Consider the following 144,179-nt stretch of genomic DNA (forward strand, 5'->3'; position numbering starts at 1 on the left):
TGCATCCCACAAAACTCCTCCATCAACTTCAAGATGCTATCCTATCAATATGGGCCAACATTTCTAAAGAATGCTTTCAGCACCTTGTTGAATCAAAGCCACGTAGAATTAAGGCAGTTCTGAAGGCGAAAGGGGGTTAAACACATTAGTATGGTGTTCCTAATAATCCTTTAGGTGAGTGTATATTTGGTCACACCCAGATCCTAAATAACTGTAAAAGCTGTGGAAGTGTTCGTGTTGTTGCTAGGCTTTAAAACAATATACAAGTAAATTGTAACAATTTCAAAGGCTCGGCTTTAACTCTGTGTGGAGAGTTTTTTCGGAAAGCCTTTCTGATGGATCTAATGCAGCTGCTTGCGGTTCTTGCTTGACTTTGACCCCTCGTGTTTCATGGCTTTAACTCTTTGTTTGTTTTGAGTTGACTGTGAGACTAATTCACATACATGCCTCCAAAGCGCCAAAGTGGAGATTTCCTAACTCAGTGATTAGGGACTTTGGGGGATGAGGCAGCATTTTAAACTCTTGTTTAGGACTTAGCCAGCTTATGCTTACTAATCTTTTTTTCTGGCACTAGAAGGCCTGCTTCTGTCAAAACTAAGTTTCATCCCAATCTTTATACTGAATCATATGATATTCATAAAAGGCCCTTTTCAGTTACTGAACCACACTCTTGCATAGAGCATAACTTAATTGTTGGTTTACTGCCTTGAAAAAGACGGAGAAGATGCACTTGCCCTATGAAAATGCCAAGGCTATATACTTTCTATAACAGCTTGTAAAAAAGCATTCCAGAGCATAATTATACACATTTGACCTGTTTCTGTAATTACCAAAAACAAAATAATAATGCTGATTGAGCCAATGGATTACAAATTCTTAGGTATTAATGACCTTGGACAAATACGAAAGGGTGAAGTTGCATTGTTTGAGTTACACTTAACAGAATAATCAAAACTCTGTTTTGTGTGCCAGGTAGGATTAGAAGGGATTTGAAGAAATGGATGAAGTAAAAAATAAAAAACTTTTTTAATCTGTTCCAACACAAACACACATAATGTAGCATTTCTTCTAAACCTTTCCTGAACCTTTGAGGAGATTAATAGTTTAAAATGGTTTGAAAATATGCAAAAACTTTGCATGTGAGCTGCTTAGGACAGAGCATAAGGTTGAGTGTCATGAGGACCAAAAGCCATACTCAAAAAAGTGTAATGTAAGCCACTTACAAATCTTTATAAATATCCCGACATAGCCAGCTTTTGATGTTTCTGGTGTCTTGCCTATATGTTCCATCTTTTGTTTCAATATATAAAACATATCAGCAGATGAAAACGGCTTTAAGACAAAAAAAAAAGATATCTTGATAGTAACACCACTGCATGTGAGCAGCTGAAATTTGGTTGTTTTTACTTTAATGATGTAATCAGGCCTATGAAAGCCTATTTCCACCACATAAGAAAAAAATTATTTGCTTTGGTAAATTATAATTTTGAATCAAAATTATGCGATGCTAAGTACAAGGTAAAAAGTCATATTTATAACATAAAAAGTCAAATTTATGAGGTAAACAATCCTAATTATGATGTCAAAGGCAAAATTTTGACATAAAAAAAACATATTATGAGATAAATAATGATATCAAATGTGTGAGATGTGAAAGTGTTACATATTCATCAAATAAAAGCGATTTCTTCAAATAGAACATTTCATGTAAATTGTCTCCTTATCATTGAGAGATTTCTTCTTTTTGCAGTTCTCCAGTGACTTCTGATGGAGTTCGGTAGTTGAAAAGTTTCTACAAGGGTTTGTGAAGTTTGTAAATGTGCTCACTGCTGTGCCTGCAGAGCGAGAGAACCTTACCTAACTGGAAGGCCACTGGGGGTGCAGTTGTGATTACATGGAATGAGAGGGATCCCGTGTTCCCAGAGATGCTGTTTTTGCTTTGATGAACACCTGGGTCAAATTTGGACACATATAGAACACTTTCGGACACACATCTATAGTAAACATCACCCAAAGATTACAGAAGATTTTTTTTACCGTAGTAAATTGTTATTTTGTCTCATATTGTCAATTGTAAATAATTAGCTGTTTAAGAACTGATTGACTGTACATTTCTCTGTCTGTTGGCCAGCTCCCTTCCTTTAGTCATCTCTGTGTATTCTGGGATGTGAGAGCATGTCAGAGGCCGATCTGTCATACGGGACTGATGGTGTGGCTAAAGGGGGCAGCAGTGGGAGAGTTGCCTGATGAATAGGCTGATAACGTGAGACCCTACTGGACACCCTTGCATGTTCTTCCGGTCAATGGGATTTCTCCTTTATTCAGAATTCGTGCTGGAGCTTTTGTGGCCAAACTTTTTATCGGGTTCCCTGCTGCTCTTCACAGCAAGGATGTGGACCATGACGTGATCTCATCTCTCTCATAGAGCGAGGGAGTCCGACAGAAATATATTGTGATGGAGGGGGGCAAGGTTTGTTTGTTTGTTTGTTGGTTTTGTTTGTGTATAATGAGAGAGATCGGTGGGTTAAAGGCACTTTTTTGGGTCACGGCCCAGCTTCAGTCTACAGGAAGGATGGTGGTAAGCTCTGTGGGAGATTTCCTCCCTTCCACCTCATGCAGTGACTGTCCGGTTGCATTAATGTTGACTATTAATTTTCATGTGGGCCCAAAATCATATCGCCCATCAGAACATGGCTTAGTTTCATTATATACTGTAGGCTATACCTGTCAAAAGTTTGGAAACATATATATTTTTTTTGGTTTTTGAAAGAAGTTTCTTATGTTCATGATGGCTGCATTTATTTAATCACATATTGTGAAATATTATTACAATTTATCAATCATTTGTTTGCTGTTTTAGTGTGTAAAAATGTGTAAAAATGTCATTTATTCCGGTGATGCAAAGCTGAAAAGCATCATTACTCCAGACTTCAGTGTCACATGATCCTTCATAAATCCTTCTAATATGCTGATTGAATGCTCAAGAAACATTATCATTATCTCTTATTATTATCAATGTTGAAAACCATTTTTGCTGGCAACAAGCTACCACTCAAACATTTGTGGTAAGATTCAAAAAAGAGAGAAATTAATACTTTTATTCATTAAGGATGCATTATATCAAAAGTGACAGTTAAAAATTTCTAATAAATGTTTTAATAAGTTTAATAAATAAATGTAAATAAAATGTTAATTTAGCATTCTATTCATCAAAGAATCCTAAAAAAAGTATCACCATTTCCACAAAAATATAAAGCAGCATGTTTACAACATTGGTAATAATAAGAAATGTTTCTTGAGCATTCAATCATTAGAATGATTTCTGAAGGATCATGAGCCATTAAAGACTGGAGTAATGATGCTGAAAATGCAGCTTTACAATCACATGAATAAATTACATTTTAAAATATATTCAAATATAAAACAGTTATTTTATAACGTAATAATATTTCACAATATCACTGTTTTTACTGTATTTTTGATCAAATAAATGCAGCTTTGGTGAACACAAGTTACTTCTTTCAAAAGCATTAAGAAATTGTATAATGTTCCCAAACTTTTGACAGGTAGCCATATATTTCTCACTAAATTCATGGCCACATTATATGTCACCAGATTTTTAACAAACATCTCAGATAATTCTAACTAACTTCAGACAACTGTTACTGTTAATTTCAATTGTGGAAGAGGATATACATTTGTGTGGCTTCATCAGTATTTAATTAAAAAGATTTACACACTTGTTATATAGGCTAAAGGCTGTCTTTTGTCTCCAAATGGTTCTTCTCAGATAGTTCTACTCAGGCTTGGTCCTAAAATAGCATGTGATAGAAGATAACCCTATACCTTTATGTTCTTTATTTGCCACGGATGCATTGTGCAGTGATACCCAGAAGGTGGCGATGTAAACTCATATTGCTGAAACTCACGTTCTATTCTGACTGAAATCATAAGATGAGTTTTTTAATAACTGGCCTACAATAAATAGGCAGACATTTTGTATGACGATTTACCTATTTTTGTTTACCTTGAACAAATCACGACATTGAATGAGAACCAAATAACACTTGACTATTTTATTTTTCAGGTTAGATCAGGCAGAGAGATCCACCAGGAGTTCACAGTGAAGCAGAAAATTAACACTTGTCCTCTTTTTATTTATTTATTTACTTACAAGGCATAAACATTTGAAGGCTTTGAAAAAAATAGAAAGTATAGGAGCATCACGGTGTCCACCTGGCTGTTTTATTTCCTATTGAATTAACGAAATAATGTTTTGCCCAGTAGATTTGTGCTTCCTATTTAATATCTCATAATTACCGCTTTAGATGAAATGAACTAGCCTAATAAAAAAAAAAAGATGATCTTTGCAACGGAACTGAATCAACACTGAACTGACTGCAGCTGGACAATGACACCATTTTCTTTTGAGCTGCTGTAGGCTACAGCCGAAATGAACTCTGTTTGCATACTTTTCCTTTTATCACTGTGAAGCTGCTTTGAAAAAAAAATCTCTATTGTATAAAGCGCTAGCCTATAGCCAAATAAGGGTGACCTGACTTAAATTGCTCCAATGATTTCCAAGAAGACTAATGAATGTAATGGCATTCATACAATTGAATGCACAATATAATCTAGCCATTCTCTGGATCATTTAACACTTTCTACCAGCTTGTATCATCCAAACATCTCACCACCAGTGTTGGGGGTAACGCATTACAAGTAACTTGAGTTACGTAATAATATTACTTTTTCCAAGTAACTAGTAAAGTAACACATTACTTTTCAAATTTACAACAAAATATCTGAGTTACTTTTTCACATTAATTTGACTGACAGCTCTCCTGTCCCCATATTGAGAAAAATAAGTGCAGAGGCGTTGTGTGTAAACATGATGGTTATTGTAATTCTAGACTAAATGTGAGCATTTATTTATCTCACTTGCACAATAAAGATTCTGTACTCCTCAAAATGAATAAAATCAGTCAAATGCAAAATCAGAATACTATGCAAACCTCCCAATAATTAAATGTTAAATAAAACAACAATTTTTATGCATTAATCTACCTTTATATTTAATTTACCAATGTCTTGCTGCTGACCTTTGATGATGAAAATTACTAGATTTTTTGTTTTTATTGGTAAAACCTTTCACCTGCATCCTATTCTACCATTATCCAGAATGGCAGCACAGCAGAGCTGCGCCCTCTCACTCTAAAAAAAAAGGCTCGTAATCATAGGGGAACCTTTTTTAGTGCTATATAGCACCAATTTTGGTTCTTCAGCGGTTCTTCAGAGGTACTATATAGCACCTTAGTCAAAGAACCTCTGAAGAACCTCTGAAGAACCGCTGAAGAACCTCTGAAGAACCACTGAAGCACCAAAATTGGTGCTATATAGCACTAAAAAAGGTTCCCCTATGATTACGAGCCAAGAACCATTTTTGGTGCAATATAGAACCTTTTTTTTTTTAGAGTGTACTGTTCATGCGTGAATTTGCATTTTTACCTCAGCCTGGGGCTTATTATTTAAATTTTGGTATGAAGAGGTCTTTACAAAAATATAACTTTTTTGTTATAAAAACAAAACAAAAACTAGCCAAGCCCAGGTGAGAAAAAGTAACGCAAAAGTAACGTAACGCATTACTTTAAAAAAAAAGAAAAAGTAACTAAGTAACTCAATTAGTTACTTTTTAAGGGAGTAACACAATATTGTAATGCATTACTTTTCAAAGTAACTTTCCCCAACACTGCTCACCACAATGTTCTTTTTGTAGTCTTGAATGTGAAACTCTCACACATTTATTTTGTAATTGTAAAAATTCAGAAGACTTTTGGAAGCAGGTATATTTGCTGGTTTTTGATACATTATACAAAATAATCAAAATAGATGAGTCTATTTGACTGTAGCCTAATACTGACTCCAGTGTAGGCTAATTGATAGCACATTCAAATAAATAATTAATCTTTGGAAGTTTCACATACATAAAGCTAAAGTAATGTCTATTACACCCTCCTTTGGGTTTTTTTGTTGTTGTAAAGATCTTAAAATATTTTATGACTCTCATACTGAACAAAGTGATTTGTAGAAATTAACGTTTTACCTTCTACGATGTAAGATATGTTGTTTGTATCCCCCAATTCTGTTTACTATTAAATGTCATTGTATGTTTTTGTGAAAGCTGAATAAAAAAAATACAGAAAAAAAAAACCTTCTACCAGCTTGTAACTGATCGACCACTAGGTGGTACCGTAGCTATAGCACAGACTCTTAACCTCTGGTGGGTTTTTCGGTAAAATTCTGTCTGTGATCCTTGGACTCAGTCCAGCCTGTTGAAGAACAGACAGGAAGGGTGGGCACGCTGATTGACTTCCTCTCCATTTCCTCTTCAATTGCCAGGGGCACTTTGGGTATACCAATCCTCTGACTTTAGGAGTGACACCAATTCTTGACGTATCTTTTTATCTGTAGCGACCAGGCAGGGTAGTTGTAAGATGATTTAGGATTTAAGAGGGATATGGTTATATATCCTGTTTCACAAGCGTGCTAACAGGATTTTTGTTATTTAACATGGATCATATCTGGCTTAAACAGAGAGGTTACTTTCAACTGTGGACTCCATCACTGGCTTGGTCCTAAAATAGCATGTGAGATAGAAGATAACCCTACCTTTATGTTCTTTATTTTAATGTGTGACACCTTTTTGCTTTAGCAATTTTGTCCATTTTATTGATTTGCTTCAACAAAATTAAAGTAGGCTGGATTAAAAAGTCTTGATAAACCAGCCTGAGGCACTGTATTGTCCCTAAACACGTGAGTGTCCTGTTGCAGTTTTCTCGCTTTCCTACGAGTCCTACTATGATGAAGGTAGGCCATATCTCTTGAATATTAATTAGTTCGCATGACGTCGGTTCATTACCTTTCAGCAGGGTCCAATCAAGTATCCTACTTAATATTCATGAGTCAACCCCTCACCGTAGTAGGATTAGTTGATGTGCTCTTTGGGGGGCAGGGCCATCCTCACACACGGTTTTGAAGAGAGTGAGCACCGGTGGCGCATCCACAACCCCTGAGCCCATTCAAAACATTCGCATTGTACAAGTGCAAGTCACGCACACGGATGTACCTGTCGTGAGTCACTCACGATAGCAGTTTGAAAGCGTTACATTGTGAAGTTGAAGAGAATACACTCGTATGGAGTGAGGTAGGTGTTATCGCATGTCTTGTACAGGTGCGGGGGCACTTACGTTAAAGTGCAGAGAAGTAGATTTCCCGCGGCTTATACGGATCTTCTTTTTTGCCTTCGAATATTGAAGGTTTTGGAATTGCTGTAAAGTTGTGCCGGGAAAACAAGTAGCGCCAGTGAAAGCTGTCATTGTTTGTAGTCAGTTGACAGTCGCAGCTATGGGAACTGGAGCGCACTGTAAAAATGTTTTCATCATTATAACATCTTTGTTTACATCCATTTAGCTGGTCTCAAGACGCTCTGCCATTTCTACTATATTTTATTTAAAGCGGTGGGGAAAAGTGCAATAGAACTTTGGCAGCACTGTTTAAGTTTTCAATTGTACTTGTTTTGTAGTATATTTTTTAATGGCCACTTTTAGGCAACACAGTTAGTATTAATATTACTGCAATTAATTACAACAACACAGTTGCTACAATGACTGTTTACATGCACGAAATGTTCTGGTTATTGAAGTGTCATGTAAATGATCTAATTGCCAATATTCTTATTTAGAGACATCTGAATTAGACAACTGGTATATGTTTATCTGTATTCATTTCTTGTAAATAATTGAATATCCACCATAATTAGACATTCATTTATCTGTTCAAGTCCACACCAAGATGTTTGTGAAAGGTTGAGCTAACACTTTTTTCTGAAGTAAGGAGACAGTCGTTTTTTAGTAACATTTTACTAAAAAAGCTGTCTCATAACAGTGGACACTATTGGGAGATCAAGTGGGGCAGATGGTAACCCTTGTTCTGTAAAACATCATGTGAGATTTACATGCAATATTCATATCCTGTTTTTATTTGAGGCCCTGCATTGACTCTAATCCAAACCCTACTAATATCTCTTGCCCTAACCTTTTGGCAGCAAATGTGAATTAGTATACATAGTAGAATATACTTAATTTAACATAAATTGTGACTCTTGAGTATTGTGGCCGTGTAGCAAGCAGAGCTGTCATCAAAAGTGTTTTAAGCATTTGTTTGTACAATTTTGGGGTTGCAGCCATAATTATGTTTACAGAAATCTACATGAGGTTAGTGGATGTATCAGATCCATACTGCACTAAAAAAAAAGAACTTTCACTGTTGTAAGTTGCACTCAAATCATCCTTGTTCACATTACTTATAAAACTCATGTAACTAAATAAACTTAAATTTACTGAGTTGTTTCTACTAAAAATGAGTATTGTCAGCTTTACTTATTAAGTGTTTGTTCGGTCAACTTAACATTTCTGAGTGAAATGGACAAATTTTATTTTATGCTTTTCAGTAAATGGAAAGATGTTGTTAGTTTATGTTAGTGTTTAATGTTCAGTTATGTTGGACATTTAGAGGAGTTTCTGTAATTTTGCCGTTATCCATTATGCAGAAGAGTGGTGCCTGTGTTTAGGCTGTGGGCACTCATATACATATATTTATTGGATGGAGTTCCTGCCCTCAATTAAGTTATTTTTGCATTTTGTTTCTAAAGATATGCTTGTTGTTATTTAATAGTTTTCCACTTACACTTGTAGAGCAAGTAGTTAATTTAATAAGGTAAATTAAATCGATAAATGTGTTGACCTAACATAAAAAACTTTTATAAATGTAACATAACATTATTAAGTAAACTGCACATATAAATATTATGTAACAGTGACAAATTCAAATGGTTTGTATTTACTTAAAGAAATTGTCAGCTTTACTTGACTTTCTTTTGTTCATATAACTAAATTGTTATTTGTAAAAAATTACTCAATATAGTTGCGTGGAACCACTTGACACTGCTTTTTTGAGTAAATTCAACAAGTCATTTTTTTTTGAGTGGACGCAGAGAGAAAAGGGGACAAGGGCATTGTGTCTTGGTAATCAGGAGTGATTTTGACTTCCTCCTTCCCCTGTTGTATCCTGTATGAATGGCATGGTCTGAGAGAGTCCCAGCCCTCACTTTCAGTTCAGAGAAAGAGAAATAGGAGGGTCTGGCATGAAAGGCACTTTGAAGTGCGCTTCTCATCAGTCTTTGTCTCTCTTCTTTGCTCTGTTGAATACTGAGCAAACAGAGGCAACAAAAGAATGCTTCACGGGCCTACAGAGTAGCTAGCGAATATCCCACAAGACTAATGTTAGTCTAGTCACATTTTAGGCTGTTTAACAGAAAATGTCATTTTACACGGTTTTTCCATGTTGAAGACAAGTTAAGCTCAGTCAGCAATGTTTGTGTGGCATCATTTTGATTACCATAATTCATTTCATCTTTCAAAATCGAGGTTATGGTGTGACACTTACAATGAAAGTGAATTGGACTTCTTGGATTTTGGGAACTTTTGAAGGATTTAAAAGCAGAAATGCGAAGCTTGCAATTTTGTAAAAGCACTAACATTAATTCTCCTAAAACGTATTAATATATTGAAATTTTAGTAATTTTTTTGATGTTCTTTTCTTTTCCCAAATCAGAAAAAGTTGGGACAGTATGGAAAACGCAAAAAAAAAAAAAGAAGTGATTTCTAAATTTACTTTGACTTGTATTTCATTGCAGACAATATGAACACAAAATATTTCATGTTTTGTCTGGTCAACTTCATGTCATTTGTAAATATGCATCCTTTCCTGTCATTCAGACCTGCAACACATTTCAAAAAAAGTTGGGACAATAAAGCATTTACCACTTTGTAATGTTGCCATTCCTTTTCACAACACTTAAAAGATGTTTAGGGACTGAAGACACCAAGTGATGAAGTGTTTCAGGTGTAATTTTGTCCCATTCTTCCTGCAAACAAGTCTTAAGGTGGGCAACAGTACGGGGTCTTCGTTGTCGCATTTTGCGCTTCAAAATTCTCTATTGGAGACAGGTCGGGACTGCAGGCAGGCCAGTCAAGTACCCTTTACGTCTTCCTCCGCAGCCAGGACTTTGTAATGTGTGCAGAATGTGGTTTTGCATTGTCTTGTTGAAATATGCATGGACGTCCCTGGAAAAGATGTCTTCTTGAAGGCAGCATATTATACTCCAAAATCTCTATGTACTTTTCAGCATTAATGGTGCCTTCACAGAAGTGCAAGTTACCTTTGCCAAGGGCACTGACACAACCCCATACCCTGACAGACCTTGGCTTTTGGACTTGTTGCTGGTAACAGTCTGGATGATCCTTTTCTTCTTTGGTCCGGAGCACACAGCGTCCATTCCTCCCAAAAAATACCTGAAATACTGATTCATCTGACCACAGTACACGTTTCCACTGTGTGATGGTCCATCCCAGATGCCTCCGAGCCCAGAGAAGTCGACGGCGCTTCTGGACACTGTTAACATAGGGCTTCCTTTTGGCACAGTACAGTTTTAACTGGCATTTGTGGATGTAACTACGTATTGTGGTACTTGACAAAGGTTTGCCAAAGTAGTCCTGAGCCCATGTGGTGATATCGCTTATAGATGAATGACGATTCTTGATGCAGTGCCGCCTGAGGGATCGGAGATCACGGTTGTTCAGCTTAGGCTTGCGCCCTTGTCCTTTACGCACTGAAATTCCTCCAGATTCCTTAAATCTTTTAATTAATGTTATGTAGTGTTGAATGTGAAATATCCAAATCTCTTCCTATCTTTCTTTGAGGAACATTGTTTTTAAACATTTCAATAATTTTCTCACGTATTTGTTGGCAAACTGGCGATCCTCTGCCCATCTTTGCTCCTAAAGGATTAGACCTTTCTTGGATGCTGCTTTTGTACCAAATCATAATTACAATCACCTGTGGACATCACCTGTTTCAAATCACATCATTATTTAACCATTTTACCTCATTACTAGCCCTAAATTGCTCCTGTCCCAAATTTTTTTGAAATGTGTTGCAGGTCTGAATGACAGGAAAGGATGCATATTTACAAATGACATGAAGTTGACCAGACAAAACATGAAATATTTTGTGTTCATATTGTCTGCAATGAAATACAAGTCAAAGTAAATTTAGAAATCACTTCTTTTTTTATTTTATTTGCGTTTTCCATACTGTCCCAACTTTTTCTGATTTGGGGTTGTATATAGCTTAATTTCAGTTAACACAAACAATTGCTAAGTTTTAGTTAAAGATAACACTGTTCTGAACTTGAAAAGTCAGATCGAAAATGCACTCGTGAGTGCATTTATTCATTGGCACTCGGAAACAAACTTTGAAACGTTTTTGTTAATGTTTCACTCTGTCAGCACTTTTAGATAAGTTTCAAAAACCTCATAGTTTTCTTTGCTACCAATTTGACCTGATAAAGGTTGTAATTGTGATAGATTCAATGTTACACAGAGTGATACAGAAGACATCTGGCATGTGTGTCAGTAGACGGCAGGTGGAATCTGAGTGCGTCTGGCTGAAGTCAGCTTCATTTCACCCAGAGAAACTGAAGCAGACACAGGTCACTCAGGGCATCTCTCTCTCTCTCTGTCTCTGTCTCTCTGTCTCTCACTCACTCTGTTTGTGTTTTGTCTTTCTGCTGTCTTTTGCGCCGTCTTGTTAATTTGGTTTGTCTGTGTCTTTTTTAGACATAGTTTTGTGAAATCTATTTCTTGTGTGTGTGTGTGTGTGTGTGTGTGTGTGTGTGTGTCTGTGTCTGTGTTTGTTTTAAAAGCTGTCTATTTAGCTGCTTTTGTGTAGTCCACCTTTAATCATACTTAGGGTGTGGCAATTACACCATAAAAGCTCTGATAACACTCCAAACCCCTTAAATGCCTTCCAGGTAAAACTTCCAGGTGAATCTGCCAGTGCATGCGAGAGAGAGAGAGAGAGAGAGAGAGACAGATAGAGATCATGATAATACAGTATCATTGTTCTTCCTAATAAAAAGAAGAAACACACATGATTAACTAGTAAGCCACAAGATTCCAGTGCACCTGTTGGATTATTGTGGTTTAGACAGAGAAAAGATATTCATTCCCAGCACCAGCAGTGTTTAAGGCCTGACTGGTTGGGATTGTGTTGTAACAGAGGCTCAGTCTCTATCTAAAGGTTGATCAGAGTCGATGAATCTCTGAGCTTCAGGCTAAACCATTGGACAACCATCTCTGTTTCTCTCTTGGCCTAATAATATCCTTATTTACTCATTCATTCTTAAATATACAACATGCATTTGGAATATGTTCAACAGGGATTTTAGTCTCTGTCTAACTATACAGTATTCATGGTTTCTGTTCAGTGTGTTTGTATGTGTATGTGTATGCGTTATTGGATCTGTAGGCTGTATTGAGTTACAGGTGACGCCATCGTCCCTTGAAAAGTCACCCATTACGCCAGCATTTGTGTGAAAACAACAAACAGGAATCTTGTTTCTAAATGTCTCACATATACACCTTCCATTGTTATTCGCACCAAATTACGTGATGTAGAAATAATTATGTCTGAAACACAACATTGCGACCTTGAACAAACACTACCATTAACTCCTAAAAAGTAAGACTTCAGGTGAAAACTAGAAGGGCATGGCTGCTTGGTGCTATTAGAGGACCATTGTCATAAATACTTTTTTGTAGTTCTTTAGAACAACATCTGTGCATAGAAACACATGAATCCTAAAACCTGGAAAAGAGTTGGCATTTTTGAACCTCCACTTCCATCTTTACAACTTTGAATGGGTTTTTAGTGAAAGGGGACATATCATGAAAATCTGACTTTTTCCGTGTTTAAGTGCTAAAATCAGGTCCCCCGTGCATCTACCAACCCAGAAAATGTGAAAAAGGACAACGCAGTTACTTTGTTTTGGTTAGCCTTTCTCTGCAAGCATGTTAAAAAACGAGCTACTCAGATTTCTCTCTTCTGAGAGGGGATCTTATTATAATATTACCGCCCCTTAGTCTGCACGTTTCCACCCACTGAGCCGCTATTTTGTTTTCGCAAGCGACAACAGTGAACAAGACAATTGTGTGTGTCTTTGACAGTTTATACACAGCAAAAAATATGAAAGAGAAGTTACTTGCGAGACGTGACGCCTGACAGCCAGTTGTCTCTGTGTGTGTGCTTCAGATAAGTGAGCTTAGAAAATGATCCATTAGAAGTTTAAACTAATATAGCTTTAAAACGCATGGAAATAATAAACTTTAATGATGAAAGCAGAACTATGCTATCCGTGTGAGTGATATATTAATGAAAACCAAGCAGATGTCTTGTTAGTATTTGGCAGGAACTGTGTGGAGAAGGCGCGGCATGCAACAGCTCATTTGCATTTAAAGGCACAGGCAGGACAACAGTCTGTTCTTGACTGTAGTCAAAAATGGGTATTTACAACATGGATTTACAAAGGATCTGTGACGTATTTTGAGATGAAACTTCAGACACATTCTGGGGACACCTGAGACTTAAATTACATCTTGTAAAAATGGTCGTAATAGGCCCCCTTTAACATGTGGCTTTCCAAAATTATATAAAAATTTGGATTCAAATTTATCGGCCAATATATCGGTTGTCGGCTTTCAGATATAAAGATTTAACGGTACCGGCCAAAATGTTCATACCGGTGCATCCCTATGGTGTAGTTCATTAATAGCCTTATAACTTTAGCTTCCAAGTTGTCTTCTGAATTAGATCATCACTGCAGCATTCAAACTGCTCATCTGATCTAGCTATGATTAAAGGGATAGTTCACTCAAAAATAACCCTCATTTCAAGTTTAATTGAACATGTTCACAGCTTACTCAATGGGTAAAAGCACAATTTCACCAATTTTAGTTAAAGCATGTTCACACATGTATCGCCTGTCAGGCTCTGCTCTCCCACCTGTTGGCTGCAAGAGAGAACATGGCAGCAGCGCTCGGGCTGAGAGCGAGCTAGACAGAGAGAGGGCTGCGTTTTGATGGACGCTGTGTTCTGACATTTGGAGGATCAAAAGATTAGGCCCTCTGTTGTGTGTCCCAATTAAAAGGCAAGGTTTTTGTTCCCATCCCTCTCGGAGGATTTGGCCTTAAAAGAGAAGTCAGGTGACTCGATGAGTCAGCGAAATAAAATCATTGTGATTTGTCCTTCTTTTTCATATTGGTTTGATTGTTTATGACTTGCCATAATGGACAGTGCATGCAAGCGATGTCAAATACTCTTTCTCTTGGCCTTTTTGTCCCTTGTGCACTGTATTCTCTTTCTCTCCCTGTGCCAGTGTTCAGTTAAATGTCATGTTTTGTTTTTGTGATGAATAGATGTTTGTTCTCTCAGGGTTTTGCAACTGGTCTCTTGTGCAGCACTCACATGTGGGGGACTGTTCTGCTCATATGTGCTTATTTCTACAGATGTGTTTTGTTTAAGGTGGCTTGTGTGTGCGTGTGTGTTCCTTTGCCGTGTATTATACATGTGTTCTTTCTCCTTTCAGGTGCTGCTGCTGTAATGGAGCTCAGCAGGGGAGAGGTGCCACTTTATGTGAGTCTGACAGAACAATTTTCATTTTATTCCATATATCTTTCTCTCACTTTCTTCTTCTCTGTTTTTCCTGATTTCCTGTTTCCTTCCTTTTAACTTCACTCTTTCATTCCTTGTTTCTTGTTCCTTCAGGATCTGTCCTTTTATTTGTCTGGGTGCCAAATGACAAAAGTCTTTTATTAAAGACTTTACCTGTGCATAGGACCTGTGCATGAGAGAGAAACTACTCTAGAAACGATTCTGTTCATCCCGCTTCTGATTTGTATGGATTGTGTCACTCATAACTGCGTTGGCCTTGTGTTTATAACATTAAAGAGAACAGGAACGGACAGTTTAACAAATGATTGTGTTTTCAGTTGCCATTGCCGGTGTCTTGTGAATTTGCCTGTCTATCTGAAAATAGGTACAGGTGTTATGTTTTAAAGGGATAGTGCACCCAAAAACAAACACTGTATTTTTTGTTTACTCAACCTTATGTCATTCCAAACTTAAATGACTTCTTTTGTGGAACATAACAAATATATTTTGAAGAATCTTTTAGCTGTTGTTGTTCATACAATGTAAATCAATGAGCAAATTTAAATGCAAAATTTCCATAATTTATTCACCCTTTCCCCTTAAGTAAAGTATGGCAGAATGTTCATTTTTGGGTGAACAATCCATTTAAATTACAATCTTTTCCCCGATTCAAATTTCTCAGTGTCCAGTAGACTTCGTGGCCCCCCCAAAAAAACACAACAACAGTTTGTTAGCTTTAAGATCTTTTTTTAACTGGCTGTTAAGGTTTATTCCCTTCATTAACTTCCATAGATTATTCTTAAGAAAACATTACACTACTGTAACAGTCTTTTTCCACTAATTATTTACAGCTCCCTCAGCCTGAATTTCCAGAGAAATTGCTTCAATGACAAAGACATTTTCAGAGCAAAACTAAGCTATACAATTTATCGTTATGTGCATGTTTTGGAATCAAACCCATGACTTTGGCCCATGAAACCATAATCTAGTTTCTTTTCTATACCACATTACTGAATCGTTTTAGCTGACACATTTATCCAAACTGACAGGAGCAATACTGCTCTAAAAACCTGGATCACTTCTTGCAAGGTTTAAATCTCTAACCTTTGTATTACCAGCCCAAATCTTTAACTCCTAGACTACAGGAGTAAATGTTTGAAAGCTGTTGTGAATTCTGAAGCTCTCTTCATCGTTTGCTGGCTCAGCTGTATAATCACAGTGTGTGGGGTGCAAGAGAGTGTCGCACAATCCTTCTCTGTGACCTCATTATGAAAGTGGGGCACTATGTGTTAGTTGTGTAAGCTTTTTAAGGTGTGTGTGACTGCGATGGGGATAATGTGTTATTGTAAGGGTTATAGCAGACTTGCATAGTGTCAACTCTCAAATGCCAGTTCGGCACTGCACACAAACAGTCTCATTCACTCGGAGCTAAAAGCAATTAGTGTGTGTGAAATATGTGTGTGTGTGTTAAATGCTTTCAGGTGTTTCTGGCCCCCTGTAGCTAAGTGGTACCTAGTGTGTTTGAGAGAGTGTGGTTTTTCACTTTCAAAGATTTGGTCCTTGATCAGCTGGTCTTTCTGAACAAAGGGGTTATATATGTTTCAGAAGAACTGCGTTGACTGTGAGGTGCAGTGTCCTGTAGTTGCTCAATGTATCTGTGGATTGCTTCAGTCAAAGGTCAACCAAACAGATATGAATTAATGTGATTTTTATTTTCAGCACCCAGTTTTAGTTGATGTTTGATCTGAAAGCAAAACTGCTGGTTGAATTGCTGCTGTTGTGTTTTCATTAAGAGATCCGTAACAAAGTCACTCATGTTGCACCAGCCATAGACAGTCACAGTATAATTTATTTTTATTTTTTTATAAAACAAAACATGTATTTTTCACGCCACAAAATGAATCTATAACGGATTTTGATCAAGTGCATTACTGTTCAAAAGTTTGATGTCAGTAAAAATTTGAAAAGTATTTTCCACTCACAAAGGCTCTCTTTATTTGATCATAAATACAGGAATAACATTAATATAGTACAGTATTATTATATTAAAAAAACAAAAAATGGAAATTTGCTGAATTTTCAGCATCATTACTCCAGTCTTCAGTGTCACATGATCCTTCAGAAATCATTCTCATATGCTGATTTGCTACTCAAGAAACATTTCTTATTATCACAGTTGAAAAATAGTGTGCTGCTTAATATTTGTGTGGAAACAGTCATATATATCTTTTCAGGATTCTTTGAAGAACAACATTTTATTTAAAAATAAATCTTTTGTAATATTATAAATCTTTTTTACTGTCACTTGATAAAAAAATCTTATTGACTTAAATTTTTGGAACATTTATCTGTAAGTTAAGTAGTTGTATGACAATGAATCCACAGGGATCTCTTATCATTTCATCACTGAATTCATAGGCATAGTTTCAGTTTTAAATCTTGTTTTTGTGTCCAGAATTCTGACTTTGTTGTCAAAGTCTGTCATCCTAAAACCTGGAAGAAAATAAGCATTTTCAAGCAATGGGTTCATGGCATGTGCTACTGGTTTTTAGAACAAGATCTATGGTTAACATTACTTCAAGGGTGTGAGCTTACGCTTGAGTAAACTGACAAGCATTGTAGTCTATATGGTTTAACTTCACTGCTGCCATGCGAATGGGTGTGGACTCTATTAACTGCAGTAATCATTACTGTGTGTGCTCCTTCAGTAGATCTGATTGTGTGTGTGTGTGTGTGTGTGTGTGTGTGTGTGTGTGTGTGTGTGTGTGTGTGTGTGTGTGTTAGCCTGTGTGTCAGGGTGTGTCTGGATATTGTTGGCCCGACCCGAGTCTCACCTGGTGTGGAGACATGAGAGGAATGCTTAATGAGTCACAGTCAAGGAGAGCATGTTTAAAGAAAACATAGCAGTGGTGTGCGGTGGTGTTTTAAAATGAGGCAAAGTCCTTACATTTTTTGTATATATAAAATGTAAATTCTATTTTTAAACTAATTATGTAATGTTCTTTTTTTATTAAAAACAAGTATACATTTCAAGTTAGTGTTTTTACACATTTTTAACATTTATTCCAAAGTAATAACAAGAGGCAGTAACAATTTAAACAATATATTTTATTTGTGAACTAATGTTCAGCTTTTCTTTTTAATAGTCAACTTATTTTCAGCAGTCATCAAGCTTGTACACACTGGTCACATATGTACCTTTAATTTCCCCAAGCTGATTGCTGACTAAAAATCCCCACAGTCATCATGTTTTCAGTCCATTTTCAAGTTTGATTTTGGCGTGACATAAAGCGGTGATATCTAAGTGGTTGAGTTTTTTACTTACTTTTTATTTAGTCTTCCCATTAATGCCATCATTGTCTTCATTCAGGCCAATTCGAGAACGCCCATGAAATCAATAGGCGGGATTTATCGCGTGAACCAATCATATCCAATTATAGCGCGAAGGAGGCATTGCCTCCTCTCACGTGAATTTCCCCTATTCATTCTAATTTACTCCCCATCAAACTCACCACCAGCTTTGGGGGTGTCTGTTGAAAGTCAACGGGCTCTAAGGCGGCGCGCCTCCCGCTATAACTTCACTTGTGGGTGTCGCTGTTGGACACTGTTACTTTTAAAAACGCACACGTCCTGGAAAGTTAAGCCAAAGTGTCTCGATCGCCCAGGTGGTTGGTCCCAGTATAGCTCATAGCTCATAAACCCCTCTATGTATTCTAATGTGATGCAAGACAAACTTAACAATCGAATTACACTTCAAATAAGTTTTTCCCAAAGATGGCTTCTGTCATTTTAGGTAGTTTTTATCACGCTGATGTTAGTTCAAGTGTTCGTTTTTTAAAAATAAGTTTGGTTTTAGTTCGTTATTTTTGATAAAAACGGGGGTGTGAGGTCATGATTGACAGCTGTGATTGGCAGCTTCTCTGAGCGAAGTCACAAATTGATTTTTTTTCTGGGATTTTCGGGATTTTTTGATATTGCGGCTCTACTTCCTCCTCTCTACTGCGCAGACTCGGGTCCCGCATTTACTGCTGCGCAGACTGTGCCGAATCAGTGCCATATTCGGACGTTGGCGCCTTCACTTTTCTCCAATAGAAAATCGTGAAGGGTTAAAGATCGCCCATCTTTTTTACAGTCTATGGTTAAATGTAGAGGCATGGTAACTTTTGTAACTTTTGTTGGTCCATTTTTTATTTTTAGACATACTTTGACACTTTCATTTTTGCTTTTATTTGATATTGATTCAAATATATCAAATAAAATATGAGTTTAGCACATTAACAGCTAAATTACACTGGTGTCATTTAAATGAAAAGCAATAATCTTTTCTTGTCTAAACTATGAATACCATATCCCATCCTACTAAAACACAAGATTTGGTTTGTCCAAACTGTTAGAATGCAGGGGTTATATAAACATGTCTTCTTGACTAGTTATGCATGATAAGAACTCATGCTGCGCACAGCAGAGATATGGGGACATGTTTGACATGTTTTGTTTTCCAAACATCATTACAGAGATTATGAATTCTGGCTCTGTGTGCGGTTTCTTCTGTGAAGTGAGGAGAGCTCTGTTGATGTTTGACAGGAACAAACAGTATTGAGGAAAAGGTCTCTGTTTGTCTGTCAGTATTTTGCCTGATAACACTGAATAAACTGCAGCTAGGGAACCACAGACTGCTAATAGTATATGATCTAATAGAGGGAGTTTGACCATGTTTAGTGCAGGGCATTTCAAACATTTTGATGCCAAGGGCCCCCAAATATAAATAACCTCTTGCAAGGGACCCCTTTCCTGAATTACACATTCAAAAGTAAGATTTTTTAAATAAGAAATTAATACTTTTATTCAGCAAGGACACATTAAATTGATCAAAAGTGTCAGTAAAGACATTTATATTGGTACAAAAGAAAAAATTTTTGTTCATCAAACTTTCTGTATCATCGTTTCCACACACAAAAAAATTAAGCAGCACAACTGTTAATACAGTGCATCCGTAAAGTATACACAGTGCTTCTCTTTTTCCACATTTTGTTATGTTAGCTTTATTCCATAATGGATTAAATTAATTATTTTCCTCAAAATTCTACAAACAATACCCAAGAATGACAATGTGAAAGAAGTTTGTTTGAAGTCTTTGCAAATTTATTAAAAATAAAAAACATGTACATAAGTATTCACAGCAGTTGCTCAATACTTTGTTGAAGCACCTTTGGCACCAATTACAGCCTCAAGTCTTTTTGAGTATGATGCTACACACTTGGCACACCTATTTTTGGGCAGTTTCTCCCATTCTTCTTTGCTGGACCTCTCAAGCTCCATCAGGCTAGATGGGGAGCATCAGTGCACAGCCATTTTCAGATCTCTCCAGAGATGTTCGATTGGGTTCAAGTCTGGGCTCTGGCTGGACCACTCAAAGACATTCACAGAGGGGTCCCGTAGACACTCCTTTTTGGCTGTATGCTTGGGGTCGTTGTCCTGTTGGAAGATGAACCTTCACCCCAGTCTGAGGTCCAGAGCGCTCCAGAGTAGGTTTTCATCAAAGATGTCTCTGTACATTGCTGCATTCATATTTCCCGTGATCCTGACTAGTCTCCGAGTCCTGCTGCTGAAAAACACATCCCCACAGCATGATGCTGCCACCACCATGCTTCACTGTAGGGATGGTATTGGCCAGGTGATGAGCGGTGCCTGCTCTCCTCCAGACATGATGCTTGCCATTCAGGCCAAAGAGTTCAATCTTTGTGTCATCAGACCAGAGAATTTTGTTTCTCATGGTCTGAGAGTCCTTCAGGTTCCTTTTTTCAAATTTCATTTGTTTCACAAACAAACTCTTTTCAACCACACATTATCGTTTTTTTATGTGTTACAAACATTTAAATAATAGGGGGTAAAACACGGTATTGATAAAAATAAGAGTACATCATCTTTAAAAAAAGTATTTTGACACTTGTTGTATTGCTTATCGTAATGCCAGGAGTGTTTAAAAAGTGTTTGTCATTGAATCATTCATTTAAAAGATTTATTCACAAACGCTGATTCATCCAATAACTAAACAAGTTGTGATAAATGAGACATTGAACAAAATAAAAATAGTTTGAATGGAGTCAAATTCATCTTTTCAATAGACTACAGAATTGTGGGAGAGTCGCGATCTCCATTTTACACCCCAAAAGAAATCGTGATTCTCAATTTATCCAGAATCGTGCAGCTCTATGGCAAAGGCTTTTCGGTTTTTATTTTTAGTAAATTTACAAAGATTTCAAACAAATTTCTTTCACGTTGTCATTATGGGGTATTGCATATAGAATTTTGAGAAACAATTATGAATTTAATACATTTTGGTATAAGGCTATAACATAACAATATGTGGAAAAATGTAAGCGCTGTGAATACTTTCGAGATGCACTGTAAACACAGATCAGGTAACAATATTCTGTTGGTCCCCCTTTTGCTGCCAAAACAGCCCTGACCCTTCTAGGCACTCCACTATACTCCTTAAAGTCCCTGTAAAGTCAAAATTAAATATGCGTTCTGAGTTTGTCCACCCAGCTATATTTGAATCATAAAAAAGTAAATAAAATAGCTTATCAAAATCTTGAAAAAATAAGCAGCATTCTCTGCTCTCAAACGCTGGGGGCGTGTTTGCTGTCGGCGCTGAAACCACCCCTTATCGTGGGAAAGCTGCCCTAAGGCCGGTGTGGGAGATAATCGGTTCGGCCCCATTCTGCAGCGGATTTTCAGTGAATCCCAGTTGTCTCCAATGAAAGTTGGTAAAACTATCCGGTGTAAAGTCACTGCAGAGGCAGGTGTTGGTGGTGATCCTCAGCTCTCCATCAAGGTTGCTGGTCACAGTTATGATAGTGTTGGGGGTGGGGCCATATGCTCAGTGTGGCTCCAGTGCGTCATCGAGCCACCGTTTTAGCCCTGCCTAAAAAATCCTGAACACAGCAATGATGAAAAACTGTTTAACGGTCTAACTCCACAATTCAGTACTACACAGTTCAGTCTTTGTAACGTGTTTCAGCAATACATTTCTAACATTTATAATGTGTTTAGAAACAAATCTCAGAATTGCCTTTACAGGGACTTCAAGGTGTGCTGTGGTATCTGGCACCAAGATGTTAGCAGCAAATCCTTTAAATCCTGTAAGTTGCATGGTGGGGCCTCCATGGATCGGATTTGTTTCATCCCACAGATGCTCGATTGGATGGAGATCTTGGGAATTTGGAGGTCAAAGGGTGTACATTAGGGCTGGGCGATATATTGCATGACATTGTTAGGTGCATCTCGTTCTCGAAACGTCCGCGATAATTAATGCGATGTGGCTCAGCTTGTCAGTGAACTACGGCTCTGTGTAGTAAATGCCGCTCCATCTGAAAGCAGGTGATGGCGATTTACTACTAATCAAGGAACCGGCTTTACTGACGAGATGCACCTAACAATGTCATGCGATATATCGCCCAGCCCTAGTGTACATGGTCTGCAACAATGCTTAGGTAGGTGGTACGTGTCAAATTAATATCCACATGGAAGGCAGGACCCAAGGTTTCCCAGCAGAACATTGCCCAAAGCATCACACTGCCTCCGCCGGCTTGCCTTCTTCCCATAGTGCATCCTGGTGCCATGTGTTCCCCAGGTAAGCGACGCACACGCACCCAGCCATCCACGTGATGTAAAAGAAAACATGATTCATCAGACCAGGCCACCTTCTTCCATTGCTCCGTGGTCCAGTTCTGATGCTCTTGTGCCCACCGTTGGTACTTTCGGAGGTGGACAGGGGTCAGCATGGGCACCCTGACTGGTCTGCGGCTATGCAGCCCCATAAGCAACAAACTGAGATGCACTGTGTATTCTGACACCTTTCTATCAGAACCAGCATTAACTTCTCAAGCAATTTGAGCTACAGTAGCTCGTCTGTTTGACTGGACAACACGGGCCAGCTTTCGCTCTCCACGTGCATCATTGAGCCTTGCTCGCACATGACCCTGTCCCCGGTTCACCACTGTTCCTTCCTTGGACCACTTTTGATAAATGCTGACCACTGCAGACCGGGAACACCCCACAAGAGCTGCAGTTTTGTAGATGCTCTGACCCAGTCGTCTAGCCATCACAATGGCAAAAGTTTTGCTTAAATCCTTCTAACACATCAACTTTGAGGACAAAATGTTCACTTGTTGCGTAATATATCCCACCCACTAACATGAGCCGCGATGAGATGATCAGTGTTATTCACTTCACCATAATGTCATAATGTTATGCCTGATCAGTGTATACTATGAATAATAACAATGATGTTTCTTAATAGTAATAAGAAATGTTTCTTGAGGAAAAAGTCAGCATATTAGAATTAGGTCTGTCACTGACGATTATTTTGTTAATCGAGTAATCGGTCGTTTTTTTTTCTTCTTTTTTTTTTTTCCTTTAATGATAAATCGAGTAATCAAATATTTTTGTGGTAATAAAACGAGACCTAAGCAAACAACCACCTTTAAAATGGCTTAAAATACATAGGCTATATAATAATAATGAGGCAATAATATTTGGTTCAAATAAAGTATCAAAAGCAAGTAATCATATTTAAAGTATACATATTTCACAATATTACTGTTCTTTCTGTATTTTAAATACATAAATAAATGTGCCCTGGTGACCATAAGAGACTTCTTTCAAAAACATAAAAAAAATTGCACAACCCCAAACTTTTGGATGGTATAGTCTGAAGACAATTATATTATTTGCACTGCACAATACTGATTATGCTAGCAGATGGTTCTCTAGATGTTCAGCCTTCGACTTCAGGTGAAGTGTTAAGTGATGTGGGCCATGTTGGCTGCTGGCATGACTCCCTCTGTCATGTCATGAAGCATATAGAACTGCGATGCTTCAATCTCAGACGTCATTGGAAAACTGCAATCTTGTGAGTCATGTGGAGTCCTTGGGGGGGACTATTTGGACAATCTACGCACTGAGCTTGGAAAGATTCCTGTGCGCTGTGTTCTTCCTATTCCTGTGTACTGCTTTGGATATCAGTTGGAATCTCATGGAAGGCATTTCCTCAATGGACACATGATACTCTGTTCTGGTTAAATACTTACCTACAAAACATGGCTATGAAATTTAGCCAACATTGTGTAGATGCATTGAGCAGAACAGCTCAGATAATGATTTTGTGCTGATGTCGACCTAAATAAACCTGCCAATTTTGTAAACCATGTAAGCAGACATGATAATGGCCATTTGTACGCCCCACAACTGAGATGTTAATTGTAATGTCATCAATATCAAACAGTTGCTAGCTGACCAGCTCTGACTGTGCGCTAGTGGTAGGGCTTTAATTGATTTGTATTTGCCAATATTTTTCGAATGCGGTGCCCACTAAGACCACTAAGCTTGTTTATCCAGAAATGTTCCATTGAACACCTGAGATTTATCCTATTTATCGGTATCAAAAATATTATTCTGGCATTGGGTTTACGGTTACCTTGTCACATGATGTAATTTCATATTATAAAATGTATGAAATCTATTTCTACTATTTTTACCCTCTTTTGGATCCCACAAAGATATTCTAAGATATCACATTCTTTGGGATTCTTTCCCTGTTTTGTTCGGACAGGAACACCATGATCAAAGAAAATCCAACAGGTGATAATCTCTAATAAAGAGGGCATTTCTAGAAATACTATTTTAAATCCCTAAGAAGATTATGCTTTGCACAGACTGCATATTTCATAGCTAGTCAGTAAAGCTTGAGCTGTTTGGTCAGGTGGCTTGTCCTTTGTAAGTAAGCTACACCATGTACATATTGGCTGTTTGATGTCAATGTCATCTGTTCTTGACTAAATATGTAATTATCTGAATATTTATGGTTAACAAGTAATAGCAAAATCGTATTGATTTGTCAGTTTAAATGTAATTTAAGATGTTTTCAATCATCACATTACAGCAAAAACTGTACATATTTAATCCTTACATAACATTAATCCTGAGTGTATTTATTATTTATTTAACATGAAATGTATCCATATCACAAGCTTGTAGTGAAAAAACAAACTATATTAGCAAATAGTAGAGTAGGAGAGGAACTATTTCCCTATCTGCAAATCTTAACATACAGACAAATGCTGAGACACACTGATTGCTTGTCAGTCACAGACAGGGGCGTAGCTAAGGGGGGGGAAAGTTAGGACGATTCTAAGGGCCCACACACTTTTGGGGCCCCCAGAGATCGGTTTTATTAGTAGTAACAGTAGTAATGTATTATAAATGTATAATCTACCAAAGAGTTAAGGCCTTTGCACACTGAGTCCGAAATTTTCGCATGCGTTTTTTCGTATTCGTGATCCGAAAAATTAGTCACGCACAGAGACCTTGCACACTGAGTCCGATGCGTATTAATGAATGCGTTACGAAAAAAAACGCAAAACAACACAAAATGCCGTCTTCAAGTAGTGAGGATGATTTTTTTTGTCCTCTCTCTTAAAAAATGAAAAAGAGGAAATATTGGGTCCATCCACTTCTGCGATCGCGTAGAGAGGAAGGAGAGTTCCTCTTATCAAGGAGCTGATTATCCAGACTGATTCAAAGTTTACTTTAGAATGTCAGTGACTCCGTTTGATGCTTTGCTAGCGATACTGGAGCCACATATTAAAAAGAAGACCACAAATTTCCGTGACTCAATTTATCCTGAACAGAGACTGACAGCCTATGTCTAAAGGGATCCGCGCGTGCGCGCACACACACACACACACACACACACACACACACACACACACACACACACACACACACACACACACACACACGGTTTACAGGGACTTGGTGTGTTATAATTATAGCTGTGATATAATAATATTTGTAGTATTTTTGATACAATAATATTTATATATGTAGGTATCTGAGCACTGGCGATTCATTCACCACCATTGCCAGCAGTTTTAGGTTGGGCATCAGCACTATAGATGGGAAAAACGGATGCGATAAACGCAGAAAATCGAACCTGTTCCGATTTTTTTTTTTTGACGGACGAAAGTTTCGGAGGCAGTGTGCAAGAGTAATTGACATAACGTGAGGTCGAATTTATTTTTTGACGTGCGAAAATTTCGCATGCGAAAAAAATTATGGCGCATTTCCGGCAAAATCCAGCAAAACGCTCCACTCATGAATCGCTCACACTCACCGGTAAAACTACGTTCACTCATATCCCACTCCGACATGACGTGCTATAATTGTTGCAGCCATTAAGGTATTTATTTTTATATTTATGTTTAAATATTATAATGTGGGTTTTTTATGTCTATGTTGTCGATCTGTCTATCTATGTCGATTATGAAAAGTGAACAGCATGAGATGGGACACATCATAAGATGAATGGAGTTGATCAGACATGATTCATTGACCACTTCATTAAGTTTTGTTTTGGATAAATTGTATCTTAATTTTAATCAATGTTTCATCAGCCAATTGGGGCATTCTGGGTTGAGCGAGCGGAGCTTAATTGGTCAGTATTATTAAATTGCAGACAAAGATTTTGGGTAGCTAGGTTGGTGTGGTAGAGGGCCCAACATAATTTTCTTTCATAGGGCCCAAAATTGCTAGCGGCGCCCCTGGTCACAGACAGCATTCGCCCAGCTCACAGCCCACCATATAAGAGTTCAGAGGTCATAACAGAGGAGTTATTTCACATTAAATATAATGACAAATATAAATGTGACATTTAATGAGTTTAAATAAAGCATGTTATAAATGTATTTATTTTATGCATTTTATTCATATACATTTATATTGAAAGGTTTTAAGACATTTGATCATATTCTGCGAAGGCTGTTGATAAATGATAAACAAAACATACATTTTATAATTTGGAGTTTAGAATGTTAAAATTTTGATAATAATAATAATAATAAACAATCCCTGTGTCATGTAATTGACCGAACCTCCAGTAAATACTATAAGTGACCATTAATATGTTCATGTTAGTTTTAAAGTTTTCAAAGCTTTGGCACATTGTTCTAAAACAAACTCGACTGATAGAATTAGGAATAATTCAAACAAAATTGCACTGACATTTATCACGTAATGCTATGTCTATTTCTGTCTTAACTAAACTGGTTGATTTAATAATAATAATAATAATTTAAAAAAGTGTTTAAAAATATGAGTAGATGAGTAGCCCTATTTTAACGATCTGAGCGCATGGTCTGAAGCACATGGCGCAGGTGCACTTAGGGCATGTCCGAATCCACTTTTGCTAGTTTAACTATGGAAAAAATGGTCGGCACGCCAGGTGCATGGTCCAAAAGGGTTGTACTTAGTCTCTTAATGAGTCATGTGTGTGTTTTGGGCGTAACGTGCAATAAACCAATCAAGTCTCATCTCCCATTCCCTTTAAAAGCCAGTTGCGCTTGCACCATGGCAGATTCACTATTTACATGGCGGAATATAGACACTCTCAACCTGACGAGTCTTGCCACGATTGGTTAAATAAGTAGCCAATAATATTCTTTTACATTGTAATCCTTTTAATTTTAATATTTAGCATGTTTGTGTGCTGCTGCGCGTCCCTGTGTGTGTAATAAGCAGAGTGTACGCGCACTGTGCACCCGCCTATAGGCGCATATTACTAACGCGCACTTTAAATAACAGACAAAATACTGCGCTATTGACTTTAGACTAGGTTTTTGTTGGTCAGTTCAGTTGGGTAGTTGTTTTCAGTTGTCTCAAAATAGCAACGCATCAACAATGCAGCTGAACACACCTCGTTTTCAGACAAGCACGGCCATGGGCGAATAGAGTGCATTTGCTATTTAAACAACGTGGCGCTGGACGTGAAAATGATAACTATGTCTGGCTAAAGCTAGCAAAAAACACTTGTCATGCCTGGCATTGCATTGCTATGGGTGTATGATAGGGCCCAAAGCAGCAGTCCGTATATTTTGCCTCTGTCGCCATTTTTGTTTGAAACCTGCAATTGCAGTTATTTGTGGAATTATCATCTTTCCGTGGGTTGTGCATCGGTGGCTCCTCAGTGTGGATGAATCTAATGTTTTGAGGAGTATGTGCGGCTTGCTGTCAGTAAGGACCTTTCTGGATTACAATCCGCCATCAAAATGATACATTTAATTATTCCAGCTGCTGTAAGAAAAGGCTATAAATGATCCGCCACCTGAAGCATCCTCACATGCGTTACTACTACTAGCTGGACTCCTCCTTTATGTATACAGATGTGACGTAATGACACAAAGACATGCTCGAATTTCCCACGGAAATCCACCAGTACCACTCAAACTATAACACATTATTACAAGCTTACCGTTGAAAATGGGCTAAAGTAAGGAGATAGTTTTGAACACTGGCTGGTTATGTACTTGCTCAAATTGATTTTGGATCATTTTTAACCAAAAAAAAAGTTATGGACTGCAGCTTTAAATGTAGTTAATCAGACTAGATTATGTAAAATATGAAATGCACAAACGTCTGAAAACAAATCACCACTGAATAGTAGTGCTCACCTAAACATGCATTTGGACATGAATCCTGTTTGAACATGAGAACCCATCCACACCCTTCTCAGATGGCAGCGGTTATGTCATTGGTAAGGGAACAAACACCTGCCGTCCATAGAGACCAGCAGTGTATTAGTGAGGTGTTTTTCTTCCAGGAACTAATCCGTAAACAGGTGCTAGAGACAATAACATCCCCTCATCGATCCAAGGAGTAACTGCAGTAATTCAGCTTCTGCTCTTGTCCTCATTTATAAGCCAGCATGACAACAAGACTAAACATAGGACAAAATGTGCACTGGCAAACTATTCTGTTCCATCTGTTGTATACAATATTTGAAATACAATCATGATTCATGAGGTTGAGTTAATATTGTTGAACTGCTTCATTTTCTAAATCGAGCGTCAGTTTCTAAATCAGTGTTTTGTCTCGTTTTCTCTTGCCAGTAAAAATATCTAAACATCCTTAAAACAAGCATTTTCTTGAAACTAAAATTTGTGAGGTGTGTGTGCTTTATTGTTTTATATTTATGTTGCAATGCGAAGCAGCTGTTTTTGCCAGACTTCTACATTTCTTATGAATAATCGTATCTCTTGGTTTGACTCCTTTAGTTTCCAAATAAAACGATAACATAATTAAGTGCCTTTCTGTTTTTAGTATTTCATTTACTTCAAAATGGGAATTATTAAAATAGAAATTATTTGATATTGTACGATTTTGGCCAGACTAGCCATAATATTTGCAAGTAGAGCTAAAACATGGGTTTGTTAGATGAAGTATTTAAGAGTTTTACTTTTTTTTAACTTTTTTTTTTTAAAAGACAGCAGGATTGTGGGGTGGGTGCTTTGAATCTATGCAGTTTCGAGACAGAGTGAGGAAAGAAAAGAGAGGAGGAGCAGAAAGATGGAGGGAGAGAATCCCATGCTCATCATTCATCCCCATATGAAGTGCAGTGCCTGAGAAAAGATGAGAGACCTTACCTTTCCCTCATTCCCACACCAAACCTGCTGTGTACCTCCTCTCTCCCTCCTTCACTACTTCTGCAGGGCCCCTTAAATGACAGGAAGTGAGGGAGACGTCTGGTGAAGAAAGGCAAACAATCAAACGAGGGCTTTATGTTGAATAGAGGGAGAAGGAGAAAAGTGCCTTGTCACACATATGCCCCCGGCGAGACTGAACTTACTGTTCACCTCCCTCTTTTACAGGGTGTTTCTTTGATCCAGGGTCTGTTTAATGAAATTGAAGCGTGGAATTATGGGTAAATGTCTATGGGTTGTGTGTGTTGGTAAGTGTGTGTGAATGCCTACATTGATGATGGATGATCGTGCTTTTGGATTTGCTATTTTTCGTGTGCTTGTGTTGATATACAGAGTTGTTCTGTTTTCATTTAGGAAAACTTTCCATGCTTCTGTTGTTTTATGTTTGAGATTTTGTGACTCTTTATTTCTCATGTATTTAGCATACTTGTTCTTTGATTATTGTAACGTTGATACCATTCTGTATACATCTCAGTAGACAGTATTGCATATGAACATAAAGATGGTTACACCTTATTACAGAGTCATGAATGTTTTATGTACAGTATTTTCAAACATATATTTATTCACATATGAACAATTGATCTGTTAAACATTTGGCCTAGTTAATGTTTATCTTGATAGATAGATAATTTAAAAGTTAATATAATTTTGTCTTCCATGAGATCAGTCAACAAATGGGGTTGTATATTTTGATTGGAAGAGGAAAATTGAACTATGCATAAGGTTGATATTCAATAAAAACAATAGAGCCAAGCTCTGTATGACCTCATGCTTTTGATATAGACCGGCCTCTGATTAATCACCCTAATTACTTTGCCATCAGTTAAGACTCCCAATATGAAATAAACAAAAACAGTTTATTCATAGCCCCATGAACGTTGCAACATTTCCCATATTTGAACTTTATTCTAAAAACCACCAACCACCAACCCTATCAGACTTTGTTCATACTACCTAAAGAATTTTAATTTTCAAAAAGCAAATGTGTTTCATAACCCCGGCTCAATACCAGCACAGACGGTTAGTTTGTCTCTCATAGAGTCAGTCGGACGACGGTACTGTTGATCTGCAACAGCTGCATCTGAGACAAAAAAGAACCATTTACATAAACATTCAGCCTCTGTGTAGAATTCAGATACACTTTAAATGAAGAATTAGTGGTCATGTTGTCACATTTTCCTGGTTAAATATAACTCATCATTACATAAAAAATAAAGAAAATTTCACAGATTCTGCAAGCGGTTCACATACTTTTTCTTGCCACTATATATATATATATATATATATAGGCAAGAAAAAGTATGTGAACCGCTTGAAGAATCTGTGAAAATGGGAATAATTTTAATTAAAAAAACATGTACACACACACACACACACACACACACACACACACACACACACACACACACACACACACACACACACACACACACACACACACACACACACACACACACACACACACACACACACACACACACACACACACACACACACACACACACACACACACACACACACACACACATTCACAGTTCACTATCTACACAAGTTTGAGGGTTTAGGACAGAAAGCTTCAGTAAAATGCCCCAAAAGGAGTGTTCTCTGTTGTGATTAAGCTCTTGGGAACTAGGCTGATTTTAAGGTGTGTGTGTGTTTTTTCTTTTCTTTTCTGCTTTAAATTTACATCATGATTTAGCTATGTCCTTTGCTGTGGTATAACCAAATTTCTATGCAAACAGCTCTGGCCAGGCGAAGCCCAATGTTCAGTGAACAAACAAAAAAGGTTGGAGATAATGGAGGACATTTCATATCCTCCTTTTGAGATATTAAGATATTTGAGGTGCAGATTACCCTCATATGGTATCAATCTACAGTGTTCTCCACCACTGCAGTGCCAGACAACGCATTAATAACAAAAACAACAAAAATCTCTCTCTTGCTCAATGATCTTCTCTCAATCTTTTTCCTGTCTTTCTCTCCGTTTCATTTTCATTTTGGCTAACATGATATTTCAGTGAATTTTACTGGCATGAAAAATAGGCTCCATTTCCAAAGATTTGGGCTTTGAAATAAATTTCTAACGAATCCATTATGACATGCTGTGTGTAACAGAAATGATAATGTGGCTGTAATTATCTCTCTCTCTCAGGGTCAGGTGGAGCTCTGTGTGAAGCGGCAGGTGTCTCCGTGTGTTCAGGAGGAAGCTGACTACTACGTGGTTCTTGTGGGCTCGTCTCTTCACCATGTCACTACAGCTCACAGGGCCGAGGATCACGGCTTACTTAGATTCAATGTTCCTGGTGAGACACTAAATCACAGGGTTTCATACATATTCAAAGACCTATTCACACCAACAGCGATAACATTGTTTATTCTACGCTCATGCTGCAGTTTTGTCATCTGCAGCTTTCTGATGCTCACACTTAATGTCAGGTGGATTCTGATTGGTTGTCAATGATTTTATCATTCATCAGCTGGAACAAAATGTTATGAAAGTGATTCTAACGATATCATTCCTCTCTGTCGTTAACGTTATAGTTGTGGTGTGGACTTGCCTATTTTCTTATTATTAGAACGATTATTAGAACTTTAGTTATGATTATGGTTATCGTCCTTGGTGTGAAAGACTTTAAAGGGATTTTCTGTTGACATGGAAACCAGGATATCACTGGCGTGCCTGTTTGTGTATGGTGAGGTGTTAAGAAGTTGTTTTATATGGAATTCATTTGTTTCTATGGAAACAAATAGTTAGAAGGCAACATATATCTGAAAGAAACAGTTCAGTCTTGAAACATAATGAAATAGAAATATATGAGCTTAAGTTACTTGATGGTTATGAGTTTCAGTGAAATTGAGAATGAGCCAGTGGCTGATTTCTTCCTATAATATACATTTCCAGTGTTGATAGCATCCTGTTTTTGTGTTTTGCAATGTGACCTGAACAAGACAATACTGTGATGTATAAATATTACACTAGCCTTTTAGTTTTTAAAGGCTTTTAAAGTCCCCAGAAAGGACTTTCCTTATTTAGTTGCCTGTAGCCTTTACTATTTATTATAATGCACCTCCAGATAAACATGAACGTCTCAACTTTTCTCCATCAAGGTCACAATGTTCCAGAGAAGGTATCTGTGGAGGTCTACTGCTTCACAAGGAACAGCGAAAGCTCCATCAGGCCCCTCTGCTGTTCAGGCGAGCTCTCTCTGGAATACATACAGGATGAGGCACAAGAGGTGGCGGAGCAGCTGATAAACTTTGGACCCTTGACATCCAGCAGCCATCAGGATATCCTAAGGAAATTCTGCCTAGAGAAAATTATTTCATCTGAAATGAATCATTTGGAACAGATTGGCCAGCATGGGACAGATGGGATTTGTGACTCAAAGGAATTATTTCCATCGGAAAGCCTAGCAGAGACAGAACAAGGGCACAATGTTTGTGAGCAGTGGATTTTCAGCCAGAGCAGAGCTTCAGGAACACCAGAGTCTGATCCAGAGCAGAGATGCATGCTGGGACAACACAGTGCTGCTGATGAAAAAATCACACAGGCCTTGGCTAACTTGCACTTTCTGGGATGGGACAGCCAAGCTGGACAGGAGAAGCAAGGTCAGTCACTGTGTCATTCTTATCACTTTAAGAACTGCAAACTTTTATTTTTTTCCCGTCTACACTAGATTCTCACTGTTTTAAATTAGCTCTCAGAAAGAAAAGAGCTCAAAAAGAGCACTTCAAACCACCATAACCCAGACTGTGATTATATTCATGTGATTTGTGTTTTGGAAACATAATCACCTTTCTGAACTGTTTAGAGCCTCTTGTGATCTTTACGGATGTGCCATTGCTGTTTAAGATAATGCTTGAATGGGTTGCAATATCCATTAATTTGTAACTAACTTTTGCTTTGAACAGGATATAGAGAGAGCTCTGCACAGTGTTTATTATGGTTCGTTAGTGGGACATAGGGTTAAATTCAACAGCCCTTTAGTTACAACTGAGTAACTCTAAGTAATAGTGTTTTGTATTCACTTAGAAGCTAGACTCATCAAGGTGAGCGGATTTAGGTTCCTGGACCAATGTACACTACCATGAATCTGTGCATAATGCAATATATAATATAATATAATTAATATAATATAATACAACCCCAAATCAGAAAAAGTTGGGACAGTATGGAAAACGCAAAAAAAAAAAAAAAAGAAGTGATTTCTAAATTTACTTTGACTTGTAATTCATTGCAGACAATATGAACACAAAATATTTCATGTTTTGTCTGGTCAACTTCATGTCATTTGTAAATATGCATCCTTTCCTGTCATTCAGACCTGCAACACATTTCAAAAAAAGTTGGGACAGGAGCAATTTAGGGCTAGTAATGAGGTAAAATGGTTAAATAATGATGTTATTTGAAACAGGTGATGTCCACAGGTGATTGTAATTATGATTTGGTACAAAAGCAGCATCCAAGAAAGGTCTAATCCTGTAGGAGCAAAGATGGGCAGAGGATCGCCAGTTTGCCAACAAATACGTGAGAAAATTATTGAAATGTTTAAAAACAATGTTCCTCAAAGAAAGATAGGAAGAGATTTGGATATTTCACATTCAACACTACATAACATAATTAAAAGATTCAAGGAATCTGGAGGAATTTCAGTGCGTAAAGGACAAGGGCGCAAGCCTAAGCTGAACAACCGTGATCTCCGATCCCTCAGGCGGCACTGCATCAAGAATCGTCATTCATCTATAAGTGATATCACCACATGGGCTCAGGACTACTTTGGCAAACCTTTGTCAAGTACCACAATACGTAGTTACATCCACAAATGCCAGTTAAAACTGTACTGTGCCAAAAGGAAGCCCTATGTTAACAGTGTCCAGAAGCGCCGTCGACTTCTCTGGGCTCGGAGGCATCTGGGAAGGACCATCACACAGTAGAAACGTGTACTGTGGTCAGATGAATTAGTATTTCAGGTATTTTTTGGGAGGAATGGACGCCGTGTGCTCCGGACCAAAGAATAAAAGGATCATCCAGACTGTTACCAGCAACAAGTCCAAAAGCCAGGGTCTGTCATGGTATGGGGTTGTGTCAGTGCCCTTGGCAAAGGTAACTTGCACTTCTGTGAAGGCACCATTAATGTTGAAAAGTACATAGAGATTTTGGAGCATAATATGCTGCCTTCAAGAAGACATCTTTTCCACGTCCATGCATATTTCAACAAGACAATGCAAAACCACATTCTGCACACATTACAAAGTCCTGGCTGCGGAGGAAGAGGGTATGGGTACTTGACTGGCCTGCCTGCAGTCCCGACCTGTCTCCAATAGAGAATGTGTGGCGCATTTTGAAGCGCAAAATGCGACAACGAAGACCCTGTACTGTTGCCCACCTTAAGACTTGTTTGCAGGTATAATGGGACAAAATTACACCGGAAACACTTCATCACTTGGTGTCTTCAGTCCCTAAACGTCTTTTAAGTGTTGTGAAAAGGAATGGCAACATTACAAAGTGGTAAATGCTTTACTGTCCCAACTTTTTTTGAAATGTGTTGCAGGTCTGAATGACAGGAAAGGATGCATATTTACAAATGACATGAAGTTGACCAGACAAAACATGAAATATTTTGTGCTCATATTGTCTGCAACGAAATACAAGTCAAAGTAAATTTAGAAATCACTTCTTTTTTTTTTTTTTTTTCGTTTTCCATACTGTCCCAACTTTTTCTGTTTTGGGGTTGTAAATATAATCACTGACCTTGTCATCAGCATGTTTAATGATTAAACATTGGGGATTTCCAGTTTGAGGAAACTCCATTGCGTCAGAGCAGTTTATCAGGAGGATGAATATTAGCAGCATGCTTCTCATGTGACAGACAGCCAATATAAACAAACTGATATAAACTTAAATAGTGAACATGACTAGTCTTGCTGGACACATTTCAGAGCACAGGTTCAGCATAGCATTGTTGTATAATATATAAATACATAGTTTATTTGTGTTTTTTTACTTTTTCAGTGTAGTTGTTGTAATGGTCCGAAACTCTATTGGAGTGAGAATGGATAATGTGCCCATTCCATCATGGAACATTAACTTATTTCTTGAACAGTGAGAAGTGAGAAAGATTTAAAGAATGTCTGTAGTGCGCATGGGGCCCCTTACATAACACTAGCGATTGTTTGCGGTAAATTACACCGCTGAATTAGAGTTCATTTCATTGCTATGGCGTGTCAGCTTCAATTAAAGACTGCACTCTTTAGCAACATTCTTGCTACTATCAGGGAAAGCAACAGCAATTTATCTCACCCGCATTATTACTGTTTTGAATGTATCAAAACAACCTGGACATTTTCATACTGGATATTATGAATATGTTTATCTTATCCTTTAAATTGATCGCATTCCCCTGGGATTGTTGTTGGCAGCTTACTGAGATAAACAGTTTAAGCAAGATTCACTTCACATTTCACCAACAAAGCTAATCAAACAACAGCAATCCTTTATCTCTAACAAATAACTGGTCCGGTTTCTGCAATTTCTTGCAAAATATATAAGTGATGTACTTGCAGAAATTGTAAACCAAGAGCAGTGTCATTTTGTGGAAATGTTGCTTCATCTCACACTGACGCTTCTCTTTGAACAGTAGTTCGACTACCACCGTCAATATGAGCCGTAGACATCTGTTCAATCAATTACACTGGGTTTGTGTGTGTGTTTATTTTTGTGATTTATGAGGACACAAATTTGTATAATGACACCGGTATTACACTGGTATTACGATGTGGACATGAAATATGAGGACATTTCATATGTCCTCATATTTAAAATAGCTTTAAAAACATACTAAACAATGTTTTATTAAAAATGTAAAAATGCAGAATGTTTCCTGTGATGGGTAGGTGTAGGGGGATAGAATGTACAGAATGTACAGTGTAAAAAACATTACGCCTATGGAATGTCCTCAGTTGGATAGCAAAACAAACCTCTGTGTGCGCTGTGTTTTACAAACACACCAGTCCAGTTTAGAGTCCCCTCTTAAGTCTGTCTGTCAACACCCAGTAACTTGTCCTCGGTTCCACTGAACCAGCACAAAGAAAATACTCCCACACCTATAAGGCTTTATGCACTTGATTCTTTGTATCCTGAACCTCCTGATTTTTATAAATGAAGATTGCTTATAGTGAGTCATGGTGTAAATCATTCTGAATTTGTGTTTGTTTTGATAACCTGATGAGCAGGTTTTGACTCGGATCTTTACATTTAACCCTTAAATATTTGTGGCACACACACATACTGTAGTTTGAGGGCTGGTTTAGATTAAATCATTTCATTTGTGTATTTTTTTTCCTTAAATCATCCAACAAGCTGATTGGACGACACCGTGTATAATTTTCAGCCCTTGGGCTGTGTCTTACTTATATATTGCAGAGACCATATGCAAAGTGCTTGCCATATGCGTTTGTCACCCTACCACATGTTTATGACCAGATGTGGACCGCACTGAGATTAGCTGTCTGTTTGAACTAGGGCTGTAGTAGCGATACACTAATCTCACGATACGATACGATACACGATATTCAGCTCACAATACGATATATATCACGATATTCAGCCAACGATACGATTCGATATAATTCGATACACTTACATAATTTTCGGAAAGATTTAAAGGGGACAGAGTGATTTTGGTGACATCTTGTGAGTGTTTCATTTACTTGGATTGAATTAACTGAACTGAAAACTAAAATCATCAATTACACAATATATGTCTCTGACTGGACAGAGAGTATACAGCTTGCAAATGCTGGACAAAATGAATCAAAGATGTGTTGAGAAAATTTGTTCCATTTATTGAAACAGTGCAAACTGTAGCTTACAAGCCTTTGGAAAGTAAATTAAGTGCAGTATTGCAATTAACAATGGAGTTTTAAAAATTGCAGCAAGTTGACAAGTTGATTTTTGACAGCAGAGTATTTCACGTTTGTGTCACACAGCTTGCAAACCAACCGCGATGCTTTGTCTAAGTCAAGGGTCTCCAACCTTTTTTCATTTGAGAGCTACTTTAAAAAAAAAAAAAATGTCAAAGAGAGCTACTCATGTTATATAATACTTAAAACTCTTAAATAATGCACCATAATTCTCATATTAACAACTATCCAAACAGTTTTACACCTGAAAGAGTATAGTAGTAGTTCCAGTAGTCGGTACAATACCACTATTTTTTTTAAATAAATGTTTATTATATATGATGATAATCATAAGTAAATAATACATAAACATGTAAAGGCTGTATGCTGTTTAATAGTAAACATTGTTTATAAATGAAAGATCAAGTGAAAAAAAAAGCAACCATTAATAATTATATAATTAGTATTATTTATTTCATAATTATTATTATTAGTAGAGACTTATTATTATTACATAGAGATGTAGCTAAATTTACTGTAGGCTACAATCTGTAGTCAATCTCTTCACGTTAAACCGAACTTTTATTTTGACGGGTTGCCGTGATTACCAGTGTCTGTGTTCATGATGATATAACAGTGGTTGCGCGTCCTATTCAGCTCCCTAGATCAGTCAGGGCTCAGATCAGGGATCAGCCCATTGACTTATGTCCTGATCAGTGCCCTGACTACTGAACCAGGAGCTGATTGAGACGCACCCAGTTTTCTCAAATGAAACGGTAAATTCTCATGAAGTGACGGTTTATGCGTTCGTGTCGGCAGAGACTACAAGAGCGATTGCGCGCGCGCTGTGCCTGTCATCCACACAGACATGCAGGAGTAATTTTGCAGTTTATTATTTACAGACACTAGTATCTATTCGGCTTCAGTCTGGAGCCCTGCGCTTAAATGAACACGGAAGCGACTGAACGCAGCTGCTATGGTGAGCTATTTTTAGAACAGACCCGCGGGCAACTCGTGTGGTCCTTGCGGGCGACTCATGTTTTTGACCCCTGAGTCTAATTCATCGCTTTCCTTCTTCTTTTTAAACCCAAAGTGCACTCACACATCTGCTTTTAAGCATGAAGGCGCTGGATTTATATTCGCCGCCATTTTTTTTAATCTCCTCGTTCTGACTAGCGATACTAGCGGCTGGCTGACCAAATCGCTCTTCCTGCTACACAAATGGGGGTAAACACGGGATTTGAATGGGACTTATGTATCGATACTCGCGGCTTAAAAATCAATACTTTCTTGGGAGAAAAAATATCGATTTATATCGCAGAATCGATAAAATTGCCCAGCCTTAGTTTGAACTAGAGTTGTTTCGATTCCGATACTAGTATCGGAAATATCACCGATACCACAACAAATTCTGGCACCGGTATCGGCGAGTACTTGAACCCATGTACCGATCCGATACCATTTTCTTAAACAAGACCTAGTTATTACGGCGAGCTTTGCCTAACCACTGCATGGTTCTTCTTCGCTGCTCAGAATGCATTGCAAACACAGGAAGTTGTTCTGTGTTGCCACAAGCAACCACTGTTTAGAGCAGCGAAGAAGAAATGAAAACGCGTTAGCAGCTTTCTTTTACTGTCTATGGTTAGCAGTATGTCCGCTGTTTAGCAGTATTTCGTCTCTGTGTGGATGGTGGGCGCCCGCGCACACACAATTTTTTTTTAAATTGACAGAATATATTAGGCTACTTTTGTACAGTAGATTTAGCTACGTCTCTAAGTAATAATAATATGTCTCTAATAATAATAATGCCTAGATGGTTGCTTATTTTTCTCTTGTTTTGTTGTAAAGAGGTTATTTTCTGATTAATATGTAATTTTTTTATATTACTACATTTATTTGTTGCACTGTATTTTATACAGTTATATTGTAAAACTAAAATACCCTTTTCAGTTTGCGGTGTTAGATTTGTGGCTGCATTTGAAGTTCTTTTTCGCTTAAGAAAAATAAATAATATTACTGTCAAATGCATGTCAGATAATAAAAATACTGTAATAAATACAGTAGTTCACCATGTATTTGTTCATGTATTATTAAGGGATTAGTCTGAAGCACACCATAAAATAATTCTAGCAATTCATACAGGGCTAGTAGTACAGCTGTATATACAGATACACACCCAGGTATCGGATCAGTACTCGGTATCAGCCGATACCCTCGGGAAAGGGAAAAAGGGTATCGGAACATCTCTAGTTTGAACTACAATGATGTGAGATTCCACCAGGGTATTATGCTCTATTATTTGGTTCTCAACCAGGGGGCCTCAGCAAACTTACAACTGGACCCCAGGATGAGAAAAGTATTTTAATTAATAAATTACAGGGCTCCAGACTGCGACCAAATGGTCGCATTTTGCGACTAAAATTTGAGAATGTGCGACTGAATTTGACATCCAGTCGCACATGTGTAACCAGTACATTTGCCTGCTGTCGGTACTGGAGAAATTAAGAAAATACACTTACTATTTAATTGATAGGCAAATTCTATCTTTGCCAGTACAAAAGTTTAGTCTGCTTAAACTTTAGGGATGTGCTGTGATATTAATCTAATTTTATTTTCGATTTCGGCTTCCAAGAATTATAAAAAGAAGATATGAGGTAAAATATAGCCGTGTTCCGTCGAGCGCGACTTCCGTCCCTTCACAGCCTTGCACGGTCATTTCTCCCTAAACCTAAACTTATCGTCAGAATCAGTGATTGTTGTAAACTGCAGTCTCTACTGTTGCTAAACTGCGGGATGTGTTTGATAATAAAGAGCTATTAAATGCTCAATAATCCGCACAAGAGACGCTGTTTCCAACTTCAAGGCGGCTTATGTGTGTGTGCTGCGAAATGGACCGACTTGCACTTATTATTTGAGGCTTCGTGTGCGCATCTAAACCATCAAATAAACAACAAATAGCCTGTGTCAAAATGACCAGGTTGGAGAGTAGTTACTTTAACAGTTTATCACTTAAATGGGCGTAAATAGTTTGGAGAAATAGGAGAATATGATATTATTAGTTCTGCAATCGGTCTTAAAGGGGCAGCGTCTAATAAACCTGCTGACGATTGAGCCATTCATTCGAATCAAACAAAAGGCAAAGAGAAAATATTCACATCTCTTGAATTAATAACTTTAGCTTTTATAATCATTAATCTATCAATTTATACAATGAAAACTATGCAGTGTTATTTTAAATTTCATTAGGCCTGCTTTATTAGATTTCTTTGTATGTTTGTTCTAAGTAATATTAATGTTAGCAGACCTTCATAATGCCTGCACACTGATCCATTTACAAATAGATGTTTTATATTTTTGTTCAAACATTGCGGTTTCTTTTGATATAGATATTTTACTTTTCAGATTATAAAGCCATGTTAATTATGTTCTTAATTATGTTTTTTTTTTCATAAAAAAAAAAATACAGTATAATAAAAAGAACCGATAAGAATACTGTTAGAGTACCGGATCGATAAGCAGTATCGGCAAACGTAGTAATACCGTTAAAACCTTAACGATACCCATCCCTATTAGTAATACAGTGGAAATTAGTAGATTTGGTTAGCATGTTGATTTACGGTGTGCGGCCCTAAATTTTCTGGTTGTGCCCCTAAAATTTTCAGTTGGGGGCCACTGTGCTCCTAGTGAAAAAAGTTAGTCTGGAGCCCTGAATTATTATTAATATATGAACATATTCTAACTTTAATCTAAATTAAAATGTTAGAAATAAACATAAAATCAAGATGTAAACTGAATTTCCTCAATAACTTGTTTTTATTGAAGAACATATTTTGCCATACAGAACATAACTTATGGAATCATAAAATTAATTGTGGTTAATTAATTTTACATGTTCACTTAACATTTTTAACAGTTATATATGTTTAAAAAAGCAAGATTGAAAACAAGAAGCTTTGTCATAATCACAGCAGAAATATCAGAACCATCTTAGTGAATACGGAGAAAATTGTCAAAACCTTTGTCACAACCTTTGAGATCCTCTGTCTGAGACAGCATTAAACCTGTTATCAGACTACTGTTTGTCTACACAGAGCACAAAGCACAGATAGGCTCATAAATAGCAAAACAACATCTAAGTGCTAATTTAAATGCATTATTTCAGTACTTTTACACTATACTGCCAACTGGGTTACTCATTTATTATATAATTGTAACAAAATTGTCCCCAAAATTAGGCTACATTTGACAAAACCTCTATCTTGGGAGCATATGCCAGGAATTCATAGGTGAAGTATTTTTTTTTTTATCCTAGAAATGCAAAAGGCTTTCTTTTAGAACTAGGTCTAACCTGTAGTAATTAAAATTAGTGTCAAACATACAAATAATTGACATTTGTCAGTGAGAATGTACTGTGTATTCTTCCATAAAAACTATATTTCTTGAGTAGAGGTGGGAATCACAGGGTACCTCATGATACGAAACACGATACATGGCTCACAATACCAATAATATCATGATTCTGCAATAATTAATATATTGCCGGACAATCCTATAATGATGCATCACAATATCTGTCTAACTATGAAAGCAAAATTTCTGTGAAAAGGTAAATTGCAGGCTTTCCAGACTTTGGACTTAAACTGGGGCATCTATTATTTTATTTACACTGCTGTCCGACATTCCGTTAAAAACCTCTTTTTCTTAGTTAACTTAGGCACGTTTCCCTCATTCATGTGTTGAGCGCCACCTCGAGGAGCTATGAAGTAGTCACGCTGGGAGCAGGAAAATCTATTTAGAGTGCCTTATTTTATTTAGCCTGACGTTGTCATACTCAGATTCTAGTCAGAATATGAGTCTGATACTGCTCCATGGGGCTGTGATTTTGGGGCGTGTCTCAACCAAAATGCCTCTGCACTCAATTGGATAGACCTACAACCAATCAGAGCAACGGAGTAAGTGACGTATGTTGAGTGAAACATAGTAGTAGTGGGAAGTTCTGGTCATTTTACGTACTCTGTTCTTTGAATCTCGTTCAGCAAAATTAACAAATCTTTTTTTCAAGTCATTTTGTTCATTTCAGCAGAATATAATTAAAATGTCACATGTTAAATTCCCCAACACATCTAGTATTTATGCAAACGTTGATCACATTTGGAATAAATAATAAATTATAAGCTGATGCAGCCAAGGCCAGACTTTAAAGGAACTGTATGTAAGAAATGTATTTCAATTAATCATAAAATGGCCCTGATATGTCACTAGACGTTAAAAAAGCACTAGGTAGGTTTTGCTCTCGGGGTCCCCCTACAGTTGGGAAACAGTATTGTCCTCTACTACTGTCGTAAACTCTGTCATTCTACATCAGGGGATGCATCGCACGTGCATTTGTTGACATGACAACTATGATAGCCCTGAACACTGCAGGAGGAGTTCACATGCAGGTGTTCTGCTTGCGTCGCGTGTGAAATGTCTTCATCCCAGGTACAGTGGCATATGTTTCAGCATGCCATATGAATATAATTTCATGGGTTTTATTTTTTGATGCCAAATGATCGCGATGCTCACGTTTACAAGCCAGCGTCATTATAGTAGCCTAGTCTATTGGTTCCCGTTTTACAGAATCTATATGATACTTCAATTCAATGTTTGAGTGGTAGGTAATAACCATATATCGTCAATATTATAATATCAAGCTACCATAGATGAATCTGCAAATTTGAAAAATCGATTTGCATTATAGCTTGAGGCAAGACAAATAAACAAATATCACAGACATGTTAGGTATCCTAAAATATGATTTTGTATGTCTTATGTATTTACTTGCACGAATGTAGCCCCTCCTCCTCCTTCAGCTCACGCCAACGAGCAAACGATGGCCCAATGTTGATCCTCGTCCTGCCTTTAATCCGATCACTTTCTCGTTTCACCTTTTTGCTTTCCTCCGACAAAACCTTTGCTTTCTTATTTTTCTGTGCTGCTTCGGCCATGACTATAACATTCGGCAAACAAATGATAGTTGGGCTTGCACGTCCGAATTTAAGGAAGTGGGGGTGGTGGTGGAAGTGACGGATATGCTGTAAAGCGGTCGAATTTTGTAGTTCTTTTTGTTCTCGGGTTACTACCCGAAACCCGAAGTTTAAAAGTACGATTAAAAATGATACAGACCCCTTCAGGCTATGGCAGACGTGCCATTCAACCTATTGTAAGTCGATGTATCATCACAAGAGTCTTGAAAATATATTATAAAGGTTGAAAAGTTACCTAGTGCTGCTTTAAGAAATCATGTTAATTTCAAATACTTATATCACTGACAACAGTTGTCCGGCCAGGATATTGTCATTTAAAAGTGAAGTTACAGCCCTCAACTGATGTTGATGTTGACATGTTGTGTTTTGGCCTGAAGCGCCACTCTCCACCTATCTACCAATCACAAAGTCAGTAGTGTTTCGGCATCCGGGTTGCCAGCTCTGCTCTAGTTACCACAGCTGCAGCTGCAAACTTTTTGGATTAAAAATAAAACTTCACAAAACCTAAAAGACCTCGTTATGAATCAGAAAAACGTTGTGACAATGGAAAAAAAATTGCTGTGTAGGACTCGTCACTTGCCATTGGAAGCTTCTTGTAGCAGCCTACATTCCTACTGGATCCTGCAGCTTATCTGGCAACCTCGAGTCACATTTGAAAGTGATTGCAGTACCAGTTTTGGCCACAATCTTACATACATTTCCTTTAAGAAAGAAATTATTCATTAATTGCTTAGCTAGGTCTTCAGGCTATGCATTCTGTTAGTTCACCTCAGCTCCGAATCCGAGTCCTTCTTTCTTTTTGTCCCTTCACATTTAATCAATCTGTTCCCTGGAAAGATTAGTTTGCCTCTCGAGTCTTCAGGTTCAAGTCATTCGTTCACCAACTCACAGCCCCATAGGCTGAATGCAGAAGATCCTGTACAGAACCGATGGCATGTAGTGCATGCGTGGTCAACACAAAATGAAAGAATCGCTCTCTGAGACAACTTGTTGTTCCCGAGTCATATTTAAGATTAGTTAAGCATAGTTGTCGTTTGTCGTCTATCTGTATTGCTTTAAAACTGTGATGTTTTGTAATGTTTAATAAAAATAAAAAATAAAAAAAAACGCATAGTTGTCAACAGAACTCAACTGCACACAGACGCTGGAAGAAGTAGAAGAAGAAGATGAGTGTAAACAATCTTTGCTGGTGTTGTAAAAATAATTTAAGGATACATTGAGTACTTTAGCCTGACGTCGTCATACTCCGATTCAAACAAATTCAACCCAAGCGCTCTTTGGTGACGTGGAGGGTTACGTTACTGTCCATCATCGTATAAAGCCCGCCCTGACAATTTGATTGGTTCGAACAGCTCTGGTTCGAGCATAATTGCTCCACAACGGATCAAGTCCAGATCGAACTTCCCGACCTCAAATGTTGTGGGCGGGGCAAAGTTTGGCTGGCATCCAGGCTATATTTTATTATTAAAATATCGATATTTGTCACCAGTGTATCGATTCTCGTATCGCACGGAGAAGGACAACGATATACTGCCCTATTGATATTTTGTCCCACTCCTATTATTGAGGAGGAAAGTTATTTCAGTTGTGGGGGACATCAAATCAAAAAGGTTAAGAACCACAGCTGTTCAGAGTTTTGGGATGCAGTCATACTAGTATAGTGAAAAAGAAATGATACTATACAATGGACTAAATCTGAGGGTAGAATGAAAGAGACCCATGCATCACTGAAAAGCATGAAATGCACTTTCTACAAATTGCAGTATCATTCACGCACATACTACAACTCCTTTAATGCTTGTGAACCTTATAAATAGCTTTTTTCTCCCAACATGGGAAAGGGACTTGTCAGTAAAATCAAATAAATAGAAAAATTACTTTGAATAACTCTAAATAACAAGTGTTTCTTACTTGAAAAAGTTAGAGTTATTTGTATATTTTAAACAAAAAATCATCCCATTCATAAAGCCGTACATGATTTTCAAAGTCTGATCTCTTATCGTTTCTTTCAGATCCTCTTCCCAGGGAAACGCCTCTACATGTGGCTGTACGTTTGGGGTTCCCCCACCTCAGTCACTTCCTCCTCCAGGAGTCTGAAGGTCAGAGGATGGTTTCCATAGCTGATGACGAAGGGCAGATTCCTCTCACACTGGCTCAAAAGCATGGAGACCCAGCTCTCATCAGCGCGTTAACAAAGTGAGTCACTCCGTCCAGCCTGACACAATATACTATAATTAGACTACATCTTAAAAAGAGCCATTAATCACTGATGTGTCACTTCAGTCATTGATCCAGTGTACAGTGTTGGCTGAGTTTAATGTGTCCTGTGACTGTGTTGTGATCAGTTCCTCGAGTAGCAGTGCATGGAGGCCAGTGTGGATGTGTCAGATATGGACTGACGGCTCTCACCAGCTCCGTATCTGTCCCGTCACTAAATCTATTAGCCTGACTGTCAAACACGGCACACAGATAGATGCACAAAGCAGCATCCAGCTGTACAGAGAGAAGAGCAAAGAGCAGGATGCACTCGCACAGGTGAGTCTGCATTTCCATATGTGCCTGCATGCCCATGTACACAACTTTCAAGGAAAATCTTTTTTTGTTTCCTGTCTTTTCTTGTGGAGCTATCTAAAGAATGTGGAAAGCGCATGGTTATTGTTTGTAAAAGGAAGGCTTTAGAAAAGACAGACAACACAAACAACAGACAGATGACTATTTTAACTAATATTTGAGGATTATTTCCAGGTTATAAAAACTGCTAGGATGAGTCTAAACTATATGGTTGTTTTTTTACTGATAATTGTGCTCTCTGAAATCCTTGGATTTGAAATTCTGCCTGAAAAAGGAGTGTGTAAAGAGAAAGAAAAATGATTTTCACTAAGTTTAACAGCAATCATTTCTGATTATTTATTTTTTTACTTTTGCTTTTGAAGAGTTTGTTACCAGTTAAAAGTAAACTGTATTTCTTGCGGCATTACAAAATAGAATTGCAAAAATGATGGCTGTTTTTGAACAGGATTCACAAACACTACCACCAATCTGCCAGTCATTCAGATCAAGGGGCCAAGGTTCAGCTGGATAGCATAGACTTGTTAGCCCCTGCTGGTAGATGTTGTAACTACACCATCTGGACCCCAAAATCAGCTTTTTTCTTTTGACAGTTATTCAAAAATTCAAAAAATGACAGAATTCAAAATATGCTTGCCATGTTGAACGTACAGGGGCTTTCACACCAGGTAGGTGTGAACTCAGTGTTATAGGAACTAGCCACCAGGATGGTCTCCCGGGAATTAAGTGTTCCCCTCGGGCCATTTTAGTGGTTGTAGTCGCACTGCCAGTATGAACTCTGAAGTGAGATAAGCCGGCCGACGGCGACACCATTTGAGCGTGGCATTCAACAACATCAGTAACTCTGTTAATGTAAACTGTGTTTTACACTACTTTTTAACAATGGTGGGTGCCAGTGTTTCATATGGCATGCGTTCAGACAGTCAACGTACACTTACCTCACTGGTAGTTCTTATTGTGCTGGGTTAGACCCTCCTCTGAGGTATGAGCTAATTTAGTTCCCCCATAAGGCGTTCCTAAAACTAAAATCATTCCCAGTTCCTGCTGTGCAAACCTGCTAAAAAGCAGGTTCATCCACCAATAGTTATAGGAACTATGAAAATGTACCTTCCGGTGCAAAAGGCCCTTATTTTAACACTGCAGGTAACTGCATGGCCAGTTAGAAACACATCTCTCAGCTGTCACCCCTCTCTCTACCCTCCATTTTTCATCAGCCGTCTAGAAGTAAACCGCTAAGAGCCGGTTACAGGAGAATGATGTGTGAAACAGTTTTATGAGCTTGTAAATGACTGAAGTCATAACTTTGGAAACTTTTATTACAGTTTACAGTATCGTTTACAGGTATTGCTTTGAGCAGCAGACTGGTATTTCTCATATAACAAATGCTGGCAGGCAGAGCAAGATCACCAGAGAGATTAAAAGTGCTGTAAATCATGTACCTGTGCAGTTTCTCTAAACAAGGTGTAATTGTACATAGTTTAAAAAGTAAATGTACACTTCCGTTCAAAAGGTTTTTTTTGTTTTTGAAAGAAGAGGCTGCATTTATTCGATCAAAAATACAGTAAAAATGTACTCTTTTCTCTTTTCAGCCAAAAATTTGCATTATCTCATTATTGCAGTGATTATTATGTGTATTGATATTGTTGTTATTATTATTATTATTATTATTATATGTTTGGCAACAGTTCTTATAAACCTAATCAATGGTTGTGTGTGTAGCTTTTCATTTCTTAAACAACCATGTAGGAAGACATCATGGCCATATACTGTAAATGTAAACTTTGAAAAAATATTGTTGCGCTCTGAATTGTCTTTTTTTTCTTCTCAGGTGCGTGGAGCCAAGAGAATCTATAAAACGAGCAGGAAGGTGGCTGGCTGCACACTGGATTCAATACAGACTAAAAAATTCTATCAAAACATTTTTAATTGCACTGAAGATAGCAATGTGCTGAAAAGTTTGCTCCTGTTCATTTGGTTTTAATTCACATGCACTTTGCACTTTTTGCACGATGAAATATATAAAATAAAAATGTTTTCATAGACTTTTTTAGTCTGTATTGTATGGAAGTAAAATAATGGGAAATGTTTTTGAAACAAAAAAGCTTGTTGAAATGCAAAAATATGCATTGCATTAACCATGCTTGCATTTTAATGCATTGTATTTTTCAACATGGTTGTATATTTAAGTTGTGATTATTTAAATTTGAAACATTTCACACACATTTTCATTATTAAAAATTCAAAAATCCATATTCACCTCTCAGATTTCACTTCCAAAATATTCATTCTGTTTAAAAATGTCGCTTTACAAATTCGCTTCCATAAATTCAGTGGTTCAAATTCGACAGAAAATTCAACAGTTCACACCCGGGAACTGCAGGAATAGCAGTAGATTACCGAGCATAATCTCCATCTCCTGTTATTCGACCTCACCAGCAGGTGGGGCAAGCGGCTGTTGGTGAAGACCAGAGCAACGTGTAGAGAGAGTCATTCTTTCAGTAAATGAATTTAAAGAAATGGAACAAGCGATATGTATTTGTATATGATTATCAGGGCTGTATATATATATTTAAGTCTTTGCGGTTACTTTTGTACATGTAAGCAGCTTTTGAATCCAGTGTGCAGTCAGCCACCTTCCTTCCTGCTCGTTTCATATACAGTAAATGAAAATAACAACACAGCATTTATTTCCATCAAAAGGTGTAGCGACTTTTTTTTTTTGAAGAAATATGTTTTAAAATATGTAATTCTTGTGATGCAAAGCAAAATTTTCAGCATCATTACTCCAGTCTTCTGTGTCACATGATCCTTCAGAAATCATTCTAATACGATGAAAAACATTTCTTATTATTCTCAATGTTGAAAATAGTTGTGCTGCTAAATATTTTTAGTGGAAAGAAAGTGTGATACCTTTTTTTAGGATTCTTTGATGAATAGCAAATTTATTTCTTAATATTAAATTATTTTATAACATTATAAATGTCTTTACTGTCTTTTGATCAATTTAATGCATCCTTTCTGAAAAAAATCCTTGCTGACCCTGAACTTTTGAATAGTAATGTACGTTCAGTGGGTGTCAAAATCTTTGTTTTGGATTTCCATATAAAACAAGTTCAAATCGTGGTTTCACATGTGTAACGACCCATAAGAAAGTATGAATTTATGGTCAAACCTGAAGTATTACAATTTACAGCTATTTCTTTATGTGAATTATTCACAATGCAAAAATTTCAATCAGAAATATGCATTCTCCTCTTAATTCAAACCTTCATTCCACTAATGTCTAACACAAATGTGATTCTGTATCAACTCTGACACAGTCTGACTCATGTGTTACAGGTGGTGCGACTGAGCGAGCCTTCTGAGGGAAGTGTGCACACATCTGATGTTTCTGATGCAGGTAAGCCAGAGCTCATTTCAATGCATTTTACCCCAATTCACAGACTGTCTGTCGGTCAATTTTTGACCTTGTTAGCAATAACGAACTCAGTCCAACTATTAAGCTAAAATTTTCAGCTACAGTCTAAGATTTCAACCAATACTGTATTCGTGGGTTTCTGGAAATTAGATGTAAGCCGTGTGGTGAGAATTCAAACTCCACTGGATCACGGCTGACCATAATTTTCATATTATAATTTTTCACTTTTTTACTCCTCCTGTCTTGGGTTTATTTTATGACTAGTTTCTATATTTTCCTCTCTCCAAGGTCTTATCACTTTTCATCCTGCTGATGTGATACATTTTCTTCTCTTCTGGCTCTCATTTACCCTCAATCCTCCTTCTGTTATTCCACTTTTTCTTTTTCTGTTTGTCTCTCGTTCCTTTCCCTCTTCTTGACCTCAGCTCTCCCCACACATGGTTCTCTTTCTCTTTCTCTTTCTCTGTCTCTCTTACTGTCTGTCACTGTGAGTTAGGTCTGGCAGGGTTGTTAGAGTACATTGGGTGAATTTGGCTCAGTCAGGAGGACATTGTGGTAGAATGTGGGATGAGGAGTACACACACACACACACACACACACACACACACACACACACACACACACACACACACACACACACACACACACACACACACACACACACACACACACACACACACACACACACACACACACACACACACACACACACACACACACACACACACACACACACACACACACACACACACACACACACACACACACACACACAGAGCAGTCTTTGTAAGGGACCTCCGGCTGGTTTCCCAAACATGTCCAGTATGAGGAGACACATTCCTCCTGGGTGGGCTGAGAGACAGAGACGCTATATGTTTGGGAGGGGCAAAACGAGAGAAATAATCTGCCTACAGTTGGACTAATGAAAAAGAAATGGCATAATGTAAATGCTATAAAGAGACACAGAGAGATTGCCAGCTTGCAGTGTTGACAGCAGGAAACTCAGCAGGTTTAGCCTCTGTGACCTTTTGACCTTAATGTGAAGACACTTCCTGTCACTGCTAAACATGGTGATAGATGTCTCTGGTTTTCAAATCGAAGGGCATGTTTGTGCTTGTATTTTCTCCTTTAGATTAGTTGAGATAGTGTCCATTTATGATTTACTCAAGTTTAGCAACTCTGTGTACAAGTGAAAAAAATACATTTTTATTTAGTAATTGGCGAGCAGCCATATCACCCTGTAGCCCGAGACTGGTTTCCCACTGTAGCTAAGCAGGGCTGAGCCTGGTCAGTACCTGGATGGGAGACGAATTGGGAAAACCAGGTAGCTGCTGGAAGAGGTGTTAGTGAGGCTCACCCTGTGTTCTGTGTGGGTCCTAACACCCCAGTATAGTAATGGGGACACTGTACTGTAACAAGCGCCGTCCTTCGGATGAGATGTTAAACTGAGGTCCTGACTCTCTGTGGTCATTAAAAATCCCAAATTTGCCCATTGGCCCCTGTCCATCATGGCCTATTAATAATCCCCATATATATATACACATACATACATACATACATACGATACATACGATACATATACATACATATGATTGGCTTCATCACTCTGTCTCCTCTCCACCAATCAGCTGGTGTGTGGTGGGCGTTCTGGTGCAATATGGCTGCCGTCGCATCATCCAGGTGGATAATGCACATTGGTGGTTGAGGAGATTCCCCCCTTCTATGTAAAGCACTTTGAGTGCCTAGAAAAGCGCTATATAAATGTAACAAATTATGAATTAATTAATTGCTGTTTCTGCTCCCCAGATCTGAACAGTCAACTGATAATTGAGGACCAAACCCTGGTGGATAGTGTGAGTGGAGTGATTTTTGTATAAATCAGTTCTTGGAATCAGAACCACAATAATGGATCACTTAGTCTTTTGGGGGCTTTCTGTTTGGTAATGGACAGATGTTCATGCCCGTGTTCTTATTTTGCCTTGTTTTTGTTCTTCCAAACAGTTGAACTGTGGTGTGTGAGTTTGTTTTTGTCATCTTGTTTTTCAGGTCTTTGATGAACAGCTTGTTCTCTGCTTAGATGAAGAGGACGAAGATCTAAACACATTTAACTCAGGTACACATGCATCCATCTATTTAATGATGTGTGTTTTATTACAAATAAATTCTGTTCTTTTGAACTTTCGATTTATCAAAGAATCCTGCAACAGAACTGTTTACAACATTTATAAGAAGAAATGTTTCTTGAGTATCAAACTAACATATTAGAATGATTTCTAAAAGATCATTTGACACTGAAGACTGATGCTGAAAATTCAGCTTTGTATCACAGGAATAGATTACATATTTAAAAAGAAATTGTAATAATTGTTGAATATGTTTTAATGCATTTTTGATTACATTAAATGCAGCATTGATGAGCATACAATACTTTTTCAAAAACATTCCAAAAATGTGTACCAACCCCAAACTTTTCACTTGAAACTAGTAATGGCAGTAATTTGTTTTGCTGAAGTATTGTTTATTATTTCATAACCATTTTTGGTCATTTAATCTCATAAGTGAACACTACAGTAGCACCAACTTATATAGTGTTTCGATTTTAAGGTGGGTTCCCATTTAGTCGGTCACTTCCGACGCCACGTAGGAGAATGACGAATAGGAATCTCGCTAGTGAGAGCCAATCTACTTCGAGTGTAACTAAACGAGCCAATGCACATTGGAATGCATTGATTGCTCCAGCTGCTCATGCCATGCAGCGCAGGTATAAATGAGCCACAGGTGCTTGCATCAAATCAGCTTTTTGCTTCGGAGCCGAGTGGTGGATGGTTTGTCCTGGAATCACTCTCTACAAAGTGTTTGTTTACATTATAATGAGTCATGCTCTTCGAGTGGGCCTCTCCTCGTTTGGTGTTGGAGTGACGGCACTGCAGCGGGTCGATTTTCTCTCTTTCTTTTTCTATTTTGTTCTATTGAGCAAAAACAAAAGGCTGTTCTCACAGCTGGTTCGGTGTGCTACTAAGAGCACTGAAAAGCCGTTTTCACTGCTGGTAAGAGATCGCCTTCTATGAGAGAGAGAGAGAGCGAGAGAGAGAGAGCCTGCATGACAGGCTGCACATTTTCCCTGTCTGTGTTGCCACGACTATGCTCCTGTGTGCTTCAGCACCCCGGAGAGCAGTTTCTACAGAGCTACACAGATAGAGCTTGCATCTTTTTAAAGATGACATTCTACCTGTGTGTTTCTGGATGTGGTTATTTCCTGTCCTCAATGACGGCCACGAGCACTGTTTCACATGTGTGGGCGTATGCATGTTGAGACGGGGTTCGTGGGTGGATTATGTTGACCACGTCGGCACGCCGGTCGCAACTCTTCTTTTTCTGGGAGTCCCCTTTGTTGTTGGCCAGCCTTGTGTGTAAATACACAGCCACGGGTCTGTTCGACACTCTGGGAGACCGAGGAAATCACCTCTCACTTCTCTGCGTGTTGTGTGCAGTCGACCTTCCGGGCTGCAGCGGCCACCCCCGCGCTCTAGGTGCGCTGTCCCCTTGCCTATTTCCCGTTGTAGCGCTCTCCCTGGTGGCCAACAGAAGAGGTCCACTTCGGTCAAATAGCTTGGGTGACCTGAGGAAGGAAGGGGTACCAACCCCCTAGGGCCCCTCCCCCTCTAGTGCACTGCAAGCTGTGCAACTTCTGGATTGAATTGCTGGTCCTTCTTATGGGGGAACCTAGCGTTTCATTCGGAGCTCCAGCTGAGGATCAGATGTCAATCGCTGCATCGGAGAGAAGGCTGTTGTGCTCTGGGAATGAAGATGATGATGAGCCCACTGTAACGGTGTGTGCTTTGCAGAATCAGTTTCAGAGTTAACAGCCACGCTTTCCCGGGATCCTGCCCGGATGTGCATGGAAAACTTGGCAGTATGGAACCACTTTGGTGCCAAAAATATGGAACGCATAACGTTTTTCCTCTCTCACTACCCTCAACTGGCTGTGCGCAGACCACCTCCGCCTTGCACTCTTAATGCACGAGGGCACACATTTTAAAAATGCGTTTCTGCGTCAACATCTTGAACGGTGCCTTGTGAAGGCCGAATCAAAACCCACAGGTCCAAGGTTGGCCATAACCCACCGGTTTTTCTTGGGTACAATGAAGTACGGGCTGTAAAACCATGTCTTCATATCGGCTGGAGGGACCGGCTCTATCGCACCCTTCGCCAGTAGGACTGTGAACTCCAGTCGCAAGACATGGGTATCGACAGCTTTCACTGAAGATAGCTTTCACCCCCATGCAGAGGATCTCTTTTCTCTGTATGGAGTTGTATTCGGTTGAACAGACTCCTCACAGAGGTACGTGTCCAGTCGATGCTGAACTGCCTGAACACATTTCAAGGCAGGATGGCGGTCCCACTGAAACATTGTCAGAGGCTCCTGGGGCATATGGCAGCAATATGGTTACGGCAGTAACAATGCTTGGTTTGCTTCATGTGAGACCGCTGCAGCATTGGCTTCACAACGAGTCCCGAGATGAGACGGACCTTCAGCTGTGGTCAGACCCCTTGTTTCTTTGGGCTGGAGTGCCTTAGAACTGGTGTCCAGGCATGCTGTGGTATTTACGAATGTCACTGCCATTGGCTGGAGGGCCACGTACAACGGGCATTCAGTGTCAGGGGTTTGGACGGGCCCGCACATGCATTGGCACATAAACTGCCTCACGTTGCTAGCAGTACATCTTGCACTGAACCGCCTCAAAAAGCCGCTACAGGGCAAAAATGTATTGGTCCGTATGGACAACACTGCGACCGTTGCGTACATCAACTGACAAGGTGGTCTGCACTCACATCGCATGTAGCAACTCGCCCGCCATCTCCTCCTCTGTGAGCCTACTTGCACAAACCTTGTGCAAAGTCAGGGAGGACGAAAAGCAGGTCCTGTTGGTGGCGCTGTACTGGCCCAAACGGACCTGGTTCCCAGATCTAATGCTTCTCGCGACAGGCCCTCCCTGGCAGATTCCTCTGAGGAAGGACCTTTTTACTCAGAGACGGGGCACCCTGTGGCAGACCTCTGGAAACTTCATGAGAGGGACTCTGTAGTTCTAGGTGACTTACCCCAGGTAGTTAACACCATCACTTCGGCACGGGCAAGCCTATGCCTTGAAGTTGAACCTGTTCGTCGAGTGGTGTTCTTCTCACCGAGAAGACCCCAGAAGGTGTTTGATCGCGTCACCCTAACCCTAACCCTAACCCTGCTGCAAGGGTTGGAGTGAAGGAGTCTCCCTCCACCCTCAAAGTCTATGTTTTGTAATATCTGCTTATCACGGCCATGTGGAAGGTAAGTCGGTTGGGAAGCATGACCTGGTCGTCAGGTTCCTCAGGGGGGGGTGAGATGGTTAAATCCTCCTCGACCTCCGTCTATACCCTCTTGGGATATTGCTCTGGTGCTCCGAGCACTTCAAAATGCCCCATTTGACGCGGTGCCTCGCTGTCAGATATCTCTACAGCTGCGGGCTGGGTGACACCCAACACGTTCGCTAGATTCTATAGCCTGTGTGTAGAGCCGGTTACCTCCAGTGTTCTTACCTCAAATGGGTAGAGGCCAGGGCTCTTGTCTGCTCGCCCTGAACTGTGGCGCTTGTATTCTCCAGAAGTAAACTCTTTAGAGACCTCCATCACCCTCAGTGCTGGATGTGGCGGAGCATCCGGCATCAGGCCTTTTGGCGCTGAATCCTTGAGAACCGGTACCGGGCTGGGTATATATGAGTGACCCCGTGGGGATCCCATTTGTTTTCCACGGTCGCTCCTACGGAAGCCCGTGTCTTTCCCTTGTGAGACCCCCCCCCCCCCCCCTTCAGTGGAGCTGGAGCCCCCTCTTGCTTGTGGGCTATGGCTCAGCAGTTATATCCTACATAACTCCTTCAGGGTACGATGTGGGTTCAGCAGCATTCCTTCCTACTAGAAGACACACTTTCCCATTGTTATTCAATAAGTCACTGAGTGGGTCATGCAGAACAGCAGGGATGGACTTCCCTGTGTGAGCCCCGTCTCATCATGTAAGAGAGCTTAGGAGGCAGGGCACTGGAAGGGGGCAGAGGCTATGTCGGTCACTTCCGACGCCACGTTGGAGACCGAATAGGAATAGAAATCACTACCAAAGCGTTTTGGTAGGGATTTCTATTCCATTCGGTCTCTCGACGGGGCGTCGGAAGTGACCGACTGAATGGGAATGTCTTGGTTACGTATGTAACCCTCGTTCCCTAAAGGAGGGAACGGAGACGGCACGTCCCGCTGCCATGTCCCGGTTTAATTCCTCACTGATCTTGTTGCGATGCATTATGGTGCATTAGAATCCTGCCTTAGACATTGGCCAAAAAAATTACTGTTTTTATAAACTATAAAGTTTCTGAATGTTTGGAACAGCCTTCTTCTGTATATTGTATCTGTAAGGAGCTCGCAAGGTTTTGAACAGAGCATTTAAAAATTTTAAGTATTCTATTAAATTGAATTGGTTATGGAAAAATCATGAGCCATGTTGAATTTCTGATGTCAAATATTTATGGAAAAAGTAATTTTTGCAGTATTGTTTCAATGGTCATTCTGTTTGTACTGGGGATAATTTTTTTATGAATTCTCTTTTTAATGGCCTATGAAGTTCCTTGTAAGTAAACATCAACAAGAAAATATGATGTTGTTGACTGTATTTGTTTTATTGTTATGTACGTGCATGCATGCATGCATGAGTTATTGAATATGTAAGTCATGAATTTTCTTATTGGACTGATGTTAACCTAATTCACATCAGTGTAGTTCCATGAGTTTCGCTAAAGAAATAGCAGAAAGATTGAACAGGAAAGTATTTAATGTAAGAGGATTCTTTGAGGTTAGAACAAAATCATGTTCATTCAAAACAGACGTTTTGTGTTTGTAATCGTTCTTGTAATACACTGTGTGATTAAAAAGTATAGCAGGCACTGCCAACTGAACATACAAGTAATCATTTTCCATCTAAATGAAATAGTGCAGGCCTTCTGTTCAGTGTTCATTGATTAGTTTGTCATTGTTGCTCAAGGGGAAAAAGTGCCTTCTGGATTTCAGGCGCTGCTATTGCTCTTATGGATCTGCTGTCCTTGGTTTAAAATGGCAATTTAGTTTTTTAGTCTTTTAGAGGAACAGAGGGAGATTTATAACTCAGCAAGGAGGACAGAAGATGGGGCTCTATTCTTTTGAAACGACATTGGCCCCTTTAACCGAACCACCCTCTCACATGCACATTCACAGTTTCAACTGTAAAGTGGAGGAAGGAATGTTAACAAGCTTTGATTTTTGAACTTGCACAAAAGCTGACATTTAAGATGATGCTTTAAAATTTAGCCCATCCTACAGAACGTGTTCCTCATCCTAATACAGAAGCTCTTACTGATTTCTCCGTTACCTTTATGCAAAAAGATTCCCAAACAGGCCTCAGGGGTTACTTTAGTAGGTTATAGGAGTCTTTGGATAGATATTGGTTGTCTTAAACCTAGAAAAAAAGCCTTGTGAATAATAATAATAAAAAAATATATATATTTCATTTTAGAAAACTAAATAGTGTGAACCTTGTCAGTTTTTGAGAATGTGTGACCTGTGGATGATTTCTTTTATACTTGTTGTGAATAGGTGGCAAAATTAATTATTTATTTATTTTGTCATTCATTTTAAATAATTATAAAGTAATTAAATTGCAACACACAAAAGATGCAGATGTCTTTGCTAAATGACTTTGATTTGACCTCAAGTTGATTTTTATCTGTAGTAATTGTTGTATAATTGTGTAGGATTTTTTTTCTTTTTTAAATCTTTCTTTCTGAAAAGTAGTTTAGGGTCTTACTCATGATAATGTTTATAAGAATATTTATTAATTTATTCAATAGTACCATGCACTTACACTCACTTATGCAAACTATTCTCACCATCTTTTTACTGAACTATTATTCCTCCATTTCTCGTTTTAAACATAAACTCTCACACTGACGGTTAGCCACTTAAAACTCTGGAGGCAGAGGGAGGAGAGAGTTGGGATTGGAGCCCAGATTTCATGAGAGACTAAAACAGTCACACTCCACAGAAAAGAGAAGGCCGACTGGAAGCAAACCGTTTTGGAGGGCTCTATTAAAACTGAATGGACAATTCTGCTGTCATTAGAAGTGAAGGAATAAGAACACAGACAAGAGGATATAAGAAAAAAGGAATTAAGTCTGACGTTTTTGTTTACTCACCTTCGCCTATCTGGAGATCTATCTTCTTAAGGAGGATTTTATAAAGAGCTGCACATAGACGTACATAATTATTGAGTTGCAGCACTCTCATAGTATCATGTAGAAATCCTAACTTGTGAAATGAAAGCCTTTGTTGGTTTTTAAGACGTTTGGTGGGCTGAATGAGTCTGCTGTTTGGATTACTGGAACACATGTTCCCGCTGAAGGACGGACACATACACACACCGAGTGGTTCAATAGCAGAGACTGAATGTCCACCACATGCAGAGAGTAATACATCTCGACTCAGCTCACACACACCTGGCTGTAATACTGAATTTTAAAAGTTCCTGGCTGGTGGTGACATGGTCTTTTAACTAGTAGATTTTGGCCTTAATGTGTGCTGTTGAGTATTTTAGTGGGGTTGATTTTGTGAGTTGAATTCAGTCTGTGTCGGGTTGAGTTTGTGCTACTGAAAACTTGAGATTTGGAGGATTGAGTTTTGAGGTTGATTTGGTGTTGATTTGAGTCTGTGGGTTTAGTTTTTTAGGATCAAGTTTTATTTTGTTGCGGATCAGTTTAATTTCAATGCTCTATTATTATATAAATATTTTGTATTATTTACAATTATAATTCTAGTTCTGTTTTAATATATTTTAGTTATAGTAGCAATCGGCTCAGCATTAGGGGTTTTGATTTTCCAGTAACAGAGAAAAATAGAGCTAACGTTACAGCACAGCTTTTAAGGCAAAACATCAGATGAAAAGCTCTGACAAGCTCTGTCTTTGATTTGCGCAGCTATTAATACACTTGAGAACATGATTGGATTATATTGTGGGCCACTACTCTGGGATTGTTTTTTAAATGAATGATTGTGTGTTGCAAGTTAGTTTGGGCCATCTTTGTACTGTTTTTGAGACGATAGATGACTCATTCCTGCCTGTGAGAAGTTGCATTAAAAAAAGGTTGTTTTGTATAATGAATTTCTGAAAAATAATTATGGTGATTTTGTTTCCTAGCCAAATAGTTGTTTGCTGTATTATTTTGTTTATAAAGAGTGAGGGGGAGGTATGTGTCTTTTTGCATCCCGGGACCTCATGGGGTTTTATTAGCGTGTATGGTTAATGATTCCTAAACCTTGGCTGACCTTCCAGATTCCTATAGACACCTTAGTTTGAAAATCCCTCTGTTGTGCTCTCCTAGGTCCAGTTTGAGTCCTGACTCTGCCTGTAACAAAAAAAAAGTGGGAGTATAGAGTGTCGAGACTAAGCCCACCTTCTCCAACACGCACACAAACACACACAGACTCCTCTCCTCAACGCTTATCTGTGGAATCTGTATTTTTTGGAAAGGTGTTCTCAAACTCCTGGGTAACTGCTTGGTGATTTTACTGTTATGTGTTTCACAAAACGGAGCAGTTGAGGAGAATTAAAAAAATGGACTCTGACTCAGACTCTCCATTTAACTACTCGTGGCCATCCTTCCCAAAGATGAGAATCCGGAGACGGGCATCAAAAGCAGGTAACTAGAGTAAGGGAGAGAGAGAACCTGTCTGTACGAATGAAAGACACACATATACAATGCATGAAGAAAGCACACATAGACAGCACTCATGACTTTGAGTTTGTGTGTTTTTGTTTAAGTAATTCAATTGTTTTTGGTCTGTTGTGCAGGTCAGTATTACAGGCTTAATTCAGCCATGAGTCAGAGCTCAAATAGCTGGTACTGTCGTACAATGGGAGTTTCGAGCCAGGCTTACACTGAGATGTTTTTGGTACAGTGGTTGTCCACTGATGTTGGTCTTTAAGTCCTCTCCTCAAAAATGAGTATGGTCATCATGTGTAGTCAGAGGTACCACCAGAAAAGGGTGAAGGAAAAACCTGTCATGGCAAATTAAGCGAGTCGTCAGCATTCATCATTTGAAAGCAAAACGGCATCATTCAGCTTTTGGAAAATAGGTATCGTTTTAGTTTTATAAATGCAGTAGCATTACATCTGCTTTTGAGTGGATGGATATTCAGTACACATGAGCACTGTTACTGTGTTTATGTGTTGCAGATGTGTGATTCACCAAGTGATTGTGTGTGTGTGTGTGTGTGTGTGTGTGTGTGTGTGTGTGCGGAGAGGAATGAAACGGAGTTGACGTCAGTATCTGGTTTTTCCGTTGTTGTTGGAATGCCTTCACATGCTTCCTTCATGACGGGGTGCCCCTGCAAATTATTGGAATCTCACTTTTACTTAAACATACTGTCTATACTTATCCAAACCAAAACACACAGTTGATTACATACCAACATCTTATTTATTTATTTATTTATTTATTTCAAAAAGGGACGGTGTACGTTAATCAACATTCATGAATGTAAATGTACCCAAATTAGCCCAAAGGCTAGTTTTCATTTGTAGTCCCTTCGATGTTATTAGGCCTAAAACTAGAGAATATAAATAAGAGAGAACAACAGTAGTAAAACCAGAACTTGTAAACGACACTGGAAAAATACAATTAAACAAAAAACAAAACAAAACAACAAAAAACAAAAGTCAATATATATAATTATATAAGAAGCGAGATTAAAAAAACAACAAGATATTGTTATGGGTTAAAAAATATTAATAATAAAATTATCAAAAGTAATAATAGGGGAAGCAACATTAATGTTAACATTGTTGATTATGAAGAAGCCATTTCTTAAAATTATACTTAAATGATTTAAACAATGTGCATTCTCTAATTGTCTAATTGCCCTAATCCAGGGTTCCTCAAACTCGGTCCTGGAGGGCCACTGTCCTGCAGAGTTTAGCTCCAACCCTGATCAAACACACATGAGCAAGCTAATCAAGGTATTCAAGATCACTAAAAAAAATCACAGGAAGGTGTGTTTGATCAGGGTTGGAGCTAAACTCTGCTGGACAGCGGCCCTCCAGGACCGAGTTTGAGGAACCTTGCCCTAAACAATTTTTTAAAAACTTTTCCCAGCTAAGCAAGTTATTCTTATTTAAAATATGACAATGATGAAAACCTAAATTGTTTTATCATTCTAATGGTTTTAAAACTATGGAATGTGTATTAGACCAGCTTGTCAAACAATATGTGATATGAGAAACAATCATAGAGTGAAAATATACCTTTGCAGCCTCATTTTGATAAAGAATTTCTAATAAATCTAAAATTAACCAATTAAATTTTAACCTTTTTGCAAACTTTTTTTATGTGGGTTTTAAAACCAAGACAGGAGTCCAGATGTACCCCGAGGAATTTATATTCTTAAACAACTTCCAATCTCTCTCCCGAAATAATAATATCCTGCTTTACATCAGCACCATGTCCTTTAGAAAATAACATACAAACTGTTTTTGACACATTTAATTTCAGATAACTCTGATTGAGCCAGGGTGTACACTGTTAAAAAAATCCTGTAGAAATTACAGTAACTTACTGGCAGCAGTTTTGCCAGTACCTTACTGAAAACTAAATTTACGGTAAATATACTGTATTACTATTTACAGTAGTAAATTGGTTAAGACTTGCTGTAATTTTACTGTATAGTATATTTTCTATTTACTGTAAAACTGTACAAATTGCCAATTACTGCATTTCAACAGGTCCCCATAAATAACAATAAAAAGAAACAATGACAACTGTTTAATTGTTAATAAAATGAATGAACAGATTCAGTCACAAAAACTTACAAATTTCAAAGGTGACTTTTTATTTCACAATTAAGACTTTTTCCCCCTCGCAATTCTGACTTTATAACTCGCAATTGCAAGGGAAAAAAGTCTGAATTGTGAGATAAAAAGTCGCCATAATCTTTTAAATGTCTTATTCCATGGCGGAAACAAGCTTCCATACTTAATAGCTTAATAGTTTTGCCTGCTCAAATCCAGAAACTCCTTAATGAAGGAGGAATCATGAGGGTTCAGGCCCGAGTTCTTCCTTTGCAGCATCTTCCTACTTCTTTTGCTGACCTGGAACTTTGAGGAGCACTTGCTGTTGTTGGGGTTAATCCTCACAGTTTACATAAAAGAAAGAATTCGTAAGATCGTAAGATGTGTAAAAACGTTTTAAACATTGGTTAAGACAAAAATTAAAATTGTGTCATTGTTGTTTCAAACCCTTTAGACTGGTTCCTTTTCAGAACACAAATTAATTAATATTCTCTCTCTTCATTTTTTTTCTATCCAGTCAACCAAATTTTTTTAGCATCAACTTTTGCCATGGTTACATAACTTGCCATAACTTTTTTGTAACCTCTTCTGCGTTTTTACCATGTGTGAAAATGACTGTATCGTCAGCAAGCATGCATTAGGATATTACATTGTTGACACACCATGGGTAAATCATTAATATACATGCTAAAGAGAACTGGGCCCAATATGGACCCTTGTGGAACACCAAACTTTACCAAATGCTTTCTGTAAATCAATAAATACGGCCCCTGCCACTCCACCTTTATCCATTAATGCCTTTACCTTTTCTGTAAAGTAACACGTAGCTGTTTCTGTTGAGTGATTTACCCTAAAACCAAATTGCATCGGATGTAATTGGAAAGAACTATTATTAAGGTGATCAGTAATTTGTTTGGCCACCAATTTTTTAAAAACCTTCGATATTGTAGGTAGGACACTAATGGGCCTATAATTACAAGTTAAATTAACATCTTTCCCTTTAAATGTAATCTTGGTGTGTTTGTTTGACATAGTCAGTGGAAGATTTTGTCATCTAAATGGATATACTTGTGCAAGTTTGTGTTTCTGCACATACCGTACCTGTAAAGATCATTACGAGTGTGTGTGAAAAAATACAGAATGTCTGTTTCTTCTATTTTCTTCACACACTGCACCACTTTGTCTGGACTGGGACCACACATTCTGTGTGTGTGTGTGTGCCTAGAGAAAAAATATGATTCCGTTTTCTTATAGGTTAGGATATTTTAATAGCAGATTTGCTTAAATAATTGCTTTTTTGTATTCCTCATTTGTAAGTCACTTTGGTTAAAAGTGTCAGCTAAATGAATACATGTAAATATAGACAAGGCGGTGTGAGAAACGGTATACAGTAACAGTACCATTAAAAACTTTCTGGTCAATACGATTTTTTTATGTTTCTGGAAAGAATGCTCACCAAGGCTGCATTTATTTAATCAAAAATACATAAAACCAATAGTTTTGTCAAATACTATTATAATTTTACAATTTTGTATTTGAATACATTTTAAAATGTAATTCATTCCTGAGATGACAAAGCTGAATTTTCAGCATCATTACTTTAGTCTTCAGTGTCACATGATCCTTCAGAAATCATTCTAATGTACTGATGCGATGCTCTAGAAACATTTCTTGAAAATAGTTAGTACTAATAGTGCTACTTATTATTATAAGAATTTTTTTGATTATTTCAGGATTATATGATGAATAGTAAGTGCAAAAGAATTTTCTGAACGGTAGTGTAATGAGAGAAATTTTGGGATGTTAAGGAAATATATATGCACAGTGAAGTAGAGTTAACTGGGCGAAAGGAAAGTAAATCCTTCTTTTAAAAAAAACTAAACAGAAATGTTAACGGCCGTAAAGAGACCACGCTGTTGTGCTATTTTCTATTTTACTGGTTTCTTCTGCCATCTTGGCATTCAGATATTGTCAAAACACATGTGCACACAATTTTCCAGAGAACAGAACAAAGGCAGAAGCATGTGAAGTGACAGCTGTTATTTACATTTGTTTTTATTAGCTAACTTTTAAATATCATTGACACTGCATTTCCATCCAGTTGTATTGACACATATGCATCAACATGACACTGTTTTTGTTTTTGTTTTTTTGACAGAGAAGTTTTGTTCGTCTCCTGGTTCCTGCACTCCATTTCCCCTTCATTCCTCAGGCGCTGCTGCCGTCAGGCTCTCAGCCATGCTTAGAGGCTCCACTAAGGTCAGACGCCACACATATCGCTGCTCCTACAAATCAGCTCGTTCAGTACGCCAGATCTACAGACACTCAGTTGTTACATTTTTCATCCAAATCCCATCTCCTCCCTTCATTTAGTGCCTTTATCTTTTGATTGATCTCTGTGAAAGTCTTGGGGAAAGTCTTTATTTGATCTCACATATTGTTGCCTGAACTTTAAGCCACAACTCTTTTACTGCCACAAAGTCTTTAGTTGATTTATGAGACATCAGGCTTTGCGTTTAAATTCTTAGACCCAGTGATTAAAGAACCATGACTTGTTTTAAAGGGGGAGTTTGACTATATTAAAGGCATAGTTCACCCCAAAATGAATGTCGTAATGCTTGCTTACCTGTATGATTTTATTTCTTCTGTTCAACACAAAAGAAGATATTTTGAGAAATGTCAGTTTTTTTTTTGTGCATACAATGAAAGTCATGTGATGTTTTTGACTGTTTTTGAAAAGAAAGTATGTCATACAGGTTTTTTTCCAACTGATTTTTTCATTTTTGTTTGAACTACCCCTTTATTTTACTATATTGCCATTGTCCTATTACATTGACATATGTTTGTTTTCTCTTCTGATGTAGGACAATGACCTCAATATGAAGTACACTGTTACAGACGTTACAGAGGACAGTTCTGGGACAGATAGTGGCGTGTGGCGAATGTCAGATACAGGGGTCTTATCACCCGGGACAATAGATATGCCTTCAGCTATCAAGTATGATGAAGGGCAGAGAGGACGGCATCCCGGCTCTCGTTCTTTTTCTCCCACCTCTCCAGCGGGACTAATGCTGGATAGACTCATGCGTGCCACACGACCTGCTGAACAGACCTATAACAGTTCAAGCTCACCTACAGAGTCATGTGACCTAAGGTAAGCAAACTAACATTGATGCTTTGGGGTGTCCGTCAATTTAGATTTTTAGATCAGATTTTCAATGCTTGGAAAACATTTTGGAAGACATTTTGATTTTACTTGTGTACAATAACATACATTTTACTTTATTGGGTCACCACTTGGAGCAAAACCTGCTGCGAACTTCTGCAGTAGAAGGTCTGTGAAACCAGGTCTGTGAAACAAACCAAGGGCAAAGGCTCTGTTTGCTGGATATAATTGCCCAATAAAGCAGGAATGTATTTTTTATGTGCAAGTCTAGAATCAATTTGAAAAATGTTTCCATCATTCGAAAACTTTGGGCTTGCCGTGACATATGAGAGTAGCTGGAGTATTTGTCCCATACACTAAATGTATGTACTATTCACAATGTGTAAGTGAATGCTAGTCTTACTCATAGTGGTTGTTGAGAATGTTTAGAAGTCCAATCCTCTCTCTAAGCCCGAGTCTGGTGGCCTTGGAAATGGACAGCGAGGAGGATGATGATGACGACATTTTAATGAAGAAGCCCCTTCCCCAGCCACACCCTGAGCTCAAAAACAGCGCAGATGAGCAGATTATGTTTAGCCCTGGCCCTGTTCTCACCTGCACGCGTTCTCACTCCGCCTCCTCTGCCTGTAGCCCCACTCCTGCAAAGGTACCCTACCTATTTTCCCTTACTTACAGAGGGACAGACTATACACATGATGGTCATTACATTTTTGAGCACTGTGAGATCAGCTCTGTGCAAACTGAGTGAAAATTTTCATTATTTCTTTTCTCAGGATATTGAGCAGGGCATCCGTCTGCGTTCATATTCCTACACCTCCCCTAAAATCAGCCTGCTGCCTCCACGATTCAGTAGGGATGCTCACCCTCCACCCACCGACCTCAACCAGGGTCAGATCCTCTAACATCTCACCTTCCACCTCTCACATTACCTGCATTAGTTCTAAAATGACATGCATTTTTTTCCAAGGTTAGCATTTCTCAGGAACAGATGACAGGAAGTCAGGTCAAATATAGATTTAAAACAAAAAAATCAGGATGCATGGGTGCATTTTTGGATGCATTTTTTAACCTACAGGTTATAGTAGATAATCACAGAGCATAAACAAAAGTCTGGTTGTACTGAGATATTTCTATCACAAAGCTTCATCTGTTTCTTCTCATTGCTGAAAATGACTGAGCATAGATGTCATAACATCTCTTGTATTTCCTGTCTAGTCTGTTTTAAGCATGATGAGCTTTTAAGGGATGACGGGATTTGTAACTAATTTAAAATATGATTATTGTCTTTGTTTTTATTTTTTAAGCAAGATCGGAACACTTTTTTTAAAAATAGGACCTGTTTGATATACTGCAAGTGTAAGCAGTGCATATTTATGCCAGCACCACAGATTAAAGCATTCACACTGTGCATTGTGGAGTAAGTCAAAATCCAGCTGATTTAAGTGGTTTATAGCTACACATCAGGTTTTGTGTTCTGTTCTGTTCTGTGTACCGTTTGGATGTTACTGTTATGCTGCAGAAGCACTGTCAGTGTTAAAAAAAGCACAACACATTTCTGTACAGTGGCACTTCTGCTTCGATTGTACACTGCTTATATATGCAGTGTGAAACAGGCCTACTTTCTTAATGTGCTTCATAGAAACTAATCTAAAACATACAGTATCTATCTTCAGGGGCACGGGAAGATGTTTTAGGTTGGGGTTTTTTTTTTTTTTTTTGGGGGGGGGGGGGGGGGGGGGGTCACCACATTTTTATAAGAAACAATAGCGAGTCTATAAAACACGAAAGCACAACAAATATATAGATGAGAATACTCGTTTAAACAACATACACACCGGGACATTTGACTGCACATCACATTTTTCACAATTTTGATTCTTCTTGCAATCGTAATGCAATGGACTGTGGCCTACATTAAACCTTTAAATAAAAGGTTTACTGAGCTGTTTACCCAGTCATATACAATAAAAGAGCCTGCACAGGGACAGGAAATAAAAAATAACGCAAAAAACCTGCCTACCTTACCAGAGCATGTCAGCAAAGCAAAGCGGAGCTTCACTCATGAACTGCTCACCGGTAAAATGACGTGTGCTCAAATCCTGCTCCGACATGACATTTCTCTGTACTGTAGCCTACTATACTTGTAGCCATTAAAACACGTATTTAGTTTCAGTTTAAATATTATGTTATTTTTAAATTTAATTTACGTTGAAAAGTGAACAGGACACATAAGATGCATAATATGTCAGTAGACATGGGGGTGAGAAAGGATTTTGAACACTTGGTCGAAAGCCGTTCTTTAAAGTGAATTTCGTTTTTGTATAAATTGTATCTTAATTTTAATCAATGTTTTATCAACCAAATTGCCCGGATTTAATAAATAATAAGCAAATAGCCTATAACAGACAATGACATGGAGGCGGCGGCGCCGAGTGATGAACAACGGCTTAAATGAACAACTACTAGAAAAAAAACTTTAGTCAGGGGCAGCCCAAACTATTTATTTCGGATAGACCTATATTTGATCCAGCGTGTCACAAAGGGCCTTCTGGGTTGAGCGTGAAATTAACGGAATCTTCAGAAAGGCGCTCTCTCCACTGGAGGAAATAGTCCCACTCTTTCTATGCACACACCGCAACGGTCACAATATGACCTCATGTAGCCTATGTTTTAAAAACATAATTCAACATATAAATAATACTGCTGCAGCACCCCCACTTCCCACGCCCCTGTCCATCTTAGGATCTCCTTGGATCAATTGTTTTATCTCTTTAAAAGGGTGCAATTACAAAATACAGCTCATGTCTAATGCCCTCAGATGATCTGCATTCATTAACATCCACTGGGTCAGAGATTCTCCCAGTAATTACCAGTTGCTGTTGAAGTTAATGCCCCTGAATGTCATTTGGTAGCTTCATCGAGCCTGCTCAATTCCATTTAATCTAAGCCAATATAGTAGATTTTTTTTTTTTTCGTTCTGAAGATGCCTTTCTGGTTGTTAAATCACCATTGGACACCAACATAATAGCCTTTACACTTGATAATGGTTTGCTAAAAGCATGTTTGGTAGTCACTAACAAAACCGTAGTGAACAGACACACACACTACTAACAAATATACTCAAAACCAAGTTAGCTGGCTAATGTGTACAGCTTTTCTTTTTAGACATTATGCCTGCTGGAAAAAACAATTTAAGAATGTAACTGTTTTTTTTAAGAACATGGTAGCTGGTATAAGGGGTTCATAATAAGATGATTAACCATCTTGGTTCAGAAATCCATCTATTACCAGCTTCAAGATGGTCAAGTTGGATTTTGGAGCATTGTGGTTGGTCGTCAGGCCAACGATGAGCTTGGAACAGCTAATGATCAACTTAGTCCAGCTAGAAAACACGTATCATGTTCTGAAACATTTAGCTGCCAGATTAAAGCTACACTATGTAACTTTTACGTCCACTAGAGGTTTCCGTCCACTAAAGGCGTAGTTTGATGACGCCACGTTTGAGCGCAGAATCTTGGGACATGTGGTCTTCACCTCACAGCCGGTGGAAAAGAGTCAGGATTGGACTCGGGCAGAAATCATGTTCATGGATGCAATTATTAACATTACTGTAGTCTGAAGCAGAGCAGGACCGAGTGTTGTGGAGCTGAGCAAGGTCGCAGGAGCGATTGAAGAGCGGGACTGTTATTATGGCATAGTCGCCGGCGGGACTTTTATTATGACACGGTCGCCGGCGCCACTTCCTCTTTTCCAGTCATGTATGAGGTATGAGGTAACGCAACTCTGTTTATCGTATTAGATATATCTGAGTGTGTTGAAAAGGAAGTTATGACGTTCGCTCTGCGGCTGCTATGACACTTGTTCACACTGCAGTGAGAGTACAACGTTTCTGCTAAATAAAACCGGAAACCGAGGGTAACGCAGATATGGCGACTCCCTCAAACGCATAGCCCACACGTCCCGGTTCCTTGGTTAAAATAGCAATTTCTCACGATTTACAAATAGTTGGAAACATTTGGGATATTCTAAGTACTCAACTGAACAAAATCGATAACACTGGCCTAGTGGTTTTTGGATATTTTACTGCAAAAATCTTTCATAGTTCACCTTTAAGTTGGATTTTCTAGCAGGGACAGACATGTTTGAATCTTTGGTTTTGAGACACAGCCAAAATGTTCTGCTGTTTGATATTACAAACAACATGAACAGAGGATAAAATCACCTGTTTTTTCAGCTATAACATTTCATAACCCTTCCATTCAAAACCAGCTCACTATGTATGTGTAGAGTAGTGGCGGGCTGTAGTGAGTGTCATGTCCGCTGTGTCCTGTAGATGGCGCCCTCTCCAGCAGCAGTGGCAGCAGGTCTCTCCTACACGCCCTGTCTCTGTCTAAATCTCTGTCTCTGCTCAACCCTGTTAGTAAGTACAGCCTCGCCTGCCCACCTGCCAGTTACGCCTGCTCGCCACACGCACTAACACCATAGCATAACACTTCTGCTGCTGAAAGCGCTTTGTGTCTTTGTGTGGGAGAACGTGAATTACTGAAAAAAAGTGTGTATAATGTGTCTGGGTGTGTCTGAGTGTTTTTTTTAATATTATTTTATATTTATATCATTTATTATATTATGTATATAATAGTATTTATTCATATTTTAATTAGCTTAGATTTTTTTCACTTTGAATTTTAGGTTTAAGGTTTAGTCATTTTATTTGTTTTTTTTTGCCATTTGTTTTAGTTTTTAAAAATATTTATATATTTTTTTCTGCTTTTGTTTTTGTAAATTTAGTACCTCATCTTGTACTCTTGTACGTTTTTTATCTGATATTTACATTTTATTTTAGCTTTAATTAAATTACTGAAAATAATAGTTTTAGTTAACAATAATAACAATGTTCTGGGTGTGTGTACAGTATGCGTGAGCTTTCCATGGCTTGGCTTTGCTCGCTGGTTGTTGGAAGCCTAATGGCAGAGCGTCTGTCTGTCTTCCCCCTCAAGGGGTTTCATCATTATTTGATAAATGTTTTCCTGGATAGGAAGGATGATGTCATCAATCTTCAGATGAATGTGTTTATAGAATCAGAGGAGAGGAGGAGACCTTTTATAAGTTCTCAAAGATGTCATGTAAATGATAGAACCAGTATATTCATATCAACATCCATGTTTTCTTTTCAACAGAACATCGTGCCTGCAGCACATCAGAGCAGACTCAAGAGAAAAGGTAGATTACCTCTAACAACCTGTCATCTGCCCTGATTCCTCTATTAGGTATTATATATTTGTCACTAATCTACTCTCCAGTGTCCATGACTACAAGGTTGCCAGGAGACGGGGTGCTTCCTGTTGATTTGAATGTTGTTGCGCCTGTTCAAAACCTTTTCAAATAAATGGCTGTAGTTAGAGTTGTTTTTATGTAAATGGATACAACATTTTTTATCTTGTTGGTGAGTGATGTACACTCTCTGCGTTAAGTGCCCCTTGTCTATGGTGTGGGATTTCATATATCCTGATCATCCCTATCCGTCAGGTTATTTGTGGTATTTAAAAAAATTCCCTATGTCTTTCTCACAATTTTTTTTTTACAGCAAAGCACAATAGCGCCCTCCAGGGACAGTATGTGTCTGTGCAGACATTAAAATGGAAATGCGTGTATCTGCTATGTGTATAAACACTCAGAGTGCTGTACTGTACCTCTATAGGGAGTTAAGGTTTCGTAGGCGTGCTCAGTCAGCTGATGATGAGACCAGTGCAGAGCTGGCAGACTCCCTCCAACACCTCACGCTCTCCGAATTCCTCAAAGAGTATGTCAATACAGAGTCCCCTAGCCTCAAACCACCAAGTGCACCCTTGGCATGATACTTTTAATAACCTAACCAGAAAGCACAATCACCCCCTGGCATGAAATCACGTCTAATGCTTCTTAACATTTGTGAGATAATGCTGTCACTTCACTAAAATATGTAATAACATTTCTTGTTTGTGAACATAACCTAACCTAACCTCGTCTCACAACTCACCTCCCACCAAGCGAAGATTTAAAATAAGGAATGTGTAAAATGCAGAGAATGTCCGCACTGCTCAGGTGGTATGTCCTACTTTTGGCACAGAGGGTGATGACTAATTATTAATTTTCCTGTAGCCTGGAAAAGAATGAATAACTTGGCCTGAAACAAAAGCATTAATTAAACTATTATAATGATTATAAATAAACTATTATATGATTATAATGCGCTTCATGTGATTTAATGGATGTGGGCTTGTGTGTTCCAGGATTGAGGAAGAGGAATGGGACAAATATATCATCCCTTCCAAAACAGAGTCAGAAAAATACAAAGTCAGCCGCACTTTCAGCTTCATAAAGAGCCGAATGTATAGCACTCGCAACAAGAACAAGGTAAACATACTTGCATACATACATGCAAACATACATACCCGTTCAAAAGGTACCGTGCATATTAGTAACTTAAAGGTACATATTAGAACCTAAATGGTAAATATTAACCTTTGAAAGGGTGCCACTCAGTGACACTATGCATTTAGTCATCTCAAACATGATGACAAATAATGTTAAAGGTCACAGAGAAATATAAATATTATCAATCAATATTATAAGAATTAAAAAAAAAAAAAAGAAATTGCCATCTATGATCAAATGTTAAACTTAATTTTCTACAATATTACTTCATACAATGTTGTTTTTGTTTGGAAACTGAACAATTTGAGCCTGGTTTTTGCACAAAATGTCCCTTTAATAGCCATTAAGGAAGGATGAAAAAGAGAAGGGGGTAAAGACTGATTAAGCCTAAAAACAACCAGAGGAGTCTCTTTTAATCATTAAACTTTCTTTTGGCTGTAACTGTTTTACCAGCGGCAAACTCTCCCATGGCCTTTTTTTAGCCACACAAGCATGTCACACTTAGACTAACTAAACAAGCAGAAATGGTGTAGAGATGAGTTTAATGTGCAGTCATGGCAGATGGTGATGAGGACTGTGAGTGATCTGATGGCTTTCACTTGGTTCTTTAAGGGGAAAGGAAAAGAGAGAGAGGCCAAAGACAAACAGGTCAATGGACACCAGTTCACAGCAGGATCTGTCCTGGGGTCCACACTTTGTGAGATCTGCGGCAAGCCAGCTTCTGGGAAAGAGGTCTTCCACTGCACATGTGAGTTCATTTAAGTAGAAACAAATATTTGAAATAATCAAACTACCATTTTCATTCATCTTAAAAAAATATGTATTGTGTTTCTGGCAATAGTACACAATACATTGTAATGAATCATTCTATCTGTTTTTGTGTTTTGGAAAATTTCTTGGAAATATGCCAATTGATTCAGTAGATGTTTTTTAATATATATATTGCTTGTTATTTTGCTCTTTCACCCTAGACTGTGCAGTGAGTGTCCATAAGGGCTGTAAGGACTCATCGACGCCATGCCTAAAGGTGGACTGTGCTTGTGTTTGCACATGTTGTTTTTTTCTGTTGAACTACATCCAAGTCTGATAGATTGCCTGAGTTTAATATTTAAACCATGAGACACATTTGCCTATGTTTGGTCAGACACAGAGTGCAGAGAATCTGTGATGAGCCCCATTATTACAATACAGAATACTGCCAATCAGTGTAACATAAGAGGAAGAAATGTAAAAAAAAAAATATATATATATTAATTAATAATAATAATAATAATAATAATAAAGTATATTACTTTTGCAGAAACCTCAAGACAAATATTCTGTGATGACAGTAAAAAGCAGGACAGCCTCCCTCCCTCAAAGTGAGTTTTACCAGCTTTATAAAGTGAAAGATTATATCACTCTCACTGTCAACTTATTTAACTCCAAAGTTGTTTTTCACCCATTTACACTTTTTTTCTGCTCACCTTTTTTTTCTGTCACATTTAGATTTTATAGTGCGTGAAAGTTCCTCCTCGTCCTCTCAGATACCCACCTCTGCCTCTCTTCCTGTGATGACATCACGAGACTCTACTCCTCTTCCTTGCCCTCTGTCCAGAAGTGTGCCTGCAGTCACAGAGAGGTCCGAAACTCTTACTTTCGTGTAGCTAGTTTCAAGCAAAAACTAGTTAAATAAATGTGAGTGCTCATTCTTATATATACTACAAACCAACTCTGGAAATGACACGGTTTTTCATTTGGATGGGACATTTGTTTTTTTTTTGTTTTTATATTATTCAAATATTTTTCCAAAAATAAGTTTCAGACATAAAATGGAAGTGTATGTTGTCGCAACACGCTACAAAAGAATTTAAATTGTCTAATTTTACTTTTATCATCCATTTCCTCTGTATATAATGCAGAAGTGCTACTTCTTGACTTCAGTTGTTCATCTATTCAATGTTTGGATGAGCCAAGACAGCATAAGTGCCCAAAGTTTGTATTTGTTGAAATAAGTGAGAGTGTTCAAGGCTCCTTAGTGTCATAAAAAACATTCATGACATTTTTCCATCAGGCTTACTGAGAGTCCAGAAGCAGATAGTGACGCCTCCCCGTGGCGGCTCCACATCCAACCAGAGGAGCTCCTCCAAACCATGGAGTCCTCAACATCCACTGATTCATCTCTCATTGAAGGTAAAACAGCTGGACATTTGATGAAATTACTGGTATTTCATGTTCCTACTCCAAGCTCAACAGATGGTTAAGAGACCTTTAAAATCCTCCTATCCAGCCCTTTATTTTTTTTTACACTACCGGTCAGATGTTTGGAATAATGAATATTTTTTAAATGTTGTTGAAACAAGGCGCTAAGGCTGCATTTATTTGATAAAAAATACAGTAAAACAGTAATATTGTGAAATGTTATCACAATTTAAAATATATAACTGTTAATATATATAATAAAATATAATAACTGTTTTTAATAAATATTACAATTTTATATATTCCTGTAATGGCAAAGCTAAATTTTCAGCAGCCATTGTTATTCCGTATAGAAAAATCCAGCAAAGAGATTAAAAACAAAAAATAACTTTTAATAATTTTGCCTTAAAAGATAAACATAAAGTAAACAATTTGTGTGTCCCATCTCAGACACTGTAGATGCCCCACTTCAGAATGAGCTGGTGATGAATGCTGTGGATTTAGAGGCGGAGTCATGGAGTTTAGCGGTGGAGCCCCAGTTCTGTAAGATGCAAGAAAAGCGCATCATCAAGAGACAGGATGTCATTTACGGTCAGCTGAAACAGTCTTCCTCATTAAAACATTTTGTGCAGTGGTGTTCTGTTCATAGCTGTTCATCATTTGAAAGTGTTTTTGTGCTCTTGGTCTTACTCAGAGTTCATGCAGACCGAGCTCCATCACGTTCAGACGCTCATGGTAATGGCGGAGGTCTTCAGGAGGGGAATGCGGGAGGAAGTCGGGCTGGATGCAGACACTATTGGTCGGATTTTCCCTTGCTTAGATGAGCTGCTCCTCCTCCACCGTGATTTTCTGTCAGCGATGAGGGAACGGCGGCAATGCTGCATCCAGCCAAACAGCAACAAGAACTACCTCATCCACCGTGTGGGTGACATTTTTCTGCAACAGGTATATAAATTATTGTAGTCTTCTAAGTAATTCTGTGAGTACACAATTCAAATTCAAAGTGCCCTGATCAGTTTAACTGGTAACACTTTACAAAAAGGTCCCATTAGTTAATGTTAGGTAACACATTAACTAATATTTACTAACAAGAACCAATACTTTTGTTAACATTAGTTAATAATATAACTGTTCAGTGTTAGTTTGTGTTAGCTCTGGTCCATTAAAAAAATGAATAGATACAACTTTTAAATTTAATAATGTTAACTAAGATTAACAAATGCATTTAAATAATTTGTATTGATAGTTCATGATAACTAATTTAGTTAACAAATGTTAACAAATTGAGCCTTATTGTAAAGTGTTACCATTTAATCAGTTGATCAATGACCAAGCAGTTTGCCCATTAAGGGTGGAGTTAGGCACATTTCATGAGAGAAGCAGCAATGTCATCTTAATGAAAGAATCCTTGTTTTGAGTCAAATATTTTCAGTTAAGACAGTTCACAAAACAGGTCTGGAGTGTATTTGTCGTACAACAACATAACTGCTACTAACATGCTTAACTACCAAAATACAAAACATTGTTGGAGAAACTAACTAGCTAGTCACGACTATGTCCCGAAACCATAGTAATTTTGAAGCACATCCATTAATGACGCACATTGCATTAATGACTTCACGTAGGTTATGGAGTAATAACATCTACTAATTAATTGGTTTAAGATGAAATTAATGTCAGATTGCTGTAAATAACAAACAATTTTTTGGTGTATTGCTTTATTTCTAGATATGTGATTGTCACAGTTTCCCTTTACATTTACATTTTTCTCTTGACAAATTAAAAGACATAGAATACAACTTGTATTTATATTGAATGACAAATATAGATTGCACTGTATGTTAGCTTGCTTATTTTGCTCAAGAGCAAGCTCCCCCAAATATGTGTGTGTGTATAGAGAGAGAGAGAGAGAGAGAGAGAGAGAGAGAGAGAGAGAGAGAGAGAGAATAAATGGTACTCAGTACAAATGAAGTACTACATCATGGGAAACATCATATGTTTGTGTTCATCATAGTTCTCCCAGGAGAATGCAGAGAAGATGAAGCAGGTGTATGGTGATTTTTGCAGTCATCACACAGAAGCCGTCAGCTATTTCAAAGAGCTTCAGCAGCAGAACAAGAGATTTCAACTCTTCGCCAAAGTGAGAGCCAAATCGCACAATGACTCAGTCACATATTGATGCATTATGGATGCTTTCGGCAGCACTGAATTTCAGTTAATCACTCTAATCTTTTTGGTTCCACAGCAACAGAGTAGCAACTCATTGGTAAAGAGGCGAGAAATCCCAGAATGCATTTTGTTAGTAACGCAGCGAATTACGAAATACCCTGTCCTCCTGGAGAGAATACTGCAGTACACAGAGGGTATTTTTCCTCACCTACATGCACACAAACCACAACCAAACATTTATTTGGACTAAGTTTATTTTGTTCTTTATTTCAGAGCGCACAGAAGAGCATGCTGACCTGTCTTGTGCGCTAGTCCTGATCCGAGAGCTGATCTCCGCTGTGGATCAGCGAGTGAGTCAGTACGAGCAGAACCAGAAGCTGAGTGAGGTCCTGGGCCGCATGGAGAACAAGTGTGCGACCAAACTGAAGAGTGGTTACACTTTCCGCAAACAGGACATTACCAGCGGCAGGGCTCTGCTGCACCAGGGCCCACTGCTCTGGAAGACGGCCACAGGAAGACTGAAAGGTAGGTCAAATAATTGTCCAATGAAACAGTCACAACACATCACACATTCTGGCTAAGTAGATGGAAGATCTGATCCACAGACATTATTTGATCATCCACAGATGTTCTGGCGTTTTTGCTGTCTGATTCATTGGTGTTCCTTCAGGAGAAAGATCAGAAATACATCTTTGCTGCTGTGGTTGGTTTCTGATATTTATCTGATATTCTGATATATGCATTTTCATCTCGGTAAAGCAAACACTACTATTCAATAGTTGGGGTTTGAGATTTTTTTTAAGAAGTCTTATATGCTCACAAAGGCTGTATTTATTTGATCACAAATACAGTGTGACTGTAATATTGCAAAATATTATTGAAATTATTGAATTTCAGCATAGTGTCTTCAGTGTCACATGATCCTTCAGAAACTATTCTTATATGCTGATTTGCTGCTTAAGAAACGTTTATTATTATTTTTAATGATTAAAATAATTGTGCTGCTTAATATTTTTGTGGAAACCATGGTACGTTTTGTTCAGGATTCTTTGATAAATAGACATTTTTGAAACGTTGTAAACATCTTTACTGTTACTTTTGATCTATTTAATGCATCCTTGCTGAATAAAAGTATTAATTTCTTTTAAGAAAAATCTTAATGATCCCAAACTTTTGAGCAGTAGTATAAGTATTTATATTCAGGGAATATAGTTGATTTAGACTTCTATTAAGTGTGGATTGAATGACAGTTTGCTTTTGTGTAAATCTGATAGTCTGTTTAATGTAACTGTGTGTTTAAAGTTAGATATGCTATCCTACTCGCTTGCTCTGTTTCTCAGGACCAGAAGCCTCCAGTGATCTCTCTGCAGAAGCTGATCGTGCGTGAGGTGGCCAACGAGGAGAGAGGCATGTTTCTGATCAGCGCATCTTCAGCTGGGCCTGAGATGTATGAGGTGCATGCTGCTTCTAAAGATGAACGTAATGCCTGGATGAGACTCATCAGAGAGGCTGTGGAGAGGTGTGTATTGATGAGGAGTGCTGTTCCCATTTACACCATAAGAGGAAACATGTCATACTTGTATGGGTATACAATATACACAAGAACAGCTGAAAGGAAAAAAATATCTCTAACTTTTGTTGTAGTGTGTAATTGTTCTAATCTTAAATTGTATTTGTTTTGCTAAGTTGCCCTGAAGAGGAGGATGAGACTACGAGTGAATCAGAAGAGGAAAAGAGAGTTACGGAAGCAAAGGTCCAAAAGATTCACAGGCTTCAAGGTGATGCAAGCAACCAGCTATGCTGATGAATCCAAAAAGGGTTTATAATAGCTGCAATGTTAATTTGTAATACCTAGATATATCTAATCATTAGCACCGCCATTCATCTTAATTTATCTCAAATTGCTCGACTGGTGCATGCCATTACTCTGGATTTGCTGGAAAATTATGATCTGACAAATGCTGATTGGCTTATGGCACCTCAAGAATGCACACAATCCCTAATTCTTACTGACCTATACTGTCAGTGGATGCAATTATAAGTCCGTTTCATGCTTTGAGAGCGCTCCAAAACTAATCTGTCACTGGTAAAAATCTAATAATATGAAATGCATGTGATTTTTGCTGCTTGCAAAAAACCTATTATTTCTCCAGAATACACGGTTTCTTTCGAATAGTGGTCAATGAGTGGGGTAGTTACATTTGCATCAGCTAGATATATATATTTTTTTTAACATGACAACGACCATTTTCTTTCACAGAGTCTCTGTGCGGCCACGATCATCTCATCTGTGCCAATCTGGAGGAGAAGCTACACATCTACGCTGAACTGTCAGTCATGGCAGGACAACGTGAGGCAGGTCCAGATCCCAGGCTGCTGGTACGGCCCAGCACTGAAGACGTCCCCCAGGCTGGAGTACTGCTCAGCGCTGCTCTTAAAGAGGGTGGGAGTCTGCTGAGAGACACACACATCAATATATACACTACCCTTCAAAAGTTGTGCGGTCAACAGTGGGGTCAGTTAAATAAAAAAAATATATAAGAAAGAAAGAAAAGGAAAAAAGGCACATTAAACTGATCAAACGTGACATTAAAGACATTTATAATTTATCAAAAGATTTTCTATTTTAAATAAATGCTGTTCTTTTGGACTTTTATTCATCAAAGAATCCTACAGAAATGTATCACAATTTCTACAAAAATATTACTCATCAATGTTTTCAACATTGATGATAATAAGAAATGTTTTTGAGCATCAAATCACCATATGATTAGAATAATTTCTGAAGGATCATGTGACATTGAAGACTGGAGTAATGATGCTGAAATGAAGATTAAGTTTTACCATCACAGGAATAAATTGCATTTAATATATATTAAATTAGTCATTTTAAATTGTAATAATATTTTAAAATATTACTGTTTTACTGTATATTTGATCAAATAAATGCTTGGTGAGCATAAGATAATTTTTTCAAAAACAAAAAAATATCTTACCAAGCCTATATATATTTTTTAAATATATTGTACGTGCACATGCACATATACCCACACTGGTAAGACTTTACAATAAGGTTTCATTAGTTAACATTAGTTAACTACATGTTAATTTTAACATTTACTAATACATTATCAAACGTTGTATTTGTTAACATTAGTTAATGCACTGTGAACTAACATGAACAAACAATGAACAGCTGGATTTTTGTTTACTAAAATTAACAAAGATTAGTAAATACTTAACAAATGTATTGCTCATGGTTAGTTCAGTTTAGTTAATACATTAACTCATGTTAACAAATTAAACCTTATTGTAAAGTGCTACCCTCATACCCATAGATTTATAAATGCAATTTGCTTCGCTCTTTTAATACTTTTTAACAATACTACAAGGTTTTTGTCATGTTATTGAAATACACACAACTGCATGCATAGTAATCTTGACAGTTATTAATATTGCGCTGTTGCACTCTCTTTTTATTAGCGGAGAACCTGAGAGCAGCTCTCTCCTCTCACTGTGCTTCTGCTGCCATCCTGTCTGGTCCAGAAGAGCAGACTCAATCTGAGCCCTACGCTCCCTCCTCACCTCTGCCTCTGCCTCCGCCTCCTGAGAACCAGAGCCCACTGACAGACACCCACCAGAGTGAGGAGGAGGAGGAGTGGAGAGGAGAGGAAGGCTTAAAAACACAGGCCTTAAATCACAGCTCTGACACTGATCACAACATGCACCTAAAGGTAAATGTGAACTGGATCCTGCTCGTAAACAACACTTAAACACACTTAAACAGCCATTACTTGCACAAGGGATTACTACTAGAAGATGGATTGGGGTAGTATAATGTCACAGCATGATTATTAATAGAAATATACTAATATGGGTAAGAAATATTTAATATTTTCTAGTATTAGTGATTTAAATTTCAGCCATGTTCAGCATAAGAGGTACAGTCGCTCCTCATAAATTATTCACATTCTTCTTCCACTATCGCATCTCATTCTTTATGTTACTAAGTATTAATGAGCTTGAAATAAGAGGAGTCCATTTTACTGCCTCCAGGGTCCCGTTTCATTAAAAATAAAAGCAAAGAATTAGACTTTCATTTTCTTGGATCTCTTTTCTGCTGTCGCTGCCGTCTTGTGGTGCACTGCACAGTATGTCATGCTGATAAGGGTTTTTTGTGCTGCTGACATGGGCACAAGCTCATGAAAGAAGATTATCAATATTTAAAAGGTATTTACATTTTATTGTTAAAAAAGCAAGGGATTCTTGTGTTTTACGGGATTCATTAATTATTTTATTTTTTTTGACATTTATTTATTTATTTTGACAATTTTTATTCAGTTCAGTTATCATACATTTGTTTTAAAATCTGTCCTGTCGCACATAAGCATTACTAGAACAGCAGCCAACAAAACATAGTTGTGTGTCCACCAGGTGGTGCTATAAACTTAATATTGACATAGACAGGGCATACATCTTGCCTTAAGAGGGCAGACTTGTCTGTGTTGATTTCAATATAAAAGAGCGAACTTATTGCAACTCTCTTCCCATTTATACTTCCAAATTACTGTTCGCTAACATCCAGATGTGTAGATTGTGCAAAAGTGCACAAATAATATAAATTAGCCCTCACAAGAAATAGATTTTAGCCCCAATGTTTAATGAACCTAGTAAACTACTGCCCAACTTAAGACAAGGTGAATGAAGGGCATGACAACCATTTTAACTCCTATTAAGGAATTGGTTCATCCTCTCACTTTTTGGGAGGTAATCAATACCGATGCCTTAATGTGTCCCCCCACATTACTCAAACATCCTTGAATGAATGCTTTGCCTTGCTCATTTATAAACCTACTTGTCTAGGAGGCTGTTTTCTTTAACTCAGGTCACCGCCGTGTGTTTCCTGTGCCGTCTGTTGACTTTGTAGATAAAGAACCAAATGGTGTGTGAGTCAACAGATGCTGAAGTTTTTGAATCATCCTCAGATACTTGCTGAAGTAAACACAACGTTTGCAGTTTCGTTAAATGTGCTACAGGAAGCAGATGTCTGCCAAAATAAAATGTAAATGAAATGTGTTGCACTGTTGTTTGCCATAGAATGAAACATATTGCTATACTGCTCACAGCTTTGCTGTTATCTTTCCAGGAAGAAGAGACATTAGTTTGAGTAGTAGACTCCCTATTTGACTTACTTGATTTGACTTTATTTGACTTTACTTTTTGTTGCTCATTGGTTGTTTGTTGTCTTTATGCAGGTGAGTCAGAGTGTGCAGAGCTTGACTCAGCTGCTGTACAGTCTACAGGTGAGTTCATGTCACACAACCACATACCAACTGAAAGTATAATTATAGTGGACAGGCCTTACGTCAGACACATATAAACATGCAACATGCCTCGATTGTAATAGCTCTATCCAAGCCTGAACTTGTTTGAACAACTATGTGGCTTTATCTATTATATTACTCAAGGTGGTTTGGATGTAGGAGGTGTTGTAGTGCAGGTGATGCTGGATATAGACATTAGTGACACACCTGCGAAACGCTCTTAAAAGAGATTGGCCTTCCTATATCATTGTCAAAGGGATACATTTGGATGCATTTTTATTGTTTGTTTCCGAGTATACAAACATAATAGAGTTGCTCAGTCATGATGTAAATTTGTAGGCCAACCTGGAAGGCTAATTCACAATGGGTTCCCTCTGGAATATGTAATGGGTTTCTAGAATAACTGTGTTTGATTCATGAGTGAAATAAAACTTTGACATTTTGTTCTACAGCATAATGTATACACATAGTCATACCTCAAATGTGAATTTGTGTTCTTTAAAAACAGTTGATGGCAAATTGCATTTTTTTTTTATTAATACATTTATTAAGCAACAGTGACAGTGAAGACATTGTATAATCTTACAAAAAAATATAAATGCTGTTCTTCTGAACTTTCTATTCATCAAAGAACCCTTAAAAAATGTATTAAAGTTTCTACAAAAATATTGGTCCCACTTTATATTAGGTGGCCTCAACTACTATGTACTTACATCAAAAAATAAGTACAATGTACTTATTTTGTTCATATTGTATTGTAAAACACTTTTGCTGATAGTGAGGTGAGATACGGCAAAGTTATGGACAGGTGTGTTGGTATGGGTAGGTTTAAGGGCAGGGTTTGGTGTTGTGGAAGTGTCAACAGTGTAATTATAAAATGTAATTACAGATGTAATTACATGCAGATATTTTTAAAATTTTAAGTACAATGTAAAAACATTTACATTGTATTGTATAAAATTGTATTGTATGATAGCCTGGATGCCAGCCGAATTTAGTCCTGCCCACAACATTTGAGTCCGGGAAATTCGGTCTGGACTTGATCCGTTGTGGAGCAACTATGCCCGAACAGGAACTGTTCGGACCAATGAAATTGTCAGGGCGGGCTTTATACGATGATGGACAGATGAAAAACAGTAACATAAGCATTCACGTCACCAAAGAGCGCTTGGGTTGAATTCGTTCTAATCCTTAACGGAGAACTTGTTCGTATATGCATTCACCTTTACTATTTCTCTCAAAAAATTATGATCGTGTTGGTAAGTGCTCAGTTTATCCTTACATTCTTTTTTCAACAACGGCAAAGATCGTTTACACTCATCTTCTTCTTCTACTTCTTCCAGCGTGCGTGCAGTTGAGTTCTGTTGACAACTATGCGTCGCTTCGTTGCTCTGATTGGTTGTAGGTCTATCCAATTAAGGTCTTTCCTGGTTCGGTTGAAACACACCCCATAATCACAGCCCAATGTAGCAGTATCAGACTCATATTCTGACTAGAACCGAGTATGACGATGTCAGGCTAATTGTATGTATTACATTGTATCAAATGTTTAATTTAAATGTTAGTACATAGTAGTTAAGAAGTGGGTCCCAAATATTAAGCAGCAATCAGCTTTGCCGTCACAGGAATAGATTACATTTTACATTAAATATATTAAAATTGGAAAAAGTAAAATTTTTATAATCTTTCCCAATATTGTGCTTTTACTGTATTTTTGATTAAATAAATACAGCCTGGCTGAGCGTAAGAGACTTAAAAATCTTATTGACCCCAATATTTTGAAAGGTAGTGTACAGTATGCTTGACAAATCAATCAACCGTTCTTCTCCACAAAGGCCAAACAGTTATCTATGTTGTTTTCTCGTGGTTTTAGTGTTGTTGACAATGTTCAGCTTGATTGAACATTTTAAAGTTTTCACAGTCTGTTTTCTTCGATCATGAATCTGAACCTTATCATAGACTCATTTGTAGCAATATGCATTTGAGTTATGACAGTGATTTGTGTTGTAGAACAAAATGTGGAAGTAATTCTTCAACATCTTCAGATATTGTAAACCACTGAACTTTTTTTTACTCATGAATCGAAAACTGCTGTGCAAAAAACCCATTAGATATACCAGAGGGAACCAGTGTCTCAAACATGCTAATTTTCCTTCTAGGTTTTAAGGACTAAAAACAGCTCTATTTAACAAGTCACCAGAGACAACCCTAGAGAAGAATTTAAAAACACAAATCTCAGATGCAATTTGTGGATTGGGCCATTCAAAAGTATGTGCAGTGTAAGATTTTGTGTCTAATGCTCACCATGGCTGAATTTATTTGATCAGTGATACAGTAAAAACGGTTATACTGACACTTTACTACAATTTTAAATAACTGTTTATTTAATTTATTCCTCTTGTGGCAAAGCTGTCGTTACTCTAGTCTTCAGTGTCACATGATCCTTCAGAAATCATTCTGACATGCTGATTTTGGTGCTTAAGAGACATTTCTTCTTATCAATGTTGAAAATAGTTATGCTGCTTAATATGTTTGGGAAACAGTGATAATTTTTGTTCTATTAATAATATTATTCTGATAACATTATTTTCCTTAAAATGAATCTTACTGAAGCCAAACCTTTGAATGGTAGTGCACTTGTAGCTTAAGGAGCCAAAAAGAAGGATTTTATGTTCTGATGATACAGGTCGGATTAATTGATGGTAGTTGCCTCGTGATATTTTAGCCAAGACACTACACATTGGTGTTAGCTAATTCTAGAGAAAATGAGCCATTGTTGGCAGTGATAAAAGGTATCTCACCTTTGATCTCCTTTATATTAAATACTCTTTTTGTGAATAGGCTGCAGTCACCATCCAAGACAGTTGCTATGAAGTCCAGAGGCTCCTCCTCCTCCTGTTATCAAACCCCTCCTCTCACCCACACTCCCGCCCACTGCCCATCGCTCGCAGCAACCAGGCCCTGCAGGAGCAGGAGCGCCAGCGGGAGGCGGAGCGGCGTCGGGAGGAGCTGGTAGACGTGGCCCGTCTACGGGGTACCTTGGTACGAGAGCGGCAGCAGTGGGAGCGAGAGTGCCAGATGCGGCAGCTTCAGCATTCGGACCTTGAGACGTCACTGGAGCAGAGGGAGCTGTTGTGCCACCTAGAGGAGAGGAGGCTGCAGAGCGAACGACAGGAACTCCATGAGCAGCTGCAGGAGTACCAGCAAAGCCTGGAGCGGCTACGGGAAGGCCAGAGGAGTGTAGAAAAGGAGAAAGAGAAGCTGGACACTCAGCGGAGGCTGCTGGAGAGTTTGAAGCTTGACTGTCAGCAGAACCTGCCGGCCATGGTCATACCACTAGATGGACAGCAGACACAGGTAGGATCAGTGAGTGGATGGGAATGTGTCGGATTCAGTGGTGGTCTGCGTGATGTGTAAATGGTGGAAGCCTTCCAAATTTTGGAAGCCTGTTTTATTGACGGTATTTGCGGGCACCATTTGCATAAATGATACGTGACTGCGTCGGTTTTATTATTGATTTTTGTTAATCTGGTTCAGAATCTGCCATTGTTTTTCAAAGTAAACAAATGCTAGACAGACGTCTTTAACCGTTGCTCTTGCATGTTTTGCAGCACCTCGTGCATTACACAGCTTTTAAAAACCACACGTTTAACCACAAAAACACGTTGTGTGTGAATGGCCCTTAATGCACTGTTTTGCCACATTGATCATTTTATGAAAGCAATGACAGCAAATTACCTGGCTCTGATACATCATCTCTCCTGTAACCAAAATATTCCCAAACCACCGATTTTTTTGGGTCAAGTCCTTACCCTGCCCTGAATTCACCTTCCCTGTTGTAACAGTAAACCTGCTCTGTTCTGGGCCCTCGCTAGATTTTGGCCACTGCATTCAGATTGCACACTGAGGGGGCTGGCAGAAAAATGGTCCTTTCTGCGGTTAATTACAATTTCGATTAATTGCACAGTCCTGCATGAAACGATCACAGCATTTAGCAAATGACAATGATCCAATCATTTCCCATTGGACAAAATGAAGTCCCGTCATACAGAAGTTGTTTTACGTCACAGTAGGGAAGACGAGATGATTGTAAGGTGAGCAGGTTTGGAAATTGCAAAGTAACAATACAAGTTTGTAGGATATTTCTTTTTTGCTGATGATTGCCATGTCTGATTGAAATATAAAATTGCACATTACTTGCTGTTGAACATTTTTACATCAGTAAATGAATCTGATCTTTGCGTTTACCCTTGTTTGCCTATAAAAATGCAAGGTGGAATGACAGAAACTTGAGATTTCCCATTAAACCTGACAGCTCTGAATATCAATCAATTTTGTAGGCGGCAGTGACTTCAAGGCTTTGTTTTGAACACAGATTTTCTAAATACTGAATAATAGTATTTAGTTTCTAACTAAAAATGAAACAATAATTCCTTTGTAGTTTACCTTTAACGGTGGTCATTTTTTTGCCATCTATAGGTTTAAGAAACTGCCTCTAATTAATGCACTTGATTCTGATTGCAAATTTGAGTTCTTCTTTTGCCTTTTTAGCCATGTTTTTGAAAGAACGTGTTGTCATTCATATTCTGGTTGGTCTATTTACACATCAAAGAAGACTTGGCACTTTGTCGGACTTCTCTGGCTTTAGTACAATGATTTTAATTTTCTTAGAGTACCACATATGAAAGGAGAATCTAGTTCAAAATACATCTTTATGCATTTATGCTATGCACATTAATTGATTGAAATTAGTTGAATTAGTTTATTTAGAATAATTTGTGAGCAGACTGAAGCTCTCTGCCACTGACGCTGCTTTTGTTTTGCTTTAGGGTCTTTGTAGTTTCTGCCGGTTTGTTCATATGCGTGTATTTGCATGCTCTTCATATCTGTTTGTGTATTTTTTAAATATGCCTAAAAGCTGTAGTTGTGAGCTGTGGGAATGTCATAAAAGCCTTTGTGCACACTGCGAGTCTGGAGACACAGCTGTCTTCTGAACGCTGACATATTTCTTTGCTCCTCTGCTCTTTCCTCATCCCTCCTTTACTCTGTTGCCAAAACACCCAGGTAGTGATGTCAGAGGATAGCGCTCCCAAATCCTCTCTCATCTGACTTTGAAGATGGAACAAAACTGTCAGTTATGAATTCATGGCAGAGAAACTGTATTTTCTGTTTTTCTTGATCCCATTTGCTTTCATTTTTGGTCATGTAATTCTCTTCTGTCTTATTCTTTTCTTCTCTTTCTTTCTGTTCCTTCAGTTTTTCAGCTGTTTTTGCATTCTTCTCTCTTTCGGTCTACCATTCAAAGATTGGGATCAGTAAGATGTTTAACTGTTTTTGAAAGAAGTCTCATACGCTGACCACAGCTATATGTATTTAATCAAAATACGGTAAAATACCTATGCACCATTTAAAATTTCTTTATGAATCTCTGATGGATAAAAAAAGTTTTAAAGGGCAACATTATTATACCCATATTTACCTATTTTATTATCAGAGTTGACAAACATGTTGTGTTTACTTCAAGGTATCGATATTATATTAATATTGGCAATACTGACCTTCATCGTAACTAGTATTGGATTAAAATGAAAATAAGTGGTAATGCCCATCCCCATTTCTTGCAGAGTGATGTCTTCTTGTTTCTATATGCATGGTGTTTTTCTCGCTCTTTCTCTCTTCTTGTTTTTGAGATGAACAATATTTCAGATGATTGGATTAAACCCACTGACCAGTCCTCCCAAACACGCCTTGACAAATAAATAAGACTATGGCAAAAACCCAAACACAACAGATTTTATAAGGTCCAAAGCCAGTGTTGCCTTTTCAGGCAGAGTCAAATGAGGTGTGGCAGTCTACTAAGGAAGAAAACATTTCATTCCTCGACCTCTTGTACACAGGGAGGATTCAGTTGTGGTCAAGCGTCTATTTCTCACACACAGCTAAGCCTCTGATTCATTACCTGCAATAATCAGAGCAATTCATGGCTCATCAGTCTTAGGCCGTGTGAGGTGGTCTAAGCTTCAACCTCTTGACTGTGGGCTAATAAACAAGCTATGATTAATTATAATTGAAAAGCCCCTACCAAGGCAAACTAATTAAAAACAACTCTGTGTACTTCATTTTGCAGGTCAGGGAAGTGATGTTTCATGTGGGTGTGGGGTTTGTAAAGGACGGTTTCAAAATTATCGGAAAGTGCAAGGGCGAGAGGACAATGGTGTCCATCTGCTGATTTGTAGAGTCTTCACTACATACAGACACACAGCGTTGGGGATTAAATAAAACTACTTGACTACATTGTTCAGTATGTGACAATAGTTCAGCTGTTTTCAAAACACTGTAGTTTTTACAGTAACAAGTGTTTTGTAGTGCAACAAAATTACTTGGCCATAACATTGTTGCACAACTGATAAAGTCTGATGAAGGCTACAAAACAACATATTTGGTTTAAGTGTATTTATCAGTTGTATTTACTGTAAGACATCAATACACATTAATACGCCCATAGATTAATTCTTGTTAGAAAAGAAATTGTATTTAGGAAATTGATTATGAAAAAATATTTTACAGTTTGGGTCAGTAAGATAAAAAAAAAAAAAAAGAAGAAATGTATACTTTTCAGAAAGGATGTGTTAAGGTGATCAAATGTGACAGTACATTTATAATGTAAAAAAAGATTTTTATTTCAAATAAATGCTTTTGAATTGAGCTTTTTCCATTCATCACAGTATCCTGAAAAAACAACAACACGGTTTCCACAAAAATGTTAAGCAGCACAACCATTTTGAACATTGATAATAATTAGAAATTTTTATTGAGCACCAAATCAGCATATTAGAACGATTTCTGGAGAATCATGCCATGTGACACTGAAGCGTTCAGCTTTGCCATCACAGGAATACATTACATGCGCAGATACACGGATATATATATTAAAATAGAATATTTTACAATATTTCACAATATTACTGTTTTTACTGTATTTTTGAGCAAATGAACACAGCTTTGGTGACTTCTATCAAAAACATCAAAAACAAATCTTTCCCCAAATTGACCCCAAACTTTTGAACATTATGTATGTCACCTGTGAGAAACCATTTGAATCGTGATGCTTTAATTTGCAGTTAAACTTCACATTACCAGATAACCGTGCTGTTTGGAGCCCAGTTGTAAAAGAAGAAAAAAACTCCAGCTTTTAGAAATCTTATGAATACAGCCAGAAAATGAGAGGTAAAATCCTTCAAAGCCTCTTATTTTTATTGCTGTTGCGTGGATTCCTCCTCAGAATGAAATTGTGACTTACTGTAAATAGCATGCAAGTGTTAATCCTCCACCATCTAAGCTTTGACCTATTGGGGAATATATTTCTGTAAGACTCTCCTACACATAAACTACACATAGTAGATCCACTACAGGCCCAAGTTATATGTGGTATTGTTTGTGGAGGATGATGCTCACAGAACAGTGATTTTGAGCTTGTGGGTCAATGATTCAGTCTGGCCTACAATACATATGTAATACACATATGTATCCTACTGAATGAATGAGGAAAAACTCAGGAAGAGAGATGAAGAGATGGATATGATGTTTGATGGCAAAACATTATCGTACTATAGGCTCTGTTGTCAGTTTTCTGAAGTAAAGCATCTATTTATAAATGTGATAAATTGAAGTACACAAAAAAACTTTGGAAAAAAGAAAAGGCCTTTGGATGACAGATGATGTTATGTGGAGGTAATTAAAAATATTAATAGTTGATGCTAATAAGGGTTGCACTTTATTTTACAGCATGTACTTACCTAAGAAAGTAACTACATGGATTAGGTTTAGGGGTAGGTTCATGGTTAGTACTAACCCAGTTATTGTAATAACTATAATAAGTACATGGTATGTACATGGGGGGAACAGGACTGTAAAATAAAGTGCTACAAGGTAAGCTGGAAATTAAAACTTAATTTAATATCATGGCTGACCTCTTACTTTATTTTTCTTTAATGTTTACTGTTTACACTATAATTTAATTAAGTCCTCTTATGTTAGACAAGATTTATTTTCTTTGTCATAATTTATCTTGTATTGTTTTCCACACTCTCACTCTTAGAATTAAACAGCTTATGACTTCTATATGTTCTATGTCATCATGCCTTTAAAAGGTGTGGTGAAGTGTGTTATTACACGTGTGCTACACACACCTTTGTCTTCCATGTGGGCATTTATTTTATTTATTCATTTCTAGATAAGTTGTATTGTGTAGATATTGTAGTAATATGTGAGTGATGCGCATCTTTGTCTTGCAGGACGCTGGTCACACTCACCATCAGGACGAACATGGATCCATTTTTGTGAACGAGGCAGCATTTATGTCTCCCTCTCTAAACAACAGGCACATCCACCTTCAACATAATCCACACCATCATCATCAGACTGTCCACCTGCACTCAGGATCTATAGGATTCTCGGATTCTCCCAGTACTCAGAACAGTCTCAATTCACTCCTGGCGCGATCCAACCACGGACAGAGCTTTGCTGGAGTGTCCGATGAGAGTTGGACTGGAGGAACAATGTACTCGACCCCTCTGAGAAGTCTAACAGAGGGCCCAAATGATGGTAATGTTTTTACTGCAATCTCTTGTTACTTAGTTGTGTTGACCCCCAGTCAACTCGACCGCACAGGAAACACCCATCTGCGACTCACTTTGGAGTGTGCTGTAGTTTTTATGATTTAAAACCATGTCACGGTAGGGATGAAACGATTACCGGTTTCACGATAAACCACGATAAAATGTATTGACGGTTAGTAATTTATAGACGGTTAGACGCTCGCCGCTCTCACTCGCTGAAATCTACACTCAAAACGTGCGATGTACGCAGGAGATTCACTCATCATACAGTGGTTGACTGTTTCTGTTCTATTTCAGCAGCGAAAATAGTTTCAAACAAACACAGCAGAACCACAGCGCATCTGATATGACTGGCATAAAGCTGACGAATTTAGGGACCGTCTCTAAAGTTACAAACAAAATTGGTAACGTTATACACGTTTCTGACTTCAATAGCATTTGAAGAGAATGACAGTCATAAAACTGACTGTAAAGTGTTCATCTAGGTGTCAGGTATGATGCACACCTTTTGATATTTAATAAAATAAACTGTCAAATCATATGAAAATATGGATATGCATTATTTCACTTGGATACTGTTTGGGCTCTTACACAAAATATGCGAGATTTAAATGCATCATAGCTGAACACTGATGAGAATATTGCTTGAGAATATATTTACAGAGATAATATTAGAGATTATATTTACACCAAATTATTATTATTTATGCGTTGCTATTGACGACGGCCATTATAAGGAAGTAAATCCCACAGAATAGAATCTAGCTTTAAAAAGTGCAAAGAGCTGCTTTATTTATTTGTTGTTTGTTGATTTTCAAATATAAGACTTGTTGAAATGTTTTAAGTGCGTACATCTCTTTTTTTAACACTTTCATCTCATTTGAACAAAACCGTGATAATATTGATAACCGTGATTATTTGGGTCACTATAATCGTGATGTGAAATTTCCATACCGTTTCATCCCTATGTCACGGATATGCGGCAATATAAATGGTTTTGCAGAATATCGAATGATTGGCACACACCCTGCCAATCCTACTAGTTAACTACACTGCAGAAAGTCAAGCCAAACTTGTTTTTATTTTATTTCATTTATGTACATGTTTGCCGTTTAACTAAGACGCAGATGCAAAAGAAAGCATTGATTTCATCACATCCACTTGCGAATCATTATTAAAACTTGTGTTGCCACAGCGAAGGTCGATTCGCTTTCTTTATGCTGTTAATCTGTGTTTAATAACAAAGATTCATCCTCACTCTATCACACCCAGGTACAAACACACACGGATACACATCTGTGTCGGCGATCAATTGCACCTCTGTCTATTGACTGTCGGGATGACAGTAGTGTGTGAATCAAGGGCCGCCAGCTACAGGAGACTGATTGGAGCATTGATCTAAAAAATCTTTACCAAACTCATTACTGAGTGACCCGTCATCTTAGGGGAGAGGGACAGAAACTTATTCATCTGATATTTACACATGAGCTGTCCGAGTTGTCTGTTTAACATTATGAATTGTCCCTCTCTCACATACATACACTTCATCTCTGTAATGGCTAAAGGTACTTGTTCAACATTTTAACACTTGGATACTACAGTAAATAACACATCTTGTTATGTACTTGCTTTAAAGGTTGTATCCTGTGTGTGTATTGACTTCCTCATTAACCCGCTCTCATTATTGTCAGAGTGTGAACAAGGGTGCATGCTTAGCTAGATTAGGCTCCCACTTCCTAGCCTTATCATCTACTATAGAGTTTTTTCAACATAAATATCCATAATGTGTATTTACTCAGAATCATCATGCTTTCTACAAGAAAACTCCATCTGTGTGTCCGTAATTGCCTACTGTTTGACTACATTTGAATTTGAACTTCACGACTATTAAAAAAGTATGTTCTATATAGTAGTATGAATATGGGTAGTATGAATGAAATTCGGACGTACTACCTTTGTTGTTACGGTCACGTGACCTACTATCACATCGCTTCACTTCTATTCACAAATCCTCTCCCGTGGCCTCATGGGACGTAAAAGTGTATATCGAATGCGCTGAATCTCTGCGGAAGAGATGGATCTCTTCGTCTACTGTTTTTTTGAATACTTTGTATTCGAATATACTTATCTATTGGCTTACTGTTTTTCACATACGTTACGACCCCGTCTAGGGTGAGACCGCAACATAAACTGTAATTTGCAACCAAAGATACTTTGTACACTTTTATTTACAGAACCACAAATGAAAGCACAACTTCAGGGGTGAGGCCAAAATAACACCAGACAAACTCCTAAGAGGAAAAACTAAATTCCCTAACATAAGAAAACAAATAAAAGTTACAACAAATTACCCTACCTCCCTATCTAATGAAAAACAGGAGAAAACAGTATTTACAAAAGAAATGGCACTCACCACCTACAGCTGACGGTGGAAAAGATATTTACAATACTTTAATAAATATACAAAAAGGAAATGAGATTGATAGCCACTTATCAACTCAAAACCCAAAGTCACACTGCACACAACAGGCAGATCAACAGGCTAGCTAGCAGTAGCAACACACTGTAGCAAACACACAATGGCACATGTGCACTTGAACAACAGGAAATAACAGGTTGAGCAGAGCTCCCTCTTCAGGCACTGCAGATCCTTTTATGGCCTCTTGGTCCCATTAGCACCAATTAGATCTGGAGTTCACTTTGGTAGGATCCAATCCTGTGAAAGAAAGGGTGGGACAAAAGAGAGAAAGACAGGACCAGCAAAGAAACACATATTCACAATACGTCTCTGGACGTAACAACATACTATATAGTAGGAAAACAGGTCTTGACAAGGTAAGGTAAGGTCTTGACAACATCTGATGAGTGTTGCACTTAGGAGGTCAGGGCTGCATTTCCCGATAACGTTGTCTCTTAGCGCACTAAGAAGACTCTAAAGGTATAACTTAACTAAAGGTATCCCTATTCTAGGCGTGTTCCCCGAACTAAACCTTAGGAGGTTGCTTAAGGTATACTTTCTTAAGTGTGACGTTAGCAGGTGCTGTCCGTGTCGGCGGTGCTAAATTGGTTTATCGATGGCTCAAGAATCGATTATTCACTCTATCAGGGGCTGTTTAACTGCGTTATGTGAGAAAGTGGTGTTCTTTATAATAGAAGCACTTCAGAAATAGTTGAAATTGCATTTATCCGGACTCGTGAGATCTTATAAACATAATCCAAATTGTAAACTAAATCCAAAACCGTGGATATTTTATATAATTTTGAAATGATTGTGCGAACCTGCAACCTCTTATGCCCAAACGTATAATGCATCAACCCACTAACGGGCAGTATGCCATTTATATTATCATAATATATTTTGATACAGTCTTCATTTACTCCACAAGCAGGGTTATTAATGTGTAAATCACTAATTTCTGTTATTGAATGACCTCCGTCGGGGTTTGTCTTGACAAAGTCGGACCAACCCGATCTAAAAGCTGCTGAATTTGCTGCCGTGGCAGAAGAAATTTATTTTGAAATGCAGCTTCTGACATGGTAGCCTAAAGTTTTCACGGATGAAATAGTGCACATAGAAATGACTCCGCGGACGGCGCCGTCTTTGATGTAGCACAACTATTCACTGTCGTGCTGCCATAGTTTGACCAAAATCCCCTCCACAATCACTCCCTTTAAATAGACTCCATAATGGTTTGCCAGCTGATGAGGCCTACCTTTGGATAATATTATTAAAAAGCTAACAAACATCAGTGTAATGACAATTGTATTATTTGCAAGAAAACATTGCAATTAGCAGAATTATATTGGTATAGACTGAGATGTAAAGAAACATTGGTGGCCACTATCGGAATGAACTGTCAGCAGAGATAAGGTATAGCTAAGAGTGCTCCAGACCAACCTTACGAACAAATGACTTACAGAAGGCATACTTAACTAAGATCGTTTCGGGAAACGCGCATTAACGTTAAGGTACACCTTAAGGTACAACCTAAGAATGACGTAGTGTTAAAAAGGTTTCAGGAAATCCAGCCCAGTTTGGCTGGTTAACATTTTTCACGATTGATTGCCAAATTTATTCAGGTAAAATGCAGATTTTTACAAGCAACATAAAAATATTTATTTTCTTTTTTGAAATAAATGCATACTTTTTATTCAGCAAGGAATTCAGCAAGGAATTTCAATTCAGCTTTTCCATCACAGGAATAAATAACATTTTAAAATTTTATTTTATTGCTTTTTTTTATTTTACTGTATTTTTTCATCAAATAAATGTATCCTTTGTGAGCATAAGAAAACATTTTCAAACATTAAAAATTCCTGTACTGAACCACTCTGAACAAATGCTTCTTACAAAAATCTCCTTACACTCAAAATTTAACATTTGTTTTTTAATTGAAGTGCTTAAATATGAACGTTACCTGTCCTTCACATTATCTGTCTTTATATGAAGGCCTTGATTGAAGTGCTTGTTAAATCAACATGAATATAAAACTGCTTTGCTTTGTTTAACTGTTTATTCAGAGGTCAAGACCACAGCCTTACAATAGTCACTGTTTGACCTTCACTGTTCAAACAGTGCTCAGCTAACAACATTACCTCTCACATACTCACACACACATATCCTACAGTCTGAATAAAGGTAATGAAACTGGGTCATAGTTCCTGTTGAGAAGCAGGTAATTGGATGTGAGAGGGATTCATCAGTTTCATTCACAACATCACATGAATGTAAATGACGTGATAGCACTTGAGCTGTACCCCATGTGTGAGAGATAATTAGGTTTGATTTATTTATTTATTTTAATGCACATGAACATACTTCTGCTCACAGTAGGTTTGCTCACTTCCAACCCCATATTATTTTCTTTGGTTAATGGGTACATAACACACACAGTTTCTGCCAGTATCATGTTAATCTTGAGTACCTATATTAGTATTGCCAAATTTATAAAAGACTGATATGCTGTGCGATTCTTCCTTGAAAACAGCCGAACTCATGCATGCGTGCAGTGGGCGGAGCTAAAGAGTCACGACACACATCATGGCATTATCCCTGGATAACTTTTGATTTACTATACATTCGTGTTGGTTACATTATATGCACTTACGCGCCAATTGCCAAAAAAATAAGACATTTGATGCAGTTTCACTCACTGCCTGCAGTTCCGACTCGTGACCATGAACAAACGAACACACTTGCAGAGCTCCGTTGCTGCTCCGGAAAAACAAAACTGCATCCACTGTTTTCTTAACGCTGGGTTATTTGGGAAGGCTAGCAAGGTTATCTTTCCCTAACAACCAGAAATACACTTCTTTAGGGCTATTGTTGATTCTGCCGACGGCTTCCATAACCCGAACAAAGCTCATTGATGGTTGCTCTCTTGCTCTCATTCTGGTTGATGTGCATGCGCTCATCTGGGAGAAGTTCCCATTCAAGGAATTTCGCCCTTTATGAAGTTATACAGGGCCATACTAAAAAAAAAAAAACACTTTCTGAAACTTATTCAAATCCTGAAGGAGAATATTTGGCACAGTGTAAATAAGTCAGAATGCATGCAATAGTAGACCCCCCCCCCCCCCTTTAAACACAGAAGAAGCTTCTGCACTCCATACAGTACAATGAAAATAGATGGTCTCAAAATTTGCTCTGTTCCTTACACATAGAAAGAACTTCAGTGAATTTCAATCTGTTCCTCACCCAAAGCTAGTGGAAGACTTAAATATACTGCAATATAGCAGTATATGTTCATGGTGTACCCGCAAAACTGCACATTTTGCATGTCTCCTTTATCAAATACATCTGATTTAACTCATCAGCTCAAGACCTGAACTGGGTTGGTCAGATAAAGGAGACATGTAAAACGTGCCGTGTTGGGAACATATATAGGAATGTAGCGCACAAAGCCACTTTTGTGACACGTTTATACTTTTTTGTGTCCCTTTTGGAGCTTTGCATTATGAAATGTCATCTACCATCCAAACTCGACAATTGTATGCAAATCATTCTGCCTCAGATCTCTTTTTGTGTTACACTGAGTACATTTATATTAGGATCGAACAACATAAAGATATTGATGACAAATTGACCTATGGGTGACTATCTTCTGTTATCTATGGTGACATCTGTGATCTTGTCTTCACAGATGTGGGTCAGCTCAGCCATGTCCAAGAATCTTGGTTGGCCGGAGGAACCGGGGTGGGGCTTCCTCAAGCCGACGTCCTGCTTGTCAGCCAGCCTTTTGTTACCATGGAGACAGAGAACAGAGATCCTGATGGAGAGGAGAACATTGTGTATCTCTGAAATGAACAGAACAAGCTTTAGTTGTTTTGAAACAAAACATTTGGAATTGGATTTGCAATTTGAGATTTGGACCAGGATCTGATCCCACTCTTTATTTGTGCTTTTTTTTTTATTCTTTCATTAATCTTAGCACACTTTGGCCTTCTGTGACATTCTCCAGACTTCATAGCACTTACTTTGGTCCGTGTGTGAGATGGCGCTTGTCGAGTGACTGTATTTTGCTTTATAGCCTGGAGCCTGCAATGATTGAATCAGGTTAGGCAGTTTCAGCACACGTTTAGTCACACACACACACACACACACACACACACACACACACACACACACACACACACACACACACACACACACACACACACACACACACACACACACACACACACACACACACACACACACACACACACACACACACACACACACACACACACACACACACACACACACACACACACACACACACAGTCCCCCAGCCACAATGCGGCACAATTCACCAACTGTCCATGTCAGCTTACATCAGGGCACAAAAATACTGACCCTTTCTTTCAGTAGATGGAAGATGACTTGGTTTATAAAAGCATTCTCTGCCTATTATACAAGGTTGTGTGCGTGTGTGTGTAAGGAATCATGTCATCACCTCTTTCAAATTCAATTTCTCACATTTGGAAACTGATTTCACATGCATGCATGGACGAGAATGTGTAAAATGTGTCCTTGCCATACTCTTCTGAAACAGTTCCGATTCTTTAGTGCTCATGAGACATTGCCTCGAATGTCACATCAGCATTCAGATTATACACAGGCATTCACATTTATCTCTTGATACTTTAGGACAGCATGTTGCCATATCAGCCTGGAGGCTTTGTTAACAACTGCATGTTGTCAGTTTGATTATTCATTGTTTGTTTTATGTGGATCAACATTTTCACCACTTTTTGGTCATATACGTAGGCTATATTTTTGCAAATAGCATACATTCAGGCCTGCTGTCATTTCAATCACACTAATAAAAGTTCCTATTCAAATTTCAATCGCACTAAAAAAGTTCCTATTCAAATTCAAGCCATGATTGTTATATATATAAAAAAAACTACAGACCATTACTATGGGTTAAACTGAACTAGTGTGTATTTGTTTTTTTTTTTCAATGACTTATAACTGATTGAAAAGCAGACGTTTCACTGTGCATTGTTTCTTTTCATTCATAGACCCTATTTATTGTTGATATTTTTAAGGAATAATTGTATGTACATAGAGCATGTTTTGTATAATTGTTGTATGTAGACAGGTGTACCAGATGTTATAAGTAGTAAATGTTCATACATCAGCCCGTTTGTTTTTATTGTTTTAAATCATTTTCATCCATTTCATTAGCATCCTGAAATCTAATATTTACAGTGATATGTTTATGCACCCAACTGCTAGAATAGATAGATATTTTAAATTCATTGTCAGTAGCCTATGTGTGACGTATGCATTTTTGAATGCAGGTTAAATACGTCAATTTTGATTTCATGTTGACGTTAAAATACATAAGTAATTGAATTGGAACTTCTCATTATAGTCAAGTTTCCCTTTTAAGTAAGAATGCCTTACAGTACAGAATTGTACAGAAACTAAAGCGTGATTCTCAATATATCAGACTTAATTGTAATTTTCAAAATTATTTGTAAATTCCTCTTTTCATTGCTGCATTTAGCTGAACAAATAATGGTGAATAGTAAATAAAATGAGCAGCCCAAAACCATAACTTTAAAACCAACTAATTAATAATCCACAGTGCAGATATCAATACAAGACAATACACATGCTGCTCGGCAATTTTTAATTGTTAAAAAAATGTCATGCAAATGTGTTAGTTTTCGGTAAAAACTTTTCAAAGTACTATAGGTCTGACCAAAATAAGTAAAAGGCCTCACTGCAGGTACCGCTGCATACAAGATTGATATTAAATCATAATCTCTGGTGTGTTATATATTTAGGGTAACTAGAGCAAAACCTCGATTCTCTCACCCCCCTATTATTTAGGGACCTCTAAAGGTTATTTGCACACACTAACAAAGTCAATATATAGCACTGCTGAGTAATGCGTCTGTGGGTGGGGACAGTAGCCAGCCGTACAAAACACCTCCCCATGGCACCGTAATGACTTTAGGAGCAGTTCCACTGTAAACCTGTCATCCCAGCAAATAAATAACAGCCATTAACTAGCATCCCACCTATGGCACTTTTAAAGAAGTACCCCCTTTCCTGTGCATACTCTACATATTACTCTGACGGGTGTGTTAATCTAGAGACAGGAGAGGACACAAACATAATGAATATAAAAAATGGCTACCAGGCGGCCCAAGTTTTGTCTTTGATTTTGGAGGCCTAGATATGGAACCAAAAAGTTATATCTGTTACAAGACTTAGGAGGCTTTTTTTTTTTTTTTTTTTTTTTTTTGCATTTTACTGTTATTTGTCTTTTGCACTGCTTTTTTTTCTTTGTAAACATGCTATGATAGACATCTGAGCATTTTTCTCTTCTTTTGCTGCGTCTTGCTCTTGAGTGCTGCATTGTTAGAACACCTTAGAACTTAACAATGCACCTCGAGACCCCTTCGGGTTTTTCCTCTCTGCCCTGATTTTGCATTTTTAAATTACTCTTTAATTGGATTGTGGCGTTCCAACTGATAATATTTATAAGTTGGAAATATTTTAATTAGTAAGCGAGCGAAATCGTATTTAAAAGTTGCCAAATTGTGACATTTAAAGGGGTGGTAAAACACATTCTTTTGAAGGCTTGACTGTGTTTGTGGGGTGCACTGTAACATGTGTTCCTGCTTCGTTTAAAAAAAAAAATTGCCTTATTTTTCATATATTTGACCTTTATTTGTAACGACCTTTGTAACGTTAGGTGTTCGTCGGATAACGTTAAGTATGAATGAGCATTTAACAGACTGGTTTGCAGAACAGTGTTGTCATCTGTTTACTTCCTTGCTACAACCTATTACAGGAAAACACATCGATGAAAAATAAATCAGACTTACAGGTTGTGGCCCGTAAACAGCTTCTGTTTGTAAATCCAGCTTTCAGGACAAGCCGTTGTGCATATCCTGTATTGAACTCGCGAAGTTTGTGGAAGTTTGTGTTGTCCTCCGTGAAATGTGCAGCGCGCGCGTCGTGCATCCACGCACCGGCAGTGTTTTTTTCACGCAGCTGACGTTGTGCAAATCCGGCATTGAAATCGCGAAGACGGTGGATGTTTTCCTCTGTTAGATGTGCTGCAGGACCCCTGCGCGCGCCTGATTCCCCGCTGACTCAAACACACGTGCATATAACATGCTGTGTGTTAAACGCTCTGCAACGCACGCCCGTCCCAAGGAAGGCTGAACAGAGCAAGTACCCCAGACCTGCAATCCGGATGAAAATAACAGCGTTTCCTTGGCATCGCGGCAACAACACTCCAGCCTAACTAACGTTATACCACAACAGCGCCGCGATACAAAATGGCCTCACCCCCCCTTATTTAATATTCTCGGAGGAGGGGTTTATCTAAATATTGAGCCTGTTGATGTCACCAACCCTGGAGGAATGTGTGTAGTCGCCTGCTGGCCGTTTGCTGTAGTTCTTAGAAACTGATTTCTTTAAAAGCAAATATCTCCCTTTGCTTTCAACTTTGAACGTTGTAACTTTGCAGATGTTGTTTATGCTCAAGCAGCAACATTACACGCTAGCTAAAGTTAGAATAGTGAAATTGTGGTTTACCACCCCTTTAAAGATGCGTGTCAATTTATAACATGCCGAAAACACTGATCCATAATATAGATGAAATCATATAATCTAACTATGATCTATATATAGAGATCAGTGAGTGTTAAAGTTAATCACTCAACTTGCACAGTTTGCTTTATGTAATAAAACATCTACCTTTGATACCATTCATAAATGTGTGATAGAAATTAATATTTTTATCATTTTGAATTCAGATGTTTGGGTTTATTGTTCACAATATACTTTTTAACTTGTATAACTCTTTTGTTTAGGCTACTTAAATGTTATGTTTCTGGCTTGAATGCGTCATGTCAATAGGGAACATCCGATACAATTTCAGTATTAATGTGTCTAAAATAATGTAAATGACTCAATATGAACTTGTTGAAGTATAAAAGCAAAATCACATTGCTTTTATACAATATTAATATCAATATGGCTGTGAATACCAGTATGCATATAGATAATCAAACAATATTGCTTTTGTGATATTGCTCAATTGTTGTCACAGGGAAAAACAAAAACAAATGATTTATATTTTGTGGGTGTCCAGGGGGGTATTCCAGAAAGCAGGTTATGTGACATACCTGGGTATGTTTAAGAGTAATTAAGCAGATTACCTCAACTTTTGGTTCCAAAAATGGAGGTAACTTTCACGGTATAAGTAGCCATAGCAACTCACTCTCTGAACATAACCTGCTCCGGTTGTTTTATGAGGTTTTTTAACATTAACATGAGTTCCCCTAGCCTGCATATTATGGTCCCCCCCAAGTGGCAAGAAATTTCGATAGGTGTAAACCAAGCCCTGGGTGTCCTGCTCTGCTCTGGAATCTTCCCTGTATGTCGTCATACGGGGGAAGGTTACCCCCCCTTCCTCTGCTTTGCCAGCCCTGAGAATGGAGAAAATGGATTCAGTTTATTTTAGTCGCAATGTCAGCACAGGCTTTACAAACAGACTTTTACCATATGGATTCGACAGCACCGCCACAAACAGTGAGTAACAGTGTTCATTAATGCCTGATCAGTGATTTCTGATGTGTAGCTAATCATTCAAGTTCACACAGACTTTCTTTCTAAATCTTTTAATACTGTTTATGCATCAGTGAATCAAGCCAGTGACTAAACGATAAACTTCACATCGTTTCTGTTAGTAGCATGAAACAAATCTGTTATTTGAATTGTGATTAGACTACAGCGATCAAAGAACACTCTCTTTATAATGTTCGGAGCTGTCAATCACACATCGCGAGTGTATATGCACACTGCCCAAACTTATAATGAATGACGCTGTTATGCTGCACAACAAAGCTCTCACTGTATTCCTGTCGATGTCGTGTTTGCTGTTACATTGTGGTGAAAGCATTTTGTGAGAGAAAACGTGTTGCAATGACGAGATCACTGCATACACTGTCTGTGTACTCAATGCTCATCACTGCAGCCTTTCATGTGATGGGAAAAGATCTAAAAATAATGCTATAATCAACACTTTCACGATTCGTTCATCTCGAAAACTTAGAACAAGTATTCGAGAGGGGTTCCACATGTTACAAAGTTCGTAGAATAAGGAGGAAGAAGACTGAGATACAAACAAAATAAACTCGCGCTCACAGCGCTGTCAACAACTCGGTACAATATAACTTTCTCAGCAATCTTTCCCCAGCTCTCCGTCTCTCTGGTCCACTAGTGCCCAGTCCGTCTCTCTCTCTCTCTCTCTCTCTCTCTCTCTCTCTGGCAGCGCTTGCAGACATCGCTAAACCACGCCCCCTCCGCCACAAAATCGACTACTCATTTTAAATGCAAAGATGTCATCCAATCACAGCAGTGGGCGTTTTCACTGAAGTCTCACAGCAGACACGCCCCTTCAAGCAGAGCATTCAAGCCTGAGGGCTAATATCAGGATAGGAAAAATGCCTTTTATTTCTAAATAATGACATTTTATGATGTAAAAATCATACTAACGATATGTGTACACCTCAGGAAACATTATAAAATAATAAAAAAAATCCACGCAATGGGACCTTTAACTGGGAACATACTCTGAGTTGTCTGCTTACTCCCGGATGCGTTTTTAGAACCAGCATACCTTGAGTATGCTCACCCAAGGTATGCTGGTTCCAAAAACGCATCTGTGAGTAAGTTCAGACATCTCAGAGAATGTTCCCGGTAAGATAACCTTGCTTTCTGGAATACCCTCCAGGGGTTCAGAAATGGTTTGGAGAAGAAGATATACAGCACAGCCAATAATTTTTTTTTTTTTTGTCATGTAACTTTTGGTAACCTGCAGGGGTATCATTGAATCACACACTGACACACATCTGCACACAAAGCTCCCTTCAGCTACAAAGGAAAGCCGCATCCCTGTTTACTAAACACACAGTAATTACATACGCACATTACTGAGCTTTGATGATGGGCAGAGGCCTGCAGCCATCACGCACAATCAAGTGTTTAGTACTCTCGCACTCTTTCGTTTCTTACTAATCCCTCCATTTCTCCAATCACTCTTCCTCAGGGAGTGTTTCATCACTTGACAGAATAATACAAGTACTTCCCAATTTGTCCTCCTTTAAGCTCTCTCGAACACACAGACACACAAGCACATATGTTATCACCTCATGAGCTCCAGTAATTAGAGGATTCAGGTTTGACTGAAGGCCAGTAACTTTAGTCTGTGTGTGGCTGATAAAGCAACATTTTGAAGCCTTTTGTCCCATGTGAACCATGAAGTGTCTCGGTAATTCTGCTGCGGGTGTCAAAACCTGTCACTGTGTCTTTGTAGAATACAGTAATAAAGTAAAGCTGTGAAAGGCGCTTAGGGAGTGAGCTTTAACATGGGTCAGCGGAGCACTTATGCACACACGCAGATCTTCATCTGTACGCCATGCTGAAGTAGGTATCATAAAGAGTGTCACTTGAGTTAAATCCTCCAATCCCTAAGCCTCTGAGTCAACAAGACACTTATTCACTGTATCAATTTGAAGTCCTGTATCCGTCAAAACTGTAACAGTGATAGTCCACACATACATGCAGCCTTCAGTCAAAGAGAAGCCTCTATTCTGAAGCTGTCAGCACAAATATATACACACGGAGGTGTGTGTGTGCGCGTGTACTTTTCTTCAAAAACATTTCATGTATTTAATATAATTCTGAGGGGATGTCAGTCAAAGTAATACCAGGGAATTGCAGAAAGAGATTAGAGAGATAGAAAGAATGAGAAATGGGGCAGTGTACCTGTCAGATAAGAGCTTTTAACTTTAGTGTTGAAGGGTGTGAGCAGCTTTGAAGTGTCTCTGAATTACAGTCTTTCTCTCTCGTCTTAACAAAGGGATTCTCCCAAAATGTAACTTTAATAGATCAGAACATTTACCACACAAATGGAAAACAGGAACAGAAACAATATCATTTAAAACCATAATTTGGTTTATTTGACTCCGTCAGTAGGAAAGGAATACAATATGCCAGAGTATATGAAATCACTTACAAGAAATAAGTATGCTTCAAGTATACTTAAGTAAAGTTTAAGATCGATCGCACTTCTGTGGTTGTAGTCACTTGTTTAATTCTGCCCTTTGCAAAACCTGCTATACACTCAGTGTCTGTAATTGATACCGGTTGGCCTTTGCGGCTTGTGTTGGTGAATACACTCACATATATTCAACCTTTCAACATGTCACCACCGCGGACAATAACAAACACACGCACACCTGTCGTCACTTTGTGTGACTAATGGCTCACTACTCTCAGACTCGGCTGTTCCCGAGAGAGATAAAAGCACAGAGTAATAAAGGCTCTGTATGATAGTGTGTGTGTTAATCTACAGGAGCAGTGTGACCTCAGTAAAGTCTATACAGAGTTGAGAGTGTGATTGTGTGGGAGGGGGTCCTTCACAAAGTGAGTCTGTGTCAGGGGTAAATGTGTTTATGTGTGTGTGTGTGTGTGTTAGAGAGAGCCTCGTTGAAAGGATGTTTTAATAATGTCTGCGGTGTGGGTTTGTGTGTGTGTGTGTGTGCGTGTGTGCATGGACCAGCAGGGCAGCATTATGAAGTCTGCATGATAGAAGATGAAGGTTCATTCTGCAGTTTGGCTGACTACAGTTATTACCATCCCAGTCGACCCACCTGCTCTCTCAGCGGTGAGCTTCTGAAGGCGGCTTTGTTCCCTGAAATTACCCCACTGTGCGTGTTTGTGTCTATCTGCGTGTTGACACCCATATTATATCACCTATTGTGAACAAGTGCCTTGTAAGGATGTGCATCTTGTGCTTTTATTATAAGACAAAGGTTCTTATTTTATGCAGGAAGTCACAAGGGCAGCAGCTAATAGCTGTTCTGATTGGCCTGTCATCAGGACCCATCCCAGCTTATTAGAAACCACACTCCTCCATCTGTCTTCATTAGGACCAGCACCCCTCTCTGCCCTATGTCCCATAAAGATATCCTCATACATCCAAATAATGATACCACATTTCATACTTTACCATTGTGTCCTTGCTGTGCAGTGAATAGCACTATAGAGTTGTTGTGGATCAGCCTTAAAATTTGATCTCACACACTATGTATAATGTTAACAACTGAAACGTACATTCCCAAGTATGTCTGAATCTCTCTAGCGTGATTAAAATACAAACAAAATAAGTTGTAAGCATCCAAAGATTTAGTTTTTGACTTTACAAATACACAATCACCGACCACTTTATTAGGTACACCTTGCAAGTACCAAGTTGGACCCCCTTTTGCCTTCAGAACTGCCTTTATGCTATACACTCTAAAACAACCCAATTGCTGGGTTTGTCCATTTTCAACCCTAATTGGGTTTTAACCCAGCATTTTTTAGAGTGTAGATTCAACAAGATGCTGGAAACATTCCTCAGAGATTTTGATCTATATTGACATGATATTATCGATCATGTCGATTGGATTGAGATCTGGTGACTGTGGAGGCCACTTTAATATAGGGAACTCATTGTCATGTTCAATAAACCAGTTTGAGATGATTTGAGCTTTGCGACATGGCATGTAATCCTGGAAGTAACCATCAGAAGATGGGTACACTGTGGTCATAAAGGGATGGATGTGGTTGGCAACAATATTAAGGTAGGATGTGGCATTTAAACATTGCTCAATTGGTCCTAAGGGGCCCAAAGTGTGCCAGGAAAATATCCCCCACGCCATTACACCACCAGCAGCCTGAACCGTTGAAACAATGCAGGATGAATGCTTTCATGTTGTTTACACCAAATTCTGACCCTATCTGAATATTGGTGGTGTAATGGTATAGATTGTGGTGTTCATGACAAATGTGTATCTGTAAGTGTGTGTACAACTCAAGAGCAGAAATCAAAAAGATAAAAAAAACAAAAACAAAGGATCATCGAGCATTAAAGGGGCTGTAGAATTCAGAAACCCTTGTTATTAGTCAAGTCAACTTTATTTATATAGCGCTTTTAACAATGCAGATTGTTTCAAAGCAGCTTTACAGTGTTAAACAGGAAAATAATGCAGCATAATTTTATTCAGCCGTCTAGCCATTCTGGAGAAAACGGTTATGTCATCAGTTCATTTCAATTATCATACAGTGACAGTGTGGGCTTTAGATCAGTAATTAGATCAGTAATTTAGTTTATATGGTTAATTTAGTTTATAGATTTATTTGGATATTTAGTTGAAAAATTTAGAAAAATGTAGTGTCCCCAACTGAGCACGCCAAGCCAGAGGCAACAGTGGCAAGGAAACCAAAACCCCATCAGGTGACCTAATGGAGAAAAATAAACCTTGGGAGAAACCAGGCTCAGTCGGGGTGCCAGTTCTCCTCTGGCCAATTAACAAGCAGTGTATGATTATTATTCTGGAAACTTTACAGGTCAGAGGTCATAACAGATTGGAATATTCGAAGGATCGGAGGCAACACGCCGGAGACGGGTTTATTGAGGCTGATGTGTTGATTAAATAATTATTAAAGTGCAATATTCGAAAGATCGGAGGCAACATCGGTGGCCATTAAGTAAACTGCAGCCATGCAGCAACATATTGCTCGTACTCGCTTATTTAAGATCTCTGTTGCATAAAGGCAGCCTGTTTTGATTCTTTAACCGTGAACTCCTCATAACTCATAAGAGGACGATTAGAGCTGGATAACATGAACAAAGAGCACCTAGAGACCTCTGTCTGCTGGAGAAGAAGCTATTCCTACTGCTATAAGTGTTGAGAATATAAAAAAAAACAACCAAAGAAAGGGCCAAAACTATATATTACAAAACGTTATATATTTGAGCTAAACCAACCCATCACTTTTGACCATGTCTTTATGGATTCACACATTTTGTCATTATCGTCATGAGTCAGAGAGACTAGCAGCTTTTAAACGAAGTGCCAGTCATTAACGCCCTGCTGTGTGTGACCTCCAAGCAAACGCTTAATATCTCATGAACTCAGTGATCCACAAAGACTGCAGCGGTAATAAAACATTAAAGCTCCCCAGCTAACCCACACACCACATCACAGCAGTGTGCAATCCAGGAACTGCAGTTGGCTGTCAATAAATTCTCTAGATGATGAGAATGCTTACATCTACATACATCTTAATTGTAAAATTTGTACAGAAGTGCATGAGATGCTCTTTGGACTGTCTTTGGAAAACTCACTCACATAAAGTGGGATAATTCCATTTTCTCCAACAATTCTGGACCTCAAATCTGACTGAGCGACCTTACAAGAGCGCTTATAACCAACATCACTTATAGTCCAACAGCACTCAGACTTTTCATTATTTTAATCATTCTGCTTGCCTGTGTTTGTTCCAGATGTCTGTGTATTATTGGTAGGGATTTTGAATCACTCTTTCTGCATTGTTGCACCAGTAGATATTAAATCATTCATTGAAACGATTCCTTCAAAAACACAGGTCAAAATTTTTTACAATTAAACCACCAAAAATGTCAGTGTGAGAGATGCCTTTTACATTTTTTAAATCTTATGCATATTTTTGTGCCAATATTTTATGAATAGGCCTTCACTCTGCAAAACGTGCACAAAAAACTAAACAAATACAGAGCCTTTGTTACTCCTTTGGCGATTATGAGGGCGTAACAGAATCTGTTAAAACTGGATAAGTTCTGTTCCTGCATATCATATGCTAACTGAAACACTCTTCCAGCACTCTAAATGAAAGCCCACTGTTGGTCAGAATAGTAGACAAACCGCTACAAGGGATGTGTACTTTAGATAACGAACTCGACATGATCAGATATGCAGCTCAGACTTGATTCAAGATCATGCTGAGCACAGCAGGTCTGGAGGCTTCTTAATGGAAAGTGGTAAATTAAGTCTCCCTGTAAGACACTGAAGACATACACAAGCACCGTGATCTAAGATTACATGCATACAAAATAATTTGCATGATGAAGCATCTCTCTGAATATTTTGCAAGCGGTAAAAGTCTTCACATATAAACTTCAATTTTAAAATGCCCCTGACAAATGAACACACACACACATATGCACTCACAAACAGTTTGTAATGCGCGATCTGTATGCTAAGGCTAATAGATTAATACCAAATCAATGTATGAAGGGCATATAACATAATTCACATTAATTCACACCAGGCCTTGACTAATGAACAACCCATGAGGTACCATAAATCAGCTAGGCCGATCAATAGGCCTATGTTATAATACATCCATTTCTCTTTCTCTTATTTTCAATTTCAGCATGATTCATTGGCATGGCAAATGATGGCACATTTGTATTGCTAAGGCAGTAGCCAATTCAGCAAAATACTGAACTCTGTCTTTTTCTTTTCTATCTTTTTCTCCCACACATAGGTAGGCGAGGAGAGCGCGAGTGAGAGATGCAGAATAGTAAAATCATTGATTTCTTTACAAAAACCCAAGGCAGTAACATAGTAGCATAACTCAAAAAAAAGTTATAGCCAAGTGCTTTTGCAAATGTAAGCATACCCAGTACCACCTCCCATGCCGGAGACACCGGTTCGAATCCCGCTCGGAGCGGGTCATGTAGGACAGGTTCGGTGCCGTGACCTGGATGGGAGTGAGGTTTAGGGGGGTGAGTGTAACGGACGCAGGCCAGTAAGAGCTGTGTGTGTAAACCTCTCTTTCCTGGTCTCAAGAGGCACATTAGCGGCTGCGGTCTTTAGCATCCTTGTTAGCGTGCCTGCCTCCCATGCCGGAGACCCCAGTTCGAATCCCGCTCAGAGCGGGTTGAGTAGGACTGGTTACACAAACAATGATTTATGAAAAGTAATCACCTGCCTTTATACAATATTGAGTTCCACAAGTCTGAGTACCTACTGTACATTCAAGTCTCTTAAACTCACCATGGCTGCACTTATTTGATCAAAAATCAAAACTGTAAATCAAAACTGTAAAAACAGTAATATTGTAAAATTTTAATACAATTTAAGACAACTCTCATCTATTTGAATATATTTAAAAATGTAATGTATTCCTATGAAGCACAGTTTTCAGAATCATTACGGCAATATGTATATATATATATATATATATATATATATATATATATATATAAACAAAATATGAAACATTTGGACAACATTTGGATCCTGCTCAAAAGTTTTAACCCCCAGTTCTTAATGCATCGTGTTGCAGCAGTGAATGTTTCAACCTTTTTTAGTAGCTGTGTTTGAGCCCCTCAATTGTCCTCAGTGTGAAAAGATGAGTCCCTGCTGGAGAGGGTTCAAATATGCAAAAGATGCTGGAAAACTGAAGAATGTGCAGGACCTGGAGGATTTTTCTGAAGAACATTGGGCAGTTTAACTGCTCAGGACAATCAAGGGACTCATGAACAACCATCACAAAACAAAAAAACAGCCGTGGATCATCCAGGGAACGACACACAGTATTGAGAATTAATAGTTCATAAACTTTTGAACATTTTAGTAAATTCAGCTTTTTTTTTTCTTGTGGACTATATGTAAACATTTTTTATGTAAAATATCTTATTCAGGACAGTACTAAATAAAAAATAACATGCATTTTGTATGATCTCTTTTATTTAGTTAAAATTATTCACATTTTCACAGATTCTGCAAGTGGTTCACATACTTTTTCTTGCCACTGTATATATACAACTTACAGGACTTAAAGGATCTGCAGCTAACGTCTTTATATATGAAACACACACACATATATATATAAAGCAACAATGGTTCAGGAATGGTTAGAGAAGCTCAACAAGTTTGAGGTGTTGACTTGGCCTCCAAACTCCCCAGATTTCAATCCAATCGCACATCTGGGCTAAATAAACAACTCCGATCCATGGAGGCCCCACCTCGCTACTTACAGGACTTAAAGGATCTGCTGCTAACATCTTTATATATAATCGTCTAGCCATCACAATTTGGCCCTTGTCAAACTCGCTCAAATCCTTACGCTTGCCCATTTTTTATATATAAAGATGTTAGCAGCCGAAAAAGCTGTTCAATAGACCCCACGATTGGATTGAGATCTGGGGAATTTGGAGGCCAAATCAACACCTCAAACTCGTTGTTGTGCTCCTCAAACCATTCCGGAACCATTTTTGCTTTGTGGCAGGGCGCATTATCCTGCTGAAAGAGGCCACTGCCACCAGGAAATACCTTTTCAATGAAAGGGTGTACATGGTCTGCAACAATGCTTAGGTAGGTGGTACGTGTCAAAGTAACATCCACATGGAAGGCAGGATCCAAGGTTTTCCAGCAGAACATTGCCCAAAGCATCACACTGCCTCTGCCAGCTTGCCTTCTTCCCATAGTGCATCCTGGTGCCATGTGTTCCCCAGATAAGGGACGCACACGCACCCGGCCATCCATATGATGTAAAAGATAACTTCTTGAGCAATTTGAGCTACAGTCGCTCGTCTGTTTGCATTGGCTCCCCACGTGCATCCTTGAGCCTTGGCCGCACATGACCCTGTCCCCGATTCACCACCGTTCCTTCCTTGGACCACTTTTGTTAGATACTGACCACTGCAGACCAGGAACACCCCACAAGAGTTGCAATTTAGTTTCGTTCTGAGGTGTAGGTAAAAATTACCTATACTGCACAATCGTAAATATTTATTACTCCTTTTATGTCATAAGTTTCTTTATTTTAGTGGACTCAGACCTTTGGCCCCCAGTGTACTGTGTTAAATTTTGTAGATAGAAATCAAGAGATGCTTTGAATGCTATAGGCTACATGCATATCTCTGCCAATCTGATGTTTTACACCAATACAGGGAGAGTACGTAACGAGAAGCGTAGCTTCAGGCTTCCCCGCTAGCATTCTGAAGTTGTACATTTGACTAAACTGCTGAGATAAGCGAGTTACTTCTAAACATCCCTGAGGAGTCACACAGCGTGATCACAAACAGCCACAACGCAAAGCACTGGAGGAATGATAGACGGAACTGGTGCAGCAGCAACTGAAAATAAACACCCTGATCCAAATACAGCATCTGCTCAACGTTATAGTGCCAACTTTAAATAAACTGTCCTTGAAAGTATAAATATCATACTAATATCAGCCTGCACAGTGAAGAGTTAAAATGTGTTCCAGTTGAAGTTACATAATATTATCATAATAACCATCGCAACACTTGCAACCTATATGCCTTCATGTGAAAGCTTTATATTATACAAGTTCTAGTAATTAACTCACCCAAGCCAAATGTTTATTTGTCTGACTTGGCATGCAATGCAGTCATTACTTTCACAGATGTTATGTTTAATTAGAACTATATACTGTATGGCTTTGACACAATGTCAAAGGCAATCAAAATGAGTGAAGACAGAAAAATGAATTTACATCTGTAGAATAGAAAAGATTATTAACAGCCTCCTTCAGTGGACAAAGAAAAGGAACAATTAGAAATGTCAACATGAACTTTGTTAGCACTTGTCTTTTTTCATGCCTGCTCATCTGGTCTGATCCAGGGACGCTGAGCGTCAAATTCTGAACCCTAATGCCAACGCTCAGAGTCTAGTGCAAGAATTAATTAAAGCAAGTGGCCACAAAACAGAAGTCTTTGTCAAGTGCCTGCCATCTGTCATGTATGTGCGTGTGTTTCACTGTGGAAAGAGCTCAGACGTGTTAAAAGCTCCATAACATTTCTTTATTGCATGAGTCATTGCTTGTGAAGCAAAAACATTTTAAGAGGGAAACTTTGGAAAACACTCACTCTACACACTTTTATCTGCTGTGTAAACACTTTTTACCCTTGTTCTTGAGGGTTTCCTACACACACTTAGCTACCAGGGAGTTTTCCACCAGCATGGTGCTGAATCGTTTGGCAACACATTTTGTGTTATAGATCATTAAAATTCTAGTAGGAAATGCTGACAATGAATGCTGAGTTGATTTTGCATAATGATAAGCCAAGCGTAGCATTAAGCTTGGGGATTCACATGCTGTGTTTTTTAAGAGTCTGTAATTCAAATCGAATGCTAATGAGAAATGTTGCTTTGATCAATAATGTGTTTTGGATTTTGGATGAATATTCGTACCTAAAAAAGTGTATGAATAAATGAATTTGTGTTTGCAGTTCCATAGCAAGTGCCTCACCTTAACTGATTTTTACATTTTTACACTGTAAAAAAATGTAAGGTTGCATAACAAAAAAAATCTTAGTACTAATTTCCCCTAGCTTTTTTTTTGTTGACTCAACTTTTGTAAATAACAGTTATACGAACTGAAAATAAGTTGTCTGTGACAATTTTTTTTTTAGTTGAGTCATCTTGACATTATTTGTTTTTTGTTTTATTTGTATTTTGTTGTTGAGCCAATTCAAGAAATGCTGTTCATTGGAAACAGAAGTTCTTAAGAATTAACAGGTTTAGATCATTCAAATCATTTAGATTCAAATAATTTGGTCATCACCATTTTGGTGATGAGTGTTTCCTTTGGTTGGGCAGTTAGACTCTCTGTGCGAGTTTGTGGCCTTTGAAACAGTGTTTGGCAAAACACAGAATTTGTTGCTAAGAAAGAAATTAAAATTATCAAATTTTCAGCCTCATAAACTCTAACAAATCAATAATATTGTTTCTGACCATTATTTTACCAGCAAAACTTTGTTGCATCCGATCGGACATGCTGAATTTAAAATACATTACGGGGGAAAAAAAGATTTTTGCCACACACAGACATCAAGAATCTCTCAACAATGGTGACATGCTTCATGCAGCAATGCATGCTGGGAGCCAACAAAGTATTAAAATTATGGCTCCCAGCATGCATTGTGGCATGAAACATGTCACCATTGTTGAGATTCATATGCTGATTCTTGATGTCTGTGTGTATAGTCCAAAAATATTCCCACAATCAAAATTTAGAATGACTGATCTGCTGCATAAAGCTGCTGTTGGTAAATATAATAGATTATTCATAAATAATCACTTTAGATCAGGAATAAAGTAGTAAACTATGCTCCTTTATAATGCTGTTATTTAGATCAGCTGATCATTGTTTACAGCTTTCTTTGCAACAAGTTATGTGTTTTGTTAAACACTGTTACAAAAATCACATAAAACCCAAAGAGTCAAACTGCCCAATTAAAGGAAATGCTCATCAACAAAAAATGGTGACCAAACATTTTCAATAAAAAAATCTACATCTGAACCTGTTAATTCTTAATAAGAACTTCTGTTTCCAATAGACACAAAATGTTGAATTGGCTCAACTACAAAATATTTGTTACAGAATAGTTGCACCTCTCCAGAAAACAAATAGTGTCAAGTTGACTCAACTTGACTCAACTAACTTTTTTTTGTGTCACAGACAACTTATTTTCAGTTTGTATAACTGTTATTTACAAAAGTTGAGTCAACAAGAAAAAACTAGTGGAAATTAGTACTAAGATTTTTTTTTTTTGTACGAGATTTTTACAGTGTGGATTTTTGCTGAACCAATACAACAAAATCAGTCATTTCAACTTTTTGCAAGTTGTGTTTTTTACAGTTTAGACTTGTACTGAACTCAGAATATTCACATTAACTTAAATATGAGTTTCCTATAGTTAAAGGGTTAGTTCACCCAAAAATGAAAATTCTGTCATTAATTACTTACCCTCATGTCGTTAGACACCCGTAAGACCTCCGTTCATCTTTGGAACAGGGAAGATATTTTAGCTGAAATGACGATTTCAAAACAAGGCATCATGAAGCTTCGAAGCGTTATGAATCAACGAGTCGATTCAGCAGTTTGAATCGCCAAATTTCAGCAGTTTGGCGGTTTGACACGCGATCTGAATCATCATTCGGCTCACTGATTCATAACGCTTCGAAGCTTCATGAGGCCTTGTTTTGAAATCGTCATCACTATGCAAGTCGTAATTTAGGGTTTTTTTGCGCACAAACACTATTGTCGCCGATTCATAAAGTTATTTTAGAACCACTGTAGTGAGATGGACTTTGTAACGATGTCTTTAGTACCTTTTAAGGGTCTTGAGAGTGAACCGTGCCATTGTGCCAATGGAGGCCTTTCAGAGCCATCAGATTTCAACTAAAATATCTTCATTTCTGTTCCGAAGATGAACGGAGGTCTGACGGGTGTCGAACGACATGAGGGTAAGTAATTAATGACAGAATTTTCATTTTTGGGTGAACTAACCCTTTAAAAATTGGACATGAACGCCCTCTCAAGTTGTTTTTACCCTTGGGAAACTTAGGAATAATTTGAATACCCAAGTTCTTGAGCTGGGCATACCATAAGTTTTAACCATACGGGGGGAGAATGTTTGCTGCTGTGCCTGGTATTCGTTATTAGTTTATTTTCAAAACAGCTACTGTATTGTTTTATACACAGTGAAAATAGCCTGCATTTGAGCGAAATTCCAGAATTATCAGCAAGCTGATTATCTAGATTTATATGGTTGCCAATGAATGGGATGCTAAATATCATTTTGACTTCAACAAGATTTTCCCAATAAACAGGCAAGAATAAACCTGGTGCCCTCCATGACTCCTGTTCTTTCTGACAACAAAGCACTTGAATGCGACGAGCTCGTGATCACAACTTTAGAAGTGGGAGGTAAGAAATTTCCGAGAGCACATGAAAGCAGCATTAGTTTATTTAAAAATACATTATATAGCCTACATATCAATTCATGTAACCAAACTACATGTCGGAGTGCTGCCTACATCCAAATAAAATGAATATAATCTTTTATTATTAATTTCTAAATAAATATATTTTAACAAAACTATTTCACCATTTATTAATATTTGAAAAACCTTTATTAAATTTCAGTTGGTCACGTTTGATGTTACGTCGGAACTGAACTGGGAACGTCTCGGTTACGGATGTAACCCTCGTTCCCTGAGGAGGGAACGGAGACGTAACGTTAGTGACTAACGAATGGGGGTTTCGCTTAGAAGCCTATCATCTTCGAGCTTTAAGAAAACGCCAAATGGCGTGCCAATGCCATGGGGCATGCGGAATTTGCATACGTAACTCCGCCTCACCTCGTGAGTATAAAAGGAAGTACGTGGCAATATCGCATTATAGCCGCGTTTCCACCGAAATTACCCGGAACTATTTGTACCAGGAACTTTTTTCCCAGGAACTTTTTCTCCCCCAGACCTGCTACAATCTGCGTTTCCACCGCGGTCTAAAGTACCGGGGAGATTAGGCAAATTAGTCCGGTGACGTGGGAATGCGCGCGACTGCTTCTCCCAGTCACCGACGGACAGTAATCACTTTTGCGCGATACTGTCTGCAACAATAACAAGTGTAGGAGATGCAAGCAGCGCTGCTTTTGCTGATTATGTACACACATTACCAACACTGTTTATTTAAACGTGCACTTTCACCTGGTTTGACCATTTTAATGCAAAATGGGATGATGGGCAATCCAAAATCTGAATGTGTTGTAATAGCTCAATTCCAAAACAAAACATTTTCTATAAAAGGATAACGAGGTTTCAGTCATGACAGATGTGTGAAAAGTTAATTGAATGAAAACAATAGACTGAATTAAGCGGTTAAAAGATTAGGTACTAGACTGCAAGTATTTTATTTTTTATCACAATAACATCTCTTAACATTCACAAAAAAAAAAAATTCACATGACTAGTATTACAATATGCTTCATTAAATGCATAATTTTAGAGACTTCTTCCTCAAATTTGAAATGAAGCAGGACCACACTTATGGCTTCACTTGAGTTGTGGTTATAAGTTATTATACTACATTCACATAGTTATACATTTAAAAATATAATATTTGGGTTTTCTAGATATGTTTATGTGCATATTCAGAAAGACTTGCGAGCAGCAGCCCTTTTATTTGCTTCCTACACTATATGAATACAATTAGAATGTGGTTATATAGTTAGAATGTGGAAATTAAAGACACAGTGACATTTTACACATTTTACTTTATTTTAGACAGATTAGTTCTTACAAAATTAAAATAAAAGTGTGCAAAGACAAATAAATTACTAGAACAATAAAATGAAAATATAAAATGTGAAAACAACAATATATAAAAAAAGTGTATTTTTCAGTAACCTTTCCAAGAGCTGTGCCAACATGTACAATATATAAAGTACAAGTGTGGTAGAGCAAATGCTTCATTCAAGCGGCTGGTCATTGTGGCTACTTCTTGAACGACTGGACAAACTGTCCAAGAACAGACAGAAACCCGGTCTGAAAGTCCCTCTGCTTTCTTCCGCTTCTGACTGGTGGAATGCCAGCTCTTGCCTCCTCATCTCTCCTCGGCCTGGCCATCCAGTAACAGCTGCATATATTGGTCAGGCTGTTCTTGTCCATGCTGCAGGACGGCCCGGTTAGCCTCCTCCATGTCCCTCAGTGCATCAAAAAAGTCAGTCCTTTTTCCTTTTCCCTAAGTAGAAAACTTGCACAGAAACACATGGAAATTAATACACAAGGCAACCATGAAACAATAGAAACCATCAATTAATTATTTAAAGTGTTTTCACTACAAATAATGAACAATTGTTTGCCCAGCTTGAACAATGCCCAGTGTGCAAATTGTATCATGGGCAATTTAAGTTTACAATTAAAAACAACAAAACCATTAAGGATTACACATCAGTTTTTAAATATATACACATTTTTGTCAGCTTTATAACGTACTGGTGACCGCGGGGGAAAACACGCTGGTCTCCGTTGCCTGCGATTCATCAGGGCCACTCGTTACGTCTGGAAAAGCACGTTGAAAAAAGTTACTGCAACGTGTTTAAACACTGCAACGAGTTTAATAGATGATACCAAGATGATATATTTACCTTCAACCCACTCGGATTCCTGGATGGTTTCCAACAACGCACTAGCCGAGTCTTTCGTTACCGCTGCCCTAGAAAAGGACGGTCTGTCCCAGCAACGCGTCCAGGCGGTCATACCACTTGTTGATACGCCGGTCGGAACCGCTCCGGTTGTTATGATCCTTTAATTTCTTGTAATCTTGTCTTAATTTCTTAAATTTCTCTCTGCACTGTTTTCCAGTGTGACTGGAACCGAGTCGATATCTTCAGGTAACGTTATACCTTTTCATTACGGGTCGCCGTTTCCAGTTCCCGCTGGATGTCCTCCTCCGCATATATGCTCAATAAAGCCTGAACCTCGTCGTCGGTCCATCGGTCGAATTTATTGTTGAACTCCATTGTTGCAAAAAAAATATTTACTGAACGCAAAACCCACAGAACTCACCTCGCAAAAGACTTGCAAATATGGCGGTGGAAAAAAAAATAGCTGCGAGAGCTCAACCAATCAGCATGTTCAGCGCCCAAGTCCCACCCCCGAAAGTTCGCGAACTTTTCAAAAGTCCCACCTCGCAAGCAGGGCCGTTTGGAGGGGGAAATATTTACCCGGAACTTCATTTAGACCCTGGTTCCTGCGGTCGAAACACACCGAGTTCCCCCCCAAAGTTCCTGGTTCCGGGGTAAAGTTCCTGCGGTGGAAACGCGGCTTATGTTACCTGCTTGAGGAGCCAAGACTGAACTCCTGCGTTCCAGGTAGCACAGCTGATGTGGCAACGGGACGTCACATCTCCGTTTCCTCCTCAGGGAACGAGGGTTACATCCGTAACCAAGACGTTCCCTTTCGTTCAGTCACTACGACATAACGTTAGTGACTAACGAATGGGGGTCCCAATATAATCCCGCCACTCAGCTGTCTTCCAGTGCCCTGCGTAAGTGCGAGTGCCCTGTCGTAAGACTAGTACGGACGAAGGACTCCCACTTATCACAGGAATACCAAGGTACACTGGGAAGCATATTCCAGTGAGGAAATGCCAAGATGCCTACCCGTGGGGAGGACTTAGAGAGTACACATATGACCCGCTAAGGGCTGCATATGGGAAAACTCTAGGGTACCAGCCGAAGGTGGATTTTTAACCCTAGGGTGGCAGGGACTTGCCAAGGGAAAGACACCTGCTCACTGCGGAGGCTTATGGTGTAAATACACGTGTGGGGGTCGCCGGAGGGGAACCATGCACACGGGGCACCTGGCCGGACACAAGGGTCTGGGCTCGCTAGAGGGCAGACACACAGGTATCGCCGTAAGCAGTGCTGGAGGGACTCAGGGCTCTCGGGGAGCTCACCTGAGGAAGATATCGCACGTATCTAGTCCGAGGAGTGGAATGGCGAGCAAGCAAAGACACCTGAGCCTGGCCCATTACCGGCCCCTAGGGGGGGCGAGTACATAGTCAGACACTGGCTCCACTCGGAGATTATAGAATCTGCCGAATGTGTTTGGTGTCGCCCAGCCTGCAGCTCTGCAGATGTCTGTTAGCGAGGCGCCGTGCGCTAAAGCCCAAGAGGAGGCGACACTCCGAGTGGAGTGAGCCTGAACCCCAAGGGGACATGGTTAACCTTGCTGCTGGTAAGCCAAAACAATGGTGTCCACTATCCAGTGAGACAGCCTTTGCTTTGAGAGAGCACTTCCCTTCTGCTCTCCACCCTAACAGACAAAGAGCTGGTCTGAGGTCCTGAAACACTGCGTCATGTCTACGTAAGCGCGGAGGGCACGTACTGGACAGAGCAATGCCAAGGCTGGGTCTGCCCCCTCCACGGGCAGCGCTTGCAGGTTCACCACCTGGTCCTTGAACGGAGTGGTGGGAACCTTGGGCACATATCCAGGCGGGGGTCTCCCCTCACCGGGAGGCCCCCTCAGGAACCTGATGATCAGGTCTGGCTGGCTTACCTTTTTGTTCTCCAAAAGATTGTGGCGGGCAGATATTGCGGCCACATAAACTTTGAGGGTGGAGGGAGACAGCCTTCGCTCCAACCCCTCTTGGAGAAACAAAAGCACGGACCCGATCAGGCATTTCCAGGGGTCTTCTTGGCGAGAAGAGGACCAGGTGACGAAGAGGTTCCACTTCAACGCATAGGCATGCCGAGTGGACTCTGCCCTAGCGGAAGTGATGGTGGCGACCACCGTAGGTGGCAGGCCACTCAAACCTGCCGCGTCCCATCCAGGAGCCACACGTGGAGGTTCCACAGATTGGGACGCGGGTGCCATAGGGTGCCCCGTCTCTGAGTAAGGAGGTCTGGTCTCAGAGGAATAAGCCAGGGAGGGGCTGTCGCAAGGAGAATGAGTTCTGGGAACCAAGTCCGGCCGTGCCAGTACGGGGCGACCAGAAAGACCTGCTCCTTGTCCTCGCTGATCTTGCACAAGAGCTGTGCGAGTAGGCTCACTGGGGGGAACGCATATTTGCTTAGGCCCCGCGGCCAGCTGTGCGCCAGTGCATCCGTGCCGAGCGTGCCCTCGGTCAGGGAATAGAACAGGCTGCAGTGGGAAGAGTCGTGGGAGGCAAACAGATCTACCTGCGCGTCCCCGAACTGTTCCCAAATCAGCTGGACCGTCTGGGGACCGTCTCCATTCTGCCGGGAGAGGCTGAAACCGCGAGAGCTCGTCGGCTGCGTGGTTCAGGACTCCCGGAATATGGACAGCACGAAGGGACCTCAGGCGCTTCTGACTCCATAAAACGAGATGGCGGGCGAGTTGAGACATACGGCGGGAGCGTAGACCGCCCTGGTGGTTGATGTACGCTACTACAGCCGTGTTGTCTGTCCGGACAAGCACATGTTGACTCTTCAGCAACGCTCAGAAGCGGTGCAGGGCGAACCGTACTGCCAGCAACTCGAGGCAATTGACATGCAGAAGGCGCTGGGGTCCTGTCCAGGAGCCCGCGGCTGTTTGTCCATTGCACATGGCACTGACCCAGGGAGCGTGCGGTCACCTTCGTCGCCCAGAGAGCGAGGTCGGTGGCGGCACGCAACTCATTGCTGAGTCCTGGAGTCCTGCTGAGTCCATTGCTGAGTCCAGCCCTTGTGCAGGTCACACAGCAACTTGGCTTGGTAAGCCTGAAGAGTTGCCATGGCGTGCAAAGAAGCGGCGGCCTGCCCCGCAGCTCTATAAGTCTTCGCCACGAGAGATGACGAAAACCTACAGGCTTTGGAGGGGTGCTTTGGGTCACCGCGCCAGGTCGAAGCACTCTGCGGACACAGTTGCATCGCAACAGAGCGCTCGACTGGGGGGACCCCAGTGTACCCACGAGCCGCGGCTCCATCGAGGGCGGTGAAGGAAGAAGAGCTCGCCGAACGGTCACAGGAAGACAACGGGTTCTTCCAGGACTGCGCTATCTCTTCATGCACCTCGGGGAAGAAAGGAATTGGAGGGGTGGTCGGATGGGTGTCCGAGCGCGCCGCCCCCAAAAACCAATCATCCAAGCCCGAGAGAGCATGGCTGTCAATTCTGGGTCCGACTCGGGCAATGCTGGCGCACCCGAAGGTGGCAGCACAGCCGAATCATCATCCTCAGATGACTCCAGCCCACCTTGTGATGCGGCAATAGACATCTCCTCATCCTCCGCCGCACCAAACGCCACAGTCGGGACGGCAGGAGCCGGCCCCGATGTAGACGCCTGGACACGGACCGGGTCAGATGCATGAGAGGGGGGTGTGGGCCGAGGCATGAGCGTCGGAGCTTTATTCCACACCGTCAGCGCCCAGGGAAACACACACCAGCTGTCAGACAGACCACTGCGCAGATCAGCAGGCAGGAAGTATGCGATCACTGGAACGCGCCATTACACCAACACCGACTGGAAAGCTGCTCGTCTCGAAGAAGCTGACAGAGTCTCAGAAGGCTGTAGGAGTGAAGAGGTAGGTACTCTTGGCTCCGAAAGCAGATACATAATGCGATATTGCCACGTACTTCCTTTTATACTCACGCGGTGAGGTGGAGTTATGTATGCAAATTCCGCATGCCCCATGGCATTGGCACGCCATTGGGCGTTTTCTTAAAGCTCGAAGATGATAGGCTTCTAAGGGAAACCCCCATTCGTTAGTCACTAACGTTACGTCGTAGTGACTGAACGAAAGGGAACGAGGGTTATAGGTAACCGAGACATTAGCCAAATCAGTGTCATGTGGTGTGATTTCTCAAAAACCAAATGTTTAAGAATTATTCATTTATGGTATTTGTAAAGCAAAATAATTTTTGCTTTGATAATATAAAAAACAACAATGAAAAAGTTCACAGACATGTATTCAATAAAGTGATCTTTATCCTTTTCTTTATTTTGGATTTGTCATTGACTCTTAAACCATCAAAGGTGTAATTTCATGGGCAAATGATCGTGAAAACAATTGGTGACGGGCGAAACCCAGTGTAGCATTATGACAATGAATACCCTCTCTTTTTCACATCTTTGGTCATTATACGGCTCATGGGTGAAGAGAGCATGACAGGTTTGCGTGTCTGATCACCTCTCCTCCCCTCTTGCTATAACAATGTTCCTTCGTTCACCAATTACACCTGTCTATTTTGGACCTTTGCTTTCCTGAAGAAAAGACAGAGAGACAGAGAGAGAAAGTGTCCTCTGCAATTAGAGGGGCCTGTGGCGGCCTGACGGTCACCTACACTCACACACAACAGCAGCATTAATGAAGGAGCGCTCTTGTGTATTGTTTTCCGAGGACATTTTGAGTTCAGTACTCTGTCAGCTTGAGATGTCATTTGCACTTGAAAATGAACTATAAATTTAAACACAGACTTGTTCCTTTTTAAGGTTTCCCTAACTTCTTTTCTCGAACTTCTTGTCGTTGACAAACACCATTTCTCCCTCTGTCTCCTCCATCTCTCTCTTCAGGTAGCGGGGGGGCTTAGGGTCCTTTTATGACTCTATAAATCTCCAGGCGCCATGGGCCAGGCAGCCCAGAGCAGTAGATCACCGCCAACCTGTCACACACACGCGCTTAATGAGCGAATCTCAGCCCACAGGGAGCACAGGGTGGCACAGGGCCGTTTAGTCAGAGGGCTGTCAATCACACACACACACACACACACACACACACACACACACACACACACACACACACACACACACACACACACACACACACACACACACACACACACACACACACAACAAACGGGATGGGGACAATTATGAGTCCCAGGACAAAGTGAGGACTCTGAAGGTTGGATTTAGGAGGACACACTGGCTTTGACTGGCAATGGATGGTGTGTAATGTACACCAGAGATTGGAAGGCAATATTTTCCCCGTGTATTTGCCGGCTCTTCATGCTTTCAACAGCAGGAACAACAGATATCAGCCAATAGCACGACACTACATTAGTCTTGACAATTCATGCTGTTATATGAAATCTTTTTGCATGGACTAACTGATGGTTTTGTGGAGAGGAGGTAATTGTATGACACACACACACACACACACACACACACACACACACACACACACACACACACACACACACACACACACACACACACACACACACACACACACACACACACACACACACACACACACACACACACACACACACACACACACACACACACACACACACACACAACTTGTTGACATCTGTCCAAAATTAAATCAAAAAAGAGAAAAAAAATGACCTGCACTCTTTTTTTCTTGACTGTTTTAATATAATATTTAATATCATTTTTGGGTAAAAAAAACCTAGACTTCTTAAAATTAAATTATTGAATGAATGATGACTTCTAGCTGTCCTGTTCAATAGACTGCAAGAGACCATTTAACTTGTCATTTTTACTCTTTTAATGAGTTTTCACGGTTTCAACTTGATTTTATTAACCATCAATTAGCTTCAAAGTGGTCATAAAACTGCAATGAACTTTCACTGCAGGATGTAACTTTTATTTTTCTTGAAAATTTAAGGCAGCAATTAAAATTAAGTTTTCAATTTCAGTAGGTTGAAATTCTTTATAGCGCAAAGAGGTCCAGAAAAAGTGTCATGCTGGCTCAGAAACTACCAGAAATGCAGGGTTGGAAATCTATTATTTTTGCTCATGATTTTTTTTTAGCTTTAAATGACTAAACTAAACTAATCTCTCTGAAGCTTTACACTTTACATCATGACAATGGATGATGGCACAACAAGAACAGTCCCAAACCCTTGAGTAGCGGTTGGAGTAGCAACTATCATGAGCTGTAGCATCAGGGAGATAAATATTCATTCTCTGGTAGCTAATTAAATATTAGTGATATATACAGTATACTGTATGTTGCTTGCAAAAAATACACAGCTTATTTTCAATGGCACTTTTTCTGGTCATAAACCTGAACCCCTTGATTACAACAGGCTAATCAGTTGTTACTAAACTAGTTTCACATGCTAAAGAAAAAAGTGAATCTAGACAGAAATATCTGTGAAACTACACCACACACTCGCATACAAAAAAACTAGACGTCCTCATTTTTATTCTCTCTGCCTCGTTCCCACTCCCAAGGCTGACCTTTTCATATTTTTAACATCTGTCCATCTCCTCCCCCTTTTTGTGTATTTTCATGACCATCTCCAATTCATGAGTTCATTCTCACATTGTTTTGTTGTGGCAGGATAATTCTATCAGTCGTATACAATATGCGCTCACTGCCTTTACCTTCATGCTCCGATGACTGTTCCATTAGTCAGGGAGGGTGTTGTCTTTCTCTCTCTCTCTCGCTCTTTCTTCCTATGAGGTTTCCTCACCTCCTTTTGTATTTGAGCTTATTTCAAACAGCATTCTCATCCGCATCACACAAAGCTGCATATTTGGGTTTTTTGTTTGATTATCTTCCGTAGAAGTTTGCCTGCAGTCAGATGTGGAGAGAATACAGAAAGCAGAGGGATTGTCTTCATGTTTTTACCGACCAGACAGCAAATCATATACTGTATCAACATTCATTAAATTACTATATTGAAGAGCCTACTTGTTTTTTAACCCTGAATTTAATATTTTATGAGATGAGCAGCATGTTTTTTTTCATCTGATAGGCCTACACTTTTAGCATATAGCTTTTCCTTGGACTGAACTGTATCTTTAGGCATGTGGGATAAATATAATTCAGTCTAACAACAGCAATAGTTACTCTTTACATTATTGAGGAAATATACTCAATACTATTCAAAAGTTTTTGAAAGAAGTCTCTTATATACTCACTATTTATTTTATTTAATCAAACATGTAGTAAAAGTAGTAATATTGTGAAATATATGTAAACTTTTAAATAGCTGTTTTCTATTTTAATCTATTTTAAAATGTAATTTTATAATAAATGTTTTGGCGGGAACCCGTATGACCCCGTTGGTGCAGTTCCTGGAAGCCTGGCTTCAGCTTCCGGGGCTGTCCCGCTGGGTCGCGCGGACCGTCAGGCGCGGCTACGCGATTCAGTTCGCGCAGGCTCCTCCCCGCTTCAGGGGAGTCCGCTATACCGTGACCGGGGCCCATGCCCCCGTCATGCGTGCGGAGATTGCCACCCTGCTGGCGAAGGGTGCGTTTGAGCCTGTCCCTCCAGCCGAGATGGAGTCGGGGTTCTACAGCCCCTACTTCATTGTACCCAAGAAAATCGGTGGGTTACGGCCAATCCTGGACCCTCGCATCTTGAACCGATCCCTTCACCGGCTTCCGTTCAAGATGTTGACTGCGAAACGCCTTTTCGAATGCGTTCGTCCTCTCGATTGGTTTGCAGCGATCGACCTGAAGGACGTCTACTTCCATGTCTCCATCCTTCCTCGACACAGACCGTTCCTACGGTTTGCTTTCGAGGGGCGGGCATACCAGTACGCGGTTCTCCCATTCAGGCTATCTCTGTCCCCTCGCGTCTTCACGAAGATCGCCGAGGCAGCCCTTGCGCCCCTTCGGCAGCACGGGGTTCGCATCCTGAACTACCTCGACGACTGGCTCATACTGGGCCACTCTCGAGAGCAGGTTTGCGGACACAGAGATCTGGTTCTCCACCACTTAGCCCGTCTGGGCCTTCGGGTCAACTGGGAAAAGAGAAAACTTTGCCCCGTGCAGAGGATCTCTTTTCTCGGTATGGAGATTGACTCGGTCGCCATGTACACGCAGTCTCTGCTGACTTGCCTCCGTCAAATCGAGAGCAAGAGTGCGGTTCCACTGAAACTATTTCAGAGGCTCCTGGGGCATATGGCATCTGCAGCCGCGGTAACGCCGCTCGGATTGCTTCATATGAGACCGCTTCAGCACTGGCTTCGCGATCGAGTCCCGAGATGGGCATGGCAGTCTGGCACGCTCCGGATCCAAGTGACTCGGGCCTGCCTACAGACGCTCACCCCGTGGTCCAACCTCAGTTTTCTCCGGGCCGGTGTGCCCTTAGAACGAGTGTCCAGGCATGTTGTCGTATCGACGGATGCCTCTGCCACGGGCTGGGGTGCCATGTGCAATGGACAAGCAGCCGCGGGCTCCTGGACAGGACCCCAGCGCCTCTTGCATGTCAATTGCCTCGAGTTGCTGGCAGTACGTTTCGCCCTGCACCGCTTCCGAGCGCTGCTGAAGGACCAACATGTACTTGTCCGGACAGACAACACGGCCGTAGTAGCGTACATCAACCACCAGGGCAGTCTACGCTCCCGCCGTATGTCTCAATGGAGACTCCATCCCCGGACGGTTCAGCTGATTTGGGAACAGTTCGGCGACGCACAGGTAGATCTGTTTGCCTCCCTCGACTTCCCACTGCAGCCTGTATTATTCCCTGACCGAGGGCACGCTCGGCACGGATGCACTGGCGCACAGCTGGCCGCGGGGCCTACGCAAATATGCGTTCCCCCCAGTGAGCCTACTCGCACAGCTCCTGTGCAAGATCAGGGAGGACAAGGAGCAGGTCCTTTTGGTCGCCCCGTACTGGCACGGCCGGACCTGGTTCCCCGAACTCGTACTCCTTGCGACAGCCCCTCCCTGGCCTATTCCTCTGAGACCGGACCTCCTTACTCAGAGACGGGGCACCCTTTGGCACCCACGTCCCGACCTCTGGAGCCTCCACGTGTGGCTCCTAGACGGGACGCGGCAGGTTTGAGTGGCCTACCACCTACCGTGGTCGCCACCATCACTTCCGCTAGGGCAGAGTCCACTCGGCATGCCTATGCGTTGAAGTGGAACCTCTTCGTCACCTGGTGCTCTTCCCGCCAAGAAGACCCCTGGAAATGCCCGATCGGGTCCGTGCTTGAGTTTCTCCAAGAGGGGCTGGAGCGAAGGCTGTCTCCCTCCACCCTCAAAGTATATGTGGCTGCAATATCTGCCCACCACGATCTCTTGGAGAACAAAAAGGTAAGTCAGCACGACCTGGTCATCAGGTTCCTGAGGGGAGCCAGGAGACTGAATCCTCCTCGCTCTCCTCTCGTACCCTCTTGGGACCTCGCAGTAGTGTTAACTGCTCTGCAGAGACCTCCCTTTGAGCCTTTGCGGTCGGTTGATATTAAGTTCCTGTCTATGAAGACGGCTCTGCTGACCGCATTGGCCTCAGTTAAGAGGGTCGGGGACCTGCAGGCATTTTCGGTTGACGAAGCGTGCCTGGAATTCGGGCCGGCTAACTCTCACGTGATCCTGAGACCCCGGCCTGGATATGTGCCCAAGGTTCCCACCACTCCGTTTAAGGACCAGGTGGTGAACCTGCAAGCGCTGCCTTTGGAGGAGGCAGACCCAGCCTTGGCATTGCTCTGTCCAGTACGCGCCCTCCGCGCCTACGTAGACATGACGCAGTGTTTCAGGACCTCAGACCAGCTCTTTGTCTGTTATGGTGGAGAGCGGAAGGGAAGTGCTCTCTCAAAGCAAAGGCTGTCTCACTGGATAGTGGACACCATTGCTTTGGCTTACCAGCAGCAAGGCCGTCCATGTCCCCTTGGTGTGAAGGCACACTCCACCCGGAGTGTGGCCTCCTCTTGGGCTCTAGCGCATGGCGCCTCGTTAGCAGACATCTGCAGAGCTGCAGGCTGGGCGACACCCAACACATTCGCCAGATTCTACAATCTCCGAGTGGAGCCAGTGTCCGACTATGTACTCGCCCCCCCGAGGGGCCGGTGATGGGCCAGGCTCAGGTGTCTTCGCTTGCTCGCCACTCCACTCCACGGACTGGATACGTGCGATATTTCCTCAGGTGAGCTCCCCGAGAGCCCTGAGCTCCTCCAGCACTGTCGACGCCGACATCAGTTCAGTCTGCCCTTTCGAGCCCAGACCCTCATGTCCGGCCAGGTGCCCCATGTGCATGGTTCCCTCCGGCGACCCCCACATGTGTATTTCACCGTAAGTCTCCGCAGTGAGCGGGTTTCTTCCCTTGGCGTGTCCCCGCCACCCCTAGGGTTAAAAATCCACCTTCGGCTGGTACCCTAGAGATCTTCCATATGCAGCCCTCAGCGGGTCATATGTGTCTCTTAAGTCCTCCCCACGGGTAGGCATTTTTTGCATTCCCTCACTGGGATATGCTTCCCAGTGTACCTTGGTATTCCTGTGTTAAGTGGGAGTCCTTCGTCCGTACTAGTCTTACGACAGGGTACTCACACTTACGCAGGGCGCTGGAAGACAGCTGAGTGGCGGGATTATATTGGGACCCCCATTCGTTAGTCACTAACGTTACGTCGTAGTGACTGAACGAAAGGGAACGTCTCGGTTACGGATGTAACCCTCGTTCCCTGAGGAGGGAACGGAGACGTAACGTCCCCTTGCCACATCAGCTGTGCTACCTGGAACGCAGGAGTTCAGTCTTGGCTCCTCAAGCAGGTAACATAATGCGATATTGCCTCGTACTTCCTTATATACTCACGCAGTGAGGCGGAGTTACGTATGCAAATTCCGCATGCCTATGGCATTGGCACGCCATTGGGCGTTTTCTCTAAACTCGAAGTTGATAGGCTTCTAAGCGAAACCCCCATTCGTTAGTCACTAACGTTACGTCTCCGTTCCCTCCTCAGGGAACGAGGGTTACATCCGTAACCGAGACGTTCTTCACCATTCCTATCACAAGTAAAATCCAATGTACAATTCCAATCGCCTCCAATCACTAAAAAATCCTCATTAATATAAGAAGAAATCACATCTTTAAGTTTAAGAAAAAAAGCAATCCTCTCTCTACCTGTTGTAGGAGCATAAACATTTATTAAAACAAATTCTCTATTTTTTATTTCAACTTTGAGAGCAAGTAGGCGTCCTTTAACTATCTCTTTTTTAGACAAAATTTTTGCTTTACAACTGGGTGAAAATAATATTGCTACCCCTGCAGAAAGGTTGGTACCATGACTCAAAACCTGATCTCCCTCCCACCACATTTCCAAATCAGTTTCATTGTCTTCATTATTGTGCGTTTCTTGTAGAAACATAACCTGTATACCTTTCAAATTTAAACATTCTTTTAATAATGGCCATTTACTGCTATCCCTTGCCCCATTTACATTTAAGGACCCTACTCTAATAACATCCATAGTAAACAGGGAAAGAAAAAAAGAAAGATAGAAACACAGAAAAAGCCAAATCCCCATGTGCCTACTAGATCCAACTAGAATCCCCATGTGTCTACTAGATCCAACTAGATGAGTTGGATCTAGTAGACCTACGTTTACCCTTATTCTTTTTTATTTTTTGCCTGACCACTGTCAGATATTTCTTTAATCTAAACCTTTTTTGCTGGGACAAAACTTCAACGCTACATTCTTTACGAGCTTTGATTACGGATGCAATACATTTCTCTAGGTCAGGAAAAATTTCTTCAATATCTACACTCCTTCCTTTGGTTTCATCTAGGAAACGATTAATCTGCTCGACAGAATAACAATCTCCAAACCTACTGACATCAACATCAACACACGAATCATCATCTCGTATACTGTCGTTCTCGGACTCATTTTCAGCTTCATCGTTTGAACATGTAATACTTTCCTGCATCCTATCATCCTTGAAACTCGAAGCACCCGGATCAATACAACTATTAGACGAAAAATCTTCGTCTCTACCCTCAGTACTTTCAGACACCTTTGCAATCACGTTTACTCCATCACAAGCTTCATTTTCTCCTTTTGTTTTATCCTCGTTTCGAGCACCTGCATTACTCAGCGCCTTTTTCACCGCGATCACACCACTACTCTCACCCAGCAATCCTGATGTCCCTGCTTCTTCCTCGGCCTGTTTATGAGGACAAGAAAATCTCTTGTGGCCGATATCGCCACACTCAAAGCAACGCAAATTATTCGTACTCGCGTAAACCATGTATGAACTATCACCATATGTCACACGAAACGAAACATCCAGTGTTTTACTAGGAGACGTCAAAAACATGAAAACTTGTCGTCTAAAAGACAACACATGTTTAAGTGCAGCAGATTTGCAACCCAACGGAATCGTTTTAACAACACTAGCCATCTTTCCAAACCGGGTTAATTCTCGCACAATCGCATCATCTTTAACGAAAGGGGGTACGTTGGAAATTGTCACTTTTGTAGCTGGTGCATGAAGAGGTGTAACGGCTACAAAAGTTTCTTTTACCCAAATTCCACTTTCAATTAACCTGAATACCAGTTGCTCATTTTTTACAAAGACGACAGCCTTGTTCATGCAAGAAGCAGAAATAATATTTTCATGGCCTACCTGTTCTCCTGTCGCTAACAGCACGTCCTCAATCGCTTTACCTGCCTCGGGAACGCACCTGAAACCATTCCGAAGCGACAGTGGCTCTTCCCCCGCGGGGGTAGACGCCATCCCGCTCACCAACAAACAAACACCGCGCAAACTTAACACAATCCAAATTATCAGTGAATCAGAAAAAAAAGAAAGAGAAAATAAATAAATAAATAAATGATTAAACCCGGTAAGGAAAAAAAATCAATTAACTGTAATAAAGTTTGGAAACTTCACGCTCTCACACACGTGCCTCTCACACACCGCACTCACTCCCGTGATGCATCACCTCAGAGAGAGAGAGAGAGAGAGAGAGAGAGAGAGAGAGAGGGGAGGATGTGGTCGAAGAGGCCACGCAAGGACCATTATTTCGGATGACATAAGAGCAACTTTGGTGGACCATGTCATAAACCATGGCCTGACTATGAGGGAAGCTGGGCAGAGAGTCCATCCTAATCTAAGCCGTTTCACAGTTTCATCCATAATAAGGACATTCCGACTGGAAAACAGGTATGTCTGCAACTCTCTACTCTACTCAGACTGTATCGAGAGTATTTACAGTACTGTACCATATCACGTTACTGTATCACATGTATTGTATTCCAGGGTGGCTAATGCTCCTTTTCCAACAAAAGTGGTAGTTTTGTGAAACATACCGTGATAACGTGTTGAGATGTTTCACTACTGTGTATGGTAAATACAGTAAAGTTCAGTATACATTTACATTACATTTACATTTATGCATTTGGCAGACGCTTTTATCCAATTGTTACAGGGACAATCCCCCTGGAGCAACAAAGTGCCTTGCTCAAGGACACACTGGTGGTGACCGTATACACAGTACTGTAAAAAAGAAGCAAACAAGAACAATTTGTGGTTGCATTTTTCTACAGAATAGCTAGAAGACCTACTGGGGGTGGACGCAAACGCTTGTTCACCCAACAGCAGGAACTTGCCATAGTGCAGGGGTTTTCAAGGGTTCCCCAGAAAATTTCTGAGAATAAAAAGACAAAACAAAAATGGATAAAGTCTACCGAACATTCTAACTGTTTCTCTCCTTTCTTGTCGTATACATACTTTCCAGAATTGTATATGTTTGCTTTATATCTTTCTAGTGAGTTTTTCTCACTATAGTCCCCTTTATCATGCTCACTGGGGTTGTAAGGCAATATTCTTAACACACTAGGTAAACTGCTTGCATACATGTATTGTGAAAGTTGCTTATACAAATATTTTTTTATTGAAAATGTTCTTCTTCAGTTTTATACATCCAACATTAAGTATGGCCAATTTAAGTTTGGAAACAATGTGTATTTATAATGTCATACTTACTATTTATCTAACACTTTACAAAAATATATAGATGGATTTTAGGTAGGGGGTCCCCCATAAAGGTTCATCATATTTGGGGGTCCTTGGCATCATAAAGTTTGAAAACCCCTGCCATAGTTAACCTAGTAAGAGCAAACAATGCAATCCGTCTCCACCAGCTAAAGCAACAAATACTTGCAGATAGGAAAGTATTCAACAACACAAATCGAGTAAACATTACAACAATCAGACGCATCTTGGTAAAGCACAACATGACCATAAAGCAATTGTACAGGGTCCCATTTCAGAGGAACAGTGTCAGGGTCAAAGAACTTAGACATGAATATGTACAGGTAAGTGTTTCAGTCCTTTACATTTACAATAAAGAATGGGTGCAGTCCAGTAACAGATGAATATGTACCACTGGATTAGTACCACAGATACATTCAGAAAGCTACACGGTACCTGTGTGGTGGGGTGGGTCGGTTCTGTATATGTAGTAGTGTAAGTGTGTGCTTTGAGTAAAGCCATCCACAATATATATTTGTTACAGAGAATCTTGGACATGGATGGAGCTGCCCAGCCGCATGAAGGTATTTACATTGACGAGGCTGGATTCAACCTTAGCAAAAACAGACAACGGGGACGTAGTATAATTGGCCAAAGGGCAATTTTGCACTTCCCGGGGCAGCGCGGGGGAAATATCACATTGTGTGCTACCATAAGTCTTCGAGGGATACTGCATCATCATGCCAAACTGGGTCCCTATGCGCAACACATAATCACATTTCTAGATACACTTCATGATGCAGTTGTACAGGATGGACCAGCAGCCCAGGTTTGTTCTTGTCTGGGATGATGTTAGTTTCCATAGGGCTTCTCTGGTCCAGAACTGGTTCACCAACCATGATCAATTTGAAGTTCTGTACTTGCCCCCTTAATCGCCATTTCTAAATCCTATAGAGGATTTTTTTTCTACTTGGAGATGGCGCGTATATGACCGCCAGCCACATCCCAGTATGCCTCTTCTGCAGGCAATGGAACTGGCCTGCGGAGACACTGAGGTGAGGTCTATCCAGGGATGGATTCGGCACACAAGGGGATATTTTCCCTGATGTTTAGCAAGAGAAAACATTGCTTGTGATGTTGATGAGATCCTGTGGCCAGACCCCAACAGACGGCAGGATCCATAAGCCCACTTGCGCACAATTGTGTTTTTTTGTGTTTACAGTAGTGTATTGTTTGTTTTATTTTTGATTTAACTGAATTTACTGTAATGTAAAATATACTACTGTAATGTAATGATTTTGAATTCAGTATTTCATTTTTTGGTTGTTGTGAAAACATGCCCTCTGTGGAACGGAATGAAAACATTGAAAACAAAAGACGCCAGTTTTTATATAAAGTAGACTAGTGTGTTGCTGATCTGAAAGTGTATTCATATGATGCAAGTGGGTATCATTTTGTCATTAGAGTGACATTTTGACAAAGGATTGTTTGGTTTTGATAGCAGAGTTTCAATTTGACATAGATGAGAATGGTTTATTTCCCAGTGTTGTGTCTTATTTGCTTGTATGTAGAATTGGCACAATGAGCCAAATTTAGCAAAATGTGTGTAAGCAAAAGGCGAAAACTGTAATCCTTCATAAATCATTCTAATATGCTGATTTGGTATTCAGGAAACATTTTTTATTATTATCAATGTTGTGCTACACTTTTTTCTAGGATTCTTTGATAAATATAAAGTTTAAAAGAACAACGTTTATTTGGAATATTAATCTTTTGTAACTTTAGAAATGTCTATACTGTCACTTTTGATCAATTTAATGCATCCTTGATAAATTAAAGTATTAATTTCTTTCAAAAGATCATTTAGAGATACATGAGTCTAAAACATCATTTCTGATTTTATACATTTAAAAACTATATAAAAAGTTTTTAATATATTTTTTAATATATTTTTTATATAAAAAGATTATACATTTTAAATGTATCTAATATATTTTTAACTGTTTTAATTTTAATTTTAATGGTTTTACTTTATTTTCACATTAAATAAATTAAATTAAATAAATTAAATTAAATTTTGAAGCCCAGGTTTTCAGACTTTTGTACCCAATCTATATAAACTCAACTGAACCAAGATGCTTTGAGCTGGGTCACCCCTATACCCCTGTCTGGTCAGAGAGATAAAATCATAAAGTCACTCTTTATAAGATCACATTGACACAGCTGCTCTACATCTCACACTTAAAGGAACATGCCGACTTTTTGGGACTTTGGCTTATTAACTGTATTCCCCAGAGTTAGATAAGTCCATACATACCATTCTCATCTCCGTGCATCCCATAACTCTATCTGATGCACCCACAGCTAGCCTAGCTTAGCACAAAGACTGGAGGTATATGGCTCCAGCTAGCCTACTGCTCAATAAGTAACAAAATAACGCCAACATTTTCCTATTTACATGTTGTGATGTGTATAGTCACAGCCAGTACAAATAACAAGGTTACATGAGACACAGCCATCTTATAAACGGATACATACTGGGGACTATATTTCTCAGAAGGCGCAGCACTGCTCTACTTCTGCAGAGTGATTTGCTCGCAGCACCTGAGAAGCAGCGTTGTTACTTCCGCCAACAAAACCAGCGTGACTAGGAAGCTGTTTTTGAACCCACAGACAAAAATTAAAACTGCCCATCCCCCCTCCAATTCATTAGCAAGGTAAATGCTACAGTCCAGAGAATTACAGCTAATTTGTTACTGTGACAGAGCACGTTCGTGACAACCTAATACTAACATTACAGAGGATACATGTAACACCCTATTCATGTAACAGTGTCACAAACGTTACATTAGATCTAGCTAATGGTGCTGTTACAGTAGGCTAGTCATCCTAAAACATAACGGAACACTTACCGCAGCCGCGGGTGATCCGATTTGTCCCGTCTGTACTATCGATGGGATGGCCATATCCTTAATGCACACATTTTCATGTGGCAAATTCCATTTTTTCAAAATAGTGTCCTCTGTGAAATGTGCGTCCTCTGTGTCAGACAGAGTTATGGCACGCACGAAGATGAGAATGGTATGTATGGACTTATCTAACTCTGGGGAATACAAAGCCAAAGTCCCAAAAAGTTGTCGTGTTCCTTTAAAGGCAGGGTAGGCAATTTCAGGGAGGCTAGCAAGCAAGTATTGAAAGCACATAACATTATAATAATAAACCTAAACAACTTAGAGTTCTTAGAAAGCCCACATCAAACCTCTCTTTATCAGTTTGCACTGGCTGCCAATAGCTGCTTGCATCAAATTCAAGGCACTGATGTTAGCCTACAAGACAACCGCTGGCTCTGCACCAATATACCTAAACACACTGGTTCAGACTTAAGCGCCCTCCAGAAGCTTGCGTTCTGCAAGTGAACAACGCCTTGTGGGCCATCCCAAAGAGGCACAAAATCACTCCAGACCTTTTCCTGGTCTGTTTCCAGCTGGTGGAACGACCTGCCAATCTCAATTCGAGCAGCCGAGTCTTTAGCCATTTTCAAAAAACATCTAAAGATGCATCTTTTTTGTCAGCACCTGACCAATTAATACTAGCACTTACCTATTCTATTCTTCTTGTTTTGTTTTCTGAAAGAAAAATTTCAAAACACAGCGTCATGAAGCTTCGAAGCGTTATGAATCAGCGAGTCGAATCATGATTCGGATCGCGTGTCAAACCGCCAAACTGCTGAAATCACGTGACTTTAACGCTTCGAAGCTTCATGATGCAGTGTTTTGAAATCGGTCATCACTATATAAGTCGTTATTTAGGTTTTTTTTGCACACAAAAACTATTCTCGTGGCTTTATAAAGTTATTGTAGAACCACTGTAGTGAGATGGACTTTGTAACGACGTCTTTAGTACCTTTTATGGGTCTTGAGAGTGTAAAGACCATTGTGCAAATGGAGGCCTTTCTGAGCCATCGGATTTCAACTAAAATATCTTAATTTGTGTTCCGAAGATGAACTGAGGTCTTACGGGTGTCGACTTACGACATGAGGGTAAGTAATTAATGACAGAATTTTCATTTTTGGGTGAACTAACCCTTTAATTACAGTTAACATAAGCTCTTTGATTTGGTTCAGGAGGAACTGTAAAAGGCAGCTGCTGTTTGTTTGTGGTACTCGAACGGAATGTAATGATTGGATTTTTTGGTCCTGAGAATTCCACAAAAGATACATCTATTATTAATTGCTATCAGGATGTGAAGAGAGTTTGAACCAGTATAACAAAAGTGCTTGTGAAAAACATTTCCTACCCCTTTAAATACAATATATCATGTCATGTTGTCTAAGTGGTGCATATATGAAACTCAGTTGTCGAGTTGTGTGTGTTTGTGTTGACAGAAACATTTTCAAAGGATAAGTCAGCTGGGATATATGAGCCTCTGATTTTAAGATAAATCTGTTTTATTTGCTGGGCCTGTTTCTGCTTTTCATTTAAACATTATCGCACCTCTCCACTCACTCGCGTTTACACTCATTTCAGAAGAACCATATCAAAAGACGCGACATATCAGTGAAAAATCTGATAGCATTCGGCTTCTCTGTCCTTAGATAACATTGACTTTCAGACGCTAAATGTGTATGTTTCTGTGAACCTTATCACCATTCTGTTTTGTCCTATTTTAAGATCTTGCTATCCTGTTAAGTAAATATTTTTACTTAAGCCACTTTTCTTTTGCTTGATTTCTGTCATCATATGTTTGCAGATGTATATATATATATAGTATCTGTTACTTTGCTCTGTCTCCCATTTTTAACTTCTGAAAGGTCACCCGGAAGCAAAGTTTCCTCTTCCCATAATAAACACGTCCTGATGAGATCAGTGAGGGACAAATCTGATAAATTAAGCCCATTGTCCCTTTTAGGAAAATAAAGAAGCATCATGTTTAGAGGAAATAAATGACTACTCACTTCTTCTCAGCACTTAAAATTTGTATGTACATCTAACAAGACTGAATAAACAAAAATCATGTTTCATTTTTCTCTTCTAACCACATTGTGAGCCTAATGCACACCGTAAATGTTGATTATTTTATACAATTCCAATCTAAACGTGATACTATTTGAGGTCAATTTGCCCTGCATGGCCTTTATTAAAGCACCTGCAAATGCACTGGTAACTGCAGAGACCATCCTTTCAGCACACTTTCTATTAATAATAATAAGACCAGGCCCAACACTACCTTACTCATATCTGTCATTGGTGATATTATCATTACATGAGTAATAGCCACAAATTAAAATATCAAGTCTCCTCCATATACAGTATGTGTTGATGCCAGAATAAGCTTGTTTTTACATATTTGTATTTGTAACGCTTACACGCTTCTGTAACGTTTGCATTTAGATAATGTTTGGTAACACTGTGGTATGGGGAACACACATTTTAACAACGACTTTTGCCTCAATAAACTCCTGATTTACTGCTTAATAATAGTTAGTAAGGTGGTTTTTGTAGCGTTTAAGTTTGAGTATTAGGTAGGATTAAAGGCCTTTGCACACTGAGTCCGAAATTCGCATGCGAATTTTTCGCACGTCAAAAAATAAATTCGACCTCACGTTGTGTCAATCACGCTTGCACACTGCCTCCGAAACTTTCGTCCGTCAAAAAAAAAATCGGAACAGGTTCGATTTTCTGCGTTTTTCGCATCCGTTTTCCCCATCTACAGTGCTGATGCCCAGCCTAAAACTCCTGGCAATGGTGGTGAATGAATCGCCATTGCTCCTCAGATACCTACAATTATATATACAAATATTATTGTATCAAAAATACTACTAATATTATTATATCACAGCTATAATTATAGCACACCAAGTCCCTGTAAACCGTGTGAATGTGTGTGTGTGTGTGTGTGTGTGTGTGTGTGTGTGTGTGTGTGTGTGTGTGTGTGCGCGCGTGCGTGCGTGCAGATCCATACCTTAGACATAGCCTACTGCCAGTCTCTGTTCAGGATCAGTTGATTCACGGAGATTTGTGGTCTTCTTTTTAATATGTGGCTCCAGTATCGCTAGCAAAGCATCAAACGGAGCCACTGACATTCTAAAGTAAACTTTGAATCGGTCTGGATATTCCCGCAGCTCCTTGATAAGGAGGTGGAAGACGGCATTTTGTGTTGTTTTGCGGTTTTTTTTCGTAACGCATTCATTAATACGCATCGGACTCAGTGTGCAAGGTCTCTATGCGTGACGAATTTTTCGGATCACGAATACGAAAAAACACATGCGAAAATTTCGGACTCAGTGTGCAAAGGCCTTAAGGGATGTAGAATAAGGTCATGCAGAATAAGGCATTACTATGTGTCTATACACTCACCTAAAGGATTATTAGGAACACCTGTTCAATTTCTCATTAATGCAATTATCTAATCAACCAATCACATGGCAGTAGCTTCAATGCATTTAGGGGTGTGGTCCTGGTCAAGACAATCTCCTGAACTCCAAACTGAATGTCAGAATGGGAAAGAAAGGTGATTTAAGCAATTTTGAGCGTGGCATGGTTGTTGGTGCCAGACGGGCCGGTCTGATTATTTCACAATCTGCTCAGTTACTGGGATTTTCACGCACAGCCATTTCTAGGGTTTACAAAGAATGGTGTGAAAAGGGAAAAACATCCAGTATGCGGCAGTCCTGTGGGCGAAAATGCCTTGTTGATGCTAGAGGTCAGAGGAGAATGGGCCGACTGATTCAAGCTGATAGAAGAGCAACTTTGACTGAAATAACCACTCGTTACAACCGAGGTATGCAGCAAAGCATTTGTGAAGCCACAACATGCACAACCTTGAGGCGGATGGGCTACAACAGCAGAAGACCCCACCGGGTACCACTCATCTCTACTACAAATAGGAAAAAGAGGCTTCAATTTGCACAAGCTCACCAAAAATGGACAGTTGAAGACTGGAAAAATGTTGCCTGGTCTGATGAGTCTCGATTTCTGTTGAGACATTCAGATGGTAGAGTCAGAATTTGGCGTAAACAGAATGAGAACATGGATCCATCATGCCTTGTTACCACTGTGCAGGCTGGTGGTGGTGGTGTAATGGTGTGGGGAATGTTTTCTTGGCACACTTTAGGCCCCTTAGTGGCAATTGAGCATCGTTTAAATGCCACGGCCTACCTGAGCATTGTTTCTGACCATGTCCATCCCTTTATGACCACCATGTACCCATCCTCTGATGGCTACTTCCAGCAGGATAATGCACCATGTCACAAAGCTCGAATCATTTCAAATTGGTTTCATGAACATGACAATGAGTTCACTGTACCAAAATGGCCCCCAGTCACCAGATCTCAACCCAATAGAGCATCTTTAGGATGTGGTGGAACGGGAGCTTCGTGCCCTGGATGTGCATCCCACAAATCTGCATCAACTGCAAGATGCTATATGGGCCAACATTTCTAAAGAATGCTTTCAGCACCTTTTTGAATCAATGCCACGTAGAATTAAGGCAGTTCTGAAGGCGAAAGGGGGTCAAACACAGTATTAGTATGGTGTTCCTAATAATCCTTTAGGTGAGTGTAAGTACTAATAAACAGCCAATATCCTAGTAATATGCATGCTAATAAGCAACTAGTTAATAGCGAAAATTGAATCCTAAAATAAATTACTTGAAGTAAACTGAACTGAATTACCATTGAACTGAACTAAGTTAACTGAGCTGAATAATGACACTATTGTCTTCTGTTGAGCTGCTTACAGCTGAATTGAACGCATTTCATAATTGATTAACCTTACACAGTTATTAAACTGAACTGAACCAACACTGAACTGACTGAATAGTGTTTGATACTAGGTTTTGCAAATCTCAAATCAGTAGCACAGGAATTCTTGTTTTAGCCCAAACCAATCTAAGCTCTCTGCTTAGACACACACACAGGAGGTGTGTCTTCTCATTAACGCGTTGTGTTTTTATCAGTGTACTAAACCTAATTAACAGGTACGCAGAATGAGAAGAGGCTGAAGGTCAAGATAATAGCGGGCACAGGCTAACAAACACACAAACACACATTCTGTCTGTTCTTGATATCCACCCTTTTCAATGCCTTCAACACACACACACAGGTTTGATATACACCTGGAAAAGAGAGATGCCAGAGATGCCAGGTTAGCATTAAATGTCAAGAAACAAGTGTGTATGTGGGTGCGTGTATGCTGATAGCCAGATTATTAGCAAATGTTTCAGTGCGTTAGCTCTAATTCAATCCGTTAGCATGTTTCAATAAAGAGTGCAGGGGAACGCTTGCCATTCATCCATACTGACAACGCCACAGTTTACACAGCAACATATTAGTGTTTAAGGGAAAGACCTTGTTCTCATGGGAAGAAACACAAAACCAAGGCTCTAATAAGATCCAAAATGGCCTCATAAAACACAGACACACACTCGCACACTCTCTAATTCCAACAACTTTAATGTCTCGGGCCTTCTACAGTGCCCTTGTGGTGTAGTAAAAACATTCTAGAGTTTCCTAAATGTAATGACCTGCTCTGAATCAGGAACTTTATACAGATCTCCCGGCCAGCTCTAAAGTTTAAAAGCCAGAGGTGTTGAAAATGTCTGCTAGGCACTTCATAGTTCCTGGCTTTTCTTGTTTTTATCTTTCACCTATAAAGAGAATGAAATGAGTAGAGGTTTTGTGGAAGTGTGGGTATGCTTTTATCTTACATTGAAATCACATCAACACATTTGTGGAGAAAAAACAAACAAAGAGAACAAAAGAAAACACATTATGGCTGTTCAGGTTCAATCCCAATCACGTCCTTGTATTACCTGCTGGTGCTAGCATGCTGAGGGTTAGCTAACAGATGAAGTATGTGCCCTTTAGGCTATCAGGACCGGAATGCACCAGCAAGCTGTAACTAAATCACATAAGAGCCATCCTTGTTTTGTGACATAAACTATGCACGCTATGAAGCCGTTAACAGACCAGCATTAGATAAAACGAAACCTGACTTTAAAGAATGCTAAGAACTATGCAGGATGCTATTTGCACTATTTTAGTTTTGACAGCTTTGATAATGAGAATTAATACAATCATTTACTGACAGGATGAGAAGCACACCCTTTTTTGCGGTCATATCTTTCACTTGCTTCATGGGAACAAGATACCATGCTGACAGTTCCTCATTCTTGCTAATTGGGAAATTATGTTTATCTCAAACCTTCCATTCATCCAAGTTCACTTTCAAGTCAGATTTGACAAGGAAATATCAAAATACAGAAAACTATGCAGTTTTATACTGCAAGTAGACTTATACATTTTCATGTCATACTTATAGACATGGTTTCATAGACAAGGCTTTGATTAAGCCAGGATTAGACCTTAGTTCAATTAGACATTTAAGTATAGCTTTTATAAACGTGCCTTAGAAGAAAAAAAAAACATTACTGGTGTGCATCTTGAGACAAAACAATGGCACTGACATATTTTAAAAGATGTCAGAGCAAGTTGCTTTCAGTTAAAAGAGCTCAAACGTGCATTTTAGTCTAGGACTAGGACTTATTTATATATGATTTTTGTACTTTAATACTACTCAATCCCAATTGTCCCAACAACGGTTTCCAGTAAGCGGGTGAAGGTTTCTGCGCCTTCTGTCTTTTCAGCGTGGTAAAGTAATTTAATTCCAATTTACTTTTATCTGACTCCATTTTATCATGACCTCGAATTTTGGTTATTTGGTCATTTGTATAATAGTTGAGGACCCACCCACCACATTAAGCAAAATATCTCTAAACTCTTCGAACCTTTAGGTTTACTTCTGTCGCACTGAGACATTTCAAATGATATCAAACATGTATAATGTTGTATGATAATTGTTCACATTAAACCATGTAGATTTTGGGTGAATTTCAGGTCATCTCAATATGTGGAGAAGAGAGATGGGGGAAGAGGCAGTGAAGGGAAAGAAATTTAAATTAAGGCAATACTTGGGCAATCAACTCAGTGTGGTTTCATCTTGGATGGGGACGCTATTTTGCAAGAGAGAGTGTCAAATGTAAATTTCCTTTGTTTTCTCCGAGAGTTGCCATCGCTTACAGTTCTTACAGTTTCTCTTTTAAAAAGCTGAGAAAATCACATTTTTGTCAAAGACTTCGTCCAGATGGGATTCAGAACGATGATCAAAACACTGTTGGAGTAGATCGAGTCCATTAACACCCTCTAAGCTTCACAGTCGTTTCCTCTTCATGGTTCATTTCATTCAGTAACGTTAGGCAGTTTTGATTTATATGTTTAATGTTTGATGAACACCTTGTTTTACATATGCGTAAGCAATGCTTCTATCACATGCTTCTGCTTCTTCACCTGTGTTTTGATCCAGAGATTATGTACTCTTTCAGAAGATGCATAATAGCACCCCCTACCATATAACAGTGAAAACATGGATAGACGGAAAATACAGTCAATGTACACTACGGTGGACTAGCCAACACAAAAAAGTTTCTAAGACTGTATGTAAAACTATGTGAAAAAAGTATTTAATAGGTTACTAAATCACAACTACAAATATAGCCTATAGAATACTTAATTATAATTTTAAGTATATCTCGATCAAAAGATTGAGTACAAGTATAGGCCAAATCTGTTTTTCTGTCAGTTTAAGTAAAGTAGGCCTATACTTAAAGGGGGGTGAAATGCTGTTTCATGCATACTGAGCTTTTTACACTGTTAAAGACTTGGATTCCAATCCTAAACATGGACAAAGTTTAAAAAAAAAGTTGGACGGTTGATGGAGTATTTCTGTGCCAAAAGTACTCCTTCCGGTTTCTCATAAGTTTCGGAAAGTTTTTTTCGAGTGTGGGTATATGTGACGTCAGATGGGGTGGAATGTCATTGTACGGGCCGTACGGGCTCTTCTCCCGGAAGGGCGCGCATGCTACTAGAGCGAGAGAGCAACCGCTTAAGCCAGCTGTGCTGTGGTCACAGGACTTCACGAAATCAACAATGTCACCAAAGATGTGTGTTTTTGGTTGTCATGGCAAGACAACCCTGCACAGCTTCCCAAAGAACCCAGCGTTAATGGGACAGTGGATGTAGTTTGTTTTTTCCGGAGCAGCAATGGAGTTGTGCAAGTGTTTGTTTGTTTCCTGAATTTCGGCAACGATGGTACAGTTCAACTCTGAATTTGTAGCTCGTCTAATGCTGAAAGATGGAGTAATCCCAGCGATTAAGGTTCACGGTTGTGTGTTGGTAGCAGGTGGTGAGTGAAACTGCTTCAAATGTCTTTGTGTTGTTAGCTATCGATTCCATTGGTTTTCTATGTAAACATGCATAGCTCAACGCAATAGCTGCGCATGCTCGTCATTCTTTAGCTCCGCCCAAACGATACGCCCCCAGCCGCTCTGCTTTTTTCGAAAAGACTTGATACAGCATATCTTTCTTTTATAAATATAATAAAACTAAAGACTTTTTGGAGATATGAAAGATGCAATACTACTCTATAGGTACTCAAGATTGACATGAGATTGACTGAAAATGAGTGTTTCACCCCCCCCCCCCCTTTAAATGCAATTTTAAGTATATTTCTGAGAAGTATACTTTAAGTATAGTACATAAAAAGTAGACTGAACGTATACTTTCTTATTTTTTATTTTAAAAGAAGTATACTAATAGCACACTTGAATAAACTTCTTTTTCGTAAGGGTTACCAGCAGAACAATGGGAGAATCAGTATCTGTAAGGCTGAAGAAGCACAATAAGTCTGAATCCAGAAGACAGAAAGACCAACAAAGTCAAGCGTAAACATGAATACAGCAAAGATTTGGATGATGGAGAGAATCCTGAGTAGTGTTCTGTAAGTAGCTTCTATTTTGTTGGACAGATAAGGAAATGCAGTATTGTGTAGACCGTAGTGGTGTAACGGTACATAAAACTGACGGTTCGGTACGAATAAGTGTACTGTTACACCCCTAGTAGACCGCTCTTTCAAAAGTATCACTGTAATTTACATCAAATTGAGAACGCTTATGCTGATCCATGTTAACAGATAGCAGTCTAGCACCATTGTGGTATCATGAAGAACAGCGATGCTAAAGGCCACACCACACCAAGACGATGGTCAGCCTTTGGGCCAACGTTGGGCCCTCGTGAGCGTCTGTCAGCTCAGTTTTTGCACAAGTCGGTGGCTTTTTGGCTGATGTTGAATCGGCGTTAAACAGTCTGTGAGGCTGTTCAGCTTAGCGAACAAGTGAACGAGCTAAAGAACTAGCTAGAGAACTACTGAATGCCCCTTAAACCAATGTAAATTTACACAACTTGAATTGCTAAAACATGTAAAAATCTGAAAAATGTTCATTATTAGTTTGTGATAATGCATAAGCCAATTGAAAATAATTATTGTAAAGAGTTACCATTCTTCTCCCCTCACAATTATTTGACAACAAAACTGAATTGCTTTTGTAAGTTCATCTGAATATTGTAGAATCACTTCATTAATGGCGTTTTGTGAAGCACACAGGTCAAATTGCACCCAGCTGCTGTTGCCATGGTTTCATATATTCAATCTCTGGTTTATACTGTTTGTCTTTAATACCCATGCTGCTGAATGTTAAAAAGACAAAAGGTCCCCACTCAATGAGCACAGGCGCCGCTGTATATTCTAATGAGATGGGCCTTATTTCAAACCACCCACACACAAACATACTGTTTTAAACAAAGTTAGAACAATACGGTGCATGTGTGGGAGTTGAGTTCAAGGAAACGAGACGCAGAATGTCTGATGTATTATTCTACAAAGAAATACATGCACATGTGCTCCATATGAAATATTAATGAAACTCTACACACATTGATTTTGTTTTTTTACAGGATACATTTTTATTTTATTTCCTCCCCAAATTATTAATGCAGTGCGTACCAGATTATGCGTGTGCATGAGTTGATAACAGGCCTTTTAAATACTATCTTCTTGTATAGGATAGCTACGATTTTGTCTTAACCCTCTATGGTACGGTGTTGCCTCCAGGCAACATAGTCTATTTTAGTTTATTTTGAATAAAATTAAAAAGCAATTTATTGGTCAAACCTATCTCTGGGAAGAAGAACTCAAATACTAATCAATGAAAGTGCAAAAAATTTGTCACATGACCCACAGGGCTCCATTTTGTGTCCTTTTTTAGCACATGTGCACAGGTCACATGGCTCCATATTTTCTCCAATGAAAAGTGCATTTTTCACTAATTTCTGGCCAGTTAATCACCCACAAAAAAATATGAGTCACATTCACTGGTAAGTAAAGAAGTATTTTCAAGAACTTTACATTATATATCATCAAATGTTTTAGAGTAAATTACAAAAAACTGTGTGTTGCCTCAAGGCAACATTGTACCATAATGGAATCGCATAAGGCCATACCAGACACACTAGGGTGGATACAAATATAGTATATTTGTAAGGAAAAGAGCTAGAATTCTCTAAATTTATTTGCATTTTTGCATGATTTTGTAATGCACATATACGATTAGTAATTCACATACTATAACTGCACATATTGTTGATCTGTACATTTTCTATAGCATTTAAAAAAGGTATATAACACAACTGTTGAGGGTGAGGATGAGGTGTCATGTGATGAGGAAGATGAGGTCATAGTGACAATCCGGCAGGGAGAGATCGAAGATGGAGATGAGGATGAAGATGGATATGATAACTTGATATGATAACTTGACACGATAACTTGATATGATAACTTGACATGATAACTTGATGTGATGGTTTGGTAATACTTGTGTTCCACGATGGTACAATGTTGCCTGAGAGCAACAGCTGAATTTGAAATGTTACTTTTTATTAAATATGACATCTGTAATACATTATAAACTGGACAAATGTGTTTGTTCAGGTGTCTGGTTAAAGAAATTGATGTTTTAAATAAATATATTTCTTTCTTCTACATGAAAATGTCAAATGTTTAAATTTGTCCGTTGTGGTACAATGTTGCCTTGAGGCAACAAACTTAAAAATTTTTTTTAAAAAAAAACGTTATGAAAATTTTTATTGTTATTGTTATAGTGTCCTATTTTAAGCAGGAAATACACCACAAATATTTTTTTTCTCATTGAAATCATATTTTGTCTTAAAAAACATTTGATCGATTCTAATGATACTCTTTTATTCAGCACGGCCCATGCGATGCTTGCAACATACATGCTCATACTCATACTCATCATCATGTGCTCAGTTTATCTCGCCTTCCATTAGGCCCACATTACCTTAGTGTGATTTTAGGCACATTTTATCATCTGCTGTTCAATGTCAACTGCTTCATGAGCAGAACAATTTTATGTTGCCAGGTTTCATGTTGCTATAGCAACACATGACAGGAAACACATGATACCTGAAATAGAAAAGCTCCTCTTCACAGGGATTCAGACATTACTCTTCATTGAAGGACTGAGATGAGCCTGACTGTAGGTGTGTGATTGTTTACCTTACCTTGTAAATTTGATTTCCCACTAGCAGTAAAATGCCCTTAACGACCAGCACAGTACAAGGCATCCCACTGTAATGGGTTTTGGGAAATAGCACTGTAACTTTTATCACTACTGCAAACTGCATCCAAGAGAAAAGGGAGACAATACAGCGGCATGTCCATTATGTTTCTCTCATTATCTTAAGATGGTTCTACACTAGGTGTACTTTGTAAGCAGTATTTAAGCAAAGCATACCTTTTTGCGAGATATTGCAAAAGAATGGAAAAGAATGTGGGTTATTGTAGCACATTTGTTAAGAGTTGAACTTCATTTAACCTTATAAAGCCTGACATATCTCTCTCTCTCTCTCTATTCATAAATAATTTTTTTTAATCATTAGACAAAATAAAAAATGAAAAAAATCTAAACAAAACAGTTTGCATATGTCTTTTTTAGAGGATAATATTGGATACATCAGGCTTTTAAAGGGGTAGTTGATTATGATTAAATATTTTTTTACTTTAGTTAGTGTATAATGTTGCTGTTTGAGCATAAACAATATTGACTTGGTTGGCATTACTGGGAACGGCCACAAAAACGTAATATCCGTGTATGCCGTGGGGG

General features: G+C 39.2%; 1 protein-coding gene across 1 annotated transcript; it reads left to right on the forward strand.

The window, feature by feature from the left end:
- The first annotated feature begins 7,022 nt into the window (after positions 1-7,022).
- Positions 7,023-96,457, forward strand: arhgef28a (Rho guanine nucleotide exchange factor (GEF) 28a). Its single transcript, XM_079816058.1, has 36 exons — positions 7,023-7,204; positions 14,546-14,592; positions 31,306-31,456; positions 32,262-32,762; positions 45,094-45,277; positions 45,427-45,616; positions 48,989-49,049; positions 50,874-50,920; positions 51,114-51,180; positions 63,117-63,217; positions 63,823-64,112; positions 64,575-64,770; positions 64,898-65,012; positions 68,458-68,544; positions 69,302-69,344; positions 69,823-69,924; positions 70,394-70,517; positions 71,151-71,286; positions 71,510-71,565; positions 71,839-71,899; positions 72,027-72,159; positions 72,592-72,710; positions 73,170-73,310; positions 73,414-73,664; positions 74,734-74,859; positions 74,965-75,082; positions 75,162-75,413; positions 75,515-75,591; positions 76,229-76,407; positions 76,575-76,666; positions 77,149-77,331; positions 78,372-78,622; positions 80,144-80,191; positions 83,054-83,569; positions 88,507-88,816; positions 94,974-96,457. Exons 2-36 carry the CDS (start codon positions 14,560-14,562, stop codon positions 95,129-95,131), a joined length of 5,499 nt encoding a protein of 1,832 aa, XP_079672184.1. The 5' UTR covers positions 7,023-7,204; positions 14,546-14,559; the 3' UTR covers positions 95,132-96,457.
- The last annotated feature ends 47,722 nt before the right edge of the window (positions 96,458-144,179 follow it).

This window comes from Gobio gobio, assembly GCF_949357685.1.
Source record: "Gobio gobio genome assembly, chromosome: 4".
Taxonomy (NCBI): domain Eukaryota; kingdom Metazoa; phylum Chordata; class Actinopteri; order Cypriniformes; family Gobionidae; genus Gobio; species Gobio gobio.

What these genes read in the sequence shown, in the direction of transcription:
- arhgef28a (XM_079816058.1), top strand. Translation starts at nt 14,560, where the DNA reads ATGGAGCTCAGCAGGGGAGAGGTGCCACTTTAT. An exon ending in ACTTAGATTCAATGTTCCTG is followed by an intron (nt 31,457 to 32,261) that starts GTGAGACACTAA and finishes TTCTCCATCAAG; the next exon opens with GTCACAATGTTCCAGAGAAG. An exon ending in GTGCCTGCAGTCACAGAGAG is followed by an intron (nt 72,160 to 72,591) that starts GTCCGAAACTCT and finishes TTTTTCCATCAG; the next exon opens with GCTTACTGAGAGTCCAGAAG.